Raw genomic sequence first — 144,179 nt, 5'->3', positions numbered from 1 at the left:
TGCACCCTTTCCAAAGCTTCCACATCCTTCATATAATGCGGTGACCAGAACTGTACGCAATACTCCAGGTGCGGCCGCACCAGAGTTTTGTACAGCTGCAGCATGACCTCGTGGCTCCGAAACTCGATCCCCCTACTAATAAAAGCTGACACACCATATGCCTTCTTAACAGCCCTATTAACCTGGGTGGAAACTTTCAGGGATTTATGTACCTGGACAGCAAGATCTCTCTGCTCATCTACACTACCAAGAATCTTTCCATTAGCCCAGTACTCTGCATTCCTGTTACTCCTTCCAAAGTGAATCACCTCACACTTTTCCGCATTAAACTCCATTTGCCATCTCTCAGCCCAGCTCCGCAGCCTTTCTATGTCCCTCTGTAACCTACAACATCCTTCGGCACTATCCACAACTCCACCGACCTTCGTGTCATCCGCATATTTACTAACCCACCCTTCTACACCCTCATCCAGGTCATTTATAAAAATGACAAACAGCAGTGGCCCCAAAACAGATCCTTGCGGTACACCACTAGTAACTAAACTCCTGGATGAACATTTGCCATCAACCACCACCCTCTGTCTTCTTTCAGCTAGCCAATTTCTGATCCAAAGCTCTAAATCACCTTCAATCCCATACTTCCGTATTTTCTGCAATAGCCTGCCGTGGGGAACCTTATCAAACGCCTTACTGAAATCCATATACACCACATCCACTGCTTTACACACATCCACCTGTCTGGTCACCTTCTCAAAAAACTCAATAAGGTTTGTGAGGCACGACCTACCCTTCGCAAAACCGTGCTGACTATCGCTAATGAACTTATTCTTTTCAAGATGATTATAAATCCTATATCTTATAACCTTTTCCAACATTTTACCCACAACCCAAGTAAGGCTCACAGGTCTATAATTACCAGGCTGTCTCTACTCCCCTTCTTGAACAAGGGGACAACATTTGCTATCCTCCAGTCTCCGGCACTATTCCTGTCGACAATGACGACATAAAGATCAAGGACAAAAGCTCTGCAATCTCCTCCCTGGCTTCCCAAAGAATCCTAGGATAAATCCCATCTTGCCCAGGGGACTTATCTATTTTCACACTTTAAAAAATTGCTATTCCAAAATTTTCATAACAAGTCGATGACATGTCATTCGATCACAGGCCTTTTGAAAGTCCGTAAACATAACACAAAACACACTATCCTCTTCAACACTCAGTTATGTTATCAACGAACTTGATCATGATTATCAGACGTGATTGGTCATTAACCTATCAGTGCTGTTTGTTATTTATTATACCATGTTTTTCCAAGAAAAATATATGTTTGTACAGGGTTATGACCTCTAGAAATTTCCAACCACTGACATTAGACTGACTGGTCAGTAGTTGCAGGGTTCAGTTCATGTCTCCTTTTGTAAGCAGGTTGTAACATTTACAACCCTCCAGTCCTCTGTCAGCACTCCCAGATCCAAGGAGGATTGAAAGCTTCTGGCCAGTGCCTCTGCTATTTCCACCATTCCTTTTTTCAACAAACCTCATATATCCCAACTAGACATAGGAACACTTTCACACTATTGTGGTACAAAAATTGTTGGAGAAAAAGGGGTTAACTGAACCTGTTTGTTCATTGACTGTAATTAATGTCAGTCACTATGGACCCCAATTGTGTCACTGGAGGTTTTCCCTGTTCGATTAATAAGGGAGTCCTTTCAATGTATTAACTAATAGTGTCAGTGGGAGCATTACCCCCGGCACTAACAGAGATCCATGGCTGCAGAGAGAGAGCGAGAAGATCGATCAGAATCTCCGAACAATAGATATTAATATTGCAACAATGGGTCAGAATCTGAGGACAATAGATTGGAAAATTACAACAATGGGCAGCAGGAGTTTCTCCTATTGGTTTGGCCTGGTTGCTGCTGATTATGTTTGGATGATATTAGAATTTCGGATCTATTATGCTCTGAAAATGATTGAAACGATTTACTATCCCATCCTTGCTATTATTGGTGTCCCTGGTAAGTCTCTGTATCCAACCATTAGATCTATAAACCACATTTCACTGATTTAGTTTTCTTGACATGTAAATCTTTGGAAGACGTAAGCCACTGTGTTCAGTCTCTGTCACAAAGTCCACACTATATGCACTATCTGTATTCCCCTACCTATCCATTGTCTGAGGCTGAAAGAGACTGTTTGGAACCTCTGTTTTATATTTATACCTGAGATGAGTTCATCACCATATTCCCCCCCCCCCACACCAACCCGACCTACTACCACCTCTGTAACATCACCCATCATCACCTCTGCCTCAGCCCATATGCTGAATAAGCCCTCATCTGTGCCTTTGTTAAATCCACACTTGACTATTCCAATTCTATCCTGGTCACCCTCCCAGTTATAAACCTCTGCTGACTGTATCCTAACTCACACCAAATCCTGATCACCCATCACCCCTGTACTCACTGATCTACATTGGCTCCCGGTCTGGCAGCTCCTTAATTTTAATATTCTCATGGTCTCACCCTTCCAATTAGTCCCATTTCCCTTCCATTTCACATATTATTGAAAACATTATGCCGTCAAGTCTTTTCCCATTTCCCTTTTTGAAGTGAGTTGCTTTCACTCTATATCTTCCTCTGCTGTGATTTTCACTCTGTGGCAGCACTGGTGCCAATGCGATGAAACCTGGATAGAGAAAATGATGTGCACTGCACAGCCAGCCACTTCTCGTGTCTCCAGCATAGTGCCCCATGCTGGGAAGGGATCTAGCCTGGGTATACCATGCATGTGCTGTTAGTGTGAGGAAGGGTTTGAATTGACGTCAATCAGCTAATCTGACATCTTTGATGTATATCTTTGACACTTTGTCTGTGCATGTCCACTGACTGCCTGTGTTAGTACTCTCAGCTGAAAGTACATTCAGCAGCATGAAGAACCTCCTCTAGTGTTATTTAAAAGGACCAGACATCCAACTTACAGGTGAGGGGCTTTTGACTTACTTCTGCTATTGTAAAGTTAGTGGCGGTGCTGTGGATGGTTTTCTGGAGGTTGTGTTGGGAGCTGCTGCAAAGATTCAGTGAAAAAAGAGGATTTGTGACCCAACTCTGGACGAGGTATGGGGACTGTAGTTACAGTGCCTCTGGGTCTGTAACATGACCAACAAATGGAGCAGAGGCTGCAGAGAGGGGAAGCTCTGTAAAGCGGGAGGACAAAGGGGTTCTTCCCTACCCAGCCTGGGTTTTCGAAGAGCACTTTTGCCACCTACACCTAACCCAGGAGCAGTGTGTGAGGTGAATCAGATTCAATAAGGAGGTGGTCACAGAGCCGTGTCAACTCCTGTAACATGAACTGGAGCCTCACACAAGGATGAGGACGGAGCTGTCAATGGTTGATATGGTCTGACTTTCATTGAACTTCTATGTATCTTTGAAAATTGATAATCAAACAAACTTAAAAGCTTTGTATCTGAATGCAGGAATCATTCGGAATAAAATAAATGAGTTAACAGCACAAATGAAGACGAATGGGTATGATTTATTGGCGATAACTGATACGTGGTTGCAGGGAATTCAGGTTCGGGAATTGAATATCCAAGGGTACTTAGTATTTTGGAAGGATAGACAGGAAGGAAAAGGAAGAGGTGTAGCATTGTTAGTAAAGAAAAATATCAGTGCTATGGTGAGAAATGATATAGGCACCGGAGATCAAGACGTAGATTCAGTGTGCAGAGAAATAAGTAATAAAAAGGGGAAGAAGTCCCTGGTGGTAGTACTCTATAGTTCTCCAAACAGTAGTCCCGCAGTGGGGAACAGTATAAACAAGAAATACTGTGAGAACCTGTGAGAAAGGTACGGCAAGGGTGATTTTAATATGTATATAGACTGGTTTAGTCAAATTGGCAAAGGTAGCCCCGAGGGAGAGTTCATTGAATGCATCAGAGATTGTGTTTTGGAGCAATATGTTGTGGAACCAACTAGGGAGCAGGCTATTCTAGATTTGGCATTGTGAAATGAGGTGAGATTAATTAATGATCTCATAGTTAAGGATCCTCTACGGAACAGTGATCATAGCTTGCTGGAATTTCAAATCCATTTTGAGGGCGAGAAACTGGAGTCCCGCTCCAGCGTTCTGGAGTCAAACAAAGGTGATTACATAGACATGAGGACTGATTTGGCCCTCGTGGAATGGGCAGGAAGACTAAAAGGGAGGAAAGTTGATGGCCAGTGGCAGATGTTTCAGGAGAAATTCAATTCCTCCCAACTAAAATGTACTCCAAAGAGGAAGAAAGATTCGAAGAGGGGGAAAGACATCCATGGCTAAGCAAGGAAGTTAAGGATAACATGAAGACAAAGACTAAGGCTTACCATATTGCAAAGGCCACTGGCAGGCTGGAGGATTGGGAAATATTTAAAGATCAACAAAGGGTTACTAAAAAATAAATAAAAAGTGCAAAAGTACATTATGAAAGAAAATTAGCACAAAATATAAACGCGGATAGCAAAAGCTTCTTTAAGTATATGAAAGGTAAGAGAGTAGCTGAAGTGAATATTGGTCCCTTGGAGGATGAGACTGGGATGTTGATAGAGGGGGACACAGAAATGGTGGAGACACTAAATCAGTATTTTGCCTCAGTTTTCACGGTGGAGGACACTAGTAGCATCCCAATAGTAACAGGTAATGCAGAAGTTACAGAAAGAGAGGAATTTAGAACAATCATAATATGGGGAGGCGGTGGTGTAGTGGTATTGTCACTGGACTAATAAACCAGGGACCCAGGGTATTGTTCTGGGGACATGGGTTCGAATCCCACCACAGCAGAAGGTGGACTTTGAATTCAATTAATAAATCTGGAATTAAAAGCTAGTCTGGTGATGGCCATGAGACCATTGTCGATTGTTGTAAAAACCCATCTGGTTCACTAATGTCCTTAATGGAAGGAAATCTGCTGTCCATACCCTGACTCCATACCCACAGCAATATGATTGACTCTTACATGCCCTCTGACGTGGCCTAGCAAGGCACTCTTTTGTAACTAACTACTACGAAGTCAATAAAAAGGAATGAAACTGGACGGACCACCTAGCATTGACCGGGAACGACCACGGCAAACCCAGCCCTGTCCACCCTGCGAAGTCCTCCTGACTAACATCTGGGGGCTTGTTGGGAGCCCAGCCGAAGTTGGGAGAGCTCTCCCACAGACTATTCAAGCAACAGCCTGAAAAAGCCATACTCACGGGCAATGTCTCAGACACTGCCATCATCATCCCTGGGTATGTCCTGTCCCACCGGCAGGACAGACCCAGCAGAGGTACAGTGGCATACAGAAGGGACGGATTTGCCCTCAACAACGACCCTGGACCCCACGAAGTCTCATGGCATCAGATCAAACATGGACAAGGAAACCTCCTGCTGATTACCACCTACCGCCCTCGCTCAGCTGATGAGTCAGTATTCCTCAATGTTGAACAGCACTTGGAGGAAGCACTGAGGGTGGCGAGGGCACAAAATGTATTCTGGGTGGGGGACTTCAATGTCCATCACCAAGAGTGGCTCGGCAGCACCTCTAGTGACCTCGTCCTCACCAATCTGCCTGCCGCAGATGCATCTGTCCATGACAGTGTTGGTAGGAGTGACCACTGCACAGACCTTGTGGAGATAAAGTCCCAACTTCCCATTTGGGATTCCCTCCATCGTGTTGTTTGGCACTACCACCGTGCTAAATGGGACAGATTTCGAACAGATCTAGCAATGCAAAACTGGACATCCATGAGGCGTCGTGTGCCATCAGCAGCAGCAGAATTGTACTCAACCACAATCTGTAACCTCATGGCCCGGCATATTCCCCATTCTACCATTACCATCAAGCTAGGAGACCAACCCTGGTTCAATGAAGCGTGCAGGAGGGCATGCTAGGAGCAGCACTAGGCATACCTCAAAATGAGGTGTCAACCTGATGAAGCTACGACCCAGGACTATCTGCGTGTAAAACTGCGTAAGCTAAGCGAACAGAGCTAAGCGAACCCAGATGCAATGGATCAGGCCTAAGCTCTGCAGTCCTGCCACATCCAGCCCTGAATGATGGTGGGCAATTATCCAACTACCTGGAGGAAGTGGCTCCACAAATATCGCCATCCTCAATGATGAGGGAGCCCAGCACATCACTGTGAAAGCTAAGGCTGAAGCATTTGCAACAATCTTCAGCCAGAAGGGCCGAGTTGAGGCTGATTTCGGCCTCCTCCTGAATACCCCAGCATCATAGATGACAGACTTCAGCTAATTCGATTCATTCCACGTGATATCAAGAAAAGACTGAAGGCATTGGATACTGAAAATGTTATGGTGCCCTGACAATATTCCAGCAATAGTACTGAAGACCTGTGCCCAGAACATGCCGCACCCCTAGCCAAGCTGTTCCAGTACAGCTAAAACACTGGCATCTACCCTGCAATGTGGAAATTTGCCCAGGTATGTCCTGGACACAAAAAGCAGGACAAATCCAACTCGGCCAATTACCGCCCCATCAGCCTCCTCTCAATCATCAGTACAGTGATGGAAGGTGACTTCAACAGTGCCATCAAACGACACTTGCTTAGCAAGAACCTGCTCAGTGAAGCTCAGTTTAGGTTCCACCAGGGCCATTCAGCTCCTGACCTCATTAAAGCCTTTGTTCAAACAGGGGCGGCTCAGTGGCGCAGTGGAGCGGCTCAGTGGCGCAGTGGATAGCACTGCAGCCTCACAGCTCCAGGGACCCGGGTTCGATTCTGGGTACTGCCTGTGTGGACTTTGCAAGTTCTCCCTGTGTCTGCGTGGGTTTTCTCCGGGTGCTCCGGTTTCCTCCCACAAGCCAAAAGACTTGCACGTTGGTAGGTAAATTGTCACGGGTATCGGTAGGTGGTAGGGAAATATAGGGACAGGTGGGGATGTTTGGTAGGAATATGCGATTAGTGTAGGATTAGTATAAATGGGTGGTTGATGGTCGGCACAGACTCGTTGGGTCGAAGGGCCTGTTTCAGTGCTGTATCTCTAAACTAAACTAAAAGAGCTGAACTCAAGAGGTGAGGTGAGAGTGACTGCCCTTGACATCAAGGCAGCATTTGACCGAGTATAGCATCAAGGAGCCCCAGCAAAACTGAGGTCAATGGGAATCAGGGGAAAGCCCTCCGCTGGCTGGATTCAAAACTAGAGCAATGGAAGATGGTTGTGATTGATGGAGGTCAATCATCTGATCTCCAGGACATCACTGTAGGAGTTCCTCAGGGTAGTGTCCTCGGCCCAACCATCTTCAGCTTATCCATCAATGACCTTCCATCAATCATAAGGTCAGAAGTGGGGATGTTCGCTGATGATTGAACAATGTTCAGCACCCTTCGTGACTTCTCAGATACTGAAAAGCAGTCTGTGTAGAAATGCACCAAGACATGGACAATATCCAGGCGTGAGCTAAGTGCAAAATAACATTCGTGCCATACAAGTGCCAGATAATGAGCGATTCCAACAAGAGAGAATCTAACCATCTCCCTTTGACATTCACTGGCATTACCATCGCTGAATCCCCCACTATCAACATCCTAGGGGCTACCATTGGCCAGAAACTGAACTGGAGTAGCCATAGAATTACCGTGGCTACAAGAGCAGGTCAGACACTAGGAATCCTGAGGCGAGTAACTCACCTCCTGACCCCCCAAAGCCTGTCCACTATCTACAAGGCACAAGTCAGGAGTGTGATGGAATACTCTCCACTTGCCTGGATGGGTGCAGCTCCAACAACACTCAAGAAGCTCAACACCATCCAGAGCAAAGCAGCCTACTTGATTGCCCCCCCATCCACCAACATTCACTCCCTCCACGACCGACGCACAGTAGCAGCAGTGTGTACCATCTACAAGATGCACTGCAGCAATGCACCAAGGCTCCTTAGACAGCACCTTCCAAACCCACGACCTCTACCAACTAGAAGGATAAGGGTATAACATGATTGGGAACACCACCACCTGAAAGTTCCCCTCCAAGTCACATACCATCCTGACTTGGACCTATATCGCTGTTCCTTTACTATCGCTGGGTCAAAATCCTGGAACTCCCTTCCTAACAGCACTGTCGGTATACCTAACCCAAGTGGACTGCAGCGTTTCAAGAAGGCAGCTCACCACCACCTTCTCAAGGGCAATTCGGGATGGGCAATAAATGCTGGCCTAGCCAGCGACGCCCACATCCCATGTATGAATAAAAATAAGTCACGAGGGAAAAGGTACTGAACAAACTATTGTGATTGAAGGCAGACAAATCCCCAGGGCCTGATGGCCTACATCTTAGGGTCTTAAAGGAAATAGCAGCGGAGATAGTGGATCCATTGGTTATAATATTCAAAGATTCCCTGCATGCGGGAAAGGTTCCAGTGGATTGGAAAAATGCCTGTATAGCGCCCTTATCCAAAAGGTGAGGGAGGCTTAATGTAGGAAACAGTAGACCAATTAGTTTAACATCTATCGTTGGGAAAGTGTCACAATCCATTTTTAAGTAAGTAATAACAGGACATTAAGAAAGTCAAAATCTACCCATCAGAGTCAGATTTTATGAAGGGTAAATCGTGTTTGACGAATTTGCTAGAGTGCTTCGAAGCTGTGACAAGAAATGTGGAAAATGGGGATCCTGTCGAAGTATTCTATCTAGACTTCCAGAAGGCATTTGATAAGGTGCCACACAAAAGGATAATACAGAAGGTAAGATCACATGGTGTTAGGGGCAATTTGTTAGCTTGGATAGATGATTGGTTAACCAACAGAAAACAGAGAGTCGGGATTAATGAGTCTTTTTCTGGTTGGCAAGATGTAATTAGTGAGGTGCCTCAGGGTTTGGTCCTTGGGCCCCAACTATTTACACTCTATCTCAATGACGGATGCAGGGATAGAAGGTACTATTGCCAAATTTGCAGATGACACTTAAATAGATTGATTAGTAAGTTGCAATAAATACATAAGAAATTTACAAATTGATATGGATAGGTTTGGGGACTGGGACAAAATTTGGCAGATGGAGTTTAACGTGGTTAAGTGTGAGGTTATCCATTTTGGTCAGAAAAATAGAAAGGTAAATTATTATCTAAATAGAGAGAAACTTCAGAGTATTTCGGTGCAGAGGGATCTGGGTGCCCTCGTGCATGAATCACGGAAAACTAGTTTGCAGGTACAGCAGGTGATAAGGAAAGCAAATTGAATTTTGGCATTTATTGCTAAAGGAATAGAATGTAGGGAAGTGTTGCTGCACCTGTACAAGGTATTAATGAGACCGCACCTGGAGTATTGCGGACAGTTTTGGTCTGCTCACTTGAGGATGGATGTAGTTGCATCGGAGACAGTTCACAGGAGGGTCACGGGATTGAATCCAGGGATGAGGGGTTTTTCTTATGAAGAGAGATTAAGCAGTTTGTTCCTTTACTCTCTGGAGTTTAGAAGAATGAGATGAGATCTAATGGGGTATATAAGATCATTAAAGGATTGATAATGTAGACGTAGAGAAGGTGTTTCCTCTTGTGGGGCAATCTAGAGCGAGAGGTCATAGTATTAGGATAAAGGGGGTGCAGATATAAAACAGAGATGAAGAGAAATTTCTTCCCTCAAAGAGTTGTGAGTCTGTGGAATTCACTACCCCATAGTGCGGTGGATGCCGGGACTTTGAGTACATTTAAGGAGGAGATGGACAGATTTTTATTAGAAATGGGTTGAAGCGTTATGGAGAACGGGCAGAAAAGTGGAGTAGAGACCGAGATGAGATCAGCAATGATCATATTGAATGATAGAACAGGCTAGAGGGGCTGAACTGCCTACTCCTGCTCCTAGTTCTTATGTTCTTATCAGGATTGATCCAGGCAAGAGCGGCTGAAGGATCCATTATCTCTCTCTATGTTGTCTATTGATGTATCTGCTGTGTGACGGAGACCACCTATGTCGGGTAAGGTGAATTATACCGTCTGCTACCTCAGCAGGGAGAAGCAGGATGAGAGGTCCCGTGGCTTTGTCAGGATAGCAGAATTCCTGATGGTGTAGGTATCTCTGCGGGGCCCCCATGTCAATGGGGAGAGGCACAGGAACTGAAACAACTCTCACTCCATTGATGTACAGTTGGTGTGTGAGCATGCCCAGTACATCATGTTGGTTGATGTCCACTATCCGAGCAGCAGCCACCATACCTTCATTCTGAAGCAGTCAGCCATTCCCAACACTTCAGGCCTCCATGCAGAACCAGAATGTGGCTCATGACCTCTAAACTCTAGACACCTCTTCCCACACACAAAACCACCAGGTGAAGCAATGGTTCCGATGTCTGAACCGCTCGGGGGGAGTCCTCCAGTACACACTGGATCAGGTGTCCAAGTTCATGGTGTTCTGCTGCACCCTTCATAATCCTCACCATCATGAGTACACAGGCATTGGCACCAGGAATCCGGAGGCCAACTCAGGAGGAGGAGGAGGCAGGGAGTATATTTCGTGGATGCCTTCGACCCGGACAGGCTGTCGGAGAGTCCCTGCTAAGATTCCAGTTCGCATCGGACAACCTCCCTTTCCCATCTTGGATCCCCCATTCTCCACCATTACACCCATCTGAGACGCCCCATCACAGTGTCCCCTTTATCACCATCCTGCAACAAACACCACCAACAAAAACCTTTTTATTAGCTTCTTTATCCAACAACACATCCAATTGTACAAACAAAACTGAACTATTCACCCTTGTTTATCCCCTTAGTGCCAGTCTTGTGGATTTCCTCAACTTGCCTAGTTCACCTACATAGTGTTTCCCCAGTGGCTGCAGCATGGCTGAGTTTCACTGGGGGTGACCGCAGATGGCCTTGCAGGACGTCCTCGTGCAGCTCTGTGACGTGAAAGCTCGGATTCGGATTTCAGCACCTCGACATGGGCAGCAGCTCCAGCAATGTTCACATCTGAGTCCTGTGTATTACAATTCGTCTGTGACCTCGTCCTCCGCTGAGCTGACACATAAACTATCCTTTCCCCCTGGCCTGGCTGCAGCTCACTCGTGCTCGGTGACTCACCACGTGCAGATTCCGACTCTATATCAGCCTCTAAGTTACACGCACTGTAAGTATTTGATCTGGTGACTGTGAGGGTCAGACCAAGTGATGGGTCTTCACCATCAGTGCTGTGCTGCTGCTCTCTTTCTATCTCCTGGAGCTGCTGTGACTGGGAAGCTGGCATTATTGGGTTATCATTGGAAAGTATAACATCAGAAGGGGAGGGTTGGGGTGAGGGATTGGGGGTGATGGAAAGCAGGAGGTCCATGATCCCACCATCTGCAGCTTGTACATCAACATTTCGAACGTTTACCAGTTCTGATGAAGTGTCACAGATCTGAAACATTAACTCTGTTTCTCTCTACACCGATGCTGCCAGACCCACTGAGTATTTCCAGCACTTTCTGTTCTCTTCCCTGAGCTCTGGAATTCTCTTCCTAAACCTTAAATCCAGTAATTTGCACAGAGTCCAGTTTTAGGGAGTACTACTTGTACAGAGTACTAAATACAATAAAGTTAGTTAACTGTTGCATTTAGCATTTCACTTAATTTTATTCTGAACTTCTAGTTTCTTTGTGACAGCTGGACAGTTCATTGATTCTCATGGAATAAGAGGGTCAGTGTCAGCTTGGATAAAAAAATAAACTGGCTTAATGAGAGAAAACGGTGAGTTGTGGAAAACAGTTGCTTTTTTCAGACTGGAGGAAGGCAGACAGTGGTGTTTCCCCAAGGGGCAGTGCTTGGACCACTGATATTTTTCTGATATATATAAATAATTTGGATATTGGAACACAGAACACTCAGATCGAGGGAGCTGCTGCTCATATGCACCATTCCCAGTTCCTGCTTTGGAGCCATAGACTCAACGGCTGTAAGGTACCTCTGTGTGGTTGTGGTGGTGACATCTCTCTCACTGTCAGTGACTGTGGTTAGTCTTGTTCTTAGACTGGTCTGCAGTTTAGGCCCAGGTTAGTACATACCCTGGTAATTTCCAGTTATCATGTCGTCCTTGTATGGAGGAGATTGAGCAGAGACTGTAAGGCTCACAAATATGTTGTCTGAAGAAGAACCGGGATATCTGACTTTGTGCTTGGAGACAGCAGCCACTACTGCCCACTGTGGACGGATTGTGTCTGAAACTGTCGGATTTTATCTCAACACAGGGTGTGGTCAGCTTCAGGGGAGGCAGAGCTTTAACACGGGTCTAATTCCCTCATAGCCCCTCCTCACATCTTCTAACTCCTCCCCTAGTCTGGGAGTTTCTGCCTGTTAGTCAGTGTTTTGGGCCAGTATTTGTTCTAATTTTCTCTCTGAATAATATACTCCGTCATGTGGCTCCTGATCCAACAGTAACTGATTGTACAGGATGCCAATGTTCTCCTACCAACCTTCATTTTCCTTCTGTAAATTGTCCATCTCATCCTTCAATTCTTTGTGTCTTTTATTTAACCGTCAGGTGCAGAGATGTGCCCCATTAACCAACTTATCTCAAACCTTTTTTATCTTAAATTTGTATTTCTGGACATCCTCAGATATTCTATTGAGAATTAAATCGTCATCGCCATCGTACTGCTCGATAATCCTTAGGATGTCCGTCTCCCCAGGTGTGCCTGTTTTTTTTTCTCTGCCAGGTTATCAATTGACTATTTCCTGTGATATGCTAATGACATTGTATTTCTGGTTTTACTTATTCAAACTCTCTTAAAGCTCCCCCACCGCCCGCCACCAACTCCCCCCCCCCCACCCCACCCACCACCCCCCCCCCCCCCGCCCCCGCAACCCCCCCGCTCTTAGTGATGAGCACACCGTGTTCTGGTGTAAACTTTCTATCTATCTCGAGATGCCCAAACCAGTCCCAATGACGATCACACGTGTTTCACTGTACATTCTCTCTCTCTGTGACAACTCCCTGCCCAGTCTCTGCAATAACCCCACGTTTTTGACCTATTCTAATCTTTCTCTGTCTCCAAATCTCCTACCCATTCAAGCAATGATCACTCAACTGAGTTTGTCATTTCAACTCTGGACGAGGTTTGGGGCCTGTAGTTACAGTGTCTCTGGGTCTGTAACATGAACAACAAATGGAGCAGAGGCTGCAGTGAGGGGATGCTCTGTAAAGAGGGAGGAGGAAAGGGATCTGCCCTACCCACCCAGGGTTTTCCAAGAGCACTATTCCTACCTAAACCTAACCCAGAAGCAATGTGTGAGGTGACTCTGATTCAATAAGGATCTGGTCACAGAGCTGTGTCACCTCCTGTAACACGACCTGGAGCCTCACACCAGGGTGAGGACGTAGCTGTTAGTGGCCGTTAAGGTCACAGTTTCATTGAACTTCTATGTATCTGGATCTTCCCAGGCAGGAGCAGGAGACATATCCAACATAGAGTGGTAGAAATTGATGGACTCATGGAGTCATGTACGACACAGAAGGAGGCCATTTTGCCCCTCTGTGCCAGCTCTGTGTGGAAGAATTCAGGCAGTCCCAATCCCCCGCTCAATCCCCGTATCCCTGCAAGTTCACTTCCTTCAGTTGTCCATCCAGTTTCCTTTTAAAATCATTGATTGTCTCGGCTTCCACCACCCTCATGGGCAGTGAGTTCCAGCTCATTACCATCCACTGTGTAAAATATTTCTTCCTCATATCCACCTGCATCTCTTATCCAAAACCTTCCATCTGTGTCCCCTAGTCCGTGTTTCATCAGATAATGAGAAGACTTTTTCCTTGTCTACCTTACCTAAGCCTATCATAATCTTGTACACGTTTATCATACCTCTCTCAATCTCCTTTACTCCAGGGAGAACAACTCCATCTTCTCCAATCTAACCTTGTAACTAACCAACCCGCTCCCCACCCCCACCCCCCGCTCCAATCCCTGCAACCATTCTGGTAAATCTCCTCTGCACCCCCTCAAGGACTTTACATTCTTCCTAAAGTGTGCTGACCAGAACTGGACACAGTTCTCTAGTTGAGGCCTAACCAAAGCTTTATACAGTTTCAGTATAACTTCCCTGCTTTTGTATCTTTGCCTCTAATTATGAAGCCCAAGATCTGATTGGCTTTGCTTAACACTCTCCATATATGTTCTTCCACCTTCAAAGATCAATGCATATAGAGCCCCAGGTCCCTCAGTTCCTGCACAATCTTTAGAATTGCCCCATTAAGTCTCTATTGCTTTCCTATTCCATCTGACAAAATACATCACCTCACACTCCTCTGCATTAAATTCCACCTGCCACTTCTCTGGCCATTCTGCTAGCCTATCTATATCCTGTTGTAGGCATTTTGCATCATCCTCACTGTTTACCATTCCTCCAAGCATGGTATCATCGGAAAATTTTGAAATTCTAATCTGAATTCCAAGATCCATCTCATTTATATATATATAGCAAAAATAAAATCAGTTGGTCCGAGAACTGACCCTTGGAAAACATCACTGTCCACCGTCCTCCAGTGTGAAAAACAACCGTTTACCACAACTCTGCCCGAACTATCTCTTCTTTGAAGGTAGCCCATTGTTCAGCTCCTGTTTTCCTGCCAAACGTTGACTCTAATTTGTTCGCCCCAGCTCAAGTTTTACACCGGTTGACTTGTTGAAGTTGACTTGCTCATAGTTAATTATTCTTACTCTGGATTGCTCTTTGTCCTTTCCCATAGTCAACCTAAACCTTATGATACAATGATCACTGTCCCCTAAATGTTCTCCTACTGATACTTAATCCACTTGGGTCCAGCTCATTCTCGAGAACCAGGTCTAGCAGTGCCTCCTTTCTCATTGGACTAGCAACATATTGTTGTAGAAAAGTTTCCTGCACACACTGCAGTAACTCCTGCCTCCCTCTGCCCTTTACATTACTACTATCCCAGTCCATATTAGGATAATGAATGTTCCCCCATTGTAACTACTCTATAATTCTTGCATCTTTCCGTAATTTTCTTGCAGATTTGTTCCTCCACATCCTTCCCATCAGCTGATGGCCTATAGACAACACCGAGCAATGTAAATGCACCTTTTTTTGTTCTTTAGCTCCATCCAAATAGATTCTGTCCTTCACCCACCTACGCACCCACCCAGCCCCACTCCCACCTCCCCACACACGCCCCCGGGACTTTCTCTCTCTCCAGCATTATAATGTTCTCCTTAATCAATACCACCACCCTTACTGCTTTTCTCCCTTTCCTATTTTTCCTGAACACCTTGTATCCAGGAATATTTAACACCCAGTTCTGCCCTTCTTTGAGCCAGATCTCTATTATAGCCACAACATCATATTTCCATATGGCAATCTGCACCTGTACCTCACCAGTCTTATTAACCACACTCCGTATTCACATACATGCACAACAACCCTGATGTAAACTTTACTACTTCCTCCCTTACTCAGACCCCAACTAATAACTTTCTAAACCCTACTATAGTGTTATCCATCTCTCCCAGTATTCTGTGCACTTTAGAATTCCTCTCTGATGTTTACTCCTGGTTCCCACACACATGCCAATTTAGTGTTAACCCTCTCCAATAGCACTAACAAAGCATCCTGCAAGGAAATTAGTTCCAGCTCTGTTCAGGTGCAACCGTCCGGCCTGTACAGATCCCACATTCTCCAGAGCTGGTCCCAGTGTCCCAGCAATGCAAACCTCACCGCTTCTGCAGCATCCTCCCAGCCACACATCCATCTGTACTATCCTCCTATTTCTATACTCGCTCGCACGGGATACTGGTAGTAATCCGGAGATTACGACTTTGAGATGGCTAACTTGACCCTGACACCAGGGAGGAAACACACCATCTTGGATGCATGTCTGCGGCCTCAGAAACGCTCGTCTGTTCCCGTGACTATCGAATCTCCTGTCACTGTCAACATTGTAGTCTTCACTGTATCCCCTCCCACCCCCAGTACAGCTGAGACATCCCGGGTACCATGGCCTTGTCTCTGGCTGCAGTCCCCAGATGCAACATCACTTTCCTCAGTATTGAATACTGGTTGGAGAGTGAGATGCACTCTGGGGTCTCCTGTGCTACCTGCCTGATTCTTCGTGACTGTAATTCTTCTTCCCTTAATCTGTGGGGTGACCACATCTATAACGTGCTCTTCACAAATTACTCAACCTCACGTAAACACCACAGAGGCATCCATGGTCCCACCATCTGCAGCTTGTACATCATCCCAGACAGCAGGATGAAGAGGAGGTGGGAGTTAAGAAGGGGCATAAGGCAGGAACATAACGTCATCCTGAATGCTGTCGGTGATGCCGGATGCTGCGGGCTCTGTCACAGCCGTTCCCATGAGGTGGAGAATGAACTCCTCCCTCAGGCTCAGGGGATGAAGGTAAGCCTGGATCCCGACAGTTCACTGCTGCTCCCTGGCCTGTCAGAGAGAGAGCAGAATGTCAGTGATTGTGTTGCACTGTGTTTGGGAGATATGCCTGCAACAGCTGAATAGCTGGTGGTATGTGAAGGCAGTGAAAGGTGGATGTGAGGCTGGTTTCAGTGGAAGGTATGTAAAGGTGATGTGGAGTATGTAAATGTTAGGTGTGAGTCCTGAGTGTTAAGGCCTGCTGATGGGTGAGTGATGGGGGTGTGGTACATTGAGCAGTGTGAGAGGTTGGTGATGTTGGGGGTAGGAGATGCCATGTGGAAATGAATTCACTGACATTGATCACCCGTGTGAGCTCATTCTACTTCTTCTGGCTCTGCTGCCAGGTCCTGGGACCAAGCTTCCTGCATTGACCTCCCTGGCCACCTGCTCCCATTCGCTTCGGAGTGCGTTTCTTGAGGGTCTACATCCCACCCCACTGATACATGGCCTCTCTTCTCCTGTCACCCTCCATGACCAAGGCCTCCAGCACTACATCCGTGAATCACAAAGCCCTCTCTCTGTGCTAGTATTCAACCTACCTTTTCTCCAATTGCAGCATTCACAGTCAGCAGCAGCAGCCTCCTGTGATTCAGTGCAGCTTCCCTTTAAGAGGGACAGACTGCCTTTATGGGCTGAATCCTGGCTGAAACACATGCTAGACTCAGACACAGTTAAGTCTCCTGTTAAGCGTGCAGACAGACAGCAGCGCGGGTCACCCTGGGCGGCCCCTAAAATTTACGGAAATGAAATGAGGAGGCCCCAGAAAATTTGTGTCACCTGCCTCAACTGGCAGATCATGACCCCACTGCTCAAAAAGCGATGCAAACCTGGTTTTCTCTCTCTTTCTATTTTCCTTTCCCTCTTTCCCCCTTACTCACTCTCTCTCCCTTCACTCCATGTCTCTTGCTCATAGAATTAGAGACAGGTGCAGCACTGAAGGAGGCTATTCGGCCCTTTGTGTTAAAGCTGTTTCTTTGAAAGAGCTGTCTAATTATTACCACGCTCCTCCTTTATCCCCAGACTATTTTTTTCGCCTTTTCCAGTTTTTTTATTATAATTCCCTTTTGAAAGATATTATTGAATCTGCTTCCATCATGTTTTCGGGCAATGAATTTCTGATCCCAACAACTCGCTGAGAAGGAAAATTCTCCTCATTTCACCTTTGGTTCTTTGTCAATTACCTTCAATCTGTGTCTTCTTGATACTGAACTTTCTGACACTGAAACAGTTTCACATTAATTACCCCATCAAAACTCTTCATGATTTTGAATTCGATATTAAATCTCCTCTTACCCTTCACTGCTCTAAAGAGAACAAACCCAGCTTTTCCAATCTCTCCATGTAACTGAATTCCCAGATCCCTGGTACAATATGTTTCAAATTCTGCTACTCCATGTGTCATGTACTGGGATATGCTGTAGTGTTTTATATAGATTCAACATAACTTCCCCGTTTTGTTTTCTATGCCTCTATTTATAAAGCCCAGGATCTCATATGCTTTATTAACTGTTGTGCTAACCTGTCCTGTGACCTTCAACGATTTACACATAAACTCCCCAGGTCTCTCTGTTCTTGCACTCCCTTTACAGTTGTAACATGTAGCTTGTGTTGTCTCTCCACATACATCCTTCTAAAAGGTATTACCTCACATCTCTGCTGTGACAATTCAAATTTCAGAAGATTGAAGACATTGTTTTCAGTCCCTGCTCCAAACTTAATTCCCTAGCTACCGACTCCATACCTCTCCCTGGCAATTGTGTGAGACTAAACCAGACTGTTCACACCTTGGTGTCATATTTGACCCCGAGATGAACTTCTGACCACATCTACACACCTTCACTAAAACAGCCTATCTGCACCTAGAACATCATAGAAAAATCATAGAATGTTTACAACACAGAAAGAGGCCACTTGGCCCATTGTGTCTCTGCTATCCAAAAAACGACCTCCCCAGCCGAATCTCACCTTGCAGCATTTGGTCCCGAGCTCAGCAGATTAAATCACTTGAGGTGTAGCAAGGCACGTTTAAAATCAGATGAGGTTTTCAGCCTCTTCTACCCTTTCAGAAATTGAGTTCCAGACCCCCACCCCACCACACTCTGGGTGATTTTTTTCCTCATCTCCCCTCTAATTTTTCTACCAATCATTTAAATCCATGCCTTCTTGTCACTGATCTCTCTGCTAAGGTGAATAGACCCTTCACCACCACTCTATCCAGGGCCCTCAACGTTTCGTACGTTTCAATCAGATTTCCCCTCAGCCTTCTCTGCTCCAAGGCGAACAACCCCAGCCTATCCAATCATTCCTCAAAGTTGCATTTTCCCAGTCCCGGCAACATGTTTGATAAATCTCCTCTGTCCCCTCTCCAGTGCAATTACATCCTTTCTGTAATGAGGTGACCAGAACTGCACGCATTACTCAAGTTGTGGCCGAACCAATGATTTATGTAGTTACCAGCATAACCTCCCTGCTCTTATATTCAATACCTCGGCTAATAAGGGAAAGGATTCCATATGACCTCTTAACCACCTTATCGACCTGTCCTGCTACATTCAGCTATCTGTGGGCATTCACTCTAAGGTCTGTCACTTCCTCTACACTTCTCAGTATTCTCCCATTAATCGTACATTCCTTTGCATTATTTGACCTCCCCAAATGCATCATATCGCACTCATCCAGCCTGAATTCAATTTGCCACTTCTCTGCCCATCTGACCTATCCTCCTTGCAATCTACCACACGGTGAATCTTTGTATCGTCTGCAAACTTCTTGATTATGCCCTATCTTTACTTCCAAATCGTTAATGTATGCGACATAAAGCAGGGGTCCCAGTACTGAGCTGTGTGGAATTTGCTTTTTTTTATTCATTCGTGGGATTTGGGCGTCACTGCCTGGGCCTGTATTTATTGCACATCCCTCATTGCCCTTGAACTGAGTGGCTGGTGAGGCCATTTAATAGTCCACCACATTGTTGTGGGTCTGGAGTCACATGTGGCCAGACCAGGTAAGGACAGCAGATCTCCTTCCCTAAAGGACATTAGTGAATCAGATGGGCTTTTCAAACAATCGACAATGGTTTCATGGTCACCATTCGAGTCGCTGTTTAATTCCAGAACTATTAATTGATTTCAAATTTCATTATGTGTCATGGTGGGATTCGAATCCACGTCCCCAGAGTGTTTACCTGGGTTTGCTGGATTTACAAGTGCAGTGACATTGCCACTACACCACTGCCTCCACTAAATGTTGCTAGAAACATCCGTCCAATCGCTAAAACGCCTGTCAACATTTACTCTTTCTTTCCTGTCACTGAGCTAATTTTGCATCCGCCTTGCTGCATTTCCCTGCATCGCCTGGGATTTTATTTTTAACAAGTCTGCTGTGTGCGCCCTTGCCAAAAGCTTTGCTAAAATCCAAGTAGACCGCATCAACTACATTAACCTCATCTATCATCCTTGTTACTTCATCAAAATAATCATGCAAGTTAGTCAGACACAATCTTGCCTTAACACATCTATGGTGATTATCCCTGATAAACCTGTGCCTTTCTAAGTGACAGTTTATCCTGTCTCTCAGAATAGATTACAATAATTTTCCCACTCTGAGGTTAGACTGGCTGGCCTGTATTTATTCGGTCTATCCTTCGCTCCCTTTTTTAACAGTGGTACAATGTTAGCAGTTCTCCAATCCTCCATCACCACACCTGTATCCAGTGAGAACTGGAAAATCATGGACATACCTTTGGTTATTCCTTCTGTTGCTTCTTTTAACAACCTGGGGTACATTTCATCATGCCATGGTGATGTATCAACTTTCAATGAGGCTAATTCCATGAGTAATTCCTCTCTGCCAATGTTTATCACATCCAATACTTCACACTCCTCCTCCTTAACTACAATATCTGCACCGTTCCCCTCTTTTGTGATGGTGGAGTAGCAGATAGTGAAGGGGACTGTCAGAGAAGACAGCAGAATATAGATAGACTGGAGAGCAGGGCAGAGAAATGGCAGATGGAGTTCAATCAGGGCAAATGCGAGGTGATGCATTTTGGAAGATCCAATTCAAGAGTGAACTATACAGTAAATGGAAAAGTCCTGGGGAAAATTGATGGACAGAAAGATTTGGGTGTTCAGGTCCATTGTTCCCTGAAGGTGGCAACGCAGGTCAATAGAGTGGTCAAGAAGGCATATGGCATGCTTTCCTTCATCGGACGGGATATTGAGTACAAGAGTTGGCAGGTCATGCCACAGTTGTATAGGACTTTGGTTCGGCCACATTTGGAATACTGCGTGCAGTTCTGGTCGCCACATTACCAAAACGATGTGGATGCTTTGGAGAGGGTGCAGAGGAGGTTCACTAGGATGTTGCCTGGTATGGAGGGCGCTAGCTATGAAGAGAGGTTGAGTAGATTAGGATTATTTTCATTAGAAAGACGGAGGTTGAGGGGGGACCTGATTGAGGTGTACAAAATCATGAGAGGTATAGACAGGTTGGATAGCAAGAAGCTTTTACCCAGAGTGGGGGATTCAATTACAAGGGGACACGAGTTCAAAGTGAAAGGGGAAAAGTTTAGGGGGGATATGCGTCGAAAGTTCTTTACGCAGAGGGTGGTGGGTGCATGGAACGCATTGCCAGCGGAGGTGGTAGACGCGGGCACGATAGCGTCTTTTAAGATGTATCTGGACAGATACATGAATGGGCAGGAAGTAGAGAGATACAGACCCTTAGAAAATACGCGACAGGTTTTGATAGAGGATTTGGATTGGCGTAGGCTTGGAGGGCCGAAGGGCCTGTTCCTGTGCTGTAATTTTCTTTGTTCTTTGTTCTTTGTAAAGAGGGAGGGGGCTTTCCGCTACCCATCCTGGCTTTCCCAAGAGCACTTTTCCTACCTGCACCTAACCCAGGAGCAGTGTGTGAGGTGACTCTGATTCAATAAGGAGGTGGTCACATAGCAGTGTCACCTCCTGTAACACGACCTGGAGCCTCACACCAGGGTGAGGACGGAGCTGTCCATAGCCGTTCAGGTCACAGTTTCATTGAACTTCTATGTTTCTGGATCTTCCCAGGCAGCAGCGTGTGACGTATCCATTGTCTATCTATATGCTGTCCAATGATGTATCTGCTGGTTAATGGAGGCCATCTATGTCGGGTGAGGTGAATATATCATTTTCACCCTCCGCAGGGTGAAGCAGGGTAAGAGGTCCCGTGGCTTTGTCAGGGTAGCGTGATTCCTGCTGGTGGAGGTGGCTCTGCGCGGCTCGAATGTCAACGGGGAGAGGTACAGGAACTGAAAGAACTCTCATTCCATTAATGTACAGTTAGTGTGTGAGCATGCCCAGTACATCATGTTGGTGAATGTCCACTATCCTGGCAGCAGTAACCACACCTTCATTCTGAAGCAGGCAGCCGGTCCCAACACTTCGGGCCTCTATGCAGAACCAGAATTCGGATCCTTGGAGACAATGCCTACCTCACTCTGTACATCACTCCTAATTCAACCCCCAGCATCAATGCCAACCAACCGCATGAAAATAACCCGTGTATAATGTGAGCAATGGAGTCACCAGGAACATGGTGGAACAGACCATCGGTGTGATGATGCAATGCTTCCGACGTCTGAACCGCTCGGGGGAGCCCTCCAGTACACACTGGAGCAGGTGTCCAAGTTCATGGTGTTCTGCTGCATCCTTCATATCATCACCATCATGAGGACACAAGCATTGGCAACAGGAATCCGGAGGCTACCTCAGGAGGAGGAGTGAGGGAGGATATTTCCTGGATGCCTTTGAACCGGGCAGGCTGTCGGAGAGACCCTGCTAGAATTTCGGTTCCCACAGGACAACTTCCCTTTCCCACCATGGATCCTCCATTCTCCCCCATTATACCCATCTGAGACGCCCCATCACAGTGTCCTGCAATAAAAAAACACCAACAAAAACCTTTTCATTGACATCTTTATCCAATAACACATCCAATTATACAAACAAAGCTGAACCATTCACCCTTGAATATTCCCTTAGTGCCTGTCTTGTGGATCCCTCGACTTGCCTCGTGCTCCTACACAGTGTTTCCCCAGTGACTGCAGCATGGATGGTGGAAGGCTGCTGACTTTCACTGGGGGAGACTGCAGATGGCCTTGCAGGACGTCCTCGAGCAGCTCTGGGCTTTGAGGGCACGGATTCAGACTGCACCACCACGACATGGGCAGCAGCAGCCTGGGCTGGCTAATGGGTAACAGCAAGGACATTGGTGGAGTGCCAGTGAAAGGAGAACAAATACTGTCATCCTGAGAGAGGACAGCAGGTTCATGCTCCACGGAGACACTGTCACTCCCACGGGGCGACATCTCAGTAATCTTAGTAATCTACTGGATCACAGATTGCTGGACTGTTGTGAGAGCCTGCAAACCCCTTTGTGCAGTGAGATCCACAGCCATGATGACAGCAGTCTGATCCTGCATGGCAGCAAGCAGTCTGAGTTTCCACTGCATCACAGAGACGTTGGGTGTCTGCCGTCTGTGCTGCAGTGGAAGCTGAGACAATGGTCACCAACAATTGTATCACAGCTGGGTCCGCTAGTGCTGTCATGGAGTTAGTGACCACTTCCACAGGGGAAAAAATGGGCTTCAAGCTCTGTGCAATGTCCTGTGCCATGTTGGAGCTGGACTCCTCCATGTTCTTTGATAGTGACAACAGACTGTCTGACAGGCCTGTCAATGGACAAAGTATCTCAGTGTCCATATCCATCAGCATTCTCCTGTATGCTGCTCCAGCAAAGTTCATATCTGAGTCCTGTGTATTATAACTCGTTTGTGACATTGCCCTCCGGTCATCTGACACATGAACTATCCTTTCCCCCTGGCCTGGCTGCAGCTCACTTGTGCTCGGTGACTCACCACGTGTAAATTCTGACTCTTTACCAGCCTCAAAAGCACACACAGTGTAAGTATTTGATCTGTTGTCTGTGAGTATCAGACCAAGTGATGGGGCTTCACCATCAGTGCTGTGCTGCTGCTCTCTCTCTGTCTCCTGGAGCTGCTGTGACTGGGAAGCTGGCAGTTTTCAGTTATCGTAGGAAAGTATAAATCAGAATTGGAAGGTTGGGGTGAGGGATTGGGGGTGGGATGAAAAGCAGGAGGTCCATGGTCCCATCTGCAGCTTGGACATCATCCCAGACAGCAAGATGAGGGGGAGGTAGGAGTTAAACAGGGACATAAGGCAGGAACATAGCAACAGCCTGAATGCTGTCGGCGAGTCCGGATGCCACGGGCTCTGTGACAGCCAGTCCCATGATGTAGAGAACCATCTCCTCCCTCAGGCTCAGGGGATGGAGATATGCCTGGCCGCCACCAGTTCACTTCTGCCCCCTGTGATTATGGGCCACCTTGTCCTGTAAGAGAGGGGGTGGAATATCAGTAATTGTGTTTCACAGTGTTTGTGTGATGTGCCTTCCATAGCTCAATAGCTGGAGGTATGTGGAGACAGTGAGATGTGGGTGTGAGGCTGGTATCAGTGGAAGGTGTGTGAGGGTGAGGTGGAGTATGTGAATGTTAGGTGTGAGTCTTGAGTGTTAGGGACAGCTGATGGGTGAGTGATGGGGGTGTGGTACATTGAGCAGTGTGAGAGGTTGAAAGATATTATTGAATCTGTTTCCATCATGTTTTCAGGCAATGAATTCCAGATCAAAACAACTTGCTGTGTAAGAAAATTCTCCTCATTTCACCTCTGGTTCTTTGTCAATTACCTTCAATCTGTGTCTTCTTAATACTGCACTTTCTGACACTGGAAACAGTTTCACATTAATTACCCTATCAAAACCCCTCATGATTTTGAATTCTATATTAAATCTCCCCTTACCCGTCAGTGCTCTAAAGAGAACAATCCCAGCTTTTCCAATCTCTCCACATAACTGAATTCCCAGATCCCTGGTACCATTCCACAAAATCACCTCAGTATCTTCACTAAGTCCTTAACATCCTTACCAAACCGTGGTGATCAGAATTGGACACAATTCTCCAGCTGGGATCTAACCAATGATGTATAAACATTAGCATTTCCTCCTGAGTTTTATTACTCTGTATCTCTCTCTCTAACACCAAAGACACTACATGTTACCTTCAAAGATCTGTGTGTGTACACGCCACTTCTCTCGAATCCTTCACCCGATTTATAATGGTACCATTGAGTTTATATTGTTTCTCCTCATACTTCCTACCCAAATGTCTCACTTCACACTTCACTGTGTTAAATTATATCTGCCATGTTCCTGTACATTTCACCAGTCAGTCTCTGTCCTCCTGAAGTCTGTTACTATCCTTCAGACTGTTTATTAACATTTCTGAGATTCCTGCCCTCTGAAAACTTTGACATTATCCTCTCTGTACACAAGCCCATTGCATTAACATACAGCAACAGTGATTCCAACATTAACCCTGGGAAACCCCACTGTGTACTTCCCTCCAGACTGATCAACAACCATTCTCTACTACTGTCTGCTTTCTGTCACTGACCTAATTTCCTGCATGCTGGCATTGAAAATAAAAAAAAGGACTTCCATTTATGTAACGCCTTCATGATCACTGCATGTCCCAAAGCGATTTACAACCAACGAGTCGTTTTTAACGTTTAGTCAGTCTTGTAAATGCAGGAAAAACAGAGTCAATTTCCGCACAGCAAGATCCCACAAGTAGCAGTGTGATCATGACCAGATCTGTTTTTGTGATGTTGAATTGAGGGGTAAATGTTGACCAGGACACTGGAAATAATTCCATGGGATCTTTACATCCACCTGAGTGGGCAACACGGGGCCTGGCTTTACCTTTTCGTTGATAAGGCGGTACCTCTGACAGTGAAACACTCCCTCAGTACTGCACTACAGTGTCAGCCTTGATTCTTGTCATCAAGTCCTGCAGTTACACTTGATCCTAGAAGCTTGTGATTGAAAGGGGAGAGAGCGACAAACTGAGCCACTGTTGACATTGGTCCTTTAATCCCATGTGTTTCTAATTTGGTAACACGGCTGTTATGTGGTAATTTATCAAACAGCTGCTGAAAGGATAGGAATATTGGGAAAGTACAGGCTGGAACAATCATAGAATCGCACAGCCCTGAATGATGTCATTCGGCCCATCAAGTCAGTGCTGAACCCTTTCAAAGAACAATCCAGTTAGTCCCACTCCCGGACTCTTTCACGATATCCGAACATTTTTTCTTCTTCAGATATTTATCCAATTCCCTTTTGGGATATACTATTGAATCTGTATCCATCAGCCTATCAGACAGTGCATCCCAAATCCAAACCACTCAGAAACAAAAATCCTCATGTCCGCTTCTTTTACCAATCGCCTTAAATCTGTGTCTCTGATTACCGGTCCCTTGGACATTGGAAACAGTTTCTCTTTATTTAATTTATCTAAACCCTTCCTAATGTTAAACAGCTCAATCGAATCTCCTCTGAAAGTTCTCTGCTCGAAGCAGAACAACCCCAAATACATAACTGTAATCACTCATGCCTGCACAAATTCTCGTAAAACAGTTCTGTACCCTCTCCGAAGGCTTCATGTCCTTCCTAAAGTGTGGTTCCCAGTATTCGACACAAGACTTCAGGTGCAGCTGAACTAGTATTTTATATATGTTTCACATAATGTCCTTGCTTTTGCTTTTTTTGCTTCTATTTATAAAACCGAGGATCCCATATATTTATTAACGGTTTGGCTACAACGATTTGTGTACAAATACTCCAGGCGTCTCTGTTGTTTCACCACCTTTATAGTTATACCATTTAACTTGTATTGTCTCTCCTCATTCCTCCTTTCAAAATGTATTACCTCACACATCTGCAATGCCAATTAAATATTGAGAAGATTGAAGACATTGTTTTCTGTCTCCGCTTCAAATATTTCCTAGCTACACACTCCATCCCTCTCCTTTGTAAATGTTTGAGACGAAAAGCCAAACTGTTCACACACTTGGTTACATAGTTAACCTTGAGATGCCTTGCGATGAGCTTCTGACCAAATATTCACACCATCAGTAAAATGGCTTATTTCCACCCGCGGTGGAGTTGCATTTCTGGTTGAAAAGGAAAGTAATACAATAGTGAGGAAGGATATGAGATCTGATGATGTGGAGTCTGTATGGGTAGAGCTGGGAAACACTAAGGGGCAAAAAACGTGAGTGGGGGCTATATATAGACCCCCAAACTGTGGTGGTGATGTGGGAATGGTCTTAAACAGGAAATTAGAGATGCATGCGATAAAGCAACATCTGTAATTATGGGTGACTTAAATCTGCATATAGATTGGTCAAATCAAATTTGTCACAATCACGTAGAGGAGGAATTACTGGAGTGTATACGGGATGGTATTCTGGACCAATATGTTGAGGAACCAACCAGAGAACAGGCCATCCCAGACTGGGTATTGTGTAAAGAGAGAGGAATAATTGGCAATCTAGTTGTGTGAAATCCCTTGAGGTTGAGCGACCATAATATGATAGAGTTCTTCATGAAGAAAGCCAACAGTGACGTCAGAGGAGAGCTGCAAACTGATTGGTTGGGTGAGTAGCAGCTATTAGTGCATGTAGATATCTTTAAAAAAGTGAAAAGTTTATTTTTGTGGGAAAAGAACTCTGGTGATAAGGTGAGTACTACTGAAGTGTTTCTTTTTTTAATTCAGTGTAGTTTATTAAGAATCTTAGATTGAAGTGGGTAGAAAAAGGCCCCTCATGCAATTAGTATTTTTTTAAATTAAGGGTGTAACCATTTAATCTAAGGGTTGGTCATGACAGGAGAGTTCAGCCCCGTGATCTGCTCCTGCTGCACTTTGTGGGAAATCAGGGATGCTTCCAGTGTCCCTAGTGGGCATGTGTGCAGGAAGTGGATCCATCTGCAACTACTGGCGACCCGCATTATGGAGATGGATCTGCAGGAGAATTCACTGTGGAGCATCCATAATGCTGAGGAAGTCGTGGATAACATGTTTAGCGAGGTGGTCACACCGCAGATAATAGCTGCACAGGCAGAAAAGGGATGTGTGACCACCAGACAGAGTAGTAGGCACAGGCAGGTAGTGCAGGAGTCCCCTGTGGCCACCACCTCTCAAACAGATAGACCACTTTGGATACTGTTGGGGGGGATGACCTCCCAGGGGAAAGCAGCAACAGCCAGGCCCATGGGACCACAGAGGGCTCTGCCACACAGCAGGGCAGGAAAAGGGGTGTAAGAGCTATCGTGATAGGAAATTCTATCGTAAGGGGTGCAGGTAGGCGTTTCTGTGGCCGCAAAAGAGGCACCAGGATTGTATGTTGCCTCCCTGCTGCGAGGGTCAAGGATGTCTCGGAGTGGCTGCAGGAAATTCTGAAAGGGGAGAGTGAGCAGCCAGAGGTCGTGGTCCATATTGGTGCTAACGACATAGATAGGAAGAGAGATAAGGTCCTGCAAAGTGAATATAGGGAGTTAGGCAGAAGGTTACAAAGTAGAACCTCCAGGGGTAATCTCAGGATTTGGCCTAACCATCAGCCTCAAGAAAATGAACATCATGGGACAGGATGTCAGAAATGCTCCATCCATCAATATCGGCGGCCACGCTCTGGAAGTGGTTCAAGAGTTCACCTACCTAGGCTCAAATGTCACCAGTTACCTGTCTCTAGATGCAGAAATCAACAAGCGCACGGGAAAGGCTTCCACTGCTATGTCCAAACTGGCCAAGAGAGTGTGGCAAAATGGCGCACTGACACGGAACACAAAAGGCCGAGTGTATCAAGCCTGTGTCCTCAGTACCTTGCTCTATGGCAGCGAGGCCTGGACAATGTATGTCAGCCAAGAGCGACGTCTCGATTCAGTCCATCTTCCCTGCCTCCGGAGAATACTTGGCATCAGGTGGCAGGACCGTATCTCCAACACAGAAGTCCTCGAGGCGGCCAACATCCCCAGCTTATGCACACTAATGAGTCCGCTGCGCTTGAGATGGTTTGGCCATGTGAGCCGCATGGAAGATGGCAGGATCCCCAAAGACACTTTGTGCAGCGAGCTCGCCACTGGTATCAGACCCACCGGCCGTCCATGTCTCTGCTTTAAAGACGTCTGCAAATGCGACATGAAGTCCTGTGACATTGATCACAAGTCGTGGGAGTCAGTTGCCAGCGATCGCCAGAGCTGGCGGGCAGCCATGAAGGAGGGGCTAAAGTGTGGCAATTCGAAGAGACTTCACAGTTGGCAGGAAAAAAGGCAGAAGCGCAAGGGGAGAGCCAACTATGTAACAGCCCCGACAGACAAATGTTTCTGCAGCACCTGTGCGAGAGCCTGTCACTCGAGCATTGGCCTTTTTAGCCACTCCAGGCGCTGCTGCACAAACCACTGACCACCTCCAGGCGCTTACCCACTGTCTCTCGAGGTAAGGAGGCCAAAGACAAAGAAGAAGAAGAATCTCAGGATTACTCCCTGTGCCACGTGCTAGTGAGGATAGGAATAGGAGGATTAAGGAAATGAAAGTGTGACTGAAGAGCTGGTGTAGGCGGGAGGGCTTCAGCTACTTGGATCATTGGGATCTCTTCTGGTGCAGAGGTGACCTGTTGAAGAGGGTCAGATTGCATCTAAACTGGAAGGGGACCAATATCCTTGCGGGGAGGTTTGTTAGTACTACTCGGGAGGATTTAAACTAGTCTTGCAGAGAGGTGGGACTCAAAGTAGTAGTCTTTCCGATGAGATACTTACGGTAAATGTAGAGGTTAATGCAAGCAAGTCCAGTAGGCGGGCCTGGCAGTGGCCTGACAGGGAGCGTGGAAGGTCTGGTCGACTAAACTGCAAGTGGTTAGCACCGCAGCCTCACAGCTCCATGGACCCGGGTTCGATTCTGGGTACTGCCTGTGCGGAGTTTGCAAGTTCTCCCTGTGTCTGCGTGGGTTTCCTCCGGGTGCTCCGGTTTCCTCTCACATGCCAAAGACTTGCAGGTTGATAGGTTAATTGGCCATTATAAATTGCCCCTAGTATAGGTAGGTGGTAGGGAAATATATTGGGACAGGTGGGGATTTGATAGGAATATGGGATTAGTGTAGGATTAGTATGAATGGGTGGTTGATGGTCGGCACAGACTCGGTGGGCCGAAGGGCCTGTTTCAGTGCTGTATCTCGAAACTAAACTACTTTAATGCAAGAGGCCTTACAGCTAAGGCAGATGAACTCAGAGCATGGATCAGTACATGGGATTGTGATATTATAGCTATTACAGAAACGTGGTTGAGGGATAGGCAAGACTGGCGGCTCAATGTTATGGGGTACCGATGCTTCAGTTGGAGGGAAGAGAGGATGGGGAGTTGCACAATTGATTAGGGAGCACATCACGGCAGTAGTTAGAGAGGATATCCCGCGGGGAACGTCCAGTGAGGCCATATGAGTGGAGCTCAGAAATAAGCAAGAGGTGATCTCTTTGATGGGATTATACTGTAGGTCCCCCAATAGTCAGAGGGAATTGGAGGAGCATATATGTAGGGAAATCACAGATAGGTGTAGGAATTATAAGGTTGTAATAGTAAGTCATTTTAACATTCCTAATATTGACTGGCACTGCCTTGGTGCCAAGGGATCAGATGGGCAAGAATTTGTTAAGTGTGTCCAGGATAGTTTTATGAAACAGTATGTGGATGGCCCTACGAGAGAAAAGGCTACACTCGACCTCCTCTTTGGAAATGAGGATGGGCAGGTGGATGATGTGTTCGTGAGGGAGCACTTTGGGACCAGTGACCATAACTCTATTATCTTCAAGATAGTTATGGATGAGGATAGGACTGGTCCTCAGGTTGAAGTCCTAAATTGGAGGAAGGTTAATTTTGATGGCATCAGACAGGAACTCTCAAAAGTTGAATGAAAGGGGCTGTGTACAGGTAAAGGGACGTCTGGCAAGTGGGAGGCTTTTAAAAGTGAGATAGGAAGAGTTATGGGCTGGCATATTCCTGTTAGATGGAAGGGCAAGGCTGGCACGTCTAGGGAACCTTGGTTGATGAGGGATGTTGAGGGTCTGGTCAGGACAAAGAAGGAGGCATATGTCAGGTATAGGCAGCGGGGATCAAATGAGTCCCTCCAGGAATAGAGTGGATGTAGGAGTGCACTCAAGAAAGAAATTAGGAGGGAGAAAAGGGGCCATGAGATTTCCCTGGCAGATAAGATAATGGAGAATCCTAAAATATTCTTTAAGTATATTAAGAGTAAAAGGGTAGCTAGGGAGAGAGTCGGTCCCCTTAAGGATCAGTGTGGTAATCTACGTGTGCAGCCACGGGAAATGGGCGAGGTCTTAAATGAATACTTCTCGTCTTGATTTACCATGGAGACAACATGGAAGCTAGTGAGTTCAAGGGAGGGAACAGTGATATCCTGGAGCATATCAACATTACAAAGGAGGCGGTGTTGGAGGTTTTGAAGCGCATTAAGGTAGATAAATCCCCAGGGCCTGACCAGGTGTATCCTGGGATGCTATGGGAAGAAAGGGAGGATATTCCTGGAGCCCGAGCAGAGATTTTTGCATTATCGTTAGCCATGGGTGAGGTACCAGAAGACTGGAGGATAGCTAATGTTGTGCCTTTATTTAATAACGGCAGCAGTGATAAGCCAGGGAACAACAGGCCGGTGAGCCTCACATCAGTGGTGGGAAAGTTACTGGAAGGGATTCTGACAGACAGGATTTATATGCATCTGGAAAGGCAACGTCTGATTAGGGATAGTCAGCATGGTTTTGTGCATGGGAATCATGTCTCAGGAATTTGATTGAGTTTTTTGAGGAGGTGACCAAGAGGATTGACGGGGGCAGGGCGAAGGACGTTGTCTACATGGACTTTAGCAAGGCCTTTGACAAGGTCCCGCATGGTCGGCTGGTCCAGAAGGTTCAAACACATGGGATCCAGGATGTGCTAGCCAATTGGATACAAAATTGGCTTGGTGATCGGATGGTAGTGGGGGGTTGTTTTTCAGATTGGAGGCTGGTGACCAGTGGTTTGCCACAGGGATCGGTTCTGGGTCCTCCCTTGTTTGTCATATATATTAATGACTTGGATATGAATGTAGGGGGCATGATTGGTAAGTTTGCTGATGATACAAAAATTGATGGGATAGTAGAAAGTGAAGAAGGTTGTCTAAGGTTACAACAGGATATAGATAAACTTGGAAAGTGGGCAAGGGATTGGCAAATGGAATTTAATGCAGCCAAGTGCGAAGTGATGCATTTTGGGAAGTTAAACCAGTGCAGTACATATACAGTGAATGACAGGGCTTGGGGAGTGTTGTTGAGCAGAGAGACCTTGGGGTGCAAGTGCATAGTTCCCTGAATGTGGCAACACAGGTAGACTGGGTGGAGAAGAAGGTGTATGGCATGCTTGTCTTCATCAAATGCGGCATGGAGTACAAGAGTTGGGACGTCATGTTACAGTTGTACATAACATTGGTTATTCCGCATTTGGAGTACAGTGTGCAGTTCTGGTCGCAGCACTACAGGAAAGATGTGATTAAGCTAGAGAGGGTGCAGAAAAGATTCATAAGGATGTTGCCTGGTTTGGAGGGCTTGAGCCATAAAGAGAGATTGGGTAGGCTGGGTATGTTTCCCCTGGAGCAAAGACGGCTGAGAGGTGACATGATGGAGGTATATAAAATTAGGAGAGGCATAGACAGAGCAGGTAGCCAGAGTCAGTTTCCCATGGTAGGGGTGACTAAAACTAGAGGGCATAGATTTCAGATGAAAGGGTGGAGGTTTAAAGGGGATTAAAAGGGTATTTTTTTCACACAAAGAATAGTGCGTATCTGGAATGAGCTGCCAGAGGAGGTGGTCGAGGCAGGAACAGTAGCCACATTTAAGAGTCATCTGGTCAGGTATCTGAATGAGCAAAGCATAGACGGATATGGAATTAATTCAGGCACGTGGAACAAGTATAGATCGGCATTGTGGTCGGCATGGACGCAGTGGGCCGAAGGGCCTGTTTCTATGCTGTACGAATCTATGACTCCAAGATGGAGAGTGAAGTAGTTGATTCTGAGACTAGGGTCGTGAATCTTAATAAAGGAAAGTATGAAGGTATGAGGCACGAGTTGGCTCTGATGGATTGGGAAACGTTACTTAAAGGGATGATGGTGGAAAGGCAATGGCAATATTCAAAGAGTGCATTGATGAACTGCAACAATTGTTTACTCCTGTCTGGCGCAAAAGTAAAATGGGAAAGGTAGCCAAACCATGGCTTACAAGGAAAATTAGAGATAGTATTAGATTCACGGAAGAGGCACATACATTCGACAGAAAGAAGCAACAGACCTGAGGATTGGGAGCAGTTTAGAATTCAGCAAAGGAGGACCAAGGGATTGAGTAATAAGGGGAAAATAAAGTACATGAGTAAGCTTGCGGGGAACATACAACCTGACTGTAAAGGTTTCTGTAGGTATGTGAAGAGGAAAGGATTGGTTCAGACAAATGTAGGTCATTCCAGTTAGAAACATGGGAATTTATTATGGGAAACAAAGAAATGACGAACCAACTAAATGCATACTCTGATTCTGTCTTCACAAAGGATGACACAAATATCTTACCAGAAATGTTGGGGAACACAGGGTTTAGTGAGAGGAAGGAACCGAAGGAAATCAGTATTAGTAGAGAAATTGTGTTGGGGAAATTGATGGGATTGAAGGCCGATAAATCCTCAGGGCCCGATAATCTACATCCCAGATTACTAAACGAAGTGACCCTAGAAATAGTGGATGCATTGGTGGTCATCTTTCAAGATTCTATAGACTTTGGAACAGTTCCAGCTGTTTGGAGGGCAGCTAATGTAATCCCACCATTTAAAAAGGGAGGTAGAAATAAAGCAGGGAATTGTCGACAAGTCAGCCTGACGTCGGTAGTGGGGAAGATTCGAGAGTCCATTATCAAAGTTTTTATGGCAGAGCACTTGGAGAACAGTGTTAGAATCGGATAGAGTCAGCATGGATTTACGAAAGGGGAATCATGCTTGATAAATCTATTAGAGTTCTTCGAATATGTAACTAATAGAGTTGATGATGGGGAGCCAGAGAATGTGGTTTATTTGGACTTTCAGAAGGCTTTCGACAAAGTCCCACATAAGAGATTAGTGATTAAAATTAAAGCGCATGGGATTAGTGGTAGTGTATTGCGATAGATAGAAAATTGGTTGGCAGATGGAAAAAAAGAGTAGGGATAAACGGATCTTTTTCCAAATGGCAGGCAGTGATTAGTGGGGTACCACAGGGATCGGTGCTAGGACCCCAACTATTCACACTCCATATTAATGATTTAGATGAGGGAACTAAATGTAATATCTCCAAATTTTCAGAAGACACAAAACTGGGTGGGAGGGTGAGTTGTGAGGAGAATGAAGAGAGGCTTCAGGGTGATTCGGACAAGTTGAGTAAGTGGGCTATTGCATGGCAGATGCAGTATAATGTGAATAAATGTGAGGTTACCCACTTTGGAAGCATAAACAGGAAGGCAGATTATTATCTGAACAGCTACACATTGAGAGAGGGAAATATGCAGCGATACATGGGTGTTCTCGTACACCAGTCACTGAAGGTAAGCATGCAGGTGCAACAGGTGGTAGAAAAAGGTGAATGTTCTGTTGGCCTTCATAGAGACAGGATTCGAGTACAGGAGCAGGGATGTTTTGCTGCACTTATACTGGGCCTTGGTGAGGCCGCACTTGGAATATTGTGTGCAGTTTTGTTTTCCTTCTCTGAGAAAGGATGTTCTTGCTATAGAGAGAGTGCAACGAAGGTTTATCAGAGTGATTCCTGGGATGGCGGGACTCACGTATGAGGAGAGATAGGATTATATTCGCTGGAGTTCAGAAGAGTGAAGAGGGATCTCATAGAAACCGATAAAATTCTAACAGGATTTGACAGGGTAGTTGCAGGAAGGATGTTCCCGATGGTGGGGGAGTCCAGAACCAGGGGTCATAGTCTAAGGATACGGGGTAAACTTTTCAGGACTGAAATGAGGAGAAATTTCTTCACCCAGAGAGTGGTGAGCTAGTGAAATTACGTCATCACTCCCATATCCAAGAGGGATTGGAATATGCTGGCCAGTGCCTCTGCTACTTCCACCATTCCATCCCTCAGCAACCCTCATGCATCCCATCCAGACTGGGTAAATTATCTACTTTATTGTGGTACAAAATGTGTTGGATTGAAAAGGGTTAACTGAATCTGTTTGTTCAGTGACTGTAATTAATGTCAGTCTCCATGGACCCTAATTGTGTCATTGGAGGTTTTCCATCTTCTATTAATAAGGGGCTTCCATGTGTTATCCCATCGTTTCAGCCGGAACATCAACCCCGGCACAACAGAGATCAGTGGCTCCAGAGAGAGAGAAAGGATAGATCAGAATCTGAGAACAAAAGACTGGAATGTAACAACACTTGGTCAGAATCTGAGAACAATAGATTGGAATGTTACAACAATGGGTCAGAATCTGAGAACAATAGATTGGAATGTTACAACAATGGACAGGAGGTTATCCTCGGAACTTTACTACCTTTCTACATATTATGATCGGTACTCATTAAACTTCCGTATCTATCTCGCACTGAAGATTATTCAATACATTTACTATCCCATCCTGGCTATTATTGGTGTCCCTGGTAAGTCTCTCTATCTAGCTATTAATTCTATAAACCAAGTTTAACAGCATTACTGCTCCTGTAATTTACTCTGCCCTTTTTGCTGCCGTTGTATTCCTGGTGAATATGTCCAGCTATTAGCTCTATAAACCATTGCCAACTTTAATGGATTTCTTGACATTTAATCTCTCATCTTTGCTGCCCTTGCTGTCTCTATTTCCGTCTAGGAGATCTGTAAACCCTGTTTTACTGAAATACTGTTCTGTTATGTAAATTTTGGGAAGACTGAAGCCAGTGTCATTGGTCTCCATCACAAACTCCATCCCCTATCTGTGAGAAAAATACACCACCCTGTCCAATATCTGAGGCTGAACCAGACTGTTTGCAATCGGTGAGTTCTATTTAAACCTGAGCTGAGTCCATCTCCATATTCTCTCCATTACCAACCCTGTCTACGACCACCTCTGTCATATCCCCCATCTCCACCTCTGTCTCAGCCAATCCGCTGCATAAACCCTCACCTGTACCTTTGTTAAATCCACACTTGACTATTCCAATTCTATCCTGGTCACCCTCCCAGTTATAAACCTCCATAAACCACAGCCCATCCAGATCTCTGCTGCCTGTATCCTAACTCACACCAAATCCCGATCACCCATCACCCCTGTGCTCACTGATCTACATTGGCTCCCGGTCTGGCAGCACCTTAATTTTAACATTCTCATCCTTGTGTTTGAATCCCTCCATGGCCTCACCCCTCCAATTAGTCCCATTCTCCAGCCCATTCTCATATACCTGAAAATGTTTTGACTTCAATCTTTTCCCATTTCTCCTTTTAAAGTGAATTCCTTTCCCTCTGTATCTGTCCCGAGCCAATATTTAGAATCTATAGCACTACTGGTGCTGACGGTACAGAAGCTGGGATCCATAGAGAGATGTGAGCTGCTCAGCCAGGCACTTCCAGTGCGGCCTGCACATTGCCCCAAGCTGGGCAGGGATCTAGTTCAATCGTAACATGTATGTGTTGTTGAGCTGAGGATGGTTTTAAATGTGATGTCAATGTACCATACCGGCAGCTTTGATGTACGTCTTTGAAACTTGGTCTGTGCATGTCCACTGACTGCTTGTGTTAGTCACTCTCAGCTGAACATATATTCAGCAGCATGAGGATTATGCATAACATAATATCTAGTATTATTTAAAAGGACCAGGCATCCAACTTGCAGGTGAGGGGCTTTTGAATTACTTCTATTATTGTAAAGTTAGTGGAGGTGCTGTGGATGGTTTGTTGGAGGTTGTGTTGTGAGCTGCTGCAGACATTCAGGGAGGACAGAGGATTTGCTGACCCAACTCTGCACGAGGTATGGCCTATCAGGGGAAAACAGCAGCAGCCAGAGCAGTTGCACCACGGCTGGCACTGTTGCTCAGCAGGGAGGGACAAAGCGCAGAAGAGCAATAGTTATAGGGGACTTTATAGTCAGGGGCACAGATATGCCCTTCTGGGGGCGTGAACAAGACTCCAGGATGGTATGTTACCTCCCTGGTGCCAGGGTCAAGGATGTCTCTGAACGGACAGGAGGCATTCTGAAGGGGGAGGGTGAACAGCCAGAGGTTGTGGTACACATCTGTAGCAATGACATAGGCAGGAAGAGTGATGAGGTCCTGCAGGGGGAGTTTAGGAAGTTAGGGAGTAAGTTACAAAACAAGACCTCGAGGGTTGTAATCGCTGGATTCCTCCCTGTGCCACGTGCCAGTGAGGCTAGAAATAGGAAGATAGTGCAGCTAAACACGTGGCTGAGCAGCTGGTTTAGGAGGCACATTTTCAGATATCTGGACCATTGGGCTCTCTTCAGGGACAGATGGGACCTGTACAAGAAGGACGGGTTGCATCTAAACTGGAAGGGCACTAATATCCTGGCTGCAAGGTTTGCTAGCGTCACTCGGAAGGGTTTAAACTACTGTGGCAGGGGGGTGGGAACCAGAGCAGGAGGACAGCTAGTGAAATAAATGAGGAGGACATAGTAAATAAGGCCAGTAGGACGAAGAGGAAGAGCAGGAACTGAGATGTTGCTGAGTACAGCGGGACTGGTGGTCTGAAGTGCATTTGTTTCAATGCGAGAAGGATAACAGGTAAGGCAGATGAACTTAGAACTTGGATTAGTACTTGGAAATATGATGTTGTTGCTATTACAGAGACTTGGTTGAGGGAAGGGCAGGATTGGCAGCTAAATGTTGCAGGCTTTAGAAGCTTCAGGCGGGATAGAGGGGAATGTAAAAGGGGTGGGGGAGCTGCATTACTGTTTAAGGAGAATATCACAGTTGTACTGCGGGAGGACACCTCAGATGGGTCATGCAGCGAGGCAATATGGGTGCAGCTCAGGAATAGGAACTTGGGGGTTTACTACAAGCCTCCCAACAGCCAGCGGGAGGGAGAGGAGCAGATATGTAGACAGATTTTGGAAAGATGTAAAGGTAACAGGGTTGTGGTGGTGGGTGATTTTAACTTCCACAATATTGACTGGGATTCGCTTTGTGCGGCTTGGATGGGGCAGAATTTCTGAGGAGCATCCAGGCGGGCTTCTTGAAACAGTATGTAGATAGTCCAACTAGGGATGGGGCCATTCTGGACCTGGTATTGTGGAATGAGCCCGGCAAGGTGGTCGAAGTTTCAGTGGGGGAGCATTTCGGGAACAGTAACCATAATTCCATAAGTTTTAAGGTACTTGTGGATAAGGATAAGAGTAGTCCTCGGGTGAAGGTGCTAAATTAGGGGAAGGCTAATTGCAACAATATTAGGCAGGAACTGAAGAATTTAGATTGGGGGCGGATGTTTGAGGGAAATCAACATCTGACATGTGGGAGCCTTTCAAACGTCAGCTGATTAGAATCCAGGACCGGCATGTTCTGGAAGAAAGACAATTTTGGCAAGTTTCGGGAAGCTTGGATAACACGGGATATTGTGATCCTCGTCAAAAAGAAAAAGGAAGCATTTGTAAGGGCTGGAAGGCTAGGAACAGACGAAGCACTTGAGGAATATAAAGACAGCAGGAAGGAACTTAAGCAAGGAGTTAGGAGGGCTGAAAAGGGTCATCAAAAGTCATTGGCAAACAGGATTAAGGAAAATCCCAAGGATTTTTATACATATATCAAGAGCAAGAGTGTAACCAGGGAAAGGGTTGGCCCACTCAAGGACAGAGATGGGGATCCATGTGTGGAGCCAGAGGAAGTGGGCGAGGTGCTCAATGCGTACTTTGCATCAGTATTCACCAAAGAGAAGGACTTGGTGGATGGTGAGCCTAGAGAAGGAAGTACAGATAGTCTCAGTCATTTCATTATCAATAAGGAGGAGGTGTTGGGTGTCTTGCAAAGCATTAAGTTAGATAAGTCTCCAGGGCCTGATGGGATCTACCCTAGAATACTGAGGGAGGCAAGGGAAGAAATTGCTGGCGCCTTGACAGAACTCTTTGCATCCTCATTGGCCACAGGTGAGGTCCCAGAGGACTGGAGAATAGCCAGTGTTGTTCCTTTGTTTAAGAAGGGTGGCAATGATAATCCAGGAAATTATAGGCTGGTGAGCCTTATGCCAGTGGTAGGGAAACTATTAGAGAGGATTCTTCCGTACAGGATTTACTCCCATTTGGAAACAAACTAACTTATTAGCGAGAGGCAGCATGGTTTTGTGAAGGGGAGGTCGTGTTTTACTAATTTGATTGAGTTTTTTGAGGAATTGACGAAGATGATTGATGAAGAAAGGGCAGTGGATGTTGTTTATATGGACTTTACTAAAGCCTTTGACAAGGTCCCGCATGGCAGACTGGTACAAAAGGTGAAGTCAAACAGGATCAGAGGTGAGCTGGCAAGATGGATACAGAACTGGCTCCGTCACAGAAGACAGAGGGTAACAGTGGATGGGCGTTTTTCTGAATGGCGGGATGTGATTAGTGGTGTTCCGCAGGGATCACTCATGGGACCTTTGCTGTTTGTAGTATATATAAATGATTTGGAGGAAAATGTAGCTGCTCTGATTAGTAAGTTTGCGAACGAAACAAAGGTTGGTGGAGTTGCGGATAATGATGAGGATTGTCAGAGGATACAGCAGGATATAGGTCAGGTGGAGACTTGGGTGGAGAAATGGCAGATGGAGTTTAATCCAGAAAAATGTGAGGTAATGCATTTTGGAAGGTCAATTGCAGGTGGGAGGTATACAGTAAATGGCAGAACCCTTAGGAGTATTGACAGGCAGAGAGATCTGGGCGGACAGGTCCACAGGTCACTGAAAGTGGCAACACAGGTGGATAAGGTAGTCAAGAAGGCATACGACATGCTTATCTTCATGGGCCGGGGCGTAGAGTATAAAAATTGGCAAGTCATGTTGCAGCTGTACAGAACCTTAGTTAGGACACACTTGGAATATTGCATACAATTCTGGTCGCCACACTACCAGAAGGATGTAGAGGCTTTGGAGAGGGTACAGAGGAGGTTTACCAGGATGTTGCCTGGTCTGGAGGGCATTAGCTATGAGGAGAGGTTGGAAAAACTCGGATTGTTTTCACTGGAACGACGGAGGTGCAGGGGCGACATAATAGAAGTTTACAAAGTTATGAGCGGCATGGACATAGTGGATAGTCAGAAGCTTTTTCCCAGGGTGGAAGAGTCAGTTACTAGGGGACATAGGTTTAAGGTGCGAGGGGTAAAGTTTAGAGGGGATGTGCGAGGCAGGTTTTTTACACAGAGGGTGGTGAGTGCCTGGAACTTGCTGCCGGGGGAGGTGGTGGAAGTAGATACGATAGCGACGTTTAAGAGACATCTTGACAAATACATGAATAGGAAGGGAATAGAGGGATATGGGCCCCGAAAGTGAAGAAGGTGTTAGTTTCGGCAGGCATCAAGATCGGCGCAGGCTTGGAGGGCCGAATGGCCTGTTCCTGTGCTGTATTGTTCTTTGTTCTTTGTTCTTGACTGTAGTTACAATGTCCCTGGGTCTGTAACGTGATCAACAAATGGAGCAGAGGCTGCAGAAAGGGGAAGCTCTGTAAAGAGGGATGAGGAGCGGGTTCTGCCCGCTTATATTTAAACCTGAGCTGAGGTCATCTCCATATTCTTTCCATCACCAACCCTGCCTACTAACACCTTTGTAATATCACCCATCTCCATTCCTGCCTCAGCCCATCTGCTGCATAAACCCTCATCCGTGTCACTGTTAGATCCACAGTTGACTATTCCAATTCTATCCTTGTAATCCTCCCAGTTAAAAACCCCCATAAACCACAGTTCATCCAGCATTCTGCTGCCTGTATTCGAACTCACACCAAATCCTGATCACCCATCACCCCTGTGCTCACTGATCTACATTGGCTCCCAGTCTGGCAGCACCTTAATTTTAATATTCTCATTCCTGTGTTTGAATCTCTCCATGGCCCACCCCTCCAGTTAGTCCCATTTCCTTGTCCATTTCCCATATTCCTACAACTCTTTTGACTTCAATCTTTTTTCAGTTCTCCTGATAAAGTGAATTTATTTCCCTCTGTATCTGTCCCGAGCCCCGATTTTCGACTCTGCAGCACTACTGGTGCTGACGTTACAGAAGCTGGGATCCATAAAATGATGAGAACCGCAGAGCCGACCACTGCTAGTGCACAATACCCCATGCTGGGCAGGGCTCCAGCAAACTCGGATCATCTATGTTCCATTCTTGTGGTCTTCACAGCTGGCCAATTCTAGTGTGGCCTGCACAGTGTCCCAATCTGGGCAGGGCTCCAGCTCAATCGTACCATATATATGTTGTTCCTTTGAGAATGGAGTTGAAAGTGATGTCAATGTACCATACCGGGAACTTTGATGTACGTCTTTGAAACTTGATCTGTGCATGTCCACTGACCGCCTGTGTTAGTCACTCTCAGCTGATATACATTCAGCAGCACGAGGAACTCCCTGCAGTGTTATTTAAAAGTACCAGGCATTCAACTTCCAGGTGAGGGGCTTTTGGCTTACTTCTGCTATTGTAAAGTTAGTGGAGGTGCTGTGGATGGTTTCCTGGAGGTTGTGTTGTGAGCTGCTGCAGACATTCAGGGAGGACAGAGGATTTGGTGACCCAACTCTGGACGAGGTACGGGGACTGTAGTTACAGTGTATCTGGGTCTGTAACATGACCAACACATGCAGCAGAGGCTGCAGAGAAGGGAAGCTCTGTGAAGAGGGAGGAGGAGTGGGCTCTGCCCTACCCAGCCCCGGTTTTCCAGGAGCACTTTTCCTATCTGCACCTAACCCAGGAGCAGTGTGTGAGGTAACTCTGATTCAATAAGGAGGTGGTCACAGAGCTGCGTCACCTCCTGTAACACAACCTGGATCCTCACACCAGGGTGAGGACGGAGTTGTCAGTGGCTGTTAAGGTCGCAGTTTCATTGATCTTCTCTGTATCTGAATCTTTCCAGGCAGCAGCAGGAGACATATCCAACATAGAGTCATAGAGAGTGATAGATACATTTATGACATAGAAGAAGGCCATTCGGCTTCTCGGTGCCCGCTCCCTGTGGAGCAATCCAGTCAGTCCCATTCTCCCAGTCAGTCCCCGTATCCCTGCAAGTTCATTTCCTTCGGGTGTCCATCCAGTATCCTTTTGAAGTCATTGTCTCGAATGATGAAGCCCAAGATCTGATATGCTTCGCTAAACACTCTGCTAATATGTCCTGCCAACTTCAAAGATCAATGCATATGCAGCCCCAGGTCCCTCTGTCCCTGCACAATCTTGAGAACTGTGTCATTAAGTCTATATTACCTTCCTATTCCTTCTGACAAAATACATCACCTCACACTCCTCTGCATGAAATTCCACCTGCCACTTCTCTGTCCATTCTGCTAGCCTATCTATATCCTGCTACAGGTGGTTTGTAACATCCTCACTGTTTACCACACCTCCAAGATTGGTATCATCGGAAATGTTTGAAATTCTACTCCGTATTCCAAGAGCCATGCCATTTATATATAGCAAAAGAAAAACAGTGGTCCTAAGCACTGACCCTTGGGGAACATCACTGTCTACCATCCTCCGGTCTGAAAAACAACCATTTAACACATTTCTCTTTTTCTTGTCCTCTGGACAATTTTTTTCCAATTGGATGCTATTCCATGAGCTTCAATTTTATCAACCAAGCTTCTGTGTTGTTCATCATCAAATAATTTCATAAAATCCACGTAGACAACATCCACCACATTCCCTTCATCAACCTTCTCTCATTTTCCGAATAAATTCAATTAGTTCATCATGCATGATCTGCCTTTTAGAAATCCGTGCTGACAATCCTTAATTAACTCAATCTCTCCAAGTGTGTGTTATCCTTTTGCCCTGATTATTGTTTCTAAAACCTTACTCACCACTGATGTTAAACTAACTGGCCAGTAGTTGCGAGGCCTGTGTGTTGTCCATTGATAATTCTGGGAAGTGAGTATGACCATCTATGTCATCAATTTCTCCCTCAGCAGGGAAAAGCAGGATGAGAGATCCCGTGGCTTTGTCAGGATAGAGGGATTCCTGATGGTTTCGGTTGATCTGCGGGGCCCCCATGTCAATGGGTTGAGGTACAGGAACTGGAAGAACTCTCACTCCATTAATGTACAGTTGGTGTGTGAGCATGCCCAGTACATCATGCTGGTGAATGTCCACTATCCTGGCAGCAGACACCATACATTCATTCTGAAGCAGTCAGCCGGTCCCAACACTGCGGGTCTCCATGCAGAACCAGAATGTGGCTCCTTGGAGACAAATGAACCCCCTCTAGACACAGCTCATGTTTCTACACCCCCAAACCACCTCCCACCGTCAACTGTTAGTTACGCAATTAACGTGTGTTATGTGAGCAATGGAGTCACCAGGAACATGGTGGAACAGACCATCGGTGTGATGAAGCAATGCTTCCGATGTCTGAACCGCTCGGGGAGAGCCCTCCAGTACACATTGGAGAAGGTGTCTGAGCTCATGGTGTTCTGCTGCACGCTTCATATCATCAGCAGCATGTGGACACAGGCATTGGCAGCAGGAATCCGGAGGCCACCTCAGGAGGTGGTGGGAGGGAAGATATTTCCTCGATGCCTTCGACCCGGACAGGCTGTCGGAGAGTCCCTGCTAAGATTCCAGTTCCCATAGGCCAACTTCCCTTTCCCACCATGGATCCCCCATTCTCCACCATTACACCCATCTGAGACGCCCCATCACAGTGTCACCTTGGTCATCATCCTGTAATAAAAACATCAGAGAATTATTACAGCACAGAAGGACCGATTCAGCCTTTCGTGTCTGCACTGGCTCTCCGAATGAGCAATTCACCGAATGCCATTCCCTGCATTCTCCCTGCAACCCTGCACATTCTTCCTTCTCATATAACAGTCTATTCAGCTTCAATTGAACCTGCCTCCACCACACTCTCAGGCAGTGCATTCCAGACTCTAACCACTCACTGTGTGAAAAAATATTTTCCTCAGGTCGTCTTTGCTTCTTTTACCCATGACTTTAAATCTGTGCCCTTTCGTTCTCGATCCTTTCACGAGTGGGAACTGTTACTCTCTATCTACTCTGTCCAGACACCTCATGATTTTTGAAACCTCTAATAAAGCACCTCGCAGCCTTCTCCGAGGAAAACAGTCCTAACTTCTCCAGCCTATCTTCATAACTGAAAATCCTCATCCCGGGAATCATTCACGTGAATATTTTCTGTACTCTCTCCAATGCCCTCACGTCTTTCCTCAAGTGTGGCACCCAGAACTGGACGCAATGCCACAGCTGAGGCTGAAATAGTGTCTTATATAAGTTCAACATAACTTCCTTGCTCTTGTACTCTGTGCCCCTATTAATAAAGCCCAGGATACTGTATGCTTTATTAAACACTTTCTCAACCTGTCCTGCCGACTTCGATGACTTCTGCACATATACACACAGGTGTGCTCCTGCACACCCTATAAAATTGTACCCTTTATTGTATATTGTCTCCCCATGTTCTTCCTATCAACATGAATCACTTCACATTTCTCTGTATTGAACTTCATCTGCCACCTGCCTGCCCATTCCACCAACTTGTGTGTGTACTTTTGAAGTTCTACACTATCCTCCCCACAGTTCACAATTCTTCCAACTTTCGTATCAGCTGCAAACTTTGAAATTGTGCCTGCATACCCAGGTTTAGGTCCTTAATATATATCAGGAAAAGCAAGGATGTCTGGGGAAGTCCACAACAAACCTTCCTCCAGCCTGTAAAACATCCATTAATTAGTTCCGAAGAAGGGTCACTGACCCGAAACGTTAACTCTGCTTCTCTTTCCACAGATGCTGCCAGACCTGCTGAGTGACTCCAGCATTTCTTGTTTTTGTTGCATTAATCATTAATGTTTGATTCTTGTCACTTAGCTAATTTCGTATCCATGTTGCTACCGTCCCTTTTATTCCATGAGCTACAAGTTTGCTCACCGGTCTGTTGTGCGGCTTTGTATCAAAAGGTTTTTGCATGCAGGGAATAGTTAAATGTCTGGAATGCACTGCTTGAGAATGGTGGAGGCAGGTTCATTTGAAACTGAATAGACCGTTATATGAAAGTCAATGTACACCACATCAACAGAATTGCTCTCATCAACTTTCTCTGATACCACCTCAAACATCTCCAGCAAATTAGTTAAACATGATGTTCTCTCAAGAAATCCATGCTGGCTTGTTTAATTAACTCGCATTTATCCATGTGACTATTAGCTTTGTCCAAGATTATTTATTTCTAGAAGTTTTCCCACCACCGAAGTTAGACTGACAGGCCTGTAGTTGCTGGCCTTATCTTTACACCCTTTTTGAACAAGGGTGTAACGTTTACAATTCTCCAGTCCTCTTGCATCACCCTCAAGTCTAAGGAAGACGGAAAAATTATGGCCAGTGCCTCTGCGATTTCCACCCTCACTTCCCTCAGTATCCTTGGATGCATCTCATCTTTTCCTGGTGCTTTATTCAATTTAAGTCCAGACAGCCTATCTAATACTTCCTCTTTATCAATTTTAAACCCCACTAGTGTCTGACTTACCTCCTCTTTCAACATTGCCTGGGTTGCATCTTGGAATCATAGACAGTTTATGGCACAGAGAGAGGCCACTTGGCCCATCGTGTCTATGTTGTCCAAAAAACGATCCATCCATTCTAATCCTATATTCCAGCATTTGATAGATTACAGCACTTGAGGTGCATATCCAGACTCCTTTTGAATGAGTTGTTGGTTTCTGCCTCAACGACCATTTCGGACAGTGAGTTCCAGACTCTGACCACCCGCTGGGTGAAAAATAAAATCCGCAGCTCCCTTTTAATCTTTCTACCAATCACTTTAAGTCCATGCCCCCTCGTCACTGACCTCTTTGCTAAGGTGAATGGACCCTTCAGCTCCACTCTACCCAGGCCCCTCTCAGTTTTGTGCATTTCAATCAGATTTACCCTCAGCCTTCTCTATTTCAAGGAGAACAGTCCCAGCCTGTCCAATCTTTCCTCATAGCTGCATTTTTCCAGTCCTCGCCACATCCTCATAAATCTCCTGTGCACCCTCTCTGGTGCAATTACATCTTTTCTGTAAAGCGGTGAGCAGAACTGCACACAGTACTCAAGTTGTGTGCTAACCAATGAGTTATAGAATTCTAGCATGACCTCCCTGGCCGTATATTCTATACCTCGGCTAATAAAGGAAAGGATTCCATATCTTCTTCCTTGGTAAAGACAGGTGGAAATTATTCATTTACTACCTCAGCTATATCCTCTGCCTCCATGTGCAAATCCCCTTTATGGTCCTGAGTCGGCCCCATTGTTCCTTTTACTACCCTATTAGTATTTAGATGCCAATAGAAAACTTTGGGATTTCCTTTAATGCTCGCCTCTTTTCATGCTCACTCTTTGCTTCTCTTATTTGCTTTTTCACTTCCCCTCTGGACCTTCTGTATTCAGCCTGCTTCTCAATAGTATTTTCTACCTGATGTCTGTTATATCAGGCATAAACTTGTCAACCTTTCGTGCGGCCTTCAAAGATCTGTCTGAATGCACACCAAGTCTCTCTGTTCCTGTCTCCTCATTTAAACAATACCCATTTGTTTCTGTTGTCTTCCCTTACACTTCTTACCCAAATGTCTCGCTTCATACTTCACTGTGTTAACTTACATCTGCCATGTTCCTGTCCATTTCACCAGTCACTCTCCATCATCCTGAAGTCTGCTGCTATCCTTCTCACTGTTTATTAACATTTCTGACTTTCTTGCCATCCGAAAACTTTGACATTATCCCCACTGTACACAAGCCCATTGCATTAACATACAACAATAGTGATCCCAACAGTGACCCTGGGGACCCCATTGAGTACTTCCCTCCAGACTGAAGAATAACCATTCTCCACTATTCTCTACTTTCTCTCACTGCGCTAATTTCCCGCATGCTTTCATTGAAAATAAAAGAACAGACTTACATTTATGAAACGCCTTTCATGACCACTGCATGTTCCAAAGTGATTTACAACCAATGAATACTTCTTAAAGCGAAGTCCTTCTTGTAATGTAGGAAACAGGCAGACTATTTCTGCACAGCAAGCTCCCACAAGCAGCAATGTGATGATGATCAGATCTGTTTTTGTGATGTTGATTGAAGGATAAATATTGACAAGGACACCGGAAATAATTCCCCTGCTGTGCTTCTACATAGTGCGATGGGATCTTTAACATCCACCTGAGAGGGCAGACTGCAACTTGGTTTAAAGTTTCATTCGATAGACTGCACCTCTGACAGTGCAGCACACCTTCAGTACTGCACTGCAATGTCAGCATTGATTCTTGCGATCAAGTCCTGCAGTGACACTTGATCCTGGAAGCTGGTGACTGAAAGGGGAGAGAGCTGCAAACTGAGCCACGGCTGACATTAACCCTTTAATCCCATGTGTTTCTAATTCGGTAACACGGTTGTTATGTGGTACTTTCTCAAATGCCTGTGGAAAGGATAGGGATATTGTGAAAGTACAGGCAGGAGAAATAATAGAATGGCACAAACTGAATGAGGTCATTCGGCCCATCATGTCTGTGCTGCCCCTTTCAAAGAGAAATCCAGTCAGTCCCACTCCCAGGCTTTTTCACTATATCCTTGCATTTTTTCTCCTTCAGATATTTATCCAATTCCCTTTTGGGATCTACTATTGAATCTGTATCCATCAGCCTATCAGACAGTGTATTCCAAATCCAAACCACTCAGAAACAAAAATCCTCATGTCTGCTTCTTTTACCAATCGCCTTAAATCTGTGTCTCTTGGACATTGGAAACAGATTCTCTTTATTTAATTTATCTAAATCCTTCTAATGTTAAACGCCTCAATCAAATCTCCTCTGAAAGTTCTCTGCTCTAAGCAGAACAACCCCAGCTACATAACTGTAATCCCTCATGCCCTGACAAATTCTAGTAAAACAGTTCTGTGCCCTCTCTGAAGGCTTCATGTCCTTCCTAAAGTGTGGTTCCCAGTATTCGACACAAGACTCCAGGTGCAGCTGAACTAGTATTTTATATATGTTTCACATAATGTCCTTGCTTTTGTTCTTTTTGCCTCTATTTATAAACCCAAGGATCCCATATATTTATTAACTGTCCAGTTAACCTTTCCTGCCACCTTCAAAGATTTGTATATAAACACCCCATGTGTCTCTGTTATTTCACGACCTTTATGGTTGTACCATCTAACTTGTATTGTCCCTCTTCATTCATCCTTTCAAAATGTATTACCTCACACATCTGCAATGCTAATTAAATATTGAGAAGATTGAAGCCATTGTTTTCTGTCTCTGCTCCAAACATTTCCTAGTTACACACTCTATCCCTCTCCTTTGTGAATGTTTGAGACTAAGTAAAACGGTTCACAAACTTGTTTACATAGCTAACCTTGAGATCCCTTGAGATGAGCTTCCTACCGAATTTTCTCACCATCAGTAAAACGGCCTATTTCCACCCTTGGTGGAGTTGCTTGCTGGTTAAAGAGGAAATTAACGCAATGGTGAGGCAGGATATTAGCTCTGACGATGTCGAATATGTATGGGTCGAGCTGAGAAACACTCAGGGGCAGAAAACGTTAGTGGGGGTTGTATATAGACCCCCAGACTGTAGTGCTGAATTTGGGAATGGCATTGAACAGGAAATTAGAGACGCATGCGATAAAGGAACATCTGTAATTATGGGTTTCTTGAATCTGCATATAGATTGGGCAAATTAAATTGGTCACAATACATTGTGGAGGAATTCCTGGAGAATATACGGGATGGTTTTCAGGGCCAATTCTTTGAGGAACCAACTGAAGAACAGGCTATCCTAGACTGGTTATTGTGTAATGAGAGAGGAATAATTGACAATCTAGTTGTGCCAGATCCCTTGGGGATGAACGACCATAATATGATAGAATTCTTCATGACCTAGTTGATTCTGAGACTCGGGTCGTGAATCTTAATAAAGTAAGCTACGAAGGTATGAGGCATAAGTTGTCAATGATACATTGGGTAACGTTACTTAAAGAGATGACCCTGGATAGGCAATGGCAAACATTCAAAGAGCGCATGGATGAACTGCAACAATTGTTTACTCCTGTCTGGCGCAAAAGTAAAACGGAAAAGGTACCCAAATCATGGCTTACAAGGAAAGTTCGAGATAGCATTAGATCCAAGGATGAGGCATATAAATTCGCCAGGAAAAAACAACAGACCTGAGGATTGGGAGCAGTTTAAAATTCAGCAAAGGAGCACCAAGGGATTGATTAAGAAGGGGAAAATGGAGTACGAGAGTAAGCTTGCGGGGAACATAAAAACTGACTGCACACGAATCTATAGTTATGTGAAGCGGAAAAGATTGGCGAAGACAAATACAGGTCGGTTGCAGTCAGAAACAGGGAAATTTATTATGGGAAACAAAGAAACGGCTGACCAACTAAATGCATCCTTTAGTTCTGTCTTCACAAAGGAGGACACAAATATCATACCAGAAATGTTGGTGAATACAGGATTTAGTGAGAGAGTGGAACTGAAAGAAATCAGTATTAGTAGAGAAATGGTGTTGGGGAAGTTGATGGCATTGAAGGCCGATAAATCCCCAGGGCCTGGTAATCTACATCCCAGAGTACTTAAGGAAGTGGCCCTAGAAATAATGGATGGATTGGTGGTCATCTTCCAAGATTCTATGGACTCTGGAACAGTTCCTTCAGATTGGAATATAGCTAATGTTATCCCACTATTAAAAAAGGGAGGTAGAGAGAAAGCAGGAAATTGTAGACCAGTCAGCCTGACATCGGTCGTGGGGAAAATCCTGGAGTCCATTATCAAATATTTTGCAGCAGAGCAATTGGAGAATAGTGGTAGAATCGGACAGAGTCAGCATGGATTTATGAAAGGGAAATCATGGTTGATAAATCTACAAGCATTCTTCCAGGATGTAACTAGTAGAGTGGATGAGAGGGGGCCAGTGGGTGTGGTTTATTCGCATTTTTAGAAGGCTCTCGACAACGTTCCACGTAAGGGTTTAGCATGTAAAATTAAAGTGCACGAGACTGGGGGTAGTGTATTGCAATAGATAGAAAATTGGTTGGCAGACAGGAAACAAAGCATTGGAACATACGGATCTTTTTGTGAATGGCAGGCAATGACTAGTGGGGTACCGCAGGGATCGGTGCTAGGACCCCAGCTGTTCACAATATATATGTTAATGATTTAGATGAGGAAACTAAATGTAATATCTCCAAGTTTGCAGATGATACAAAATTGAGTGTGAGGATAAGTTGTGAGGAGGATGCAGAGAGGCTTCAGGGTGATTTGGGCAAGTTGAGTGAGTGGGCAAATGCATGGCAGATGCAGTATAATGTGGATAAATGTGAAGTTATCCACTTTACTAGCAAAAACAGGAAGGCAGATTATTATCTGAACGGCTATAAACTGAGAGAGGGGCATATGCAGCGAGACCTGGGTGTTCTCGTACACCAGTCACTGAAGGTAAGCATGCAGGTGCAACAGGCGGTAGGAAAAGGTGAATGTTATGATGACCTTTATAGAGACAGGATTCGAGCACAGGAGCAGGGATGTTTTACTGCAATTATACAGGGCCTTGGTGAGGCCGCATTTGGAATGTTGTGTGCAGTTTTGGTCTCCTTATCTGAGGAAGGATGGTCTTGCAAGAGGGAGTGCAGTAGAGTTTTACCAGTCTCATTCCTGGGATGGCGGGACTGCCGTATGAGGAGAGATTGAGTCGGTTAGGACTGTATTCACTGGAATTCAGAAGAGTGAGGAGGGATCTCATCGAATCCTATAAAATTCTAACATGACTTGACAGGGTAGATGCAGGAAGGATGTTCCCGATGGTGGGGGACTCCTGAACCACAGGATATGGGGGAAAACTTTCAGGACTGAGATGAGGAGACGTTTCTTCACCCAGAGAATGGTGAGCCTGTGGAAACCTGTCATCACGCCCATATCCAAGTGAGATTGGAATGTTCTGGCCAGCGCCTCTGCTATTTCCCCCATTCCTTCCCTCAGCAACCCTCATACATCCCATCCAGACTGGATAAATGTTCAACTTTATTGTGGTACTAAAGTGTTGGATTGAAAAGGGTTAACTGAATCTGTTTGTTCCGTGACTGTAATTAATGTCAGTCTCCATGGACCCTAATTGTGTCACTGGACGTTTTCCATCTCCTATTAATAAGGGGCTTCTTTCAATGTGTTATTCCATAGTGTCAGTGGGAACATCAGCCCTGGCACTTTCAGAGATCAGCTGCTCCAGAGAGATAGAGAGAGGATAGGTTAGAATCTGAGACCAAAAGACTGGAATGTTACAACAATGGGTCAGAATCTGAGACCAAAAGACTGGAATGTTACAACAATGGGTCAGAGTCTGAGAACAAAAGACTGGAATGTTACAACAATGGGTCAGAATCTGAGAACAATAGATTGGAATGTTACAACAATGGACAGGAGTTTATCCTCGGTTATTTACTCTCTTTCTACATATTATAATTGGTACTCATTAAACTCTCGTATCTATCTCGCACTGAAGATTATTCAATACATTTACTATCCCATCCTGGCTATTATTGGTGTCCCTGGTAAGTCTCTCTATCTAGCTATTAATTCTTTAAACCATGTTTAACTGCATTACTGCTCCTGTAATTTACTCTGCCCTTCTTGCTGCCGTTGTATTCCTGGTGAATATCTTCAGCCATGAGCTCTATAAACCATTGTCAGCTGTATTACAGTTCTTGTCATATACTCGCTCATCGTTGCTCCTGTTGCTGTCTCTATTTCAGGCCAGGAGATCTGTAAACCCTGTTTCACTGAAATAGTGTTCTGTTATGTAAATTTTGGAAAGACTGAAGCCAGTGTCATTGGTCTCCATCACAAACTCCATCCCCTATCTGGGAAGCACATACTCCACCCTGCCCAATATCCGAGGCTCAACCAGACATTTTGCAACTTCTGTGTTATATTTCAACCTAAGCTAAGTTCATCTTCATATTCTTTTCATCACCAACCCTGCCTAATACCACCTCTGTGATATCACCCCTCGCCACCACTGCCTCAGCCCATCTACTGCGTAAACACTTATCTGCATCACTGTTAGATACACAGCTGACTATTCCAATTCCATCTTGGTCACCCTCCCAGTTATAAACTTCCATAAACCACAGCCCATCCAGAACTCTGCTGCCTGTATCCTATCTCACACCAAATCTCGATCACCCATCACCCCTGTGCTCACTGATCTACATTGGCTCCCGGACTGGCAGCACCTTATTTTTAATATTCTCTTTCTTGTGTTTGAATCTCTCCATGGCCTCACCCCTCCATTTATTCACTTTCCCCTGTCCATTTCACATATTCCTGCAAATCTTTCGACTTCAATCTTTTTTCATTTCTCCTTGTAAAGTGAATTTATTTCCCTCTGCATCTGTCCCGAGCCACGATTTTAGACTCTGCAGCTGACAGTACAGAATTGGGATCCATAAAGAGATGTGAATCGCACAGCTGGCCACTTACGGTGCGGTCTGCACAATATCCCATGCTGAGCGGGGCTCCAGCCCAGTCGTATCATCTATGTGCTGTCAGCATGGTCTTCACAGCCGGCCACTTCTACTGTGGCCTGCACAATATCACATGCTGGGCAGGGCTCTAGCTTAATTGTACCTTGTATGTGTTGTTCTTTTGAGGGTGGATTTGAAAGTGATGTCAATGTACCATACCAGCAGCTTTGATGTCCTTCTTTGAAAGTTGGTCTGTGCATGTTCACTGACCACCTGTGTTAGTCAATGTCAGCTGAACATACATTTCGCATCACAATGAATCCCCTCTAATGATATTTAAAAGGGCCAGGCATCCAGCTTACAGGTGACGGGCTTTTGACTTACTTCTGCTATTGTAAACTTAGTGGAGATGCTGTCGATGGTTTTCTGGAGGTTGTGTTGTGAGCTGCTGCAGATATTCAGGGAGGACAGAAGATTTGGTGACCCAAATCTGGACAAGGAATGGGGACTATATTTACAGTGTCTTTGGGTCTATGACATGACCAACAAATGGAGCAGAGGCTGCAGAGAGGGGAAGCTCTGTAAAGAGGGAGGAGGAGGGGGCTTTGCCCTACCCACCCCGGGTTTTCCAAGAGCGCTTTTCCTACCTACACCTAACCCAGGAGCAGTGCGTGAGGTGGCTCTGATTCAATAAGGATGTGGTCACATAGCAGTGTCACCTCCTGTAACACGACCTGGAGCCTCACAGCAGGGTGAGGAAGGAGCTGTCAGTGGCCATTAAAGTCACAGTTTCATTGAACTTCTGTGTATCGAGATCTTTCCAGACAGGAGCAGGAGACATATCCAACATAGAGTCACAGAGAGTGAATTAGTCATTTGCAGCACTGAAGGTGGTCATTCGGCCCCTCCATGCCAGCTCTCCCTGGAACAATCCAGTCAGTCCCAATCCCCCGCTCAGTCCCCGTATCCCTGCAAGTTCATTTCCTTCTGGTGTCCATCCAGTTTCCTTTTGAAATCATTAATTGCCTCAGCGTCCACCACCCTCATGGGCAGTGAGTTCCAGCTTATTACCATCCACTGTCTAAAAATGTTCCTCCTCATATTCCCCCTGCATCTCTTACCCAAACCTTCCATCTGTGTCCCCAAGTCCGTGTTTCATCAGTTAATGGGAACAGTTTTTCCTTGTCTGTCTTATCTAAGCTTATCATAATCTTGTACACCTCTACCAAAGCTCTCTAAATCTCCTTTACTCCAGGGAGAACAACTCCATCTTCTCCAAACTAACCTTGTCGCGCAACCCCCATCCCTGAAACCATTTTGGTAAATCTCCTCTGCACCCTCCCAAGGACCTTCACATCCTTCCTAAAGTGTGGTGACCAGAACTGGACACAGTTCTCCAGTTGAGGCCTAACCAAAGCTTTATAACGTTTCAGCATAACTTCCCTGCCTTTGTATCTTTGTCTGTCATTATGAAGCCCAAGATCTGATATGATTTGCTAAACACTCTCCTAATATGTCCTGCCACCTGCAAAGATCAGTGCATATGGAGGCCCAGGTCCTTCTGTTCCTGCACAATCTTTAGTAATGTGTCATTAAGTCTACATTGCCTTCCTATTCCTTCTGACGAAATACATCACCGCACACTGCTCTATAATAAATTCTACCTGCCACTTCTCTGTCCGTTCTGCCAGCCTATCTATGTTCTGTTGCGGATGGTTTGTATCATCCTCCCTGTTTATCACACCTACAAGATTGGTATCATCGGAAAATTTTGAAATTCTACTTTGCATTCCAAGGTGCATGTCATTTATATATAGCAAGGAAAAAAAAAATCAGCGTTCCTAGCACTGACCCTTGGGGAACATCAAAATCTACCATCCTCCCGTCTGAAAAACAGCCATTTAACACAAGACTCGTTTTGCTGTCCTTTGGACAATTTTTGATCCATTTGGATGCTATTCCATGAGCTTCAATTTTGTTAACCAAGCTTTGTGTGGTTCTTCATCAAATACTTTAATAAAATCCAGGGAGACAACATCCACCACATTCCCTTCATCAACCTTCTCTGATCATCGAAATCAATTCAATTAGTTCATCAAGCATAATCTGTCTTTTAGAAATCCGTGCTGACAATCCGTAATTAACTCAAACCTCTCCAAGTGTGTGTTGTCCTTTTTCACTGATTATTGTTTCTAAAACCTTACTCGCCACTGATGTTAAACTAACTGACCAGTAGTTACTCGTCTGTGTGTTGTCCATTGATAATTCTGGGAGGTGACGGTGACCATCGATGTTATCATTTTCTCCCTCAGCAAGGGGAAGCAGGATGAGAGATCCCGTGGCTTTGTCAGGATAGAGGGATTCCTGATGGTGTGGGTGTCTCTGCGGGGCCCCCGTTGTCAAGGGGGAGAGGTACAGGAACTGGAAAAATTCTCTCTCCATGAATGTACAGTTGGTGTGTGAGCATGCCCAGTACATCATGTTGGCGAATGTCCACTATCCTGGCAGCAGCCACCATACATTCATTCTGATGCAGTCACCCGGTTCCAACACTTTGTCCGCCATGCAGAACCAGAATGTGGCTCCTCGGAGATGAAAGATTCCATTCTCTAGACACAGCTCATGTTCCTACATCCCCAAACCACCTCCCACCGCCAACCAACCTCACACAATTAACATGTGTATAACGTGAGCAATGGAGTCACCAGGAACATGGTGGAACAGATCATCGGTGTGATGAAGCAATGCTTCCGATGTCTGAACCGCTCGGGGGGAGCCCTCCAGTACACACTTTAGCAGTTGTCCAAGTTCATGGTGTTCTGCTGCACCCTTCATATCATCACTATCATGAGGACACAGGCATTGGCAACAGGAATCCGGAGGACACCTCAGGAGGAGGAGGAGGAGGAGACCGGGAGGATATTTCCTGGATGCCATCGACCCGGACAGGCTGTCGGAGAGTCCCTGATAAGATTCTGGTTCCATAGGACAACTTCCATTTCCCAACATGGATCCCCCATTCTCCCCCATTACACCCATCTGTGACGCCCCATCACAGTGTCCCCTTGGTCACCATCCTGCAATAAAAACCACCAGCAAAAACCTTTTCATTAACATCTTTATCCAACAACACATCCAATTATACAAACAAAACTGAACCATTCACCCTTGTGTATTCCCTTAGTGCCTGTCTTGTGGGTTCCCTTGACTTGTCTACTGCTCCGACACAGTGTTTCCCCAGTGACTGCAGCATGGCTGGTGGAAGGCTGCTGACTTTCACTGGGGAGACTGCAGATGGCCTTGCAGGACGTCCTCGAGCAGCACAGGGCTTTGCGGGTTCGTAGTCGGATTGCACCTCGTCGACATGGGCAGCAGCAGCCTGGGCTGGCTGGTGGGGAACAGCAAGGACACTGGTGGAGTGACAGTGAATGGAGGACAAATACTGTCATCCTGCAGAGGACAGCAAGTTCATGCTCCACAGAGACACTGTCACTGCCAAGGGGCGACACCTCAGCAATCCTGGTAATCTACTGGATCACAGTTTGCTGGAATGCTGTGAGAGCCTGCAAACCCCTTTGAACACTGAGATCCACAGCCATGATGACAGCAGTCTGATCCTGCCTGGCAGCAAACATGGATCTCATGTCCTCAATCTGAGCTTCCACTGCAGCACTGAGACTTTGGGTGTCTGCCGTCTGTGCTGCAGTGGAAGCTGAGACAATGGTATCAGACACTGTATCACGGCTGGGTCCACTAGTGCTGTCATGGAGTTAGTGACCACTTCCACAGGGGAAAGAATGGGCTTCAAGCTCTGTGAAATGCCCTGTGCCATGTTGGAGCTGGACTCCTCCGTGTTCCTTGACAGTGACAACAGAATGTCTGACAGGCCTGTCAATGGACCAAGTATCTCAGTGTACATGTCCGTCAGCATTCTCCTGCATGCTGTTCCAGCAATGTTCACATCTGAGTCCTCCTTATTATAACTCGTTTGTGACCTCGCCCTCTGGTGAGCTGACACATGAACTATCCTTTTCCCCCGGCCTGTCTGCAGCTCACTTGTGCTCGGCGTCTCACCCAGTGCAGATTGTGTCTCTATACCAGCCACTAAGGTTGACACAATGCAAGTATTTGATCTGGTGACTGTGAGTATCAGACCAAGTGATGGGGCTTCACCATCAGTGCTGTGCTGCTGCTCTCCCTCTGTCTCCTGGATCTGCTGTGACTGGGAAACTGGCAGTTTTGGGTTATTATCAGAAAGTATAAAAGGGAGGGTTCGGTCAGGGATTGAGGGTGGGATGGAAAGCAGGAGGTCCATGGTCCCGCCATCTGCAGCTTGTACATCATCCCAGACAGCAGGATGAGTGGGAGGTGGGAGTTAAGAAGGGACATAAGGCAGGAACATTGCATCATCCTGAATGCTCTCGGTGATGCCGCATGCTACGGGCTCTGTCACAGCCGGTCCCATGATGTGGAGAACCACCTCCTCCCTCAGGCTCAGGGGATTAAGGTATGCCTGGTCCCCGCCGGGTCACTGCTGCTCTCTATGATTATGGGCCACCTTGTCCTGTAAGAGAGAGGGCAGAATGTCAGTGACTGTGTTGCACTGTGTTTGGGTGCTGTGCCTTCCATAGCTGAATAGCTGGAGATATGTGGAGGCAGTGAGAGATGGGTGTGAGGCTGGTTATCAGTGGAAGGTGTGTGAGGGTAAGGTGGAGAATGTGCATGTTAGGTGTGAGTCCTGAGTGTTAGGTACCGCTGATGGGTGAGTGATAGGGGTGTGTTATATTGAGCAGTGTGAGAGGTTGGTGGTGTTGAGGGTAGGAGATGCCATGTGGTGATGAGGTCACTGACATTTACCACCCGTGTGAGCTCATTAAACTTCTTCTGGCTCTGCTGCCAGGTCATCGGGGCCATACATCTTGCATTCACCTCCGTGGCCACTTGCTCCCATTCCCTTCGAAGGGTGTTTCTTGAGGGTCTCCACACCACCCTACAGAAACATGGGCTCTCTTCTCCTGTTACTCTCCATGACTAAGGCCTCCAGCACCTCATTCGTTAGCCGCAGAGCCCTCTCTCTGTCCCAGTATTCCATTTACCTTGTCTCCAATTGCAGCATTCACAGTCAGCAGCAGCAGCCTCCTGTGATTCAGTGCAGCTTCCCTTCAAGAGGAACAGACTGTCTTTAAGAGCTGAATGCTAGATGAAAGACGCGCCAGTCTCACACACAGTTAGGCTCCTGTTAAATTTGCAGGCAAACAGCTGCGCGGGTCACCATGGGCGACACGAATTTTTCATGGAAATGAGGACATAGCAGGAGCTTTATGTGTCACCTGCCTCAACAGGAGCGGACATGTGCGGATCATGATCCCTCTGCCGACAAAGCGATGCAAACCCGATTTTCTCGTTCTTGCTATTTCCCTTTCCGTCATTCACACTTTCCCCTCTCTCTCTCTCTCTTCACTCTCTGTTTATTGCTCATAGAATCCGAGATTGATGCAGCACAGAAGGAGGTCTGTCGGCCCATTGTGTCAGTACTGTCTCTTTGAAAGAGCTATCTAATTAGTATTAATAGAGGCCTAGATTGAATTGTCTCTTTCCTGGTGCTTGAGTGGGACTCGGTTCCACTCCAGCTGCTATTAATAGAGGTCTGGTTTGAATTGGCTCTTTCCTGGTGTGTGAGTGAGACTCAGTACCACTCCAGCTGGTATTAATCGGCACAGTGGCGCAGGGGCAGGACAGTGGTGCAGTGGTTCGCACCGCAGCCTCACAGCTCCAGCCACCCAGGTTACTGCCTGCGTGGAGTTTGCAAATTCTCCCTGTCTCTGCGTGGCTTTCCCCCGGGTGCTCCGATCTCCACCCACATGCCAAAGACTAACAGGTTGATAGGTTAATTGACCATTATAAATTGCCACCAGTATAGGTAGGTGGTTGGGAAATATAGGGATAGGTGGCGATGTGGTAGGGATATGGAATTAGTGTAGGATTAGTATAAATGGGTGGTTGATGGTCGGCACAGACACGGTGGGCCAAAGGGCCTGTTTCATTGCTTATCTCTAAACTAAACTAAAGCTATCTAATTAGTTCCTCTCCCCTCCTCTTTCCCCAGACTCCTGCGTTTTTCTCCTGTTCAAGTATTTGTTAAATTTCCTTTTGAAATATATTATTGAATCTGCTTCCACCATCTTTTCAGGCAGTGAATGCCAGATCCCAACAACTCGCTGTATAAGAAAATTCTTTTCATTTCACCTCTGGTTATTTTTCAATCTGTGTCTTCTTAATACTGAACTTTCGGACACTGGAAACCGTTTCACATTAATTATCCCATCAAAACCCTTCATGATTTTGAATTCTATATTAAATCTCCTCTTACCCTTCATTGCAACCCCAGCTTTTCCAATCTCTCCACGTAACTGGTACCCAGATCCCTGGTACCATTCCAGAAAATCACCTCAGTATCTTCACTAAGTCCTTGACATCCTTACCAAAGTGTGGTGATCAGAATTGGACACAATTCGCCAGCTGGGATCTAACCAATGATGTACAAAGATCAGCATTTCCTCCTGAGTTTTTTTTACTCTGTGCCTCTCTCTCACACACCAAGGACACTACATGTTACCTTCAAAGATCTGTGTGTGCACAGCCCAGGTCTCTCCAATCCTGCACCCACTTTATAATGGTACCATTAAGTTTATATTGTTTCTCCACATACTTCCTACCCAAATGTCTCACTTCACACTTCACTGTGTTAAATTACATCTGCCATGTTCCTGCCCATTTTACCAGTAAGTCCCTGTCTTCCTGAAGTCTGTTACTATCCTTCTCACTGTTTGTTAACATTTCTGAGTTTCCTGCCATCTGAAAACTTTGACATTATCCTCTCTGTACACAAGCCCATTGCATTAACATACAGCAACAGTGATCCCAACAGTGACCCTGGGTAAACCCCAATGTACTTCCCTCCAGACTGAACAACAACCATTCTCCACTACTCTCTGCTTTCTGTCACTTAGCTAATTTCCTGCATGCTGTCATTGTAAATTTTTAAAAAAACTTCGATTTATGTAGCGCCTTCATGATCACTGCATGTCCCAAAGCGATTTACAATCAATGAGTACTTATTAAACCCTAGTCACTAGAGTAATGTAGGAAAGATGGCAGAAGATTTCCACACAGCAATCTCCCACAAGCAGCAATGTGATAATGATCAGATCTTTAATATCCACCTGAGAGGGCAAATGTTTGTTTAATGTTTAATTCGATAGATGGTAAATCTGACAGTGCAACACTCCCACAGTAATGTCACTGCAGTGTCAGCCTTGAATCTTGTGATCAAGTCCTGTTACTTGTTTCTTGCGATCAAATGACACTTGATCCTAGAAGCTTGTGACTGAAAGGGGAAGAGCTACAAACTGAGCCACTGCTGACATTGGTCCTTTAATCCCATGTGTTTCTAACTTGGTAACATGGCTGTTATGTGGTACTTTATCAAACCCCTGTTTAAAGGATAGGAATATCAGGAAAGTCGAGGCAAGAACAATCATGGAAACATAGAATAGCATTGCACTGAAGAAGGCAATTTGGTCCAACATGTCAGTGCTGGCCCTTTCGAAGATCTACCAGTTAGTTCCACACCCTCTCTCTTTTTTATATTCATTCATGGGATTTGGGCGTCACTGGCTTGGCCAGCATTTATTGTCCTTGTTGCCCTTGAGAAGGTGATGGTGAGCTGCCTTCTTCAACCGCTTCAGTCCATTTGGAGTAGATAGACCACAGTGCTGTTTGGAAGGGATTTTGACCCAGCGACAGTGAAGGAACGGCGACATAGTTCCAAGTCAGGATGGTGTGTGACTTGAACGGGAACTTGAAGGTGGTGATTTTCTTATGTATTTTCTCCCCTTGTCCTTCTAGTTGGTAGAGGTCGTGCGTTTGGAAGGTGCTGTCGAAGGGGCCTTGGTGCATTGCTGCAGTGCATCGTGTAGATGGTACATGCTGCTGCCACTGTGCGTCGGTGGTGGAGGGAGTGAATGTTTGTAGATGGGGTGCTAATGAAGTGGGCTGCTTTTTCCTCAATGGTATCGAGCTTCTTGAGTGTTGTTGGAGCTGCACCCATCCAGGCAAGTGGAGAGTACTCCAGACATCACACTCCTGACTTGTGCCTTGTAGATGGTGGACAGGCTTTGGGGAGTCAGGAGGTGAGTTACTCGCCTCAAGATTCCTCGCCTCTGACCTGCTCTTGTAGCCACGGTATTTATATGGCTACTCCAGTTCAGTTTCTGGTCAATAGTAGCCCACAGAATGTTGATAGTGGGGGATTCAGCGATGGTATGCCATTGAATATCAAGGGGAGATGGTTAGATTCTCTCTTGTTGGAGATGGTCATTGCCTGGCACTTGTGTGGCACGAATGTTACTTGCCACTTATCAGCCAAAGGCTGGATATTGTTCAGGTCTTGCTGCATTTCTGCACGGACTGCTTCAGTATCTGAGGAGTCAGGAATGGTGCTGAACATTGTGCAATCATCAGCGAACATCCCCACTTCTGACATTATTATTGAAGGCTGGTCATTGATGAAGCAGCGGAAAATGCTTGGGCCTAGGACACCACCCTGAGGAACTCCTGCAGTGATGTCCTGGAGCTCAGATGATTGACCTCCAACAACCACAACCATCTTCCTTTGCACTAGGTATGACTCCAGCCAGTGGAGGGTTTGAGATAATGAGGTAATGAGATCAGGAGCTGAGTCGCTCTAGCAGAACCTAAACTGAGCATCACTGAGCAGGGTATTGCTAAGCAAGTGCTGTTTGGTAGCTCTGCTGATGACACCTTACATCACTTTCCTGATGATTGAGAGTAGGCTGATGGGGCGGTAATTGGCCGGGTTGGACTTGTCCTGCTTTTTGTCTACAGGACATACCTGGGCAACCTTCCACATTGCCGGGTTGATGCCAGTGTTGTAGCTCTACTGGAACTGCTTGGCTAGGGGTGCGGCAAGTTCTAGAGCACAGGTCTTCAGTACTATTGCTGGAATATTGTCAGGGCTCATAGCCATTGCAGTATACAGTGCCCTCTGTCATATCTTGATATCACGCGGAGTGAATCAAACCCTGAGAAACAGTACTGTATACTCCCCTCCACTTCCAGTCTGAACAATGACTTTTCACCACTTCTCTCTGCTTTCTGTCCCTGAGTCACTGTCATATCCACACCATCACTGTCACATTAACCCATGTCTTCCGTTTCTCATAACAAGTCTATGAAATGTTATTTGTTTACAGGCCTTTTGAAAGTCTATATACCCAAATTGATATACACGAGTAGGGGCGGAACATGTTGGTATGGTTCTTCATGAATACTTTGGATCTGTCTTAACAAAAGGGGGGGACGATGCAGATATTGTGGTTAAAGAGGAGGAGTGTGAATTATTGGATGTGATATACATAGGGAGAGAGGAAGTATTAATGGGATTAGCATCCTTGAAAGTTGATCCATCACCAGGGCCAGTTGAAATGTATCCTAGGCTGTCAAAAGAGGTGAGAGAGGAAATGGCAGAGGGTCTGACCATCATTTTCCAGTCCACACTGGATACAGGTGCAGTGCCAGAGGATTGGTGAACTGTTAAAATTGTACCTCTTTAAAAAGGGAGCAAGGGATAGACCGAATAATTGCAGGCCAGTCAGTCTAACCTCAGTAGTGGGCACATTATTGGAATCTATTCTGAAAGACAGGATAAAGTGTCACTTAGAAAGGCACAGGTTAATCACGGATATTGAGCATGGATTTGATAAGGGAAGATATTGTTTGACCAAGTTGACTGAATTTTTCGAAGAAGTAGCAAGGATGAGGGTAGTGCAGTTGATATGGTCTGCATGGATTTTGACAAGGCTTTTGTCAAGGTCCCATGTGGCGTACTAGTTAAAAAAATAAAATCCCATGGAATCCAGGGAAATTCAACAAGCTGGATGCAAAATTGGCTCAGTGACAGGAAACAAAGGCTGTTTGTTGATGGGTGATTTACTGACTTGAGGTCTGTTTCCAGTGACGTTCCACAGGGCTCAGTACTGGACTTCCTGATTTTTTGTAGTATATATTAACGATTTGAACGTAAATGTAGGGGGCATGATCAAGATTTGTGCAGATGGTACACAGATTGGTCGTGCGGTTGATAGCGAGGAGGATAACTGTAGGCTGCAGGAAGATATTGATGGCAGAAAAGTGTCAAATGGAATTCAACCTGGATAAGTCTAAGGTGATGCAATTGAGGAGGTCAGACAAGGCAAAGGGATAGACGATTAATAGGAAAATACTGAGAAGTGTAGAGGAAGTGAGGGACCTTGGAGGCAATATCCACTGATCCCTGAAGGTAGCAGGACAGGTCGATAAGGTGGTTAAGAAGGCATATGAACTCCGTTCCTTTATTAGCTGAGGTACAGAATACAAGAGCAGGAAGGTTATGCTGGAACTGTATAAATCATTGGTTATTGTGTGCAGTTCTGGTCACCTCATTACACAAAGGACGTAATTTCACAAGAGAGGGGACAGAGGAGATTTACAAGGATGTTGCCAGGACTGGAAAAATGCAGCTGTGAAGAAAGATTAGATAGGCTGGGGTTGCTCTGCTTGGAACAGAGAAGGCTGAAGGGAGACCTGATTGAAATGGACATAATTTCGTGGGGCCTGGATAGAGTGGAGGTGAAGCGTCTATTCACCTTAGCAGAGAGATCAGTGAATAGGGGGCAGTGACTTAAAGTGCTTGGTAGAAGGACTAGCGGGGAATTGAGGAGAAACTTGTTCACCCAAAAATACAGAATTCGCTCAGTGACAGGAAACAAAGGGTTAGTTATAATAAAAGCAAAATGCTGCGGATGCTGGAAATCTGAAGTAAAAACAAGAAATGCTGGAAATACTCAGCAGGTCTGGCAGCATATGTGGAGGGAGAAGCAGAGATAATGTTTCAGGTCAGTGAAGAAGGGTCACTGACCTGTAATGCTAACTCTGCTTCTCTCTCCACAGATGCTGCCAGACCTGCTGAGTATTTCCAGCATTTCTTGTTTTTATGAAACTGTAATTGTTGAGGGGTATTTTAGTGACTGGAGGACTGCTTCCTTTGGCATTCCACAGTGTGCAGTCCTGGGTCCCCTGTTTTTCGTGAGGGTCTAGAACTTACTGCCTGTAAGGATCGTTGAGGCAGAATCCCTGCACTCATTCAAAAGGAGTCTGCATGTTCACCTCAAGTGCCATAATCTTCAGGGCTACGGACCAAATGCTGGAAGGTGGGATTAGAATAGATGGATCATTTATCGGCCGGCACAGACACAATGGGCCAAGTGGCCTCTTTCTCTGTCTTAAACTTTCTATGAGTATATTACATGAAATATGCTATCCTCATTAACACTCACAGTTACGTCCTGAACGAACTCGATCAAGATTATCAGGAATGAGTTTCCATTAACCTATCCATGCTACTTGTCATTGATTAACCCATGTTTTTGCAAGCCAGATATATTTTTGTGCTGGGTTATGACCTCTAGAAGTTTCCAACCACCAACGTTAGACTGATAGTTACAGGGTTTATCCAACCTCTACTTTTTTAAACAGTGTAACATTTACAACCCTGCAGTCCTCTGGCATCAATCCCATATCCAAGGAGGATTGAAAGATTCTGTCCAGTGCCTCTGTTATTTCCACCATTCCTTCCCTCAGTAACTATCATACATCCCATCCAGACTGGATAAATGGTCTACTTTACTGCGGCACAAAATGTGATGGATTGAAAGGTGTTAACTGAACCTGTTTGTTCAGTGACTGTAATTAATGTCAGTCTCCATGGACCTTAATGGTGTCACTGGAGGGTTTCCCTCTTCTATTAAGAAGGACTCCTTTCAATGTGTTATCCTATAGTGTCAGCGGGAGCATCAAGCCCGGCACTAACAGGGATCAGCGGCTGCAGAGAGAGGGAGAGGATAGATCAGAATCTGAACAATAGATTGGAATGTTACAACAATGGGTCAGAATCTGAAAACAATAGATTGGAATGTTACAGCAATGGGTCAGAATCTGAGAACAATAGATTGGAATGTTACAACAATGGGTCAGAATCTGAGAACAATAGATTGGAATGTTACTACAATGGACAGGAGTTTATCCAATTGGTTTGGCCTGGTTACTGCAGATTATTATTGGATACCATTAGAATACCGGCTCTATTATGCTCTGAAGATGATTCAATGTATTTACTATCCCATCCTCGCTATTATTGGTGTCCCTGGTAAGTCTCTGTATCCAACTATTAGATTCATAAACCATATTTCACTGATTTAGTGTTCTTGTCATTTAAATCGTGAGAAGACTGAAACCATTATCTTCAGTTTCTGTCACAAACTCCATTCCCGGTCCATGATCTGCATCCCCTCACTGGCCATTGTCTGAGGCTGAACCAGGAAGTTTACAACCTCTGGTATCTGTTTAATGCTGAGCTGAGTTCATCCCCATATTCTCTCCATCCCCAGCCCTGCCTATTGTTATGGCCAGGTGAGGAGGGGTCAAAGTCGATCGTCTTTATTTGACCACAACTGTGTTTGTCCTTTATAAACAGTGAATATGCTGAACATCTGAGTGAGTGTTTTACATTTTACCTTTGGTGTGATGGTGGAGGGACCGATTAGACTGGTTCTCTTGAGTTTAAACATGAAAGAGGTGAGTTTATTATACTTAACAATATAAAACCGATCTAAATAAAATCATTAAAATAAATAGAACACATTTATGCACTCACTCACACGAGAATCACCCAGAAATAGATTACAGAGTGAGAAGTAAATTTGTGGTTGGATTGGAGTCCAGAAGAAATATTTTTTTAAAAAACTCATTCTGTGAGGTTTGACTATTCCGTGGTCTTCCTGCTGAAGTTGTAACCTTGAAATCTTTTTCTGGTCAAAGTGCAGTTTGTCACATGGTCCACATGGCTCAGGGATTTCTTTGAGGCAGACTTGTAGCAGGCTTTCTTCCCCTGGTTACTCTTTCTGTAGCAATCTGGAGGCTTGGAGGGCCCACAGTCGCATGTGGTTTACAAATTTGTGATGTTATCTGGAGAGAGAGACACAGAGAGAGGGAGGGGTGTGGGGGGAACAAAGCCCTTCTGCTTCAGCACATTTTGAATCACTGACTTGTCTGTTTTTGTCCAGGGGAAACTCTCAGTTTTCACAGAGATAGACAGTCTCCTGACTGCCTCAGTGCATTCGCTGGACCCTTAACAATGAGATTCAAGGTTTGGAACTTCTATCTGTCCAGGGCTCAGGATACCAGTATTCACTCTCGGAGGAGTTTGTTCTTTCAAAGTCAATGTGTCAGGATGGCCTTGTATGCCGTGTTAATGAATGTAATCTTAGGTAATTCAATCACTAGAGCAAGCCAATGATTTGGGTCCAGGCTCATCAGACATGTATCTCCTGTTGTCGGATTTAGAATGTGAAAAGGTGTTTCAGATGCCAATTGCCGTGGCCATCTTGGCTGCCAGTTTTTTCAAGGATAGCTGCAAGATTTTTTTTCTATTAAACGTTTACTGTAAGTTTCCAAACGATGAATTAAATTTCATAATTTGGCATATTGTGTTATCTTGACACTGCCACAGCACACGGGGAAAAAATGTGATAACAAGAACATTTCATTGCAGAATTGTGGGAATAAAAAGAAGAAAGCACTCATTCATTCTCAATAATCACTTCCCAAACTGACATATTAATCTTAGAATTACTGCAGCTGACATTGTCTGTTACAGTTGGACTGATTTAATGTTTTGATGTTTTGTCTGGGATGGTTATGTGTCGGGTTCGACCCTGGACATTGCATCAGCGATTACATTGATTTTTCTTATCACCTGCAATGAATCTTTAACCATTCAGGTTCCTTCACCTTGATAATCGTTCTCCCTAAACCGACAGTGTGTAATAAATTGTCTTTTTAGACCCTGTGAGGTGTCTGGGATTTCCTCTGGGCCTTTGTTATTGCTGAGTTTGGCTTTGCAATTGTTGGGTTTGATTAGCTTTGTGTTTGGGACCTGATCATTGTGTTCTTCAGTGGGTAGATCCACACTGACCTTACTTTTAGCTTTCTGGTGAGGTACACAAGTGCTGTTTACTTTAGGGTATTTTCCCTTCCCTTTTCCCTCTACTATGGGGAGCATCATTTATCTAACCAGCCCCATGTGCTCTGGGATTTTATGGCTCGCAGGTGGCTGTCCATCTTTCACTGCACTCTCCTCCGGCACCTCGACTCGGTGAAGCATCGCCCTCACTATTGGCTTGCCTTTTTGGGAACTTTCCTTTGTCTTTGCATATTTCTGTAAATGCTGTTAGCTGACTTTTTAGGTTGCCTCATTGACTTGCATTTAAGAAGGACAGTGTGTGGTCCAATTTATCTAACAATTCAGGGTTGGCAAATGGGAGAGTAGGGGATTCCAGTTGGGAATCCTCCTGGCCCTCCTCTAACCTCTCCTCACTGTCCTTTTCAATCCTTCTCTCCTGACAGTCTGCCAGATCTGTACTTGTCTGTTCCCTCCACAGCCTTTGCTTTTTTCCATTGGTCTGGGTGTCAATTAAATAATTGACCCGCTATTCCTTTTGCCACTCGATATGGACCACTGAACCGGGATTTCAGGGGTTCACCCTGCATTGGGAGTAGTAACAATACATGGTCTCTGTCCTGAAATGTTTTGGCCTTGGCATTTTTGCCTGCTTACCTTTTCATAACTGCCTGGGAGATCTTTAGGTGTTCTTGAGCAATTGCACAGGCTGTCGTGAGCCACTTCCGGAGCATGGCAATGTAGTCTAACATGGAAGACTCAACCCTGTGTCCCAAAACTTCTCCTTGATTAGTTTAAGAGGAACTCTCACCTCGTGTCCATAAGCTAATTCAAAGAGACTAAAGCCAGTGGACTCAGTGGATATGTTCCTGGTAACCAACAGATGAAATCCCATCCCTTTGTCCCAGTCGTGGGGTAACTCATAGCAGTATGGCCTGATCATTGTCTTTAGGGTCTGGTGGTACTGCTCCAAAGCCCCTTGTGACAGTGGGTGGCAGACATTAGCTGGGTTATGTCTAGAATACCCATGACATTTTCAAAAATACTGGATCCATCTGAATCTCAGCAGGTAGCCCAAAACGGGTTCGCCCCTCCACCACTACCTTGGCCTAGATAGTTCTTCGGGGGAATGGCTTCTGGGAATCGGGTCACCACATTCATAATGGTGAGAAGATACTGGTTGTCCCGTTTTGTTTTCAGCAGGTGTCCCACATAATCTACCAGCCGTCTGCTGAAGGGTTCTACAAAATCTGGTATGGGAATTAGGGTGAAGGTTTTATTGCAGGTTGGAGCTTCCCCAAAAGGTGGCAGGTGTGACCAGTTTTACAGAACTCCACCACATCTTTGTGCAGTTGTGGTCAGTCAAAATGCTGTCTTATGTGGGCTTTAAATTTTCATCCATCAACATGTCCAGTCATTGGAAGTTCGTGGGCCATTAATATTTCTTTAAGGGTCCTCAGCGGCACCACTATCTGGTGAAGCACTGTCCACTCTTCATCCGCAGGTCTGTGAGGGGGTCTCCACTTCCTCACCAGCACCTCATTCTTTAAATAGTGGCACTCTGCAACTCCCTCTGCTTCAGTTTTGGTTTGGACAGTCTGTGCTATATTTTAACACAGGGTCGAGTTGTTGAGCCTCAACTAAGGAAGATCTGTTTAACACATCCTTTGTGTTCTCTACCTTCCCAAAGAAGGTTTCAGCCAACCAGACAGTAGGGTCATCCGTCTCCAGTGTCAGTTCAGCCACCTCTGATGGGGATTGTTTAGCCATGGACCGAGTCACCACAGAATCAGGGAGAATGCCGGGGACCTTCCCCTGTAACTGCTCTGTGTCCCTGATCTCTTGTGGTCTCTCCAGAACCTTTGCGGAAGCTGCCACCTTTTCCCTGCCAGATCAATACCCAGGAGCAGGTCCCCATGGCCACTGGTCCTGAAAATAGGTCGCACCCCAAGTGCACCCAATATAAAGGTATGGACATATACTGCCTTCCAATACCATTCTCTAACACTCTAGCATTCACTGCACTCTCGGAGAAAGGTCATGCCTATTCCCATCAGAAGGGATTGGGTGGCCCCTTTATCATTGAGTATGACCAGGGCTTGCTTACCTCACTAAAGGGGTATAGGGTCACTTTTCCCTGGGATTCAAAATCCTAGTAACGCTCAAGGATTTTGTTAAGTTTTCCCCCACTCTCTGTGGTAGGGTTACTGTGTCTGACTGTTGCAGTTAAAGGCACAGCCTGACCTGCTGTGAATTCCATCAGCGCCCGTTTTCCTGCACTGATCTGGTGGACCCTGAGTAATCCTACAGGTTTTCCCCATCACTTACAACATTCAACTCGATGGTGACCTGCCTTGCTACAGTGGAAACATACAGATCATTGGCCATTACTCCTGCTCTCAGTACCGCTCTATTTGGCCTGAGCGTGGACCCCTGGGTGTCCAGATTTTCCTCCTTGCCCGTGGCTGCTCAGGCTCTTATCACCCTCCCACCTTTTATTCCCGGGTCTTTGGGGTGACTCGGGAATGCATTCCCTTTGGGGTTAAGGCCTTGTGTACATGGAAAAAAATCATCATCCAGAATTGCAACCTTCCTGGCTCTTTGAACCTTTTTTTCCTCTGTGTGGGTTTTAATGGGAGCGGGAGCGGGAGCGAGCTTTTGAACTCCTCGAGAAGGATCACCGCTCTGAGGTTTACATATGTGGGCTGTATCCTGATTTTCCGTATCTACTAGTCAGAGGCAAACATAAAAGCGGACTGTAAAATCTTCTATAGGTACGTAAAATGGAAACGTTTGGGTAAGACGTGTATGTGTCCATTGCAGGCAGAGTCAGGGCAATTTATAATGGGGAATCGAGAAATCGCAGAGAAGCTAAATGATCACTTTGTGTCTGTCTTCACTCAGAAAGATACAAGAAATATCCCAGAATTAGAGATCCAAGGGATTAGGGGGAATGAGGAAGCGAAGCAAATTAATATTAGTAAGAAGTTTGTGTTGGAGAAATTAATGGGGTTGAAGGTTGATAAGTCCCCAGGACCTGATATTCTAAATTCCAGAGTGTTGACAGAGGTAGCTATGGAGACAGTGAGTGCATGGGTGATCACCTTCTGGAACGGTTCCAGCATATTGGAAGGTTGCAAATGTCACCCCACAATTTAAGAAGGGAGGGAGAGAGAAAACGGGGAATTACAGATCTGTTACCCTGACATCAATAGTAGGGAAAATGGTAGAATCTATCATAAAGGATGTGATAAATGGATAATTGGATAATAATGATCTGATTGTGCATAGTCAACATGGATTTATGAATGGGAAATCATGTTTGATGAACATGTCGTAGTTTTTTGAGGATATTAGTAACAGAATTGATAAAGTGGAGTCGGTGGATGTAGTCTATTTGGATTTTCAGATGGATTTTTGATAAGGTCCCCCACAAGAGGTTGGTTAGTAAAATTAAAGCACATGGGATAGGACGTAATATACTGGCATGGATTAAGGATTGGTTAACAAGCATAAAACAGAGAGTAGGAATAAATGGGTTATTCTCGCTTTGGCAGGCTGTGACTAGTGGGGTAAGTAAAAAGGAAACATTTGGGTAAGTACTTGGGCCCCATCTGTTCACAATATGTATCATTTATTTAGATGTGGGGACCAGAGTAATATTCCCAAGTTTGCAGATGATACAAAAAGATGTGGGAATGTATGTGTTGTGAGGAAGGTGTAAAGCGGCTTCAAGGGAATTTGGACAGACTTCGTGGGAGGGCAAGAACGTGGCGGATGGAATATAATGTGGAAAATATGAGGTTATCCACTTTGGAAGGTGGAATAGATGTGCAGGGTATTGCTTGAATGGTAAGAAATTAGAAAGTGTAGATGTACAAAGGGATCTGGGTGTCCTTGTCAATAAGTCACTGAAGGCTGACATGCAGGGACAGCAAGCACTTAAGAAGGCTAATGGTATGTTAGCCTTTATCACAAGAGAATTTGAGTACAGGAGTAGTGAAGTCTTGCTTCAATTGTATGGAACCTTGTGAGAACACACCTGGAGTACTGTGTGCAGCTTTGTCCCCTTACTTTAGGAAGTATATTATTGCCATAGGGGGAGAGGAACGAAGATTCACTAGACTTCTTCCTGGGATGGCAGGACTGTCCTATGAAGAGATTAGGAAAACTGGGCCTGGATTCTCCAGAATTTCGAAGAATGAGATGTGATCTCATTGAAACCTACAACATAATTAAATGGATAGACGGGTTGATGCAGCTAAGATGTCTCCCCTGGTTGGGGAGTCTAGAACCAGCAGAGACAATTTTAAAATAAGGAGGAAGTCACTTAGGACAGAGATGAGGCGAAATTTCTTTACTTAGGGGGTTGTGAATCTTTGGAATTCTCTACCCCAGAGGGCTGTGGAAGCTCAGTCATTCAGTATGTTTGAAGCAGAGATTGACAGATTTCTAAATACAAATGACATAAAGGGATATGGGGATAGTGTGGTAAAAAGGAATTGAAATAGAAGATAACCCATAATCGTATTGAATGGCGGGGCAGACTAGATGGGCTGAATGGCCTACTCCTGCTCCTATGTTCCGAAGCTGCTTAACTCTTTCAAACTGGAGGGAAGTTCGCTCAGGCTACTTTTGGAGTGTTCCGAATTTTTGGTGGTACGCTTCTGATACTATCTCATATGCACCCTGGATAGCGTTTTTAGTCATCTCAGAATCTGATGAACTTTCATCTGGCAACAGTGAATACACCTCATGAGCTTTTCCTGTTACTTTGCTTTATAAAAACAGTGTCCAGTTCTCTGCCGGCCATTTCAGCTGCTTTGCAAGTTTTTCAAAAGTGACACAAAATTCTTCCATATGCTCCTCATTGAACTTTAGAATGAACTGGGATAACTGTAAGAGCTCAGCACATGGTCCTGAGCTATGGGCTGCTCCCTCACTAGCTGTGCCTTCACTGGGTGTACTGGGTCTTCCTCTAGTTATTTGAGCCACCTTAACTCCCTTTCCTCATTCTCCTTCTGGAACACTCTTACTTTTTCCATTTCTTGACGCTCACTCTGTTCTTTCTCGATCTCTCTGGAATTCTAATTCTTGTCTCTTCTGTTCTAGTTTTACCTTAGCTAACATTACTCTATCTGTTAGTGATTCTAACTCTGCTTGAGTCTTCAGCTTCAAGTGAAAAATGATTGGCCACAGGTCTTAGAATTTTGGGTTTCCTAGCTTTTGGGCGGAGAGTAATCTCTAACTGTCCAGCTACATTACTCAACTTTTCAACAGAGAGGGATTCTAAACTGTACCGAGTTACTTCTCTCTGTAAGTAACTCCTTTTATGCCAATGTAACTCCTTTATTCAAAAAGGGAGGGAGACAGAAAGCAGGAAAAATTATGAGGCCCATAGATAGGGTAGAGAAGAAGAAACTTTTCCCTTAGCAGAGGTGTCAATAACAGGGGGGCATTGATTTAAGGTAAGGGGCAAGTGGTTTCGAGGAGATTTGAGGGAAAAAAATATTTCACTCGGATGGTGGTTGGAATCTGGAGCACACTACCTGAAAAGATGGTAGAGGCAAGAACCCTCACAACATTTAAGAAGTATTTAGATGAGCACTTGAAATGCCATAGCATACAAGGTTACAGGCCAAGTGCTGGAAAAGGGGATTAGAATGGACAGGCTTGATGGCCGGCACAGATAGAGTGGGGCGAAGGGATTGTTTCTGTGCTGTAAAACTCTGTGTATCTGTGACACATCCAATTTCTCATTTGTTGTTGCGTTAGGATCACTAGAACCTCCAGATTTCTGTTACAGCCAGGTGAGGAGGGGTCCCAGGATCTCCTCTTGTCCTATCTTTTATTTCACTGCAGCGGGGCTTATTCCTGATTAGCAGTGGACATGCTGACCACCTTTTACCGTTGTTGTGATCGTGAAAGAACAAATCAGACAATTTTCTTGAGTTTAAACAAGAGGTGAGTTTATTATACTTAACAATCTAAACTGAATCTAAATAAAATAATAAACATACACACATTGATGCACACACACACAGACCTGCAAATCACAGAGAAATAAATTATAGAGTGAGAACTAAATTTCTATTCGGATTAGAGTCCAGAATAAATTAAAAATAAACCAAAATCTGTGAGATTGGGTAATTCTGTGGTCTGCGCCTTTGCCTCCCTTATTTATAAGTGTCATGTCATCTGCAAGGGTTTAAATTATGTTGTTTTACATATAAGTTTATGTCACTTGTATATTTATCTATATGTCAGGAAGAGCACTGGTTTTAATACTGACCCCTGAGAAACAGCACTGTATTCTCCCCCTCCCCCAGTCTGAACAATGTCTGTTCACCACTTCTCTCTGCTTTCTGTCCTTGAGTCAGTGTCATATCCACTCTATCACTCTCACATTAATCCATGTGTTTCATTTTTCATAACAAGTCTATGAAATGTCATTTGATCACAGGCCTTTTGATAGTCCAGATAGATAACAGGAAACACACTGTCCTCATCAACTCTCACAGTTATATCATCAACTAACTTGATCAAGATTATCAGACATGATTTTCCATTAACCTATCCGTACTGTTTATCATTTAATATCACATGTTTTTCCAAGAATGATATATTTTTGTAGGGGGTCATGGCCTCCAGAAATTTCCAACCACCGACATTAGACTGACTGGTCAGTAGTTATCGGGTTTATCGAATGTCTCCTTATTTAAACAGCTTGTAACAGCTTTGTCATCACTCCCAGATCCAAAGACGATTGAAAGCTTCTGGCAAGTGCCTCTACTATTTCCACATTCCTTCCCTCAACAAACCTCATATATCCCATCTGGACTGGGTAAATCTTCGACACTATTGTGTTGTAAATAGTGTTGGATTGAAAGGTGTTAACTGAACCTTCTTGTTCATTGACTGTAATTAACGTCAGTCTCCAAGGACCCGAATTGTGTCACTGGAGGGTTTCCCTCTTCAATTAAGAAGGGACTCCTTCCAATGTGCTGGCTCATAGTGTCAGTGGGAGCATCACCCCTGGCACTAACAGAGATCAGCAGCTCCAGGGAGCGAGAGAGGAGAGATCTGAATCTGCGAACAATAGATTGGAATGTTACAACACTGGGTCAGAATCTGAGGACAATAGATTGGAATGTTAAAACAATGGATCAGAATCTGGGAACAATAGATTGGAATGTTAAAACAATGGACAGCAAGAGTTTCTCCTATTGGTTTAGCCTCGTTACTGCAGATTATTTTTGGATAACATTAGATTTGCGGATCTATTATGCTCTGAAGATGATTCAAACGATTTGCTATCCCATCCTCGCTATCATTGGTGTCCCTGGTAATTCTCTGTATCCAACTATTAGATCTATAAATCATATTTCACTGATTTAGTGTTCTTGTCATGTAAATCTTGGGAAGACTGAAGCCACAGTCTTCAGTCTCCGTCTCACATTCCACTCTGCATCCACTTTCCGCATTCCCCTCACTACCCAATGTCTGAGGCTGAAACAGACTATTTGGAACCTCTTTGTTATATTTATACCTGAGCTGAGTTCATTGCCATATTCCGCCTATCACCAACCCTACCTGCTACTACCTCTGTAATATCACCCGTCACCACCTCTGCCCATCTGCTAATAAACCCTCATCTGTGCCGTTGTTAAATCCACACTTAACTATTCCAATTCTATCCTGGTCACCCTCCCAGATATCAACCTGCATAAACAACAGCCCATCCAGAACTCTTCTGCCTATATCCTAACTCAGACCAAATCCCGATCGCCCATTACTTCTGTGCTCACTGATCGACATTAGCTCCGGGTCTAGCAGCACCTAAATTTTAATATTCTCATTCTTGTGTTTGAATCCCTCCATGGCCTCACCCCTCAAATTAGTCCCATTTCCTTTGCATTTCACATATTCTTTTAAATCTTATGCCTTCAAGTCTTTTTCCAATTCCCTTTTAGAAGTGAGCTGTTTTCACTCTATATCTTCCCCTGCTGTGATTTTCACTCTATGACGTTTCACTCTATGATGACACTGGTGCCAACGCAATGGAAACCTGGATCTGTAAAATGATGTGAACTCCACAGCCGGCCACTTCTAGTGTGGCCAGCACAGTGCCCCGTGCTGGGCAGGGAACTAGCCTGGGTATACTGTGCATGTGCTGTTAGTGTGAGGAAGGGTTTGAATTGACGTCAATCTGCCATTCCGACAGCTTTGATGTACGTCTTTAAATCTTGATCTGTGCATGTCGACTGACCGCCTGTGTTAGTCACTCTCAGCTGAACATACATTCAGCAGCACGAAGGACCTCCACTGGTGTTATTTAAAAGGACCAGGAATCCAACGTACAGGTGAGGGGCTTGTGATTTACTTTTGCTGTTGTAAAGTTAGTGGAGGTGCTGTGGATGGTTTTCTCAAGGTTGTGTGGTGAGCTGCTGCAGACATTCAGGGACGGCAGAGGATTTGGTGAACCAACTCTGGACGAGGTATGGGGACTGTAGTTACAGTGTTTCTGGGTCTGTCACATGACCAACAAATGGAGCAGAGGCTGCAGAGAGGGGAAGCTCTGTAAAGATGGAGAGGAGGGGGCTCTGCCTTACCCACCCCGGTTTTGCAAGAGCACTTTTCCTACCTACACCTAACCCAGGAGCAGTGTGTGAGGTGACTCTGATTCAATAAGGATGTGGTCACAGAGCTGTGTCACCTCCTGTAACACGACCTGGAGCCTCACACCAGAGTGAGGACGGAGCTGTCAGTGGCTGTTAAGGTCACAGTTTCATTGAACGTCTATGTATCTGGATTTTTACAGGCAGGAGCATGAGACAAATCTAACGTAGGGATGTACAAATCGATGTAGTCATAAAATAATTTCCGACTTAAAAGGAGGCCATTTTACCCCTCCATGCCAGCTCAATCTGGAACAATCCAGTCATTCCCACTCCCCCTCTCAATCCCCCTATCCCTGCAAGTTCATTTCCTTCAGGTGCCCATCCAGTTTCCTTTTGAAATCATTGATTGTCTTATCTTCCACCACCCTCCTGGGCAGTGAGTTCCATCTCATTGCAATTCACTGTGTAAAAAAGTTCTTTCTCATATTCCCCCTGTATCTCTTACCCAAAACCTTCCATCTGTGTCCCCTTGTCCGTGTTTCATCAGTAAATGGGAATAGTTTTTCCTTGTCTATCTTATCTACTTCTGTCATAATCTTGTAAACCTCTATCGAATCTCTCTCAATCTCCTACACTCCAGGGAGAACAACTCCAGCTTATCCAAACTAACCTTGTAACATCGATAGCACACATAGATGGACATTTGCTCTGTTTGTAAACCCGTGCCATTCCTGCACTGTATGTGTTTGATGGGGACAGTGTAGAGGGAGATTTACTCTATATCTAACCCTGTTTATTTTTCTTCCCCTTTTCTATATCCCATATTGAGGGGGCCTTTATTCCTCAGGCCCGCTTTATATACATATTTAAATTTTTTAAATACCTTTATTTAAAACAGATAAATAAACCAAAATCTCAAATTAAAATGCCATTCGCGGCGTCGATGATGCACTCCAGTCCCTGTGGTGCCCACCGTTCACAGAAGGCCTCAAGCATACCGGCGGAAACTACATGCTCCTTCTCCAGGGACACCCGGGCGCGAGCGTAACCGCAGAAGAGGGGCTGGCAATCGGGGAGGACGGACCCCCCGACCACCCGCAGCCTGGACCTGTGAATTGCCACCTTTGCCAGGCCCAGGAGCAGACCCACGAGGAGATCCTCCTCCCGGCTTAAGCCTCTCCGCACCGGGTGCCCAAAGTGTCGAGGGAGCTTTACTCTGTATCTAACCCCCGTGTAGTATCTGTCCTGGGAGTGTTTGAAGGGGACAGTGTTGAGGGAGCTTTACTCTGTATCTAACCCCCCGTGATGACCAGTCCTGGGAGCGTTTGATGGGGACAGTGTAGAGGAAGCTTTACTCTGTATCTAACCCCCGTGCTGTACCTGTCCTGGAATGTTTGATAGGGGACAGTGTTGAGGGAGCTTTACTCTGCATCTAAGCACCGTTTTTTTTTTCTAACCCCGTTTTTTTTTTCTTTTCCAAGGTGGCCTTTATACCCCAGGCCCCTTTTATATCTTTTATGTCGAGGGGGCCTTTATTCTTCAGGCCACCTTTATATACACACTTATATTTTTAAAAATAACTTTATTAAATCAGAAATAAACAAAAACTCAAATTAAAATGCCATTTTCGGCGTCGACAATGCACTCCAATCCCTGCGGTGCCCACAGACCATGGAAGGCCTCAAGCGTACCGGCGGACACCACATGCTCCTTCTCCAGAGACACCCGGGCGTGAACGTAACCGCGGAAGAGGGGCAGGTAATCGGGAAGGACGGACCCCCCGACGGCCCGCAACCTGGACCTGTGAATTGCCACCTTGGCCAGGCCCAGGAGCAGACTGACAAGGAGATCCTCCTCCCGGCCCAAGCCCCTCCGCACTGGGTGCCCAAAGATCAGGAGCGTGGGACTGAAGTGCAGCCAGAATTTGAGGAGCAGCCCCTTCAGATACTCAAAGAGTGGCTGCAACCTCGCAGTATCCGTATAAACATGGAACACGGACTCGTCCAGGCCGCAGAATGTACTGGCGGCCTGGGAGTCCATGAACCTACTTAAAAGTCTATTGCACGGGACTGCTCTGTGCAGCACCCTCCACCCCAGGTCCCTGATGTAAAGGGGGAAGACTCCCGCGTAGAGAGACGTCAATCGGGGATTCCCCTCGCTGCCAGATGGCAACGTGGACCGCCAGGGCTTGTCCGGCCGGCTGACGAGGGCGAGGAAGTGGAGAGTGTGCTTGAGCATCCCGTACAGGAAACCCCTCCGCGCCGATTGGAATGGCACGGAGGGCATTTCCGAGAAGCGGCTCGGGTTGTGCGGGACCGGCTCATGAGGAGGGTTTCGGGGCCTGGATGCGATGAGCAGTTCCGGCCGAGCGGGGGTCAGCTCCGCCGGACTCGCCCCGCACTCCCGAGCCCCCTCGCCACCCGCAGTGAGGGGCGTCCCGGGGGTTTCGGCTACTCCTCCGCCCGCCGGACAGTCCCCGGAGTCGGCCGCCCGGACAGCCGAGGCGCTCTCCTCCGCCGGCGGGGGAGCGCCCTGACTGGAGGCGACCATGTTCCAGACGCAGAATAGATCCCAGTAAAAGACAGGCAAATCCCTCAGAGAGGCGCGGCTAACGGACTCCACCGGGAGCTGCGTGTCGTCTTGAAGGCAGTGACACTGGCGGAAAAAATACGTCGCCAGCGCACACCATCTGGGAGGACGCTCGACGTACAGGTATCTCTGCAGGGTCAGAAGGCGGAGAGTTGCAGCCTGGGTGTGGACGCACACCAGCGACTGACCGCCCTCCTCGTTCAGGAGACTCAGGACCGCGGCAGAGACCCAGTGTTGCCTCCTGCCCCAGAAGAAATCGACGAGTTTCTTCTGGATCTTGGTGGCAAATACAGGGGGCGGGGCCAAAGTAACCAACCGGTACCACAACATGGAGGTTGGTTTATGACCAACGCTCGGCCCCTGTAGGAAAGCACTCGGAGCAGTCCTGACCAACGCCCCAGACGTGTGGTGACTTTCGCCTCCAACTCCTGCCAGTTTGCCCGCCAGGCTTCCTCAGCGGGGCTCAGGTGGACTCCCAGATAAAGGAGGTGCGTGGTGCTCCACGCAAAAGGTGTCATCTCCTCCGGCAGGGAGTCCACCCGCCACTGACCAACCAGGAGTCCGGAACATTTCTCCCAATTTCTCCTCGCGGAGGACACAGCAGAAAAGGTTTGCTGGCAGTCACGCATCCTCCGCAAGTCAACGGGATCTGTGACCACGAGGAGCACGTCATCGGCGGAAGCTGAGAGGACGACCCTATGGCCGGCTCACGCAGAGTCAATCCCGTCAACCTCCTGCAAATGCGGCCCAAGTCCAAAAATGCACAGAGTCCCGAAAAGGTTTTTGTGATCCACCCTGTCGAACTCCTTCTTCTGACCGAAGGAGAGTAAGGCGACCAACTGACCAGTCCTCTGGGAAAGTTGGATCAGGTCCCAGAACAGGTGGATGTTGTCCTGGATGGAATGGCCCTGGACCGTGTAGGACAGGTCGGGTTGGATCATGTGGGCCACCATGGAGCCCAGGCGGGTAGACATAGCCCGGGCAAAGATATTATAATCCGTGCTGAGGAGGGAGACCGGACGCCAGTTTTTAAGCAGGTGGAGATCGCCCCTCTTTGGCAGCAGGACGACGACCGCCGGGGCATCTCCCCGGTTGCCAGGCTTTCCCCCAGGACCCGCGCATAATCGTCCCCCAGGATGTCCCAGAATGCCCTGAGGAACTCCACGGTCAACACATCCAACCTTGGGGATTTGCCCCTCGAGAGCTGGTGGAGGGCGCCGGTCAGCTCTTCTAACGTGAGCGGAGCCTCCAATCCTTCGGCGCCCTCTGGGCTGACTTGCGGCTGGTCCTCCCACAAAACTCTGCGTGCATCCTCGCTGGACGGATCCGGAGAGAACAACGCACTGCAATAAGTACGGTCCAGGAGGCCCATTCTCTCCGGATCCGTGATGGAGGATCCGCCGTCGGCCAGCAGCTCGACGAGCTGCTTACCAACCCCCCGCCATTTTTCCAGCGAGTAGAAGAAGGGTGAGGCGCGGTTCAGATCTTCCAGGATCTGGATCCGCGACCTCACGTACGCGCCTCTGGACCTTATGAGCTGCAGGTCCCTCAGCGCGCCCTACTTCTCTTTGTACGCCTGCCACAGGGCCAGGCCCATGATGGCATGACCGAGGAGGGACTCCAAGTCGAGCACCTGCCTCTCAAGGTGCCCGATCTCGGCTTCCCGCCTCTTGGTCGACCCCTTCGCGTACTCCTGACAGAAGACGCGGATGTGAGTCTTGCCCACATCCCACCATAGCCTCAAGGAGGGGAAGCTCCCCTGCTTCCTTCTCCAGTCGGCCCAGAATCGACAGAACGAGTCCCGGAACCGCTCGTCCTCCAGCAGCCAGTTGTTAATGTGCCAGTACGCAGATCCCGCCAGCGTGCGGAGCGGAAAGAACTCTGCCCACACCAGGTGGTGGAGCATGGCACCAGCCACCTGGAGGCCGCCGAGACGCGTGAGACGTACGCCTGCGAAAAGTAGAGGCGGTCGTTTCGCGACCCTCCCCCTCCAGACCTCCACGTGAAGGCGCTGGAGTCGGGATGGAGTTTCTGCCAGACGTCCACCAAGTTAAGGGAGCTGATCAGCCCCTCAACTTCTCCACCGACGCTTGGCCGCGCTGGGGACCTGACTGATCCCTCAACTCGAAGGTGCAGTTAAAATCCCACCCCCCCCCCCCGATGATGATGCACTCGCTGCTATCGATGGAGCTCAAGAGAGCAGACACTTCTTCAAAGAAGCGCGCTTGCAACGCGCCGGGCCTGGGCGCGTACACGTTCACATAGTGGAGCAGCACGGTCCCCAGGCGAACGGCGTGGTGGAGCAAGCAACCAGGCACTAGCTCCTTGACCACCAAGATCTCCGGCTGAAAAGTTGGGGCCAAAAAGATAGCCACCACATTAGAAATAGGGGTGAGGTGACTCATGTAGAACCCACCCTGCCACTCCAGGAGCCAGGTGGCTTCGTCTCCCGGAACGGTGTGGGATTCCTGCAGAAAGCTCACAGCGTATCTCCCTTCCCTGTGGACTGAGAGATTGGCAAATCTGTGGTGAGACCCCCTGCTGCCGTTGATGTTGAGGCTGGCTATGGTTATCTTCATGTCAAAGGTACTAAAAACCCGTCACCAACACCTCACTGTGAGGAGGGAGTGGAAGTGCACCTGGCCCTCCACTCCCCCAGCAATCCATTGAGGAACACATTAAAACGGCGCCTCTCAAGCAGTTTCACGCCCGCGCGCTTGCCCGCTTTCTTAAGGGCGGCACGGACGGACTGTATGATCAGCGCCAGATTCGACCAACGACCGAGGGCCAGCTGAACTTTATTGCGGCAACCCCTGCAAACCACGAGGAAATCCCGGAGTTCCGCCGTGGGGATGAGAGGAGATTCAGTGGGAGGCACGAGGGACTCCACCACCTCACTGGCGATGGAATCAAGATCATCCTCCGTGCCCCACACCGAATCCCCATCCTCCTCCGGGTCATCACCGCCACTGGCCGACACACCCACCACACACTGTGGGGCGGACGTCCCGGCAGCGCCAGCTGATCCCGCTTCCATCACGATCCCACCCCCAGGATCGATGGCAGAGGAGTCCTCTCTGGGTTCTATTGTGAAACTGGAGCCTGTGGGCGCCAGCAGTTCAGGACCCCCCTTCACCTCCATCCCCAGGCCAATGAGTGGTCCAGGGGAGACAGGCGTTCCCGACTCCAGAAATCCAGCCGGAGCCGAGACCACAGGAGGCGGAGGGAGGAGGCCATCTCCCCCTCTGCCAGCACCCACAGGCCCAGCGGATGGGGCAGCGTTCTCGGTTACAACCGGCTCGGGTGTATCCTGGTTGGTGGTGGACTCCGGCTGGGAGGGCCGACAATTTGAGGCCCCGCCCTCCCCTTTACTCAGGGCACCCGACCCAGTGGCAGTGGCAGAATGGGTGGCGTCCCCAGGCTCTTCCATCACAAGCAGGGCTACACTGGCTTCCCCTGGAGTGGTCACATGTACAGGTGTCTCCCCCTCCACTCCATCCTGAGGAATAGGGATCTCCTGCCCAGACTTTGTGGCCTTGGTGGTGGCGTTAGGGGAAACCTGTGGACCCGAAACCGGAGACAGCTCACCTTCAGCAGATGGGCCCTGCGCCTCAGGGCCCCTTGTCACCTCTGTGGAAGGCTGCCTTCTCCTCTTTTTCCCAGTTGGGTGCGGAGGCTCAGAGACCTCCATATTATCAGAGGCCTCCACCTCCGCACTCACTTTTTTTTTATTCACCCTGGGCTTGAGCCCAGCCCTGGGGCAAGTTGACTCCCCGAGATCGGGCTTTGTGCTGAGCTCAGACTCGGGTAGTGTCTCTATGTCCAGGGGACGTGCCTCTCGATGTTGATTTCTCCTCCGCGCCTTCCTTCCACTTGGACGGTCACCCCCTCCCTGCCAGAGGCCGTGAAAACCACAGCCTCCTGTACCGACTGTATGGTATCTGGTAGAGGAGTAGGGGGGTGTGGGAGGAGGTGCAGCGATGCCACCCTGGGCCGCCGATTTGGTGTTGGCAGCAGGGAGGTTGGGGCAGTTCTTACGAACATGCCCCACCCCTTTACAGACATGGCACCGCACCCCGTCCAAGGTCCAGAAGACGCGGTAGGCCGTCCCCTGGAACTCTACATTAAAGTGGCCCTCTGTAACCTCCTCCCACGCGAGCTGCATGAATAACTGGCGGCGGAAGGAGCACACGTGTCAGAGGCTGTTCTGCCGAAGACCGAGCAGGTCTGGGGTGAGCCCCGTCTTTACCTGCCCCAGACGGTGCAGGTGGGGAAGGAGGAGCTCACCAGGAATGAAGGGCGGGACATTGGATGGAGTGAGCCTTTGCACAGTTTCCTCCAGGTGGTCCACTGGCAGGAAGGTCCCGCCCACGGTGAGCCCCTTGCTCAGAGCCAGGGACACCGCCTGCTCGGTCTTCAGGAATAACACTGCTTTCCCGTACATTTTAGAGGCTGCAACAATGGCCGAAGGGCCGACAACCTCGGCCATTGCTTTCACACATGCCTCTACAGTCATGTTCGGGTGGATGTCGCTATTGACCCCATGTTTCGATGTTAATAAAGCAAACGGTGACGGGGCAACAGGTGCAGCTGCAGCAGCCGCAGCAGCATATGAACGGGAAGGCCCCGCCACCGGCGAAGGAGGGCTTGCCATGGGGTCTAAGAGCCACGTCCACTCCCAAGAAACAAAGCAAATTTACAATTGAAACAATAAACAAACAAACTGTAAACAAAGTGGAGTGGGAGTTGAGGAGGATAGGGGTAGGAAGGTAAAAGAAAATGGGAGGATAGATTACTGAGGCGACTGAGTGGAGGAAGGGAGAGAAAGGCTGACAGGGATGTTTGATCCAGCTGCCAGTTGGAGCACCTTTGTAACAATTACTCCAAAACTGTTTGTTGTCTTCTAGTTGGGGGAGGCTTCTTCGCCCGGGATGGCTGAAGCCGCCCGGTACTCTCCTCTTCTGCTTTTAACAAAAAAAGTCTTCCCCAGGCAACTCCAGCTGTCCCGAGCAGGTAATTGGGGTGGGAACGGAGCTCCCTGTGTGCAAGCACCAATACAAATACAGGGGCCCCCTACTGGATTTGGCAGCCCCGCCCAAGTCTTCCGGCCTGTTCTCCCTCCCCCCAAACAGTCCAAACTTAAGAGTTCTTCAGGTGCTCTGCCACCCACCTATCTATAACAATTGCAGCCTTCCTTGATGGATTCTCTCAATTCTGCATTCACCCTTTGGTACAGCAGCTTTTTTCGGGAGCTGATAGTGCGAGCGAGCGAACAGCGAGGAGGTCAGTTTCAGTTTAAAGTTAATTACCTTTTGTTTCGGCGGACCAGGGGACTGCTGGGTAAGTGAGGTTACATATTTGGGTGGTTGCTTTTCCCGAAACACTACTCGGGTAGTGTCTCCCACCCATCCTCCTCCTCTAACCAAAAAAAAAGGACTCTGGTGTGTTGATAAGGTAAGCTTTTTATTGAAAAACTTCTGTCCGTCAGATTGCAAAGCTAACATGTTTTGACATTTTTTTTGCCTATTCAGTAGATTTTTGGGAATTTAGAATAGTGGGAATGGAGGTTAAGGCAGTTGTATGTTCCTCCTGCAGAATGTGGGAGGTAAGGGTCGCCAAGAGTGTCCCTGCTGACTGCATCTGCGGGAAGTGCACCCAACTCCAGTTCCTCGTGAACCGCGTTAGGGAACTGGAGCTGGAGCTGGATGAACTTCGGATCATTCGGGAGGCGGTGGGGATTATTGAGAGGAGTTATAGGGAGGCAGTCACACCTCAGGTAAAAGAAGTAGGTAGATGGGTTACCGTCAGGGGAAGGAAAGGGAACCAGCAGGCAGTGCAGGGATCCCCTGCCGTTTCCTTCAACAACAGGTATACCGTTTTGGATACTGTTGCGGGGGACGACTTACCAGGGGTAAGCAATGGGGTACAGGTCTCTGGCACAGAGTCTGTCCCTGTTTGCTCAGAAGGGAAGGGGGAAGAGGAGCAGAGCATTAGTCATTGGGGACTCCATAGTTAAGGGAACAGATAGGAGGTTCTGTGGGAACGAGAGAGACTCACGGTCGGTGTGTTGCCTCCCAGGTGCCAGGGTTCGTGATGTCTCGGATCGTGTTTTTGGGATCCTTAAGGGGGAGGGGGAGCAGCCCTAAGTCGTGGTCCACACAGGCACAAACGACATAGGTAGGAAGAGAGATGGGGTTTTAAGACAGAAATTCAGGGAGCTAGGGTTGAAGCTAAGAGCGAGAACAAACAGAGCTGTTATCTCTGGGTTGTTGCCCGTGCCACGTGATAGCGAAGTGAGGAATAGGGAGAGACAGGAGTTGAACACGTGGCTGCAGGGATGGTGCAGGAGGGAGGGTTTTGGTTTCCTGGATAATTGGGGCTCTTTCTGGGGTAGGTGGGACCTCTACAAACAGGATGGTCTTCACCTGAACCAGAGGGGTACCAATATCCTGGGGGGGGGGAGATTTGCTAGTGCTCTTCCACGGAGGTAGTATGGGCCGAGGTTAGAAACAGGAGAGGTGAGGTCACCCTGTTGGGAGTTTTCTATAGACCTCAGAATAGTTCCAGAGATGTCGAGGAAAGGATAGCGAAGATGATTCTCGACAGGAGCGAGAGTAACAGGGTAGTTGTTATGGGGGACTTTAACTTTCCAAATATTGACTGGAAATACTATAGTTCGAGTACATTAGATAGGTCAGTTTTTGTCCAGTGTGTGCAGGAGGGTTTTCTGTCACAGTATGCAGACAGGCCAACCAGGGGCGATGCCACATTGCATTTGGTACTGGGTAATGAACCCGGCCAGGTGTTAGATTTAGATGTTGGTGAGCACTTTGGTGATAGTGATCACAATTCGGTTAGGTTTACCTTAGCGATGGGCAGGGACAGGGAGATACTGCAGGGCAAGAATTATAGCTGGGGGAAAGGAAATTATGATGCGATTAGGCAAGATTTAGGATGCGTAGGATGGGGAAGGAAACTGCAGGGGATGGGCACAATAGAAATGTGGAGCTTATTCAAGGAGCAGCGACTGCGTGTCCTTGATAAGTATGTACCTGTCAGGCAGCGAGGAAGTTGTCGAGCGAGGGAGCCGTGGTTTACTAAAGAAGTTGAAGCGCTTGTCAAGAGGAAGAAGAAGGCTTATGTTAGGATGAGACGTGAAGGCTCAGTTAGGGCGCTTGAGCGTTACAAGCTAGCCAGGAAAGATCTAAAGGGAGAGCTATGAAGAACGAGGAGAGGACACGAGAAGTCATTGGCGGATAGGATCAAGGAAAACCCTAAGGCTTTCTATAGGTATATCAGGAATAAAAGAATGACTAGAGTTAGATTAGGGCCAATCAAGGATAGTAGTGGGAAGTTGTGTGTGGAATCAGAGGAGATAGGGGAAGCGTTAAATGAATATTTTTCGTCAGTATTTACAATAGAGAATGAAAATGTTGTCGAGGAGAATACTGAGATTCAGACTACTGGGCTAGATGGGATTGAGGTTCACAAGGAGGAGGTGTTAGCAATTTTGGAAAGTGTGAAAATAGATAAGTCCCCTGGGCCAGATGGGATTTATCCTAGGATTCTCTGGGAAGCCAGGGAGGAGATTGCAGAGCCTTTGTCCTTGATCTTTATGTCGTCATTGTCGACAGGAATAGTGCCAGAAGACTGGAGGATAGCAAATGTCCCCTTGTTCAAGAAGTGGAGTAGAGACAGCGCTGGTAATTTTAGACCTGTGAGCCTTACTTCGGTAGTGGGTAAAATGTTGGAAAAGGTTATAAGAGATAGGATTTATAATCATCTTGAAAAGAATAAGTTCATTAGCGATAGTCAGCACGGTTTTATGAAGGTTAGGTCGTGCCTCACAAACCTTATTGAGTTTTCCGAGAAGGTGACCAAACAGGTGGATGAGGGTAAAGCCATGGATGTGGTGTATATGGATTTCAGTAAGGCGTTTGATAAGGTTCCCCATGGTAGGCTATTGCAGAAAATACAGAAGTATGGGGTTGAAGGTGGTTTAGAGCTTTGGATCAGAAATTGGCTAGCTGAAAGAAGACAGAGGGTGGTGGTTGATGGCAAATGTTCATCCTGGAATTTAGTTACTAATGGTGTACCGCAAGGATCTGTTCTGGGGCCACTGCTGTTTGTCATTTTTTATAAATGACCTGGAAGAGGGTGTAGAAGGGAGGGTTAGTAAATTTGCGGATGACACGAAGGTCGGTGGAGTTGTTGATAGTGCCGAAGGATGTTGTAGATTACAGAGGGACATAGATAGGCTGCAGAGCTGGGCTGAAAGATGGCAAATGGAGTTTAATGCGGAAAAGTGTGAGGTGATTCACTTTGGAAGGAGTAACAGGAATGCAGAGTACTGGGCTAATGGGAAGATTCTTGGCCGTGTAGATGAGCAGAGAGATCTTGGTGTCCAGGTACATAAATCCCTGAAGGTTGCCACCCAGGTTAATAAGGCTGTTAAGAAGGCATATGGTGTGTTAGCTTTTATTAGTAGGGGGATCGAGTTTCGGAGCCACGAGGTCATGCTGCAGCTGTACAAAACTCTGGTGCGGCCGCACCTGGAGTATTGCGTGCAGTTCTGGTCACCACATTATAGGAAGGATGTGGAAGCTTTGGAAAGGTAGCAGAGGAGGTTTACTTGGATGTTGCCTGGTATGGAGGGAAGGTCTTCCGATGAAAGGCTGAGGGACTTGAGGTTGTTTTTGTTAGAGAGAAGGAGGAGGAGAGGTGACTTAATGGAGACATATAAGATAATCAGAGGGTTAGATAGGTTGGATAGTGTGAGTCTTTTGCCTCGGATGGTGATGACAAACACGAGGGGACATAGCTTTAAGTTGAGGGGTGATAGATATAGGACAAATGTCAGAGGTAGTTTGTTTATTCAGAGAGTAGTAGGGGCGTGGAACGCCCTGCCTGCAACAGTAGTGGACTCGCCAACTTTAAGGGCATTTAAGTGGTCATTGGATAGACATATGAATGAAAATGGAATAGTGTAGGTCAGATGGTTTCACAGGTCGGCGCAACATCGAGGGCCGAAGGGCCTGTACTGCGCTGTAATATTCTGTGTTCTTCCTCTCTCCACTTTCTCCAGTCTCCGCTCTGCAGTTGCTACAGCACAGGTGCAGCTTCTCCCCCTGATTGCTGGCAGGAAGTGCTTCAAATTGCCCAGCCAATCCCAGTGTTGTACCTGTCCTGGGAGTGTTTGATGGGGACAGTGCAGAGGGAGCTTTACTCTGTATCTAACCCCTTGCTGTACCTCTTCTGGGATTGTTTGATGGGGACAGTGTAGAGAAAGATTTACTCTGTATCTAACCCCATTTTTTTCCTCTTTTTTCTTTTCTTTCCCCCGTTTTTTAAACTTGTGTTGAACTGAACAGTTTAGAGGCAGCTTGAATCTGTATCGAAGCCGTGCTGCCCCTGCCATAAACTTCAGCACAAATAAAATTCCTATCCAAACTCGCACCAAGTTAAAGGCCTGCTCAAGTCACAAACAAAAACCCGACCTGAATCCGACGGAGCCATATGGGACCCGAGCCCGACCCGGCCCAGGTCCCTCCATTTTCCCCCGAGACCGACCCGACCCAAGCCCAAAGGTCGAGTTCGGAAGAATGGCCCCACACATGTCATCGGATCCCATCGGGTTCGGGTCGGGTAACAGGACTTTCCACCAAGTCCCGTTCATCCATCACTACTATGCTCACTGGCTTACGTTGGTTCCTGGTCCAGTAATGCCTCGATTTTAAAATTCTCATCCTAGCTTTCTGACCCAACTCATTCCGAACTACTCAGAAATGAAACTGCCTCCTCAAAATACTAAATGTTGGTTTGTTTAAGGGAACACCTTCACATCACGGACTGCTGTGGTTCAGGATGAAGGCCCACCATTTTCTCATGGCAACCAGGGATGGGGAAGTAATGCTGGCCTTCCTTGTCAGTATCACCCATATCCTGAGAACAGATAGACAGGAAATAAAATAGGAATAAAATCAATGAGTTTGTAATTGACGGATTGAAACCAGGCGTGCTCTGTGATCAGAGAGAGATGTCATAATCCGATAAACAAATTGTCAACACAATTTATCTCACCAGCCCTTTGTGCTTGTCTTTCTGCTGTTGTCTTCATCAGAAAACAAGTAACAATTAATCACGGGATTAAAAACTGCTGAATGTCAATTGTACACATGAGATACGTACTCAATGATTTCTGTTATCAGACATCAGAGAATCACACAGCACAGGAGGAGACTATTTAACAAATCGTACCAGTTCCAGCTCTTTGAAGGAGATTTCCCAATTATTCCTCTCCCCTGTTCTTTTCTCCCAGTCCAGTAAATCACCCTGTTAGTATTGATCCAATTCCTGACTGAAAGCTTCTGTTAAATCTGCTTCCACAACCCTTTCAGGAAATGAATTCCAAATCATAAACACTCGCTGTGTGAAGAAATGAAAATCTGCTCATCTCTCCTCTGTTTGTTTGTTAATCAACATTAAACTGTGTTCTCTGGTTACTGAACCTTCATCCAGTGAAACCAGATTCTCCTTATTTATTCTGGAAAAACACATCATCATTTTCAGCCCCTCGATTAAATCTCCCTTTTATCTTCTCTGCTCCAAGGAGAACAATCTCAGCTTCTCTCCACATAACTGAAGTCCCTCATCCCTGTTACCATTCTAGTATATCACCTAGGCACCATCTCCAAGGCCTTGAAATCCTTCATAAAGTTTGGTGTCCAGAATGGGACACAATATTCCAGCTGAGGCTTATACAGTCATTTATCTAGTCTTAGCAGAATGTTCTTGTGTTGTTTTTTTAAATTCTTTGCTTCTAGTTATAATTCTAACGATCCCCGATGCCTTTTTAAATCCTTCACCACTTGTCCAGCCACCATTGAAGATGTCTGTACATACACGCCCAGACTCTGTGCTCCTGTACCATCTTTTAAATGGTGCAGTTCAGTTTCTATTCACTCCCCTTATTATCCCTCAAAAAATAATCACTTCCCCAGTACTATGTGTTAAATTTCATTCACCATGTGTATTCTCATTTCACCACCAGACTGTCCATGTCCTCATTAATCCTGCTTCTGTCTGCCACACTAGTGACAGCATTTATGATTTACATGTCATCTGCAATAGTTGAAATTATGTTTTTGTTTTACTCTAAGTCTATGTCATTTATATATTTATCTATATGTCAGGACGAGCACTGTTTCTAATATCGACCCCTGAGATACAGCACTGTATTCTCCCCCTCCCCCAGTCTGAACAATGTCTGTTCACCACTTCTCTCTGCTTTCTCTCCCTGAGTCAGTATCATATCCACACTATCACTCTCACAATAATCCATGTGTTACATTTTTCATAACAAGTCTATGAAATGTTATTTGATTACAGGTCTTTTGAAAGTCTATATACATAACACTAAACACACTATCCTCATCAGCTCTCACAGTTCTGTCATCAACGAACTTGATCAGGATTATCAGACATGATTTTCCATTAACCTATCCGGCCTGTTTGTCAATTATTATCCCATGTTTTTCCAAGGATTATATATATTTTGTACTGGGTTATGGCCTCTAGAAATTTCCAACCACCGACATTACACTGACTGGTCAGTAGTTGCAGGGTTTATTTATCTCTCCTTTTTAAAACAGGATATAACATTTACAACCCTTCAGTCCTCTGTCACCACTCCCATATCCAAGGAGGATTGGAAGATTCTGGCCAGTGTCTTTGGTATTTCCACCATTCCTTCCCTCAGCAACCCTCACTCATCCCATCCAGACCAGCTAAATGTTCTACGTTATTGTGGTACAAAAGTACTGGATTGTAAGGGGTTAACACAACCTGTTTGTTCAGTGACTGTAATTAATGTCAGTCTCTTTGGACACTAATTGTGTCACTGGAGGGTTTCCCTCTTCTATTAATAAGGGTCTTCATTTAATGTCTTACCCATAGTGTCAGCTGGTGCATCAAACCCGGCACTTACAGGGATCAGCAGCTCCAGAGAGAGGGAGAGGATAGATCAGAATCTGTGAGCAGTAGATTGGAATGTTACAACAATGGGTCAGAATCTGAGAACAATCGATTGGAATGTTACAACAATGGACAGCAGGAGTTTCTCCTTTTGGTTTGGTTTAGTTACTGCAGATTATACTTGGCTAACATTAGAATGGCGGATCTATTATGCACTGAAGATGATTCAACTAATTTACTATCCTTTCCTCGCTATTATTGGTGTCCCCGGTAAGTCTCTGTATCCAACTATTAGATTCATAAACCATATTTCAGTGAATTAGGGTTCTTGTCATTTAAATCGTGAGAAGACTGAATCCATTGTCTTCACTTTCTGTCACAAACTCTATTCCCTCTCCACGATCTGTAATCCCCTCACTGAGGCTGAACCAGGAAGTTTACAGCCTCTGGTATCTTTAATGCTGAGCTCAGTTGATCCCCATATTAACTCCACCTCCAACCCTACATATTGATACAGCCAGGTGATGAGGGTTCACAGTCGGTCCTCTTGTCATTCCTCTTATTTGACCGCAATCGTGTTTGTTCTTTTTTATCCGTGGATGTATTTACCATTTTTGTGATGTTTTACTTTTTACCTTTGGTGTTATAGTGAAGGAACCAATCGGAAAGGTTTTCTTGAGTTTAACCATGAAAGAGGTGAGTTTAATACACTTAATATCTAAACCCAATCATAATAAAATAATAAAAACATACGTTATACATTTATGCTGTCACTGACACAAGAATCTCACATACACAAATAGATTACAGAATAAGAAGTAAAATCGTGGCTGGATTAGAGTCCAGAATAAATCAAAGGTCGAATTTGAATGTGGAATACAGGCTCTAAGACAGGATTCTTGGCAGTGTGGATGAACAGACGGATCTTGGGGTCCATGTCCATAGATCGCTCAAAGTTGCCACCCAAGTTGATAGGTTTGTTATGAAGGCGTATGGTGTGTTGACTTTCATTAACAGGGGGATTGAGTTTAAGAGCCACGAGGTTATGCTGCAGCTCTATAAGGCCCTGGTTCAACCACACTTGGAATATTGTGTTCAGTTCTGGTCGCTTCATTATTGGAAGGATGTGGAAGCTTCAGAGAGGGTGCAGAGGAGATTTACCAGGATGCTGCCTGGACTGGAGGGCATGTCCCACGAAGAAAGATTGAGGGAGCTAGGGCTTTTCTAATTGGAGCGAAGAAGGATGAGAGGTGACTTGATAGAGGGGTACAAGATGATGGGAGGCATAGATAGAGTGGATTGTCAGAGACTTTTTCCCAGGGTGGAAAGGGCTATCACTAGTGGGCATAATTTTAAGGTGATTGGAGGAAGGTTTCAGGGAGATGTCAGAGGTAGGTTCTTTACACAGAGAGTGGTGGGTGCGTGGAATGCGCTGCCAGCGGTGGTGGTAGAAGCAGATACATTAGGGGCATTTAAGCGACTCTTGGATAGGTACATGGATGATAGTAGAATGAAGGGTAGGTAGTTAGATGGATCTTAGAGTAGGTTAAAGGTCGGGAACAACATCGTGGGCCGAAGGGCCTGTGCTGTGCTGTACTGTACTATGTTCTATGTTCTATGTTCTAAAACATAATATGCAGTCTGTGAGGTTTGATAAATCCCTGATCTTCCAGCTGAAGTTGTACTCTTGAAGTCTTTGGCTGGTCGAAGTGCTCGCTGTGACTGATCTACATGGTTCAGGATGTTCTTGAAGGCAGACTGGTAGGTGGCCTTTTTACCCTGGTGCCTCAGTCTGTAGCAATCTGTAGGATTGGAGGGTCCACAGTCGCTGATGGTTTTCAAACTTGTGATGTCATCTGGTGAGAGACAGAAAGAGAACGGGGCTTGGGGTTGGGGGGGGGGGGCTAGGGGAGGGGGGATGGAGACCACCCTTCTGATTCTGCCAGTTTGAATCACTGGTTTGTCTGTCTTTGTCCAGGGGAAACTCCCAGCTTTCACAGAGATGGTCAGACGGTCTCATGGCTACCTCAATATATTTTCTGGAGCCTTCTAATGAGATTCAAGGTGGGGAATTTCCATCTCCCTCGGGCTTAGGATGTCATTCTTTACACATGGAGTAGTTTACGTTTTCAAAGTCAGTGTGTCAGGATGTCCTTGAATTCCATGCTAATGAACGCAATCTTAGCAAATTCAGTCTCAAGAGCAAGCCGTTATTTTGGGTCCAGGCTCATCAGACATGTGTCTCCTGTTGGAGACGTTGGAATGTGAAAAGGTGCTTCAGATACAAATTGCAGTGGCCATCTTGGCTGCCAGTTTTTTGCAGGACTTTTTCCATTGAAACTTTAATGTAAGTTTCCAACTGATGAATTAAAATTCCTCATTGGCGTATCGTGTTTCCTTGACACCAATAATACCTCTTTAATATGTGCCTCAGCCTACCAGCTGCGTAAACCCTCATCGTGACATTGTTAAATCCACACTTGACTCTTCCAATTCTATCCTGGTCACCCTCCAATTATAAATCCATAAAATGATGTGAACTGCACAGCTGGCCACTTTTAGTGTGGTCCGCACAGTGTCCCATGTTGGGCAGGGATCTAGCCTGGGTGCCATGTATGTGTTGTTAGTGTGAGGAGGCGTTAGTACTGATGTCAATCAGCCATTTTGGCAGGATTGATGTACGATTTTCAAACTTGCTTTGTGAATGTCCACTGACCACCTGTGCAAGTCACTCTCAGCTGAGCATACATTCAGCAGCACGAGGAACCACCGCACCCTCCCCCGACCCCCCCCCCCCCCCATCCCCACCACCAGCCCCCAAAGTTATTTTATAGGATCAGGCATCCAACTTACAGGTGAGGGGCTTTAGACTTAGTTCTGTTATTGTAAAGTTAGTGGAGGTGCTGTGGATGGTTTTCTGGAGGTTGTGTTGTGAGCTGCTGCAGACATTCAGGGAGGACAGAGGATATGGTGACCCAACACTGGACGCGGTATTGGGACGGTAGTTAAAGTGTCTCTGAGTCTGACTCATGACCAACAAATGGAGTAGAGGCTGCAGAGAGGGGAGTCTCTGTAAAGAGAAAAGAGGAGGGGGCTCTGCCCTACCCACCCAGGGTGTTCCAAGGGCACTTTTTCTACCTACACCTAACCCAGGAGCAGTGTGTGAGGTGACTCTGATTCAATAAGGAGGTGGTCACAGAGCTGTGTCAACTCCTGTAACACGACCTGGAGCCTCACACCAGGGTGGGGACGGAGCTGTCAGTGGCCGTTAAAGTTTCATTGATCTTCACTGCATCCGGATCATTCCCCAGGCAGGAGTGGGCGGCATATCCAACAGAGTCACAGAGAGTCAGAGTCATTTACGAAATAGGAGGAGGCCATTCGGTCCCTCTGTACCAGCTATCTGTGGAACAATCCAGTCAGCCCCACTCCGCCGCTCAATCCCGGTATCCCTGCAAATTCATTTCCTTCAGATGTCCATCCAGTTTCCTTTTGAAATCATTGTTTGTCTCGGCTTCCACCACCCTCACGGGCACTGAGTTCCAGCTGATTAGCATCCACTGTGTAAAGAAGTTCTTCCTCCTATTCCTCCTGCATCTCTTACCCAAAACCTTCCATCTGTGTCCCCTAGTCCGTGTTTCATCAGTTAATGGGAACAGTTTTTCCTTGTCTATCTTATCTCAACCGATCATAATCTTGTACACTTCTATCAAATCTCTCTCAATCTCCTTTACTCAAGGGACAGCAACTCCATCTTCTCCAAACTAACCTTGTAACTAAAACACCCCAATCCCTGGAAGCATTCCAGTAGAATCATAGAATCATAGAAAGTTAAGGCACAGAAAGCAGCCACTTGGCCCATCTTGTCTGCACCAGCCAGAAGACGATCCACCTGTTCTAATCCCATCTTCCAGCATTTGGTGCGTGGACCTGCAGATTACTGCACTTAAGGTGCATATCCAGACTATCTTTGTATGAGTTGAGGGTTTCTGACTCAACTACCCTTTCAGGCAGTGAATTCCAGACCAGCACCACCCTCATCTCCCCTCTGATCTTTCTACCAATCACTTTAACTCTATTCCTCCTCTGCGTTGCTATCCTGGCCCGTTACAATTTTGTACATTTCAATCAGATCTCCCCTCAGCCATCTCTGTTCCAAGGAGAACAACCCCAGTCTATCCAACCTTTCTTTATAGCTGCAGTTTTCCAGTCCTGGAAACATCCTCGAAAATCTCCTCTGTACCCTTTCTCGTGCAATTACATCCTTTCTGTACTGAGGAGACCAGAGCTGTGCACAGCACTCAAGTTGTGGCCTAATCAATGAATTATACAGTTCCAGCCTAACCTCCCTGTTCTTCTATTCTGTACCTGGGCTAATAAAGGAAAGCATTCCATATGCCTTCCTAACCACCTTATCGACCTCTCCTGCTACTTTCAGAGACGTGTGGACATTCAATCCAAGGTCCCTCACTTTCTCTACACTTCTCAGTATTTTGCCATTAATCCTGTATTCCTTTGCCTTATTTCACCTCCCGAAATGCATCAGATCATACTTCTCCAAGTTGAATTCCTTTTGCCACGGTTCTGCCCATCTGACCACGCCATCACTCTCTTTCTGTATTTTACAGATGCCCTCCTCGCTAGCTACCACAGGGTCAATCTATGTGTCGTCTGCAAACGTCTTGATAATGCCCCCTACATTTAATTCCAAATCATTAATATAGACCACAAAAAGCAAGGGATCCAGTACTGAGCCCTGCGGAACGCCACTGGAAACAGCCTTCTAGTCTCTAAAACAGCCATCAACAATTACCCTTTCTTTCCTGCCACTGAGCCAACCTTGCTGCATTTCCCTGGATCCCGTGAGATTTTATTTTTTGAACAAATCTGCCATGTCGGACCTTGTCAAAAGCCTTGCTAACATCCAAGTAGAGCACATCAACTGCACTACCCTCATTTATCTTTCTTGTTACTTCTTCAAAAAATTCGACCAAGTTGTTCAAACAAAATCTTCCCTTACCAAATCCATGCTGACTATCCTAAAATAAATAGAGGTGGTGAGTAGAGAAGAAGGAAAGTTATTGTGAACCTTTATAAAGCTCTGGTTAGGCCCCAACTGGAGTGCTGCATCCAGTTCCGTTCACCATAGTTTAGGAAGGATGTGAGTGTCCTTGACAGGGTGTAGAGGAGATTTACCAGAATCGTTCCAGGGATGGAGGACTTTAGCTACAAGGTTACTCTGGAAAAGCCTGTAATATTTTCCTTGGAGTAAAGGAGATTGAGGGGAGATTTGATAGAGGTATCCAAGGTAATGACGTGTTTGGATAAGGTGGACAATAAAAGATGTTCCCATTAGTTAATGGTACAAGGAAGAGAGTTAAGGTGGTGGGACAGAGATACAGGGGGATGTGAGGAACAACTTTTTTACACAGTGAGAGGGAATGGCCTGGAAATCACTGCCTACGATGGTGGTGGAAGCAGTGATGGTGAATGATTTCAAAAGGATATTGGATGGACACTTGAGGGAAATAAACTTTCAGGAATATGGAGACAGAGCTGGGGAATGAGACTGACTGGATTTATCAACAAAGAGCTGGCATGGACTCGATGGGCAGAGTGGTCTTTTTCTGTGCTGAAATGACTATGACTCTCTGACAGGGGATTACAATTACTACTGCTTTCCTATACTGGGAAAGTTTGGAATGGACTGGACAGTATCACCCTGTTGAACCCTGTGATGTAAGTGAAATGTTTGATGCCCCACAACATGGTTAACAAATGTCCTTCACAAACAGAGTAAATCAGTTCAGTCCCACTCACAATTCTGGATCATTCACAATGGGGAGTAGTTTCTCCTGGGTTTCTCCACATATAACAGCAGCCAGGCTTTTCAATGTGTCCCCCACCTCCAAGTGGTAAGTGTTGTCAGGGTTAGGTGAGATAAGACACGTTACCTGGGCGACAGATTTCTTCAATTGTGCTGCTGCTTCCGTGTTCTCTTCAGTCCAACCGGGCTAAACCTGGTCATCACCATCATTAGGTAGTTCATAAAGAGGAATGACAGTCTCTGCAAATCGAGGGATGAGGGTCCACTGATACCACACCAGCCTGAGGATAGCACACAGGGCAGTCTTGGACGTGGACAGGGGTAGACGCTGGATGGTCTCGACCTGATGTTGTTCTGGGCTGATGCTGGGTGATCCAATCTGGACACCTAGAACGGTGACACGATCTTGCACCAGCTGAGCCTTACGTGGATGGTCTTTTAGTCCAAATCCCAAAGTAACTGCAGTAGTTCCTGTGAAAGGGTTAAATGTGTGAACACGGTCTGTGGTGATGAGGAGGAGATCATCGGCATATTTCAGCAAGCATGAAGACTGTGAAAAGCTCACAAGGGCCCCGGCCATACGTTTGTGTAAAATAGTGGGGTTATTGTGGAACACCTTGTGACAGACATGTTCAGGGGTATCTCTGGTCCTCAGCAGTGAATGTAAATTTAAATTGTTTATCTAGTTTTACTGGGATACTCCAATAACCATTAGAGATATCCAGGGTGGAGAAGACAGTCCTGCTGCTGGGAATCCGGGTGAGTAGGGTGGGTGTCTCTCAGACAACCGGGTTCCCACAGGAGTGACTGAGTTGAGTTTGTGGTGGTCAGTAGTCAGTCACCAGCTGCCATCCGGTTTTCTAACCAGCTAAATCGGGCAGTTAGTAGTGAATGTGTCTTTGTGAACTACACCCTGGTATAAAAATGACCTGATAGTGTCTGGAATATATAATACAATCTCAGCTCGGGATGAATACTGCTTCATGGAGCATGCAATGGTCAGTTAATTTCTTCAAGTCTGCTCATGTTTCCACAGTCATCTTTATGGGCTGTGATTACACTCAGCAACGAGTCGAGAATCTCCTGTATCTCAGGGTGATCAGAGGTGTCTGGTTCACACTCCTCTGATATTTTAATCATGAATATTGAGGGTGCACTGGACACCAGAGTAGGGGTATGTTTTAATGTTCTAAAATATACAAATATAGGGATAATGAATTACTGCTGATAACCTTTGAGCACATTACTGCCCAGTAGTCCCTGTCCATTATACAGGATCATAAAAAAGGGAGGCAGGGCTTTGACATGAACTCTGTTCCCTCTCCTGCACCACTGTAAGATCTGATCCAGGGTCACAGATTAACTAAAATGAGGTCTAAGGGTAACCAGCAGTTTATTGAGGAGTGACAGTTCAAATACAACACAGCATCAGAATAGACATAGTAGACATACGACCTGTGACATGCGAGAAAGGCTTTCTGGCTATGGATCAGATGTTCAAAGCTATTATTCAGGATGTTAGAGCAGGGCAGGTAGAAAAGTGAAGGTGATCAGGTAGGGTCAACATAGTTTTGTGAAAGGGACGTCATGTTTTACCAAGTTATTGGAGTTCTTTGAAGATGTAAAGGGGAGCCGGTAGGTTTACTGTATTTAGATTTCCAGAAGGCATTTGCTAAGTTGCCACATCAAACATTATTGCGGAAAATTAAAACTGATGCTGTAGGGGGTAACATTTCGGCATGGATAGAAGATTTGCTACCTAACAGGTAACAGAGAGTAGGAAAAAAATGGGTCATTTTCGGTTTGGTCAGATGTAACGAGTGGTGTGCCACAGGGATCAGTGCTGGGGACCTAACATTTTACAATTTAACTGAATGACTTGGATGAAGAGTCCGAAGGTATGGTTGCTAAATTTGCTGATGACACAAAGACAGGTCGGAAAGTAAGTTGTGAAGAGGACATAGGTGGTCTACAAAGGGATATAGATAGGTTGGGTAAGTTGGCAAAGATCTAGAAAATGTAGTATAATGTGGCAAAATGTGGAATTGCCCATTTTGGCAGGTGGAATAAAAAAAGAAGCATATTATCTGAATGGTGAGAAATTGCAGAGCTGGAAGATGCATAGGAACTGCATGTCATAGTGCACGAATTGTATAAGGTTATTATGCAGGTGCAACACGTAATTAGGAAACTAATCGAGTGTTATCATGTATTGCAGGAGGAATTGAATACAAAAGTAGCCAGGTTATGTTTCAGTTATACAGGACATTTATGAGACCACATCTGGACTGTTGTGTACAGTACTGGGCTCCTTATTTAAGGAAAGATATAAATGTGTCGGAAGCAGTTCAGAGAAGGTGTACTCAACAAATTTCTGGAATGAGCGGGCTGTCTTATGAGGTTAGGCTGGACACGCTCGGCTTATATCAGCTGGGGTTTAGTAGGTTTAAAGGCGACTATATCTAACTCCGACTTGGAAAGATACAATATTTTGGCCTCAACTGCTTTCTGTGGTAGGGAATTGCACAGGCTCACCACTCTCTGGGTAAAGAAATATCTCCTCATTACAGTCCTGAAAGGATTACCCCGTCCCCTTAGACTATGACCCCCGGTTCTGGACTCCCACACCATCGGGAACATCCTCCCTGCATCAACCCTGTCAAGACCTGTTAGAATTTTGTAGGTTTCCATCAGATCCACCCTCACTCTTCTGAACTCCAGCGAATATAATCCTAACCAACTCAATCTCTCCTCATACGTCAGTCCCGCCATCCCAGTAATCAGTCTACTAAACCTCCACTGCACTCCCTCTATAGCAAGAGCATCCTTCCTCAGATAAGGAGACCAAAACTGCACACAATATTCCAGGTGTGGCCTCACTAAGGCCCTTTATAATTGCAGCAAGACATCCCTGCTCCTGTACTTAAATCCTCTTGCTGTTGAAGATTGCCAGACGTCATTTGTCATTCGCATATCCAGGTTGCTTGCCAGTTACTATCCACTGATTTCTCAAGCAAAAGAATATTTATATCCTGGGTTATCACCTCTAGAAATTTCCTTCGTAGTGACACTATTCTGGCTGGTCAGTAATTACAGGGTTTACCCCATCTCTCCTTTTTTAAATAGGGTGTAACATTTACAACCCTCCAGTCTCTGGCACCACTCCCCTATCCAAGGAGGATTGAACGATTCTGGAAAGTGTCTCTGCTATTTCCACCATTCCTTCCCTCAGTAACCCTCACAAAACCCATGCAGACTGGGTAAATGTTCTACCTTATTCTGCTACAAAAAGTGCTGGATTGAAAGAGGTTAACTGAACCTGTTTGTTCAGTGAATGTAATTAATGTCAGTCACCATGCTCCCTAATTGTGTCACTGGAGAATTTCCCTCTTCTATTAATAAGGGTCTCCTTTCAATGTGCTTTCACATAGAGTGGGCGAGAGCATTAGCCCTGGCATTAACAGGATCAGCGGCTCCATAGAGAGGGAGAGGATACATTAGAATCAGAGAACAATAAATTGGAATGTTACAACAATGGGTCAGAATCTGAGAACAATAGATTGGAATGTTACAACAATGGGTCAGAATCTGAGGACAACAGATTGGAATGTTACAACAATGGGTCAGAATCTGAGAACAATAGATTGGAATATGACAACAATGGACAGGAGTTTATCCTCCAATCTTTACTGTCTTTCTATATATTATGATTGGTACTCATTAGACCGTCGGATCTATCTCGTACTGAAGATTATTCAATACATTTACTATCCAATCCTCGCTATTGTTGGTGTTCCTGGTAAGTCTCTCTATACAGCTATTAATACTATAAACTATGTTTAACTGCATTACTGCTACTGTAATTTACTCTGCCCTCCTTGCTGCTGCTGTTATTTCTGGTGAATATCTCCAGCTATTGGCTCTAGAAACCATTGTGATGGCATTATAGTTCTTGTCGTCCACTCTATCATCTTCGCTGCTGCTGTCTCTATTTCCAGCCAGGAGATCAGTAAACCACGTTTCACTGAAATACTGTTCTGTAATGTAAATTTTGGGAAGACTGAAGCCAGTGTCATTGGTCTCCATCACAAACTCCATCCCCTATCGGTGAAATACATACCCCACCCTGTCCAATGTCTGACACTGAACCAGACTGTTTACAACCTCTGTGTTATATTTATAACGGAGCTGAGGTCATCTCCATATTCTCTCCATCACCAATCCTACCCTGCCACCTCTGTAATATCACCCATCTCCACCTCTGCCTCAGACCATCTGCAGCATCACCCTCATCTGTGCCTTTGTTAAATCCAGACTTGACTCCTCCAATTCTATCCTGGTCACCCTTCCTGTTATAAACCTCAATAAACCACAGCCCATCCAGAACCCTGCTGACTGAGTCCTAACTCACGCCAAATCCGGATCACCCATCAACCCTGTGCTCACTGATCTACATTGGCTCCCGGTCTGGCAGCACCTTAATTTTAATATTATTATTCTTGTGGTTGCATCGTTCCATGGCCTCACTTCTCGAATTAGTCCCATTTCTCTGGCCATTCCCATATTACTGCAAAATTTTTTCCTTCAATCTTTTCTCAATTCAACTTTAAAAGTGAATTTATTTCCCTGTATATATCTCCCCGCCCACGATTTTCTGTTCAACTGCACCACTGGTGCTGATGATATGGAAACTGGGATCCATAAAATGATGTGAACAAGGCAGCCGACACTTCTAGTGTGATCAGCACAGTGCCCCATGCTGGACAGGACTCCAGTGTGGTCAGCACGGTGTCCCATGCTGGACAGGGCTCTAGTCTGGTCAGCACGGTGTTCCTTTCTGGGCCAGTCTCCAGCCCAGACAATCTGAGCATGTGCTGTTAGCGTGAGATGGTGTCTGAATATGACTTCAATCAGCCATTCCAGCAGCTTTGATGTACGTCAATTTAACTTGGTCTGTGCATGTCCACTGACCGACGATGTTAGTCAATCTCAGCTGAACATACATTCAGCAGCACGAGGAAATGGGCGAGGTACTAAATGAATACTTTGCATCAGTATTTACCAAAGAGAAGGACTTGATGGATGATGAGTCTAGGGAAGGGAGTGTAGATAGTCTGGTTCATGTCGTTATCAAAAAGGGTGTGTTGGGAGTCTTGAAAAACATTAAGGTAGATAAGTCCCCAGCACCTGATGGAATCTACCCCAGAATACTGAGGGAGGCGAGGGAGGAATTGCTGGGGCCTTGACAGAAATCTTTGTATCCTCACTGGCTCCAGGTGAGGTCCCAGAGGACTGAATAATAGCCAATGTTGTTCTTCTGTTTATGAAGGGTAGCAAGGATAATCCAGGAAATTACAGGCCGGTGAGCCTTACGATAGTGATAGGGAAATTATTAGAGAGGATTCTTCGGGACAGGATTTATTCCCATTTGCAAACAAATGAACTTATTAGCGAGAGGCAGCAGGGTTTTGTGAAGGGGAGGTCGTGTCTCACAAAGTTGATTGAGTTTTTTGAGGAAGTGACAAAGATGATTGATGAAGGAAGGGCAGCGGATGTTGTCTACATATACTTCAGTAAAGCCTTTGACAAGGTCCCTCATGGCAAACCGATACAAATGGTGAAGTCATATGGGATCAGACTTGAGCTGTCAAGATGTATACAGAATTGGCTCGGTCACAGAAGACAGAGGGTAGCAGTGGAAGGGTGCTTTTCTGAATGGAGGGATGTGACTAGTGTTGTTCCGCAGGGATCAGTGCTGGGACCTTTGATGTTTGCAGTATGTATAAATGATATGGAGGAAAATGTAGCTGGTCTGAATGGTAACTTTGCGGACGACACAAAGGTTGCTGGAGTTGCGGATAGTGATGAGGATTGTCAGAGGATACAGCAGGATATAGATCGGTTGGAGACTTGGGCGGAGAAATGGCAGATGGAGTTTAATCCGGAAAAATGTGAGGTGATGCATTTTGGAAGGTCTAATGCAGGTGGGAAGTATAGAGTAAATGGCATAACCCTTAGGAGTATTGACAGGCAGAGAGATCTTGGCGTACAGGTCCACAGATCCTTAGTAAGGCCACACTTGGAGTAGTGCTTGCAATTCTGGTCGCCACGATACCAGAAAGATGTGGAGGTTTTGGAGAAGGTACAGAGGAGGTTAACCAGGATGTTGCTTGGTCTAGAGGGTATTAGCTATGAGGAGAGGTTGGATAAACTTGGATTGTTTTCACTGGAGCGACGGAGGTGGAGGGGCGATATGACAGAGGTTTACAAAGTTATGAGTGGCATGGACAGAGTGGATAGTCAGAAGCTTTTTCCCAGGGTGAAAGAGAGAGTTACTATATGACATAGGTTTAAGGTGCAAGGGGAAAATACAGAGGGGATGTGCGAGGCAAGTTTCTTTACACAGAGGGTGGTGAGTGCCTGGAACTTGCTGCCGGGGGAGGTGGTGGAAGCAGGTACAATAGCGACGTTTAAGAGGCATCTTGACAAATACATGAATAGGATGGGAAAAGAGGGATACGGTCCCCGGAAGTGCAGAATGTTTTAGTTTAGGCAGGCAACAAGATCAGCGCAGGCTTGGAGGGCCGAATGGACTTTTCCTGTGCTGTATTATTCTTTGTTCTAGTGTTACTTAAAATGACCAGGCATCCAACTTACAGGTGAGGGGCGTTTGACTTACTTCTGCGATAGTAAAGTTAGTGGCGGTGCTGTGGATGGTTTTCCGGAGGTTGTGTTGTGAGCTGCTACAGACTGTCAGTAAGACGAGTGGATTTGGTGACCCAACTCCGGACGAGGTATGGGGACTGTAGTTACAGTGTCTCTGGAGGTGTGTTTCTCTGGGAATTCCTGGACGGGGTAGATCTTCCAATCCGTGCTGAGGAGGGAGGCTGGACGCCATTTCTTAAGCAAGCAGAGATCATCCCTCTTCAGCAACAGGTCAACAACCACCCTGTGCCACGTGAGGGGCATCTCCTGGTTGCCAGGCTTTCCCCAGGACACAGGCGCAGTCGTCCCCGAGGGCATCCCAGAACACCCTGTGGAGCTCCACGGTCAGCCCGTACAGCCCCAGTGATTTGCCCTTCGAGAACTGGCAGAGTGATCCGTACAGCTCCACCAATGCGAGCAGGGCCCCCAATCCTTCGGCGTTCTCCAGGCTGACATTCAGCAGCTCCTCCCATAGAACTCTGCACGTCTCCTCGCTGGACGGGTCCAGAGAGAACAACGCACTGTAATAGGTTCGTACCAAAAGTTCCATTCCCTCTGGATCCATAATGGAGGATCCATCGTCGGCCAGGAGCTCGATGAGCTGCTTACCGACCCCCCCACCATTTTTCCAGTGAGTAGAAGAAGGGTGTGGCGCGGTCCAAATCTTCCCGGATCTGGATCTGCGACCTCACGTGCACTCCTTGGGACCCTGTGAGCTGCAGGTCCCTCCGCACTTCCTTCTCTTTGTATGCCTGCCACAAGGCAGGCTCCGTGACGGCTTGATTGACACGGGACTCCAACTCAAGTACCTCCCTCTCTAGGTGCCCGATCTCGGCTTCCCGCCCCTTGGTCGATCCCTTCACGTACTCCTGACAGAAGGCGTGAATGTGAGTCTTGCCCACATCCCACCATAGCCTCAAGGAGGGGAAGTCCCTCTGCTTCCTTCTCCAGGCGGCCGTGTATCGACGTAACGAGTCCCGGAATCACTCGTCCTCCAGCAGCCGGTTGTTAAAGTGCCAGTACATTGACCCTGCCCCCTTGACGAGCGGAGTGAACTCCGCCCACACCAGCTGGTGGTCCCAGGACTGCATCAGCCACATGGAGGCCACCGAGATGTGAAATGTCGAGGCTGTCGATTCGGATGCCTGCTCCTAAGTAATCCTGATGAAAGCAGTTGAATCAGAATTGAGATTCCACCAGGCGTCTACAAAGTCGAGGGAGCTAATCCATCAAGTCACCCTGTCGCTCCAGGAGCCAGGTGGCTTCAGCTCCCGGAACGGTGTGGGTTTCCTGCAAAAAACTCATCACATATCTCCCTTCCCTGAGGATTCTGAGATTGTGAAAACGGCTGAGAGACGCCCTGCTGCTGTTGATGTTGAGGCTGGCTATGGATATCTTCATGTCAAAAATACCACCATCCTGTCACCAATATCTTACTGTGAGGAGAGAGTGGAACTGCTCATCGCCTTAAACTCCCCCAGCAACCCAGAGGGGAACACTTTCATCGGGCATCGCAAGACCTTTTTCATGTCTGCACATTTGCAACCCTCCTTGAGGGCAAGACGGACAGACCTGATGATCAGCCACTCCAACCACTGGTCAAGGGCCAGCTGAACTTTATTGGGACAATCCCTGCAAGCAGCAAGGAAGTTCCGGAGTTCGGCAATGGGGATGAGAGGAGACTCGGTAGGAGGCAGGAGGGAGTCCACCGCCTCACTGGCAATGGATTCAAGGTCGTCCTCCGTGCCCCACACCGAGACTCCATCCTCCTCCGTGCCGTCACCGCCAGTGGCCGACACACCCACCACACAATGTGGTGTGGACATCCCGGCCACGCCAGCGAGTCTCACCTCCCTCATGATCACACCCCCAGGATCGGTGGTGGAGGAGTCATTCCTATATTCCTCTGGGGAAACTGGGAATATGAGTGCCTGTGGTTGAGGACACCCTCTCCCCCTCGGTGCCCGGGCTTGTGATCAGCTTCGGGGGAGGCAGTTGTTTCTTGACTCTGGAAATCCAGCCGGAGTGAGACCCGAGGTAGAGAGAGGAGGCCATCTCCCACCCTGCCAGCGCCACAGTACCAGCAGACAGAGCACTGTTAACATTATTCAAATCAACCTCCGGGTCAGATCCATTCCTGGATGACAGCAACAGGCGCCGAGAGCGTTGACCCTCACAGGTCTCAGCCCCACCCAGGACACCGGACTCAGTGGGAGATGGAACGATTTCTCCTGGTGGATCCACAGGCTCCCCCATCAGGGGAGGGGCCCTTCACCACTCCCCCGCCCCACCTCGGGTGTTGCGAATGGTACAGAGGCTTCTGTACCCACTCCATTTTGTGGGATAGAAAGCTGTGACTTAGGGCTCGAGCCCCAATGGTGCTGGTAGCGCAGGGAGTCCGAGGACCCGCCAGGAGACTGACCCTGTTCCTCTCGGCAGTCTGCAGTGGAGGGATGCCTCCTACTCTTATTCCGGGAGAGGTGAGGAGGTTCAGAGACGTGTCTCACGAGACGTCTATGTTTATACCTCCACACCCTCAACAGTGTAGAGGGAGATTTACTCTCTATCTAACCTTCAACTCCGTTTTGTTTTTTTGTCGAGGGGGACTTTATTCGCCAGGCCCCCTTTATTTAAATTTTGAATTAATTTTATTAAAAACAGATAAATAAACCAAAAACTCAAATTAAAATGCCATTCTTGGCATTAAAGATGCATCCCAGCCCCTGCGGTACCCACCGATGGTGGAAGGCCTCAAGTGTGCCAGATTCTGAATAGATCCCGGTTAAAGACAGGAACTTCAGTCTGTGTCATCCACACCCATAGCGGCAGGAGGTGGAAAGAGGGTTTTCAAGGTTTTTACCTACAGGAACAATCAAAGTACCAGAGCTCACATTTCCTCCGTCCCTAAGTGTCATTACTCATTATCCCCCCTGGAAGAACACCTCTCTCTCTCTCTCTCTCTCTCTCATTCTCTCTCTCTCTCTCACACTCTCTCACTCACTCTCTCTCTCTGTCTCTCTCTGTCTCTCTTTCTCTCTTTCTCTCTGTCTCCTTCCCAGCAGAAAGCAATTGCTATTTAACACTCCAACATCCATGTTATCAAAACTTTTGTCCTCCCCACTCACACCAATTTAAAATATAACTATACACACATGTTAAACAACCAACTACTTTCAGACAGCATGCAGGACCAGACGTAACTGACCGTAATAGACACTGGCTGAGACAGACAAAGAAATCAAACAGGAAACTTCAAATACAAAAACAGACCCACTTACTCAAGCACAAGCTTTTCCTCCTGTTCTCTTCAGACATTGTTTCAAGCTTACTGTGGCTCCGAAACATTTCCTTTCCTTTTTATCTCAACCTCACACGTGACTTGGTGGGATTGAGAGTAACAGACTGTTCCATTCGGTGTTGTCACCACATTAACGGCACAGCCTGTCAAGGAATTAGAACATTACAGCGCAGTACAGGCCCTTCGGCCCTCGATGTTGCGCCGACCTGTGAAACCATCTGACCTTCACTATTCCATTTTCATCCATATGTCCATCCAATGACCACTTAAATGCCCTTAAAGTTGGCGAATCTACTACTGCTGCAGGCAGTGCGTTCCATGCCCCTACTACTCTCTGAGTAAAGAAACTACCTCTCACATCTGTCCGATATCTATCACCCCTCAACTTGAAGCTATGTCCCCTCGTGTTTGCCATCACCATCCGAGGAAAAAGACGCTCACTATCCACCCTATCTAACCCTCTGATTATCTTATATGTCTCTATTAAGTCACCTCTCCTCCTCCTTCTCTCCAACGAAAACAACCTCAAGTCCCTCAGCCTTTCCTCGTAAGACCTTCCCTCCATACCAGGCAACATCCTAGTAAATCTCCTCTGCACCCTTTCGATAGCTTCCACATCCTTCCTATAATGCGGTGACCAGAACTGCACGCAATACTCCAGGTGCGGTCTCACCAGAGTTTTGTACAGCTGCAGCATGACCTCGTGGCTCCGAAACTCGATCCCCCTACTAATAAAAGCTAACACACCATATGCCTTCTTAACAGCCCTATTAACCTGGGTAGCAACCTTCAGGGATTTATGCACCTGGACACCAAGATCTCTCTGTTCATCTACACTACCAAGAATCTTCCCATTAGCCCAGTACTCTGCATTCCTGTTACTCCTTCCAAAGTGAATCACCTCACACTTTTCCGCATTAAACTCCATTTGCCATCTCTCAGCCCAGCTCTGCAGCCTATCTATGTCTCTCTGTACCCTACAACATCCTTCGGCACTATCCACAACTCCACCGACCTTAGTGTCATCTGCAAATTTACTAACCCACCCTTCTACACCCTCTTCCAGGTCATTTATAAAAATGACAAACAGCAGTGGCCCCAAAACAGATCCTTGCGGTACACCACTAGTAACTAAACTCCAGGATGAACATTTGCCATCAACCACCACCCTCTGTCTTCTTTCAGCTAGCCAATTTCTGATCCAAAGCTCTAAATCACCTTCAACCCCATACTTCCGTATTTTCTGCAATAGCCTACCGTGGGGAACCTTATCAAACGCCTTACTGAAATCCATATACACCACATCCACTGCTTTACCCTCATCCACCTGTTTGGTCACCTTCTCGAAAAACTGAATAAGGTTTGTGAGGCACGACCTACCCGTCACAAAACCGTGCTGACTATCTCTAATGAACTTATTCTTTTCAAGATGATTATAAATCCTGTCTCTTATAACCTTTTCCAACATTTTACCCACAACCGAAGTAAGGCTCACAGGTCTATAATTACCAGGGCTGTCTCTACTCCACTTCTTGAACAAGGGGACAACATTTGCTATCCTCCAGTCTACCGGCACTATTCCTGTCGACAATGACGACATAAAGATCAAGGACAAAGGCTCTGCAATCTCCTCCCTAGCTTAAGGAGGTTACCTTAACGGGACAGATTGGTAAACGTTCTCCCTCTCCAACATTGTCCCCCACTGAGGCCTCCTGCTCCGTTTTAGTACCACCTGTGTTATACTCTGCTTTTTGTGACGGCTGCTCCACCCGACTGGGAGCTGCTTTCCCTCTCGGTTTGCAATCACTGAATGTTAGACCTATACTGTGCATGCTCTGTCTTCAGGTGGGGTCACTCCTGTAACTCCCTAAGGACACCTCTAGAATCCTCTAACATCTGGGTCAACTGGACATTATCCTGTGTGACAGTAACAATATGTTTCTCTGCTAACTCTAACTGCTGCTGAACTGCACAAGCCTGTCCTGCATTAAGTGTCTGTTGTTGTATAGTGACAGTGAAGTACACTAGCTTATTGTGTAACTCCTGTAGCTGTGTCTGCTGCTGCTGCTGGGTCTGTTCACTTTGAGCTACCATTTCTCTCACCTGTGACTCTTTCACTTCCTCATCGCACTGTGCACTGTGTGATGCTGGATATGGAGTCAGATTTAAAGCCTTTTCACCCTTCTGATGTTTAGCCAAGACGTGTGCCTGGATAAACTTCACTATATTTAAAAAGGAACGTGTTCATGCTTCCATAGACAGTCTCCTAACAGGGACTGGATATTGTCCATATTACACTTAGTGCTTAACTCTTCCTCATATGTTTCCCAGAGACCCTTCTTCCCATTATCTTTTTGTGACATACTGTGCATTTAAAGAGACTTCACTGGGTTAGTATAATCGTCTGCCCCTCAAAAGAGTTTATCCCTGCAAGAGTTTTCACTGGTCAAACGAATATTCCGATGTTTGCGAAACTTTGCGACAACACCCTCGGTTTGCATAGTAGTCTAAGTCCCGGGTTTCAGCACCACTTGTAAGATCTGGGGTTTGATTTAATGTAATTGTCAGACTTAGGTCAATTACAATGACAGTCGATGTTGGGAGATCAGATTTAAAAGGGACTTGCAGCTCAGACTGGCTATAAAACTACATGTGTACGAGGCTGCTTTCACAAGCTTCACAGACTGAATGAAGTTCTGCACAATAAGCAGAACATGGTGATACTGAGCAAAGGGAAGTGGTCAGCAGTTGTGTTCACAATGGAACACCCGGTCCTCAACCTCCAGTTAACTGTGGAACCTTGTCTCTTTATTGGAGTCTATCTTCTGTCTTCTTCTTGATGATGATGTCCGCTTTTGGGGTCTTACAAGCTCTTAATTTATACTCATTTACCAGTTTGTTTCTGTTCCATATTAGATAAAAGGCCATTTCTGTTCATTTGATTGGTCAGTCATTAACTAACTACCCTTCCATGATGGTACTTTGAGCCTGGTTTAAGTCATTGTCATTGTCGTTCAGTGGGGAGTGGGGGGGGGGAGGGGAGGGGCCTCCAGATTCCAGCTGCCTTGACGCTATGAATTCCTTTACAAAAGGTCATATCTTGACCCGGTGCCAGCCTGCTGTGCCTATTCAACCACCGTGACCACTTAATGGCATTCACATGTACATATAGAACGTAATAGAATTCTTTGAGGAAGTGACAAAGTTGATTGATGAGGGAAGGGCTGTAGATGTCGTATACATGGACTTCAGTAAGGCGTTTGATAACGTTCCCCATGATAGGCTGATGGAGAAAGTGAAGTCGCATGGGGTCCAGTGTGTACTAGCCAAATGGATAAAGAACTGGGTGGGCAACAGGAGACAGAGAGTAGCAGTGGAAGGGAGTTTCTCAAAATGGAGACGTGTGACCAGTGGTGTTCCACAGGGATCCGTGCTGGGGCCACTGTTGTTTGTGATATACATAAATGATTTGGAGGAAAGTATAGGTGGTCTGATTAGCAAGTTTACAGACGACACTAAGATTGGTGGAGTCGCAGATAGTGAAGGGGACTGTCAGAGAATACAGCAGAATATAGATAGATTGGAGATTTGGGCAGATAAATGGCAGATGGAGTTCAATCAGGGCAACTGCGAGGTGATGCATTTTGGAAGATCCAATTCAAGAGTGAATTATACAGTAAATGGAAAAGTCCTGGGGAAAATTGATGTGCAGAGAGATTTGGGTGTTCAGGTCCATTGTTCCCTGAAGGTGGCAACGCAGGTCAATAGAGTGGTCAAGAAGGCAGACGGCATGCTTTCCTTCATCGGACGGGGTATTGAGTACAAGAGTTGGCAGGTCATGTTACAGTTGTATAAGACTTTGGTTCGGCCACATTTGGAAGACTGCGTGCAGTTCTGGTCGCCACATTACCAAAAGGATGTGGATGCTTTGGAGAGGGTGCAGAGGAGGTTCACCAGGATGTTGCCTGGTACGCAGGGCGCTAGCTATGAAGAGAGGTTGAGTAGATTAGGATTATTTTCATTAGAAAGACGGAGGTTGAGGGGGGACCTGATTGAGGTGTACAAAATCATGAGAGGTATAGACAGGATGGATAGCAAGAAGCTTTTTCCCAGAGTGGGGGGATTCAATTACTAGGAGTCACGATTTAAAAGTAAGAGGGGAAAAGATTCGGGAGGATATGCGTGGAAAGTTCTTTACGCAGAGGGTGGTGGGTGCCTGGAATGCGTTGCCAGTGGAGGTGGTAGACGCGGGCACGATAGCGACTTTTAAGATGTATCTAGACAGATAAATGAATGGGCAGGAAGTGAAAAAAAGAAAATAGGCGACATGTTTAGATAGAGGATCGGGATCGGCGCAGGCTTGGAGGGCCGAAGGGCCTGTTCCTGTGCTGTAACTTTCTTTGTTATTTGTTCTTTGTATAACTCATTTCACAGCTTCCTGGCCACACGGGCATTGTTTACAGTTTTATACCGTTTAAAAACCAGCAGTCTCCCTGGCATAATCCACAGTCTAACAACTTCAAAATAAAGGTTCTCAACAGGTCAGGACTTGTCCAGATATTTAGCTAACATCATGCGTTGTGGTTATGTTACATACAGAATACTATTTTAACCGTTATACTGAAGGAAATGACAACTAAGTTCTAACAGTCCTATCATAAAATAAATTCAATCCTACAGTTTTGTCCCAACAAGGACGCAGATATCTAGCTTTGTGTTTGGAGACAGCAGCCACTACTGCCCACTGTTGACTGATTGTGTCTGAAGCTGTTGGGATTTAGCTAAACACAGGGCATTTCTTTTATTCGCTCATTCATGGGATGTGGGTGTCGCTGGCTCTGCCAGCATTTATTGCCATCCCTAATTGCCCTTGAGAAGGTGGTGCTGAGCTGTCTTCTTGAACCCCTGTAGTCCATACCTGGGGATGGTGATGGCATTGTCTGGGACACTGTCTGTAAGGTGTGATTCGGTGAGTATGACTATGTTTTCTGCTGCTTGACGCGCCTGTGGGACAGCTCTCCCAACGTTGGCACAAGCCCCCAGATGTTAGTGTGGAGGACTTTACAGGGTCCACAGGGCTGGGTTTGTCTTTGTTGTTTCTGGTGCCGAGATGTCGGTGGTCCATCCGGTTTCATTGCTTTTCTTAGATTTTGTTGCCGTTTCGTACAACTGAGTAGCTTGCTAGGCCATTTCAGAATCAACCACACTGCTGTGAGTCTGGAATCACATGTAGGCCAGACCAGGTTAGGATGGCAGATTTCCTTCCCTAAAGGACATTAGTGAACCAGATGTGTTTTTACAACAATTGACAATGAACACCATGAGAATAGATATTTTAATTCTAGAGTTTTATTAAAGATTGTTAATGATGTCAGAGTATGTCTTGTTTTGAAATGCAAATAAACTAGACATTCTCTAAGCAACAGTTTGTAAGACGTCAGGAATGTAAGGAATTTGGATTGTTTAATTGTCCTGTGGTTCAAAATGTGTATGTGACCAGGAAGGAAATCTGCTATTTTTTTGTTCTCATATCAATCCTGAGGCATCTGTAACATCCACAAGGGGTGATGTAATTATTGAAGGAAATGTAAACACATGATCACCATGAAGGCAGTTTCACATATCATAGTCTGAACAAAGAATTAGACATCTCATTGGACAATTGTAGCTTATGGTGTATTTTGATAGGACAGTATGATCTTGTCAATGAAACATCCAGCCCACCTTGATATGAAAGTTGTAAAAATCATTGCAAATAGTGATTCAGTGGTAAGGTCGAGGAGCTTGGTCAGCGACAGAACGATTATCAGGGAGGTAAATGCTCACTGGGTTATCATGTATGCATGACTCCTTGTAACATGTTTGTGACTAATTGGTGTATTGTTGACCGGTCCATTGTGAATGGGTATTTTGTACAGTTGTTAACCAATAGTATTCCTATTGAATCTAATAGAGTCATTGGGGTTTAATTTGAACTTTGAGTGCTGTCTCATTCTTTCATGTAATTCTCATGTTTGAACCATAGAGTAACCAATCAAAAAGATGACAGTTTATAAATAACATTTGTTTATATATGTGGACATGAGGCTTCACATTATCATTGCCAGGAATGTCGACACAAAGACCTGTGTCCAGAGTTATGTCCTAGACAGTTTATAAACAACATTTGTTTATATATGTGGACATGAGGCTTCACATTATCATTGTCAGGAATGTAGACACAAAGACCTCTGTCCAGAGTTATGCCCTGGACAGTTTATAAACAACATTTGTTTATATATGTGTACATGAGGCTTCACATTATCATTGTCAGGAATGTAGACACAAAGCCCTGTGTCCAGAGTTATGTCCTGGACAGTTTATAAACAACATTTGTTTATATATGTGGACATGAGGCTTCACATTATCATTGCCAGGAATGTCGACACAAAGACCTGTGTCCAGAGTTATGTCCTAGACAGTTTATAAACAACATTTGTTTATATATGTGGACATGAGGCTTCACATTATCATTGTCAGGAATGTCGACACAAAGACCTGTGTCCAGAGTTATGTCCTGGACAGTTTATAAACAACATTTGTTTACATATGTGGACATGAGGCTTCACATTATCATTGCCAGGAATGTAGACACAAAGACCTGTGTCCAGAGTTATGTCCTGGACAGTTTATAAACAACATTTGTTTACATATGTGGACATGAGGCTTCGCATTATCATTGCCAGGAATGTAGACACAAAGACGTGTCTCCAGAGTTATGTCCTAGACTAGTTAACGACCCTCATGAAAATCTCTGGAATACCATTCCTACATCTTTATTGTCCATCCATAATTATTCTTGACACTGATTGGCTTGCTAGACTGTTTCAGAGGACAGTTAAAAGTGAACCACATTGAGTTACATGGAGACCAGAACAGATAAGGATGATAGATCTCCTTCCCTAAAGGACATTAATGAACCAGATAGATTGTTATACTAATCGATGATGGCTTCATGGCAACATTATTAAGTCCAGATTTCAATTCCAGATTTTTATTCATCAATTGAATGCATTACATAATTGAATTTTAAATTCCACCATCAGTTATGGTGGGCTTTGAACCCATGTCCCCAGGGAATGAGCCTGCGCCTCTGGATTACTAGTTCAGTGAGATTGCCAGTATCCCACTGTCACTGCCACGCTACATCACATTCCTCCCTTAAGACACTAAATAAAATCTTCCTCTTTGACCAAACTGTTGGTCATCTGACCTGATATCTGCTGTTGTGTCTCTGTGCCATACGTTGCTTCATAATGTTCCTGTGAAGCATCTTGTGATGTTTTATTACATTAAAGGCACCATATAAATATAAGTTGTTGTTGTTGACATTTACTAGACATGACTTGTCTTACCATATACTTCCTGCTGTCCATTTGTTGTCCATGTTTTTTTTTTCTTTTCTCCAGCATCAAATACGTTTGTCCTGGAATGTGAACTCTAGAAATTTCCCCATCAGTGACAGTAAATACAGAGTTTTCTCCACATCTCCTTTTTTAATCAGGGTGCAACTTTGACAACCCTCCAGTCCTCTGTCACCACTCACATATCCAAGGAGTTTTGGACGATTCTGGCCTTTGCATCTGCTATTCCCACCTTTCCCACCCTCATATATCCCATTCAGGCTAGGCAAATGTTATCGTTGATTGTGGTACAAAAAGTGTTGAAATGAAAAGGGTTAACTAAACCTATTTCTTCAGTAACTGTAATTAATGTCAGTCTCCATGGGCCCTAATTGTGTCACTGGAAGGCTTTCCTTTTCTATTAATAAGGGACTCTTTCAATGTGTTATCACATAGCGTCAAAGGGAACATCACGCTCGGCACTGACAGGGATCAGTGGCTCCAGAGAGAGGGAAGGGATAGATCAGAATCTGAGAACAATAGATTGGAATGTTACAACAATGGATCAGAATCTGAGAACAATAGATTGGAATGTTACAACAATGGATCAGAATCTGAGAACAATAGATCAGAATGTTACAACAATGGACAGGAGTTTATCCTCGGATCTTTACTATCTTTCTACATATTGGGATTGGTACTCATTAGACGATCGGATCTTGTATGCACTTGAGATAATTCAATATATTTACTATCCCATTCTGGCTATTGTTGGCATCCCTGGTAAGTCTTTCTATACAGCTATTAATTCTGTGAACCATGTTTAATTGCATTACTGCTCCTGTAGTTTACTCTACCCTTCTTGCTGTTGCTACTGTACCTGGTGAATCTCTACCTCCAGCTATTAGCTGTCAACCCATTGCTAATTGTATTACAGTTCTTGTAAATTCATCTTTCATCTTGGGTCCTGTCTGTGCTCCTGGTAAGTCTCTATTTCCCGCTAGGTGATCTGTAAACCCTGTTTCACTGAAATACTGTTCTGTAACGTAAATATTGGGAAGACTGAAGCCAGTGGCATTGGTCTTCATCACAAACTCCATCTCCTATCTGTGAATCACCTACCCCACCCTGCCCAATATCCGAGGCTGTTTACAACATCTGTGTTCCATTTATACCTGAGCTGAATTCATCTCCATATTCCCTACATCACCAACCCTGCATATTACCACCTCTGTAATATCACCGATCACAACCTCTGCCTCAGCCCATCTGCTGCATAAACCCTCATCTGTGCCTTTATTCACTTGATTTTTCCAATTGTATCCTGGTCACCTTCCCAGTTATAAACTTCTATAAACCACAGCCCATCCAGAACCCTGCTGCCTGTGTTCTAACTCACACCAAATCCCGATCACCCATCACCCCTGTGCTCACTGATCTACATTGGCTCCCGGTCTGGCAACACCCTTAATTTTAATATTCTCATTCTTGTGTTTGAATCCCTCCATGGCCTCACCCCTCCAATTAGTCCCATTCCCGTGTCCATTCCCATATTCTTGAAAATCTTCCATCAAGTCTCGTTCAATGTCCCCTTTTAAAGTGAATTTCCTTCCCTCTCTATCTCTTCTTGGTGGTGATTTGTTAGCTCTTACAGCAGCACTGTTGCCCACACTGTGGAAGCCTGGATCTATAAAAGGGTATGAGCTGAGCTCCCAGCCATTTCCGGTGTGGCCTGCACACTGTCCCATGCTGTGCAGTACTCTAGCCCGGGTGTACATTGTGTGCACTAGTAGCACGAGGAGTTGTGGAATGTCATGTCAAACTGCTATTCCGGCAGCTTTGATGCAGGGCTCCAAGTCAATAGCACCATGTATGTGAAGTTAGTGTGATTTTCACAGATGGCCACTTCTACTGTGGCCTGCACAATGCCCCACGCTGGGCAGGGCTCTAGGTCAATCGTTCCATGTATGTGTTGTTTATTTGAGGATGGTTTTGAATGTGATGTCAATGTACCATTCCAACAGCTTTGATGTACGTCTTGGAAACTTGGTCTGTGCATGTTCACTGACCGCCTGTGTTAGTCACTCTCAGCTGAGCATACAGTCAGCAGCAGGAGGAACCTCCTCTAGTGTTATTTAAACGGACCAGGCATCCAACTTATAGATGAGGGGCTTTTGACTTACTTCTGTAATTGTAAAGTTAGTGGAAGGTGCTGTGCATGGTTTCCTGGAGGTTGTGTTGTGAGCTGCTGCAAACATTCAGGGAGGGCAGAGGATTTTGTGCCCCAACTCTGGACGAGGTATGGGGACTGTAGTTACAGTGTCTCTGGCTCTGTAACATGACCAACAAATGGAGCAGAAGCTGCAGAGAGGGGAAGCTCTGTAACGAGGGAGGAGGAGGGGGCTCTGCCCTACCCACTCCGGGTTTTCCAAGAGCACTTTTCCTACCTACATCTAACCCTGGAGCAGTATGTGAGGTGACTCTGTTTCAATAAGGAGGTGGTCACAGAGCTCCTGAAACACAACCTGGAGCCTCAGACCAGGGTGAGGACGGAGCTGTCAGTGGTTGTTAACGTCACAGTTTCATTGACATTTTATGTATCCGGATCTTTCTGGCAGGAACGGGAGACATATCCAACATTCAGTCACAGACAGTGATAGGGTTAGAGTCACTTACCACACAGAAGGATTCCATTAGGCCTATCGAGACCGTGCTGGTTCCCTGTGGAGCAGTTCAGTCAGTTTTACTCCCCCACTCAATCCCGTAGCTCTGCAAGGTCACTTCCTTCAAGCACCCATCCAGTTTTCTTTTGAAATTGGGAGGAAGGATCAAATTGAGAGGAAATAAAGCTGGTAACAGGAGATAGAAAAGTAGAAGGTGACATTCGAAGGTAGGCGAAACAAAGGTGAGCATCAACTAGAACGCAGAACGGTTAAGGGCGCTGCACCTGAATGCACTCAGTATTCAGAACAGGGAAGATGATTTAAAGGCCCAAATAGAGGTAAATGAGTCTGATCCAATTGTCATAACGGAAATGTGCTACAGGGTAACCAAGACTGAGAACTGAATAAGCAAGCAGATTCGACCTTTAGGAAGGACAGGCAAAATGGGAAAGGACATAATGTTGCACTGATAATAAGGGATTGTATCAGTACCTTAGTAAGGGAGGATCTCAGTTCTGAAGAACAAAATATGGAATCTGTTTGGGTGGAGCTAAGAAACAACAAGGGGGAGAAAACACTGGTAGGAGCTGTTTGTAGGCCATCAAACAGTAGTATTTATGTGGGGCATGGCATTAATGGAGATGAGAGAATCATATAACATGGGCAATACAGTCATCATGGGTGACTTCAATCCTCATATAGACTGGGTAACCTAATGAGAACAAATGCTATGAATGACGAGTTTCTGGAGTGTGTTACGGATGGTTTTCTGGAGCTTTATGTTGAGGAACCGACGAGAAAACAGGCTATTGTAGATCTAGTATTATAGACAGGGATAATTAATGATTTTATAGTAAAGTTACCTTTAGGGATGAATTACCATAATGTGATGGAATTTTACATTATGCTTGAAAGTAATGTAGTTCACTCTTAAGCCAGGGTGTTAAATTAGAACAAAAGAAGTTATGAAGGTATGAGGGGCAAATTGCCCGAGGTGGATTGGAAAAATACATTGAAAGGTATGATAGTACATAGGCAATCGATAGTCTTTAATTAAATATTATATAGTTTACAGCACCTATACATTGCTTCCAGGCACATAAAACCCAAAAGTAAAGGCAGTCACTGTGGACAACAAAGGAAGTTAAGGATTGTATAAGATTAAAACTGCGGTTAGCACTGCAGCTTCACAGCTCCAGCAACCCGGGTTCAGTTCTTGGTACTGCCTATGTGGAGTTTGCAACTTCTACTGTGACCGCGTAGGTTTCCGCTGGGTGCTTCAGTTTCCTCCCACATCCAAAGACTTGCAGGTTGATAGGTAGATTGGCCATTGTAAATTGCCCCTAGTGTAGGTAGGTGGTAGGAGAATGGTGGGAATGTGGTAGGGTATATGGGATTAATGTAAGATTAGTATAAATAGGTGTTTGTTGGCAGGCACAGACTCTGTGGGCCGAAGGGCCGTATCTGTATCTCTCTATGACTCTATAAAAGGACAATAAAGTTGCCATAAATAGTAGTAAACCTGAGAATTGGGAGGATTTTAGAATACACCAACGGAGAATGAAGAAACTGATAAAGAAAGGGAGAATAGAATATGAATGTTAGCTGGAAAAATATAAAAACGGACTGTAAAAAGCTTCTACAGGTACATAAAAAGGAAACATTTGGCTAAGACAAATGTGAGTCCATCACAGGCAGTGTCAGTAGAATTTATAATGGGAACAGCGAAATTGCAGAGAAGCTAAATGATTATTTTGTGTCTGTCTTCACCGAGACATATAAAAGAAATCAACCAGAATTAGAGATTCAAGGGATTGGGGGAATGATGAATTGAAGGAAATTAGAAGTAAAATACTGAGGATGCTGGAAATCTTGAATAAAAACAAGAAATGCTGGAAACACTCAGCAGGTCCGGCAGCATCTGTGTAGAGAGAAGCAGAGTTAACGTTTCAGGTCAGTGACCCTTCTTCAGAACTGCAATGAATTAAAGGAAGTTAGTATTACTAAGAAGGTTGTATTGGAGAGATTAATGGGGCTGAAGGTTGCTATGTCCCCAGCACCTGATATTCTACGTTCCAGAGTGTTTGAGGAGATCGCTATGGAGATAGTGGATGCATTGCTGATCATCTTCAAAAATGTTGTAGATTCCGGAGCGGTTCCTGCAGATTGGAAGGATGCAAATGTCACCCCACTATTTAAGAAGGGAGGGAGAGCGAAAACAGGGAATTACAAAGCTGTTAGCCTTAAATTAATCGTTGGGAACCTGCTATAATCAATTCTAAATGATGTTATAAATGGACATTTGGATAATAATGATCTGATTGGGCATAGTTAACATGGATTTATGAATGGGGAATCATGTTTGACGAACCTGTTGGAGATTTTGAGGATGATAACAACAGAATTGATTAAGAGGAGTTGGCAGAGATGGTATACTTGTATTTTCAGAAGGTTTTCAGAACCCCCAAATGAGCTTGCTTCGCAAAATTAAAATACATGGTGTCGGAGGTAATATACTGGCATGGATTAAGGATTGGTTAACAGATTGGAAACAGTGAGGAGGAATAAACGGATAATTTTCGCGTTGGCATGCTATGACTAGTGGGGTACTGCAGGGATCAGAGATTGGGCCTCAGCTTTTCACAATATATTTCAATGATTTGGATGTGTGGACCAAATGTAATATTTCCAAGTTTGCATCTGACACAAAACTAGGTGGGAATGTGTACAGTGAGGAAGATGCAAAGCCGCTTCAAGGGGAATTGTTCAGACTTAGTGAGTGGGCAAGAACATGTTAGGTGGAAAATAATATTGAAAAATGCAAGGTAATCCACTTTGGTAGCAGGAATAGATGTGCAGAGTATTTCTTAAATGATAAATTAGGAAGTGTAGATGTACAAAGCGGCCTGGGTGTCCTTGCCAATAAGTCACTGAAAGCTAACATGCAGGTGCAGCAAACAATTACAAAGGTTAATGGCATGTTAGCCTTTATCGTAAGAGGATTTGAGTACTGGAGTAGTGAAGTCTTGCGACAATTGTACAGAACTTTAGTTAGACCGCACTTGGAGTATTGTGCGCAGTTTTAGTCCCCTTACTTTAGGAAGGAGATTATTGCCATTGAGGGAGTGCAACGACGGTTCATCAGACTTGTTCCTGGGATGGCGGGACTCTCCCATGAAGAGGGATTGGGAAAACTATTCTCTAGAGTTTCGAAGAATCAGAGGTGATCTCATTGAAACCTACAAAATACTTTAGGAGATGGACAGGGTAGATGCAGCTAAGATGTTTCCCCTGGTTGGGGAATCTAGAATTAGCAGACACAATTTCAAAATAAGGACAGAGATGAGGAAAAATGTCACTACTCAGAGGGTTGTGAATCTTTGGAATTCTCTACCCTAGAGGGCTGTGGAAGCTCAGTCATTGTTTATGTTTAAAGCAGAGATTGACACATTTCTAAATATCAATGAGATAAAAGGATATGAGGATAGTGTGGGGAAAAGGCATTGAAGTGGATGATGAGCCACGATCATATTGAATGGCAGGTCAGGCTGGATGGGCTGAATGGCCTACTCCTTTTCTTATGGTCCTATGTTCCTAAATCATTGATAGCCTCGGCTTCCACCACCCTCATGGGCAATGAGTTCCAGCTCATTACCATCCACTGTGTAAAAAAACTCCTCCTCATATTCCCCCTGCATCTCTTACCCAAAACCTTCCATCTGTATTCCCTGGTCCGTGTTTCATCAGTTAATGGGAACAGTTTTTCCTTGTCTCTATCTTATCTAAACCTTTCAAAATCATGAGGGGTCTGGACAGAGTAGGTAGGGAAAAACTGTTCCCACTCGTCAAACGATCAAGAATGGATGGGTTTAGATTTAATGTAATTGGTTTAAAAAATAGCAATGCCAACATGAGGAAAATACTTTCACAAGTTAGTGGTTAGGATCTGGAATGCAGTGTCAGAGAGTGTGATTGAAAGAGGTTCACTTGACACAATCAGAAGGGAATTATTTAGACACCTGAAAAGGAAGAATGTGTAGGATTATGGGGAAAAGGCAGGGAAATGGCACTACGTAAATTGCTTAGTCAGAGAACAGGTGCAGATACAATGGGCTGATTAGCTCCATCTGTGCTGGAACAGCTCTCTGATTCTCTATGATTCTCTCATAATCTTATACACTTCTAGGAAATGTTCCCTCAATCGCAATTACTCCAGGAAGAACAACCCCAGCTTTCCCAACCTAGGATTGTAACAAAATCCCCATCCCTGGAACTATTCTGGTAAATCTCCTCTGCACCCTCTCAAGGATCCTCACATCCTTCCTAAAATATGATGACCAGAGCTGGACACAATACTTCACTTTGGGCCTAACCAGAGTTGTATACATTTTCAGCATAACTTCCTGCTTTGTAGTCTATGCCTCTATTTAAGAAGCTCAAGATCTCATATGCTTTGTTGTCATTCTCTCAATATGTCCTGCCACGTTCAAAGATCTCTGCACATCCACACACAGGTCCATCTGTTCCTGCATACTCTTTAGAACTGTACCATTCTGTCTGCATAGCCTCACACTATTGCTCCTGCCAAGATGCATCACCCCACACTCCTCTGTATTAAATTCGATCTGCCACTTCTCTGCCCATTCTGATAGCCTATCCTGTTGTAGGCAGTTTATCTCATCCTCACTGTTTACCACTCCTCAAAGTTTGGTGTCATGGGCAAATTTTGAGATTCTACTCTGAATTCCAAGATCGAAGTAATGGTTCAATTGAATCTGAATAGACTGTTGTATGAAAGTCCATGTAAACCCCATCAACAGCATTGCCTTCATCAACTCTCTGTTACCACCTCAAAAACTCCAGCAAGACAGTTAAACATGATTTTCCCTTTAGAAATCCATGCTGGCTTTCCGTTATTAACTCGCATCTGCCCATGTGACTATTCATTTTGTCCCAAATTATTTTTTCTCGACGTTTTCCCACCACTGTAGTTCAACTGACTGGTTTAACTGTAGTGGCTGGGCTTAACCTTACACCCTCTTTTGAACAAGGGTGTAACGTTTGCAATTCTCCAGCCCTCTGTCATCACCCCCGAGTCTAAGGAAGATTGAAAAATTATGGTCAGTACCTCTGCGATTTCCACCCTCACTTCCCTCAGTATCCTTGGATGCATGTTATCTGGTCCTGGTGCTTTATCCACTTTAAGTACAGATAGCTTATCTAATGCTTCCTCTTTCTCAATTTTAAACCAGTCTAGTATCTGACCTACCTTGTCTTTCAACATTGCCTGAGTTGCATCTGAGAAACATAGAAAGTTTATAGCACATAAAGAGACCACTTGGTGCATCGTGTCAATGCCAGCTGAAAACGATCCACCCATTCTAATCCCACCTTCCAGCATTTGATAGATTACGGCACATGAGGTGCATATTCCGTTTGGAATGAGTTGTGGGTTCCTGCCTTAACTACCCTTCCGGGCAATGAATTCCAGACTCCCACCACCCTCTGGGAGAAAGTAAAGTCCTCATCTCCCCTGTAGTCTTTCTACCAAGCACTTTAAATCTATGCCACTTCGTCACTGATCTCTCTGCTAAGGTGAATCGACCCTTCACCTCCACTCTATCCAGGCCCCACGCAATTTTGTACATTTGAATCACATTTCCCCTCTACCTTCTCTGTTCCAAGGAGAACAGCCCCAGACTATATAACCTTCCTGGTAGCTGACATGATCGAGGTTTACAAAGTTATGAGCGGCATGGACAGAGTGGATAGTCAGAAGCTTTTTCCCAGGGTGGAAGAGTCAGTTACTAGGGGACATAGGTTTAAGGTACGAGGTGCAAAGTTTAGAGGGATGTGCGAGGCAAGTTTTTTACATAGAGGGTGGTGAGTGTCTGGAACGTGCTGTCAGGGGAGGTGGTGGAAGCAGGTACGATAGCGACGTTTAAGAGACATCTTGACAAATACATGAACAGGTGCGAATAGAGGGATATGGGCCCCGGAAGTGCAGAAGGATTTAGTTTAGGCAGGCATCAAGATCGGTGCAGGCTTGGAGGGCCGAATGGCCTGTTCCTGTGCTGTACTGTTCTTTGTTCTTTCTTCTTTGTTATTCTGTGAGGTTGGACGATTCGGTGGTCTTCTGGCTGAAATTGTTTTCCTAAAGTTTTTGGCTGGTTGAAGTGCATTTGTGGCAGGCACACATGGCTCAGTGTTCTCTTGGAGGCAGATTTGTAGGTGGCTTTCTTCAACTGGTTACTCTGTCTGCAGCAATCGGAAGGCTTGGAGGGCCCACAGTCGCATGTTTTTTTTTCAAACTTGTGATGTTATCTGGAGAGAGAGACGGTCTGAGAGGTGCGGGGGTGGGGGGGGGGGTGGTGGGGGAGCGGGGCACAGCCCTTCTGCTCCTGCACAGTTTTAATCACTGGCTTGTCTGTCTTTGTCCAGGGGAAACTCCCAGCTTTCACAGAGATGGACAGAAGGTCTCATGACTGCCTCATTGTAATCTTTGTACCCTTATAATGAGATTCAAGTATAGAAATTATATCTCCCCAGGGCTCAGAATACTACTATTTACTGTTGGAGAAGTTTGCTCTTTCAAAGTCAATGTGTCAGGATGGCCTCGTATGCCGTGTTAATGATTGTAAGCTTAGGTAAATGAAGCACGAGAGCAAGCCAGTGATTTGGGTCCAGGCTCATAAGAGATGTGTCTCCTGTTGGAGGCCTTGGAATGTGAAAAGGTGTTTCAGATAACAATTGTGGTGGCCATCTTGGCTGCCTGTTTTTTCATGGTTAACTGCAGGATTTTCTCCATTAAATGTTTAGTGTAAGTTTCCAACTGATGAATTAAAATTCCTCATTTGGCACATCGTGGTATCTTGAAACCGCCGCAGCACATGGAAAGAAAAGTGAGAATAGAAACATTTCATGACACAATTGTGGGAGGAAATAGAAGGAAACCCACATTCATTCTCAATAATAACTTCACAAATTCACACATTAATCTTGGATTTACTGCAGCTGACATTGTCTGTTACAGGTGTACTGATCTAATTGTGTTGGAGCTTTGACGAGGATGGTTGAGTTTGATGAGCTTTGGGTTTGGGACCTGATCATTGGGTTCTTCAGTGGGTAGATCCACACTGACCTTACTTTTAGCTTTCTGGTGAGGTACACAAGTGCTGTTTACTTTAGGGTGTTTGCCGTTCCCTTTTCCCTTGATGATGGGGAGCATTTTTTTCTGATCTGCCCTATGTCCTTGGGGACATTGCCGCTCGCAAGTGTCTGTCCAACTTTCACTGCACTCTCTTGCGGCACTTTGACTAGGTAAGGCATCTCCCACACCATTGGCACCGTTTCTGGGAACTTTCCTTGCCCTTGCGCTTTTCTGTAAATGCTGTTCTCAACCTTTTTAGGGTGCCTCTTTGACCTGCATTTAAGGAGGAGAGCGTGGGGTCTAATCTATCTAACATTTCAGGGTTGACCAATCGGAGAGCAGGGGGTTCCAGTTGGGAGTACTCCTGGCCCTCCTCTAACCTGTCCTCACTGTCCTTTCCAATCCTTCGCTCCTGACTGTCTGACAGATCTGTACTTGTCTGTCCCCTCCACAGCCTTTACTTGTTTTCCTTTCGTCTGGGTGTCAATTAAATAATTTACCTGAATATTCCTTTTGTCACTCGATATGGGCCACTGAACTGGGATTTCAGGGGTTCACCCTGAATTGGGAGTAGTAACAATACATGGTCTCTGGGCTGAAACGTTCCAGCCTTGACATTTTTGTCTCCTTATCTTTTCATAGCTGCCTGAGAGGTCATTAGGTGTTCCTGAGCCATTGCACAGGCTCTCGTGAGCCGCTCCCAGAACATGGAAATGTCGTCTAAAATGGAAGACTCATCCCTGTGTCCCAAAAACCTCTCCTTGATTCGTTTAAGAGGACCTCTCACCTTGTCTCCATAAACTAATTCAAATAGACTAAAGCCAGTGGAATCATTGGATAAGTCCCTGGTATCCAACAGGAGAAATCCCAACCCTTTGTCCCAGTCATGGGGTAACTCATAGCAGTATGACCTGACCATTATCTTTAGGATCGGGTGGTACTGCTCCAAAGCCCCTTGTGACAGTGGGTGATAGGCTACGGACTTTAGCTAGGTTATGTCCAGAATACCCATGACCTTTTCAAAAATACTGCACGTAAAAAGTGTGCCCTGGTCCACCCGGATCTCAGCAGACAGCCCATATCGAGTAAAGAATTGGGTTAGCCCCTCCACCACTACCTTGGCAGAGATGGTTCTTCGGGCGAATGGCCTCTGGGAATCGGGTCACCACATCCATAATGGTGAGAAGACACTGGTAGTCCCGTTTTGTTTTCAGCATTTGTCCCACACAATTCACCAGCATTCTGCTTAAGGGTTCCCCAAAAGTTGGTATGGGAATTAGGGGTGCAGGTTTTATTGCAGTTTGGGACTTCCCCAGAACCTGACATGTGTGAACAGTTTTACAGAACTCCACCACATCTTTGTGGAGTTGTGACCAGTCAAAATACTGTCTTATGCGGGCTTTGATTTTTCATGCAATGACATGTCCAGTCATTGGAATCTCGTGGGCCATTCTTGAAGAAATATTAAGGTACCTCAGCGGCACCACCATCTGGTGAAGCACTATCCACTCTTCATCCACAGGTCTGTGAGGACGTCTACACTTCCTCATCAGCACCTCATTCTTTAAATCGTAGCACTCTGCAACTCCCTCTGCTTCAGTTTTAGTTTGGACAGTCTGTGCTATTTTTTAACACTGGTTCAGGTTGTTGAGGCTCAACTAAGGAAAATCTGTTTAACACATCCTTTGGGTCCTCTAACATCCCAAAGAAGGTTTCAGACAACAAGACAGTAGGGTCATCCGTCTGCAGTGTTAGGTCAGGGGATTGTTTGGCCATGGACCGAGTCACCACACAATCAGGGAGAATGCCAGGGACCTTCTTCTGTAACTGCTCTGTCTCCCGAACCTCTTTTCGTCTCTAAAGAACTACTGGGGAAGCTACCACCTTTTCCCCAGTCAGAGCATTACCCAGGAGCAGGTCGACCCATACACTGATAAACTAGGGACAATCCCGATGGTTACCAGTCCTGAAACTGGGTCACACTCAAAGTGCAGCTCATATTAAGGTGCATATACTGTCTTCCGATACCATTCGCTTACACTCTAGCATTCACTGCACTCTCTGGAGGAAAGGTCATGTATTTTCTCAGCAGAAGGGATTGGGTGGCCCCTGTATCCCTGAAAATGACTATGGACTTACTTGCCTCAGTCGAGGTGTATGGGGGTCACCTTTCCTTGGGAAAACATTCTGGTAACTCTCAGGGATTTTGTTAAGTTTTCCCGCAATTTCAGTGGTAGGTTTACTGGGTTTGATAGCTGCAGTGAAAGGCACAGCCTGATCTGCCGTGCTTTCCATCAGGGCCCCTTTTCCTGCACTGATCTGGTGGACCCTGATTAACGCTACAGGTTTTCCCATAACTTCCAGCATTCAGCTCGATGGTGACCTGCCTTATTACAGTGGAAACACACAGGTCTCGGCCATTCCTCCTGCTCTCAGTAATATCCAATTTGGCCTGAGGAGGGTCCCCTGTGTGTCCAGCCTTTCCTTCTTGCCCATGGCTGTTCGGGCTCCTATCACCCTCCCACCTTTTATTCTCGGGTCTTTGGAGTGACTGGGGAAGTGTTTACATTTGGGGTAAGGCCTTGTGTACCAAGGAAAAGTCATCGACCAGAATTGCAACCTGTCTGGCTCTTTGAACCTTTTGTTCCTCTATGTGGGTTTTAATGGGAGGTGGCCTGCCTAATACAGTGGAAACTCCTGGAGAAGGATCACCATTCTAAGGGTTTCATATGTGGGCTCTATCTTGAGTGTCCATATCTACTGATCAAAAGTAAACTCGAAAATGCATTGCAAAATCTTCTATAGGTACTTTTAAAGGAAGCATTTAGCAAAGACAAATGTGGGTCCATTACAGGCAGAGTCAGGAGAATTTATAATGGAGAATAGAGAAATGGCAGAGAAGCTAAATGATTATCTTGTGTCTTTCTTCACTGTGGAAGATACAAGAAATCTCCCAGAATTAGAGATCCAAGGGATTTGCGAGAATGAGGAATTGAGGGAAATTAGTATTAGTAAGAAGTTGTATTGGCGAATTTAATCGTGCTGAAGGTTAATAATTCATCAAGATCTGATATTCTACATCCCAGAGTGTTGAAGGAAGTAGTTATGGGGATTGTAGACATATTGGTGATCCACTTTCAAAATTCTATCAATTCTGGAACGCTTCCTGCAGATTGGAAGGTCGCAAATGTCACCCCACTATTTAAGAAGGGAGGGAAAGAGAAAATTGGGAATTACAGACCTGTTAGGCTTCCATCAGTACTAGGGAAAGTGCTAGAATCTATTCTAAAGTATGTGATAAATGGATCTGATTGGGCAGAGTCAACATGGATTTATGAATAGGAAATCATTCATGCCGAACCTGTTGGGGTTTTTTTAGGATGTTACTCACAGAATAGAAAAGGGGAGCCGGTGGATTTTCGGAAGGCTTTTGATAAAGTGCGACACAGGAGCTTGGTAAGTAAAATTAAAACACATGGGAAAGGAGGTAATATACTGACATGCAGTAAGAATTGGTTAACAGGCAGGAAACAGAAAGTAGGAATAAACGGGCCATTCTTGCGTTGGCAGGATGTGACTAGTGGGGTACCGCAGGGCACAGTACTTGGGCCCCAGCTGTTCACAATATATATCGATGATTTGGATATGGGGACCAAAGTAATATGTTCAAGTTTGCAGATGACACAAAACTAGGTGGGAATGTGAGTTATGAGGAAGATGCAAAACGGCTTCAAGGGGATTTGGACAGACTTAGTGAGTGGGCAAGAACATGGTAGATGGAATATAATGTGGAAAACTGTGAGGTGGGCCACTTGGGTAGAATGAATAGATGTGCAGAGTATTTCTTAAATGGTAAGAGATGAGAAAGTGTAGATGTACAAAGGGACCTGGGTGTCCTTGTCAATAGGTCACTTAAAGCTAACATGCAGGTGCAGCAAGCATTTAGGAAGGCTAATGTGTGTTACTTTTATCGTTAGAGGATTTGAATACAGGAGTAGTGAAATCTTGATTCAATTGTACAGAACCTTGGTTAGATCGCACCTGGAGTACTGTGTGCAGTTTTGGTCCCCTTATCTGAGGAAGGATATTATGACCATAGAGGGACTGTAACAAAGATTCACCAGACTTGTTCCTGGGATGGCGGGACTGTTCTCCGAAAAGAGATTGAAGAAACTGAACATGTATTTTCTCGAGTTTCGAAGAATGAACGGTGATCTCATTGAAACCTACAAAATACTTAAAGGGATAGACAAGGCAGCTAAGATGTTTCCCCTGGTTGGGAAGTCTAGAACCAAGGGACACAATTTGAAAGCCACTTAGGACAGAGATGAGGAGTGATTTCTTTACTCAGAGGGTTGTGAACCTTTGGAATTCTCTACCCCAGAGGGCTATGGAAGCGCAGTCATTGAGTATGTTTAAAACAGAGATTGACAGATTTCTATATACCACTGACATAAGGGGATATGAGGATAGTGTGGGGAAAAGGCATTGAAGAGGATGATCAGCCAGGATCATATTGAATAGTCGAGCAGGATCGATGGGCTGAATGGTTGAATTCAGCTCCTATGTTCCTATATTCCTTAGCTGCGTAACTCCTTCAAACTCGAGGTCAGTTTAGCCAGGCTGCTTTCCGAGGGTTCAGAATCATTGGCGGTTCACTTCCGATACTATCTCATGTACACCCAGGATAGCATTTTTAGTCACCTCATAATCTAATGAACTTTTATCTGGCAGCAGTGAATAAACCCCATGGGCTTTCCCTGTTATTATGTTTTGTAAAAACAGCATCCAGCTGTCTTCCGGCCATTTCAGCTGCTTTGCAAGCTTATCAAAAGTGATGAAACATTCTCCCACATCCTCCTCATTGAAGTTTGGAATGAACTGGGAGATGTTTAAGAGTTCAGCACATGGTCCTGAGCTGGGGGCAGCTCCCTCACTAGCTGTGCCTTCACCAGGTGCACTGGGTCTTCATCGAGTTGTTTGAGCCACCTTAACTCCCTTTCCTCCTTCTCCTTCTGGAACACTCTTACTTATTCCCTTTATTGACACTTACTCTGCTCTTTCTCACGCTCTCTGGAATTCTAATTCTAGTCTCTTCTGTTCTAGTTTTACCTTCGCTAACATTACTCTATCTGTTAGTGATTCTAACTCTGTTTGAGTCTTCAGCTTCAAGTGAAAAATGGTTGGCCACAAGTCTTAGGATTTCGGGTTTCCTAGCTTTGGATGGAGAGTAATCCCTAACTGTCCTGCTGCATTACTCAACTTTTCAACAGAGAGGGGTTTTCGCCTGCACCAAGTTACTTCACTCTATATGTAACTCCCTTATTGCGAATCTACTTCCTTTATTCGAAAAGAGTGAGAGACGGAAAGCACGACAAATTATGTGGGCACAGATAGGGTAGATAGGAAGAAATCTTTTCCCTTCGTGGAGGTGTCAGTAACCATGGGGCATTGATTGAAGTTAAGGGGTAGGCGGTTGAGAGGTGATTTGAGGGAGAAAAATTCACCGAGAGGGTGGTTGGAATCCGGAACACACTGCCTGAAGGGGTGGAAGAGGCAGGACCCTTACAGGATTCAAGAAGTATTTAGATTAGCACTTGAAGTGCCATAGCATACAAGGTTACTGGACTGGTGCTGGAAAATGGATTAAAATGGACAGGCTTGATGGTCGACAAGGACACAGTGGTGCGAATGGACTGTTTCTGTCCTGTATAACTCTGTGACTCTGTGACACTTCCAATTTCTCGTTTGTCGTCGGGTTACAATCTCGAGAACCTCCACATTTCTGTTACAGCAGGTGAGGAGAGGTCTCAGTCTCCCCTCTTGTCCTATCTTTCATTTGTTCGCAACTGGATTTGTTCCTTTTTAGCAGTGGACGTGCTGACTACCTCAGTGAGTATTTTACCTTTTACCTTTATTGTGATCGTGAAAGAACCAATCGGACAGGTTTTCTTGAGTTTAAACAAGTGGTGAGTTTATTATACTTAACAATCTAAACTGGATCTGAATAAAATAATAAAAATATACGGTGCACATTCAAGTGCACACTCATAGGCAAATCACACAAATAAGTAAGAGAGAGTGATAAATAATTTTTAATTTGTATTATAGTCTATAATAAATTTAAGTCAGTGAGATTGGATAATTCTGTGGTCTGCGCCTTTGCCATCCTTATTTATGAGTTTCATGTCATCTGCAAGCATTGAAATTATGTTTTTTTACGTACAAGTCTCTATCACTTGTACATCTATCTACAAGTCAGGAAAAGCACTGATTCTAATACTAACCCCTGAGAAACAACACTGAATACTCCCCTCCACCAGTCTGAACAATGCCCGTTCATCACTTCTCTCTACTTTCTGTCCCTGAGTCAGTGTCATATCCACGCTATGACTGTCACATTAATCCATGTGCTCCATTTTTCATAGAACATAGAACATTACAACGCATTACAGGCCCTTCGGCCCTCGATGTTGAGCCGACCTGTGAAACCATCTGACCTACACTATTCCATTTTCATCCATATGTCTATCCAATGACCACTTAAATCCCCTGAAAGTTGGCGAGTCCACTACTGTTGCAGGCAGGGCGTTCCACGCCCCTACTACTCTCTGAGTAAAGAAACTACCTCTCACATCTGTCCTATATCTATCACCCCTCAACTTAAAGCTATGTCCCCTCGTGTTTGTCATCACCATCCGGGGAAATAGACTCTCACTATCCACCCTATCTAACCCTCTGATTATCTTATATGTCTCTATTAAGTCACCTCCCCTCCTCCTTCTCTCCAACGAAAACAACCTCAAGTCCCACAGCCTTTCCTCGTAACATCTTCACTCCATACCAGGCAACATCCTAGTAAATCTCCTCTGCACCCTTTCCAAAGCTTCCACATCCTTCCTATAATGCGGTGACCAGAACTGTACGCAATACTCCAGGTGCGGCCGCACCAGAGATTTGTACAGCTGCAGCATGACCTCGTGGCTCCGAAACTCGATCCCCCTACTAATAAAAGCTAACACACCATATGCCTTCTTAACAGCCCTATTAACCTGGGTGGCAACTTTCAGGGATTTATGTACCTGGACACCAAGACCTCTCTGTTCATCTACACTACCAAGAATCTTCCCATTAGCCCAGTACTCTGCATTCCTGTTACTCCTTCCAAAGTGAATCACCTCACACTTTTCCGCATTAAACTCCATTTGCCATCTCTCAGGCCAGCTCCGCAGCCTATCTATGTCCCTTTGTAACCGACAACCTCCTTCGGCACTATCCACAACTCCACCGACCTTCGTGTCATCCGCAAATTTACTAACCCATCCGTCTACACTCTCATCCAGGTCATTTATTAAAATGACAAACAGCAGTGGCCCCAAAACAGATCCTTGCGGTCCACCACTATTAACTAAACTCCAGGATGAACATTTGCCATCAACCACCACCCTCTGTCTTCTTTCAGCTAGCCAATTTCTGATCCAAAGCTCTAAATCACCTTCAATCCCATACTTCCGTATTTTCTGCAATAGGCTACCGTGGGGAACCTTATCAAACGCCTTCCTGAAATCCATATACACCACATCCACTGCTTTACCCTCATCCACCTGTTTGGTCACCGTCTCAAAAAACTCAATAAGGTTTGTGAGGCACGACCTACCCTTCACAAAACCGTCCTGACTATCGCTAATGAACTTATTCTTTTCAGGATGATTATAAATCCTATCTCTTATAACCTTTTCCAACATTTTACCCACAACCCAAGTAAGGCTCACAGGTCTATAATTACCAGGGCAGTCTCTACTCCCCTTCTTGAACAAGGGGACAACATTCGCTATCCTCCAGTCTTCCGGCACTATTCCTGTCGACAATGACGACGTAGAGATCAAGGACAAAAGCTCTGCAATCTCCTCCCTGGCTTCCCGGAGAATCCTAGGATAAATCCCATCTGGCCCAGGGGACTTATCTATTTTCACACTTTAAAAAATTGCTATTCCAAAATTTTCATAACAAGTCTATGACATGTCATTTGATCACAGGCCTTTTGAAAGTCCGTAAACATAACATAAAACACACTATCCTCTTCAACACTCAGTTATGTTATCAACGAACTTGATCATGATTATCAGACGTGATTGGTCATTAACCTATCCGTGCTGTTTGTTATTTATTATACCATGTTTTTCCAAGAAAGATATATGTTTGTACAGGGTTATGGCCTCTAGAAATTTCCAACCACTGACATTAGACTGACTGGTCAGTAGTTGCAGGGTTCAGTTCATGTCTCCTTTTTAAAGCAGGTTGTAACATTTGCAACCCTCCAGTCCTCTGTCAGCACTCCCAGATCCAAGGAGGATTGAAAGCTTCTGGCCAGTGCCTCTGCTATTTCCACCATTCCTTTTTTCAACAAACCTCATATATCCCAACTAGACATAGGAACACTTCCACACTATTGTGGTACAAAAATTGTTGGAGAAAAAGGGGTTAACTGAACCTGTTTGTTCATTGACTGTAATTAATGTCAGTCACTATGGACCCCAATTGTGTCACTGGAGGTTTTCCCTGTTCTATTAATAAGGGAGTCCTTTCAATGTGTTAACTCATAGTGTCAGTGGGAGCATTACCCCCGGCACTAACAGAGATCCATGGCTGCAGAGAGAGACAGAGATTGGATCGATCAGAATCTCGGAACAATTGATAAGAATATTGCAACAATGGGTCAGAATCTGAGGACAATAGATTGGAATATTACAACAATGGACAGCAGGACTTTCTCCTTTTGGTTTGGCTTGGTTACTGCTGATTATGTTTGGATGATATTAGAATTTCGGATCTATTATGCTCTGAAAATGATTGAAACGATTTACTATCCCATCCTCGCGATTATTGGTGTCCCTGGTAAGTCTCTGTATCCAACCATTAGATCTATAAACCACATTTCACTGATTTAGTTTTCTTGTCATGTAAATCTTTGGAAGACGTAACCCACTGTGTTCAGTCTCTGTCACAAAGTCCACACTATATCCACTATCTGTATTCCCCTACCTATCCAATGTCTGAGGCTGAAAGAGACTGTTTGGAACCTCTGTTTTATATTTATACCTGAGATGAGTTCATCGCCATATTCCCCCCCACACCAACCCGACCTACTACCACCTCTGTAACATCACCCATCATCACCTCTGCCTCAGCCCATCTGCTGAATAAGCCCTCATCTGTGCCTTTGTTAAATCCACACTTGAATATTCCAATTCTATCCTGGTCACCCTCCCAGTTATAAACCTTTGCTGACTGTATCCTAACTCACACCAAATCCTGATCACCCATTACCCCTGTACTCACTGATCTACATTGGCTCCCGGTCTGGCAGCACCTTAATTTTAATATTCTCATGGTCTCACCCTTCCAATTAATCCCATTTCTCTTCCATTTCACATATTATTGAAAACATTATGCCGTCAAGTCTTTTCCCATTTCCCTTTTTGAAGTGAGTTGCTTTCACTCTATATCTTCCTCTGCTGTGATTTTCACTCTGTGGCAGCACTGGTGCCAATGCGATGAAACCTGGATCGAGAAAATGATGTGCACTGCACAGCCAGCCACTTCTCGTGTCTCCAGCATAGTGCCCCATGCTGGGAAGGGATCTAGCCTGGGTATACCATGCATGTGCTGTTAGTGTGAGGAAGGGTCTGAATTGACGTCAATCAGCTAATCCGACATCTTTGATGTATATCTTTGACACTTTGTCTGTGCATGTCCACTGACTGCCTGTGTTAGTACATTCAGCAGCATGAAGAACCCCCTCTAGTGTTATTTAAAAGGACCAGACATCCAACTTACAGGTGAGGGGCTTTTGACTTACTTCTGCTATTGTAAAGTTAGTGGCGGTGCTGTGGATGGTTTTCTGGAGGTCGTGTTGGGAGCTGCTGCAAAGATTCAGTGAAAAAAGAGGATCTGTGACCCAACTCTGGACGAGGTATGGGGACTGTAGTTACAGTGCCTCTGGGTCTGTAACATGACCAACAAATGGAGCAGAGGCTGCAGAGAGGGGAAGCTCTGTAAAGCGGGAGGACAAAGGGGTTCTTCCCTACCCAGCCTGGGTTTTCCAAGAGCACTTTTCCCACCTACACCTAACCCAGGAGCAGTGTGTGAGGTGAATCAGAATCAATAAGGAGGTGGTCACAGAGCCGTGTCAACTCCTGTAACATGAACTGATGCCTCACACAAGGATGAGGACGGAGCTGTCAATGGTTGATATGGTCTGACTTTCATTGAACTTCTATGTATCTTTGAAAATTGATAATCAAACAAACTTAAAAGCTTTGTATCTGAATGCAGGAATCATTCGGAATAAAATAAATGAGTTAACAGCACAAATGAAGACGAATGGGTATGATTTATTGGCGATGACTGATACGTGGTTGCAAGGAATTCAGGTTCGGGAATTGAATATCCAAGGGTACTTATTATTTTGGAAGGATAGACAGGAAGGAAAAGGAAGAGGTGTAGCATTGTTAGTAGAGAAAAATATCAGTGCTATGGTGAGAAATGATACAGGCACTGGAGATCAAGACGTAGATTCAGTGTGCGTAGAAATAAGTAATAGAAAGGGGAAGAAGTCCCTGGTGGGAGTAATCTATAGTTCCCCAAACAGTAGTCCCGCAGTGGGGAACAGTATAAACCAAGAAATACTGTGAGAACTTGTGAGAAAGGTACGGCAATGGTGATTTTAATATGTATATAGACTGGATTAGTCAAATTGTCAAAGGTAGCCCCGAGGGAGAGTTCATTGAATGCATTAGAGATTGTTTTTTGGAGCAGTATGTTGTGGAACCAACTAGGGAGCAGGCTATTCTAGATTTGGCATTGTGAAATGAGGTGGGATTAACTAATGATCTCATAGTTAAGGATCCTCTACGGAACAGTGATCATAGCATGCTGGAATTTCAAATCCATTTTGAGGGCGAGAAACTGGAGTCCCGCTCCAGCGTTCTGGAGTCAAACAAAGGTAATTACATAGACATGAGGACTGATTTGGCCCTCGTGGACTGGGCAGGAAGACTAAAAGGGAGGAAAGTTGATGGGCAGTGGCAGATGTTTCAGGAGAAATTCAATTCCTCCCAACTAAAATGTATTCCAAAGAGGAAGAAAGATTCGAAGAGGGGGAATGACATCCATGGCTAAGCAAGGAAGTTAAGGATAACATAAAGACAAAGACTAAGGCTTACCATATTGCAAAGGCCACTGGCAGGCTGGAGGATTGGGAAATATTTAAAGATCAACAAAGGGTTACTAAAAAATAAATAAAAAGTGAAAAAGTACATTATGAAAGAAAATTAGCACAAAATATAAACGCGGATAGCAAAAGCTTCTTTAAGTATATGAAAGGTAAGAGAGTAGCAAAAGTGAATATTGGTCCCTTGGAGGATGAGACTGGGATGTTGATAGAGGGGGACACAGAAATGGCGGAGACACTAAATCAGTATTTTGCCTCAGTTTTCACGGTGGAGGACACCAGTACCATCTCTATAGTAACAGGTAATGTAGAAGTTACAGAAAGAGAGGAATTTAGAACAATCATAATATGGGGAGGCGTTGGTGTAGTGGTCTTGTCACTGGACTAATAAACCAGGGACCCAGGGTATTGTTCTGGGGACATGGGTTCGAATCCCACCACAGCAGAAGGTGGACTTTGAATTCTATTAATAAATCTGGAATTAAAAGCTAGTCTGGTGATGGCCATGAAACCATTGTCGATTGTTGTAAAAACCCATCTGGTTCACTAATGTCCTTAATGGAAGGAAATCTGCTGTCCTTACCCTGACTCCATACCCACAGCAATATGATTGACTCTTACATGCCCTCTGACGTGGCCTAGCAAGGCACTCAGTTGTAACTAATTACTACGGAGTCAATAAAAAGGAATGAAACTGGACGGACCACCCAGCATTGACCGGGAATGACCACGGCAAACCCAGCCCTGTCCACCCTGCGAAGTCCTCCTGACTAACATCTGGGGGCTTGTTGGGAGCCCAGCCGAAGTTGGGAGAGCTCTCCCACAGACTATTCAAGCAACAGCCTGAAAAAGCCAGACTCACGGGCAATGTCTCAGACACTGCCATCATCATCCCTGGGTATGTCCTGTCCCACCGGCAGGACAGACGCAGCAGAGGTACAGTGGCATACAGAAGGGACGGATTTGCCCTCAACAACGACCCTGGACCCCACGAAGTCTCATGGCATCAGATCAAACATGGACAAGGAAACCTCCCGCTGATTACCACCTCCCGCCCTCGCTCAGCTGATGAGTCAGTATTCCTCAATGTTGAACAGCACTTGGAGGAAGCACTGAGGGTGGCGAGGGCACAAAATGTATTCTGGGTGGGGGACTTCAATGTCCATCACCAAGAGTGGCTCGGTAGCACCACTAGTGACCTCGTCCTCACCAATCCGCCTGCCGCAGATGCATCTGTCCATGACAGTGTTGGTAGGAGTGACCACTGCACAGACCTTGTGGAGATAAAGTCCCAACTTCCCATTTGGCATTCCCTCCATCGTGTTGTGTGGCACTATCACCGTGCGAAATGGGACAGATTTCGAACAGATCTAGCAATGCAAAACTGGACATCCATGAGGCGTCGTGGGCCATCAGCAGCAGCAGAATTGTACTCAACCACAATCTGTAACCTCATGGCCCGGCATATTCCCCATTCTACCATTACCATCAAGCTAGGAGACCAAGCCTGGTTCAATGAAGCGTGCAGGAGGGCATGCTAGGAGCAGCACCAGGCATACCTCAAAATGAGGTGTCAACCTGATGAAGCTACAACCCAGGACTATCTGCGTGTAATACTGCGTAAGCTAAGCGAACAGAGCTAAGCGAACCCAGAAGCAATGTATCAGGCCTAAGCTCTGCAGTCCTGCCACATCCAGCCCTGAATGGTGGTGGGCAATTATCCAACTACCTGGAGGAAGTGGCTCCACAAATATCGCCATCCTCAATGATGAGGGAGCCCAGCACATCACTGTGAAAGCTAAGGCTGAAGCATTTGCAACAATCTTCAGCCAGAAGGGCCGAGTTGAGGCTGATTTCGGCCTCCTCCTGAAGTCCCCAGCATCACAGATGACAGACTTCAGCTAATTTGATTCATTCCACGTGATATCAAGAAAAGACTGAAGGCATTGGATACTGAAAAAGCTATGGTGCCCTGACAATATTCCGGCAGTAGTACTGAAGACCTGTGCCCCGAACCTGCCGCACCCCTAGCCAAGCTGTTCCAGTACAGCTAAAACACTGGCATCTACCCTGCAATGTGGAAAATTGCCCAGGTATGTCCTGGACACAAAAAGCAGGACAAATCCAACTCGGCCAATTACCGCCCCATCAGCCTCCTCTCAATCATCAGTACAGTGATGGAAGGTGACTTCAACAGTGCCATCAAACGACACTTGCTTAGCAAGAACCTGTTCAGTGATGCTCAGTTTAGGTTCAACCAGAGCCATTCAGCTCCTGACCTCATTAAAGCCTTTGTTCAAACATGAACAAAAGAGCTGCACTCAAGAGGTGAGGTGAGAGTGACTGCCCTTGACATCAAGGCAGCATTTGACCGAGTATAGCATCAAGGAGCCCCAGCAAAACTGAGGTCAATGGGAATCAGGGGAGAGCCCTCCGCTGGCTGGATTCAAAACTAGAGCAATGGAAGATGGTTGTGATTGATGGAGGTCAATCATCTGATCTCCAGGACATCACTGTAGGAGTTCCTCAGGGTAGTGTCCTCGGCCCAACCATCTTCAGCTGATTCATCAATGACCTTCCATCAATCATAAGGTCAGAAGTGGGGATGTTCGCTGACCATTGAACAATGTTCAGCACCCTTCGTGACTTCTCAGATACTAAAAAGCAGTCTGTGTAGAAATGCACCAAGACATGGACAATATCCAGGCGTGAGCTAAGTGTCAAATAACATTCGTGCCATACAAGTGAAAGATAATGAGCGATTCCAACAAGAGAGAATCTAACCATTTCCATTTGACATTCACTGGCATTACCATCGCTGAATCCCCCACTATCAACATCCTGAGGGCTACCAATGGCCAGAAACTGAACTGGAGTAGCCATAGAATTACTGTGGCTACAAAAGCAGGTCAGACGCTAGGAATCCTGAGGCGAGTAACTCACCTCCTGACTCCCCAAAGCCTGTCCACTATCTACAAGGCACAAGTCAGGAGTGTGATGGAATACTCTCCACTTGCCTGGATGGGTGCAGCTCCAACAACACTCAAGAAGCTCAACACCATCCAGAGCAAAGCAGCCTACTTGATTGGTCCCCCATCCAGCAACATTCACTCCCTCCACAACCGATGCACAGTAGCAGCAGTGTGTACCATCTACAAGATGCACTGCAGCAATGCACCAAGGCTCCTTAGACAGCACCTTCCAAACCCACGACCTCTACCAACTAGAAGGATAAGGGTATAAAATGATTGGGAACACCACCACCTGAAAGTTCCCCTCCAAGTCACACACCATCCTGACTTGGAACTATATCGCTGTTCCTTTACTATCGGTGGGTCAAAATCCTGGAAATCCCTTCCTAACAGCACTGTGCGTATACCTAACCCAAGTGGACTGCAGCGTTTCAAGAAGGCAGCTCACCACCACCTTCTCAAGGGCAATTCGGGATGGGCAATAAATGCTGGCCTAGCCAGCGACGCCCACATCCCATGAATGAATAAAAAAAAGTCACGAGGGAAAAGGTACTGAACAAACTATTGTGATTGAAGGCAGACAAATCCCCAGGGCCTGATGGCCTACATCTTAGGGTCTGAAAGGAAATAGCAGCGGAGATAGTGGATCCATTGGTTATAATATTCCAAGATTCCCTGCATGCGGGAAAGGTTCCAGTGGATTGGAAAAATGCCTGTATAACGCCCTTATCTAAAAAGTGAGGGAGGCTTAATGTAGGAAACAGTAGACCAATTAGTTTAACATCTATCGTTGGGAAAGTGTCACAATCCATTATTAAGTAAGTAATAACAGGACATTAAGAAAGTCAAAAGCAACCCATCAGAGTCAGATTTTATGAAGGGTAAATCGTGTTTGACGAATTTGCGAGAGTGCTTCGAAGCTGTGACAAGAAATGTGGAAAATGGGGATCCTGTAGATGTAGTATATCAAGACTTCCAGAAGGCATTTGTAAGGTGCCACACAAAAGGTTAATACACAAGGTAAGATCACATGGTGTTAGGGGCAATTTATTAGCTTGGGTAGCTGATTGGCTAACCAACAGAAAACAGAGAGTCGGGATTAATGAGTTTTTTTCTGGTTGGCAAGATGTAATTCGTGGGGTGCCTCAGGGTTTGGCCCTTGGGCCCCAACTATTTACACTCTATCTCAATGACGGATGCAGGGATAGAAGGTACTATTGCCAAATTTGCAGGTGACACTTAAATAGATTGATTAGTAAGTTGCAATAAATACATAAGAAATTTACAAATTGATATGGATAGGTTTGGTGAATGGGACAAAATTTGGCAGATGGAGTTTAACGTGGTTAAGTGTGAGGTTATCCATTTTGGTCAGAAAAATAGAAAGGTAAATTATTATCTAAATAGAGAGAAACTTCAGAGTACTTCGGTGCAGAGGGATCTGGGTGGTCTCGTGCATGAATCACAGAAAACTAGTTTGCAGATACAGCAGGTGATAAGGAAAGCAAATTGAATTTTGGCATTTATTGCTAAAGGAATAGAATATAAAAGTAGGGAAGTGTTGCTGCAACTGTACAAGGCATTAATGAGACCGTGGCTGGAGTATTGCGTACAGTTTTGGTCTGCTCACTTGAGGATGGATGTAGCTGCATCGGAGACAGTTCAGAGGAGGGTCACGAGATTGAATCCAGGGATGAGGGGTTTGTCTTATGAAGAGAGATTAAGCAGTTTATGCCTTTACTCTCTAGAGTTTAGAAGAATGAGATGAGATCTAATGGGGTATATAAGATCATTAAAGGATTGATAATGTAGACGTAGAGAAGATGTTTCCTCTCGTGGGGCAATCTAGAACGAGAGGTCATAGTTTCAGGATAAAGGGGGTGCAGATATAAAACAGAGATGAAGAGAAATTTCTTCCCTCAAAGAGTTGTGAGTCTGTGGAATTCACTACCCCATAGTGCGGTGGATGCCGGGACTTTGAGTACATTTAAGGAGGAGATGGACAGATTTTTATTAGAAATGGGTTGAAGCGTTATGGAGAACGGGCAGAAAAGTGGAGTAGAGGCCGAGATGAGATCAGCCATGATCATATTGAATGGCAGAACAGGCTCGAGGGGCTGAACTGCCTACTCCTGCTCCTAGTTCCTATGTTCTTATCTGGATTGATCCAGGCAAGAGCGGCTGAAGGATCCATTATCTCTCTCTATGTTGTCTATTGATGTATCTGCAGTGTGACGGAGACCACCTATGTTGGGTGAGGCGAATTATACCATCTGCTACCTCAGCAGGGAGAAGCAGGATGAGAGGTCCCGTGGCTTTTTCAGGATAGCAGAATTCCTGATGGTGTAGGTAGCTCTGCGGGGCCCCCATGTCAATGGGGAGAGGCACAGGAACTGAAACAACTCCCACTCCATTGATGCACAGTTGGTGTGTGAGCATGCCCAGTACATCATGTTGGTTAATGTCCACTATCCTGGCAGCAGCTACCATACCTTCATTCTGAAGCAGTCAGCCATTCCCAACACTTCAGGCCTCCATGCAGAACCAGAATGTGGCTCATGACCTCTAAACTTTAGACACCCCTTCCCACACACAAAACCACCAGGTGAAGCAATGCTTCCGATGTCTGAACCGCTCGGGGGGAGTCCTCCAGTACACACTGGATCAGGTGTTCAAGTTCATGGTGTTCTGCTGCACCCTTCATAATCCTCACCATCATGAGGACACAGGCATTGGCACCAGGAATCCGGAGGCCAACTCAGGAGGAGGAGGAGGCAGGGAGTATATTTCCTGGATGCCTTCGACCCAGACAGGCTGTCGGAGAGTCCCTGCTAAGATTCTAGTTCGCATCGGACAACCTCCCTTTCCCATCTTGGATCCCCCATACTCCACCATTACACCCATCTGAGACGCCCCATCACAGTGTCCCCTTTATCACCATCCTGCAACAAACACCACCAACAAAAACCTTTTCATTAACATCTTTATCCAACAACACATCCAATTGTACCAACAAAACTGAACTATTCACCCTTGTGTATTCCCTTAGTGCCTGTATTGTGGATTTCCTCAACTTGCCTAGTTCTCCTACATAGTGTTTCCCCAGTGGCTGCAGCATGGCTGAGTTTCACTGGGGGTGACCGCAGATGGCCTTGCAGGACGTCCTCGTGCAGCTCTGTGACGTGAAAGCTCGGATTCGGATTTCAACACCTCGACATGAGCAGCAGCTCCAGCAATGTTCACATCTGAGTCCTGTGTATTACAATTCGTCTGTGACCTCGTCCTCCGCTGAGCTGACACATAAACTATCCTTTCCCCCTGGCCTGGCTGCAGCTCACTCGTGCTCGGTGACTCATCACATGCAGATTCTGACTCTATACCAGCCTCTAAGGTACACGCAGTGTAAGTATTTGATCTGGTGACTGTGAGTATCAGACCAAGTGATGGGTCTTCACCATCAGTGCTGTGCTGCTGCTCTCTTTCTATCTCCTGGAGCTGCTGTGACTGGGAAGCTGGTATTATTGGGTTATCATTGGAAAGTATAACATCAGAAGGGGAGGGTTGGGGTGAGGGATTGGGGGTGGTGGAAAGCAGGAGGTCCATGATCCCACAATCTGCAGCTTGTACATCATCATTTATGACGTTTACCAGTTCTGATGAAGGGTCACAGATCTGAAACATTAACAGTGTTTCTCTCTACACCGATGCTGCCAGACCCACTGAGTATTTCCAGCACTTTCTGTTCTCTTCCCTGAGCTCTGGAATTCTGTTCCTAAACCCTAAATACAGTAAGTTGCAGAGAGTCCAGTTTTAGGGAGTACTACTTGTACAGAGTATTAATTACAATAAAGTTAGTTAACTGTTGCATTCAGCATTTCACTTAATTTTATTCTGAACTTCTAGTTTCTTTGTGACAGCTGGACAGTTAATTGATTCTCATGGAATAAGAGGGTCAGTGTCAGCTTGGATACAAAATATAAACTGGCTTAATGAGAGAAAACAGTGAGTTGTGGTAAACAGTTGCTTTTTTCGGACTGGAAGAAGGCCGACAGTGGTGTTTCCCCAAGGGGCAGTGCTTGGACCACTGATATTTTTCTGATATATATAAATAATTTGGATATTGGAACACAGAACACTCAGATCGAGGGAGCTGCTGCTCATATCCACCATTTCCAGTTCCTGCTTTAGAGCCATAGACTCAACGGCTGGAAGGTACCTCTGTGTGGCTGTGGTGGTGACATCTCTCTCACTGTCAGTGACTGTGGTTAGTCTTGTTCTTAGACTGGTCTGCAGTTTAGGCCCAGGTTAGTACATACCCTGGTAATTTCCAGTTATCATGTCGTCCTTGTATGGAGGAGATTGAGCAGCGACTGTGAGGCTCACAAATATGTTGTCTGAAGAAGAACCGGGATATCTGACTTTGTGCTTGGAGACAGCAGCCACTACTGCCCACTGTTGACGGATTGTGTCTGAAACTGTCGGATTTTATCTCAACACAGGGCGTGGTCAGCTTCAGGGGAGGCAGAGTTTTAACACGGGTCTAATTCCCTCATAGCCCCTCCTCACATCTTCTAACTCCTCCCCTAGTCTGGGAGTGTCTGCCTGTAACTCAGTGTTTTGGTCCAGTATTTGTTCTAATTTTCTCTCTGGATAATATACTCCATCATGGGGCTCCTGATCCAACAGTAACTGATTGTACAGGATGCCAATGTTCTCCTACCAACCTTCATTTTCCTTCTGTAAATTGTCCATCTCATCCTTCAATTCTTTGTGTCTTTTATTTAACCGTCAGGTGCAGAGATGTGCCCCATTAACCAACTTCTCTCAACACTTTTTTATCTTAAATTTGTATTTCTGGACATCCTCAGATATTCTATTGAGAATTAAATCGTCATCCCCATCATACTGCTTGATAATCCTTAGGATGTCCGTCTCCCCAGGTGTGCCTGTTTTTTTATCTCTGCCAGGTTATCAATTGACTATTTCCTGTGATATGCTAATGACATTGTATTTCTGGTTTTACTTATTCAAACTCTCTTAAAGCTCCCCCACCGCCCGCCACCAACTCCCCCCCCCCCACCCCACCCACCATCCCCCCCCCCGCCCCCGCAACCCCCCCGCTCTTAGTGATGAGCACACCGTGTTCTGGTGTAAGCTTTCTATCTATCTCGAGATGCCCAAACCAGTCCCAATGACGATCACACGTGTTTCACTGTACATTCTCTCTCTCTGTGACAACTCCCTGCCCAGTCTCTGCAATAACCCCAAGTTTTTGACCTATTCTAATCTTTCTCTGTCTCCAAATCTCCTACCCATTCGAGCAATGATCACTCAACTGAGTTTGTCATTTCAACTCTGGACGAGGTTTGGGGCCTGTAGTTACAGAGTCTCTGGGTCTGTAACATGAACAACAAATGGAGCAGAGGCTGCAGTGAGGGGATGCTCTATAAAGAGGGAGGAGGAAAGGGATCAGCCCTACCCACCCAGTGTTTTCCAAGAGCACTATTCCTACCTACACCTAACCCAGAAGCAATGTGTGAGGTGACTCTGATTCAATAAGGATCTGGTCACAGAGCTGTGTCACCTCCTGTAACACGACCTGGAGCCTCACACCAGGGTGAGGACGTAGCTGTTAGTGGCCGTTAAGGTCACAGTTTCATTGAACTTCTATGTATCTGGATCTTCCCAGGCAGGAGCAGGATACATATCCAACATAGATTGGAAGAAATTGATGGAGTCATGGAGTCATGTACGACACAGAAGGAGGCCATTTTGCCCCTCTGTGCCAGCTCTGTGTGGAACAATTCAGTCAGTCCCAATCCCCTGCTCAATCCCCGTATCCCTGCAAGTTCACTTCCTTCAGGTGTCCATCCAGTTTCCTTTTCAAATCATTGATTGTCTCGGCTTCCACCACCCTCATGGGCAGTGAGTTCCAGCTCATTACCATCCACTGTGTAAAATATTTATTCCTCATATCCACCTGCATCTCTTATCCAAAACCTTCCATCTGTGTCCCCTGGTCCGTGTTTCATCAGATAATGAGAAGACTTTTTCCTTGTCTACCTTACCTAAGCCTATCATAATCTTGTACACGTTTATCATACCTCTCTCAATCTCCTTTACTCCAGAGAGAACAACTCCATCTTCTCCAAACTAACCTTGTAACTAACCATCCCGCTCCCCCCCCCCACCCCCGCTCCAATCCCTGGAACCATTCTGGTAAATCTCCTCGGCACCCTCTCACGGACCTTCACATCCTTCCTAAAGTGTGCTGACCAGAACTGGACACAGTTCTCTAGTTGGGGCTTAACCAAAGCTTTATACAGTTTCAGCATAACTTCCCTGCTTTTGTATCTTTGCCTCTAATTATGAAGCCCAAGATCTGATCAGCTTTGCTTCACACTCTCCATTAATGTTTTTCCACCTTCAATGATCAATGCATATAGAGCCCCAGGTCCCTCAGTTCCTGCACAATCTTTAGAACTGTCCCATTAAGACTCCATTGCTTTCCTATTCCATCTGACAAAATACATCACCTCACACTCCTCTGTATTAAATTCCACCTGCCACTTCTCTGGCCATTCTGCTAGCCTATCTATATCCTGTTGTAGGCATTTTGCATCATCCTCACTGGTTATCACTCCTCCAAGTATGCTAATATTGGAAAATTTTGAAATTCTAATCTGAATTCCAAGATCCATCTTATATATATATATATAGCAAAAAAAAAAAAGCAGTTGGTCCTCGCACTGACCCTTGGAAAACATCACTGTCTACCATCCTCCAGTGTGAAAAACAACCGTTTACCACCACTCTGCCCGAACTATCTCTTCTTTGAAGGTAGCCCATTGTTCAGCTCCTGTTTTCCTGCCAAACGTTGACTCTAATTTATTCGCCCCAGCTCCATTTTTACACTGGTTGACTTATTGAAGTTGACTTTCTCATAGTTAATTATTCTTACTCTGGATTGCTCTTTGCCCTTTCCCATAGTCAACAAAAACCGTATGATACAATGATCATTGTCCCCTAAATGTTCTCCTACTAATACTTAATCCACTTGGGACCAGCTCATTCTCGAGAACCAGGTCTAGCAGTGCCTCCTTTCTCGTTGGACTAGCAACATATTGTTGTAGAAAAGTTTCCTGCACACACTGTAGTAACTCTTGCCTCCCTCTGCCCTTTACGATACTATTATCCCAGTCCATATTAGGATAATGAATGTTCCCCCATTGTAACTACTCTATTATTCTTGCATCTTTCAGTAATTTTCTTGAAGATTTGTTCCTCCACATCCTTCCCATTAGCTGATGGCCTATAGACAACACCGAGCTATGTAAATGAACCTTTTTTTGTTCTTTAGCTCTATCCAAATAGATTCTGTCCTTCACCCACCTACGCACCCACCCAGCCCTACTCCCACCTCCCCACACACGTCCCCGGGACTTTCACTCTCTCCAGCACCATAATGTTCTCCTTAGCCAATACCACCACTCTTACTCCTTTTCTCCCTTTCCTATTTTTTCTGAACACCTTGTATCCAGGAATATTTAACACCCAGTTCTGCCCTTCTTTGAGCCAGATCTCTGTTACAGCCACAACATCATATTTCCATATGGCAATCTGCACCTGTACCTCACCAGTCTTATTAACCACACTCCGTATTCACATACA

Source organism: Heterodontus francisci, unplaced genomic scaffold (assembly GCF_036365525.1).
Source record: "Heterodontus francisci isolate sHetFra1 unplaced genomic scaffold, sHetFra1.hap1 HAP1_SCAFFOLD_260, whole genome shotgun sequence".
Taxonomy (NCBI): Eukaryota; Metazoa; Chordata; class Chondrichthyes; order Heterodontiformes; family Heterodontidae; genus Heterodontus; species Heterodontus francisci.
Note: the sequence above shows the minus strand (reverse complement) of the source record.